This window comes from Emydura macquarii, unplaced genomic scaffold (genome assembly GCF_026122565.2).
Source record: "Emydura macquarii macquarii isolate MOO-44397 ecotype Brisbane River unplaced genomic scaffold, CSIRO-AGI_Emac_v2 contig_3328, whole genome shotgun sequence".
Classification (NCBI taxonomy): Eukaryota; Metazoa; Chordata; order Testudines; family Chelidae; genus Emydura; species Emydura macquarii.
The window spans coordinates 7,211,047-7,329,826 of record NW_027133465.1 but is presented as its reverse complement, the minus strand read 5'-3'; the positions used below and the strand labels follow the sequence as shown (position 1 = coordinate 7,329,826).

At 41.3% G+C, this 118,780-nt stretch overlaps 2 protein-coding genes across 8 annotated transcripts; one reads left to right on the top strand and one right to left on the bottom strand.

Moving 5' to 3' along the window:
- Positions 1 to 3,337: 3,337 nt before the first annotated feature.
- PPME1 (protein phosphatase methylesterase 1) lies at positions 3,338 to 48,433 on the bottom strand. 4 transcript variants are annotated; one of them, XM_067533328.1, is made up of 14 exons: positions 48,212 to 48,433; positions 27,476 to 27,569; positions 23,995 to 24,087; positions 20,724 to 20,781; positions 20,009 to 20,060; positions 16,739 to 16,893; positions 13,439 to 13,529; positions 12,920 to 12,985; positions 12,000 to 12,138; positions 10,954 to 11,083; positions 9,978 to 10,022; positions 8,670 to 8,734; positions 7,526 to 7,593; positions 3,338 to 5,640 (listed from the first exon to the last, which is right to left on the bottom strand). In XM_067533328.1, the coding sequence occupies exons 1-14, from the start codon at positions 48,307 to 48,309 to the stop codon at positions 5,622 to 5,624; spliced, it is 1,173 nt and encodes a 390-aa protein (XP_067389429.1). In that variant the 5' UTR covers positions 48,310 to 48,433; the 3' UTR covers positions 3,338 to 5,621. The 4 variants fall into 4 exon arrangements, with proteins under 4 accessions (XP_067389429.1, XP_067389431.1, XP_067389430.1 ...); XM_067533330.1 differs by having other exon boundaries at positions 48,208 to 48,252; XM_067533329.1 differs by lacking the exon at positions 48,212 to 48,433 and adding an exon at positions 40,823 to 40,836.
- Positions 48,434 to 48,649: 216 nt separating this feature from the next.
- On the top strand, positions 48,650 to 115,365 carry C2CD3 (C2 domain containing 3 centriole elongation regulator). 4 transcript variants are annotated; one of them, XM_067533300.1, is made up of 33 exons: positions 48,650 to 48,824; positions 50,313 to 50,582; positions 51,570 to 51,727; positions 52,084 to 52,298; positions 53,020 to 53,255; positions 54,159 to 54,291; positions 55,124 to 55,252; positions 57,174 to 57,318; positions 57,739 to 57,917; positions 60,196 to 60,405; positions 61,267 to 61,379; positions 62,163 to 62,281; positions 63,140 to 63,262; positions 64,576 to 65,043; positions 66,156 to 66,307; positions 68,270 to 68,513; positions 69,497 to 69,680; positions 70,631 to 70,814; positions 72,292 to 72,464; positions 73,362 to 73,485; positions 75,502 to 75,770; positions 77,062 to 77,151; positions 78,633 to 79,253; positions 80,216 to 80,542; positions 86,839 to 86,977; positions 88,636 to 88,700; positions 92,002 to 92,207; positions 92,878 to 92,978; positions 94,130 to 94,291; positions 94,898 to 95,115; positions 96,905 to 97,967; positions 99,366 to 99,474; positions 114,206 to 115,365. In XM_067533300.1, exons 1-33 carry the CDS (start codon positions 48,752 to 48,754, stop codon positions 114,356 to 114,358), a joined length of 7,155 nt encoding a protein of 2,384 aa, XP_067389401.1. In that variant the 5' UTR covers positions 48,650 to 48,751; the 3' UTR covers positions 114,359 to 115,365. The 4 variants fall into 4 exon arrangements, with proteins under 4 accessions (XP_067389401.1, XP_067389399.1, XP_067389402.1 ...); XM_067533298.1 differs by having other exon boundaries at positions 92,848 to 92,978; XM_067533301.1 differs by lacking the exon at positions 80,216 to 80,542 and having other exon boundaries at positions 92,848 to 92,978.
- Positions 115,366 to 118,780: the final 3,415 nt, after the last annotated feature.

Genomic DNA, 118,780 nt, shown 5'->3' with positions numbered 1-118,780 from the left:
CCAGATTCCATTATGAGTAAGGAGAGGTATGACCGAAAAAGTTTCGGGACCAGACTTCCGTGAAGGGTACTGAAGAATTCTGTAAGATAAACACAGAACAAGCCCGTGGTTTGAGTACGAGACTGAAATCATGAGAAAGACAAGTCCCAAATGTTCCAAGGAGTCATTAGGGGACCACGAGTCACTGAGCCTATGTGACTCTGTTTTGCCTTCCTGTAAAATGGGGTTAACGCTTACCAACCTGAACTGAGTACTGTCTGTATTGTTCTCAGAGACCCTTGGCAGGAAGGCGCAATGCAAGTGCACAGGATATTAAACACAATCCAACACACCACAGTACAGATTATTTAGTAGCCAGAGAGCCACATTTATTACTTTCAGATGTTTCTATACAAATGAGGATAATCAAGTTAGGGGAGCAAGAAAAAAATCACAATTTATGTGGAGAATTATTTCCCCCTAGATACATCCCTGTCACATTGGATCATGGATAGAGAAGGAAACTCATTAACATACAAACAAGTGACTTTCATGAGTTACTAGAAAGTAACTATGTTTGATCAAGTAATGGAAGTAATTTAAGGTCAGACAGACTAACTGCCTGAAGAGGATGGATGTACAAGAGACAAACATACCACAGCTACATGGAAACAAAGGCGGCTTGTAACAGAGGCTCTTCACAATGCTTTATTGTTTGTACACAAGAGTAATGGGACACTGAACAAGATACTAATAGAATGAAGCTCATACAGACCGATAGGACACAGAGGGCGTTCAGCAACTTCTCAGGAAGTTAGCAGATAGTTTTTTCCTTTCAAATACGGCAATATGTAAATAAGAGGTGGCAAAGCTCTCCCTCTCCCCCGGCTAGAGCTGAATGTAGCTTTCTTAGCTCCCACGTTTGAGTTATAACGGCTATACACCCAACAATAAGGTTTCTTCCAAACAGCAAAAAGACCGAGTACCAAGCATCCTCCTGCAAGTGCATACCAGCTTGCAGGCCTGAGTGCTAGATGTGCCGTGTAAACCATCCTGAGGACCAATGAATAACCCAGACCAGGGCAGACTGTACAGCCAAGAGAGAGAAAGGCAGGCTTGTGGAGGGGCAACAAGCAGCACAAACTGGCAATTGCTGGTGAGCAGGGCACCAGGCTTCGGGACATGAATGGTGTAACTAGACCAGGTGCCAACACAGGTCATTTAAAGCAGCAGTACCATACCGAACACACACACACGGCAGGTTTGTGAAGGGAGATTTATTTTGGCCTTATGTCAAAGGGGCTCAGTCATCCCTGAGAACAGTGTTAGATGCTGGGTGCGGAACATTTTTGAAAGTCTGGCCTCCGGAGCTTTACACACTGTATTTGTAAGTGAAGCAGAGTGAAGATCTCTGTGCTGGATGGCCCCACCAGTCAGCACAAACAGTCGTTCCTTCCTTTCCCACCATCTACCTGCTCTGTGACAGCCACTCGGTACTTCCTTGGTTCAGTGAAGACAGCCCTGAATGTGGTATCACAATACACCACATCTCACTGTGACTCATCCAAGCCATGGTGGTTGTGATGTCACAGGATGATGCATTCTAGAATGCCTTAATTGAACCAGAAAGTTCCAAGTCACAAGGTAGACTGGTGCTGAATTTCCACTGAGTATAGCACAATCATCTGGCTGGCCTGGAGACAGAAGCTGCCTAGCCTCTGAATGGGTATCGCATGTGGAGTTATGCAAGTGCCAGCTTGCTGCCCAACTAATTACTGCCCCACTTATGTGTCTCCACCATGCCCTGGAGCGACCGTTAGGAGGCAAGAGGGTAGGTCAGTCTGCAATGCCCTAGTTCAAGTCTTAGCCCAGTACTGACACATTACCAACAAGGGAGCCAACTTGATACGTGGTACAGGTACGTTTTCGAAGAACCAGTGCAAGACCACAAACGTTTCACAGCCATGAGAAAGAAACTTTTGTCACTACAAACATAGGACTTTATTGGGCGATCGAGTAGGGTTTGTGCTACCACCGAGCTATCCAGTCATTCCCCTGCATTTTACAGCTGAGTTCGGCATTACAATGCAAAGAACACCCAGCTGGTCTATTCTGATAGACTAAACAACTCGTTACAGGGATTCTACCCCTCAAATCTAATGACAGCTCCCAACACTGCCATACCCTAACGTAACCCTGTCGTGCTTTGAATTTGTACTGGAGGTATTTTATTTTTTAATAAGGGTGGTACAGCTATTCAGAACAGTGTTTCCATTTACCATGGAGGGACAAAATATTTAGCTGGCGTTGGTCTAACTGCCCATGCCATTTTGAAAGTGTTTGACAAGGCCAGGTTGAGAGGAAAAGGCAAAGAGACAAGCCTTAAAAGAAAAGCAAACTCCATACAGCAAGCATGTTAATGTAAAGTGACAGGAGTTTGATTTTCAACTGCACACATGCACAGGAACCTCCCTCTAGATTAGTGTTTCCAAACACCAGACTAATGTAACTGCCATTAAGATGTAAGTATGTGTAAATGAGCATCACGCAGCTCTAGTTTCAGTAACAAGGCAAAGCTGCACATTCCTGTAATACCAGAGGTATGGTTTTTTGTTTAAAAAAAAAAGACATTTCTGTGACCCATGTATCACTTAGTCTCCTATATTTGGTTCCGAGAACCCTGGGCATTTAGCAAGACTGCTCATGCATTAAGTCTGAATTAAAAAACTTAAACCAGATTCCCAAATAAACAAATTGTATCTTGTGTCCCCTCAGCCACAAGATTTTCCATTGTTAAAGGCTCCATTGATCATTAATCTAATGCAACCTGAAGAGAGAGCTCTAAGTAGTTACGGATGCAATACACAAATGGTACCATTTTCATTAATGTACCCTTCCTCCCCGGTATGTTTGCCATTTACACAGAATCAATGATTTATTCAAGGGCCATGGAGACCGGGGAGAGATCAGGGGCTGGTGGATTTCCTAGCTCCATGTTTTTAATAAGCTTCCCAGCCAAGAAATGTATTTTCCCCTCATCTCTATGGAGTATTTTCCCTGCAGTTTGTATTATCCTTTAACTGAACGTTGTTTACCTCCGTCTGCAGCACTGAGACATTTTGCAGCATCTTCCTCCCTGAACGTCACTAAGAAAATTTTGCACGTGCGTCAGACTCACAAAGTTGATGCAGTTCAACCAAAGGGGTCAGTGCAACATCCTGCCACACAAACGATTTTTCCTGCCCTCTGAATCTGCTTTCTACAAACTTAAAGCTAGTTGGATCCCCACAAAGAACATCCATTCTCTGCTACAAGTCAGGACTTGAAGAGCTTGGCATAAAACATAGCCACACCAGAAGAGGTTGTGAAATATTTATTTTTCATAAAACAAGGTCATAATTGCCAAGGCGTAACAACAAAAAAACATTTCCAGGGAGCCAATGGCACAGTGCATGGAAATATAGCCACTCACTACCCTTGTGGTGCTACAGCAAAGGGTTAAATAGAAGGTGTTTTACTCTTTGTGGAGCCATCTGATAAACCAGTTCCCTCCCGAGAAAGGGAGAGGACAGCACAAGAGATGAACATGGGGAATCATCTAATCCCCACAAGGGATTTAAGCACATGACAGAATTTGACTCCAGTGAGACTATTCACATGCTTGAAGTTAAACACAAGGTTAAGGTAGCTTGCTAAATGAAGGCCTTGGTTAACACTGCATACCACTGCTTCGGTTCCCACCCCCACAAACAGTTTGACAACCAGCGTAATCTGAAAAGGGGCAAGAATCTTGCAAGATATGCAGTGGGGAAAATGGAGTTTTCTGTTGTATTTCTCAATTAGAAACGGACTTCAGTTGTTGGAAACCATGAAACTATTCAGCAGACAGACTAGAACGCACTTAGTCCTGGGTCCTTATTGGTCAGTGAGCAAAAATCACATGGGTAACCAATGCTAGGTTGTGACTGACAGGGAAGGCTACACAAAGAGCCATAAACCCCTTGTTTAGCACATCAGCATCAATCGCCTATGTGTCCGATGGACGCAGAACTCACCTGGAATTGCAAATTTCTCGTTTCTTATCCAGTGATTTCAGACTCTGATATGTGGGAGAAAGGAATACGCAGCCAGACCACAGCTGAAGAGTCCAGCACTTACGCGTGTGTGAATCAGACAAAAGAAGAGAACAGTAGTTCTCCCTCAGGGTAAACATTATGCTTGACTGGGCTTTACCTGCTATTTGTACCACTTCCCTCTCATCCCTACCAGCTCTGCACAAACGTAAAGGATTTACCACAGCCATGGATCACATCTCCAAGGCCAGGTGAGAAACAGGGCGGTGCTTCAATTAGCAGAGTCACTTCATCATTCAGCACGAGAGGGTTAGCGAATAAAGCCCCGTTTTTATTATTTGAAAAACACCAATAATATTGTTGCAAACAGCTCCAAGTGGAACTGTTCTATTGCTTTTGTGGAGGGGATTTCACAGGTGAAAAGGATCTAATGAATTATCCAGGGCTGGTCTGTGCCCTGAAGCAACTCTCTCATAGCTACTGCATTTAGAAAGAAAAGCCTGAAGCTGATCAGTACTAAATGTCAAGTACAGAACAGCGACTTTCCCACAGTACATGAAGCTGGACCTCACATGCACAGCAAGCAACTGCTGGGGCCCCAGGGTCAGACGGCTGGTGGGATTTCCCCCCGTCGCTCCCTCCTGCTAGCTAGCTCAGCATCCCATCCACTGCCCGGTTTGCCTACTTTCCTCCTCAAAGCTGGTACCCAGGGTGCCAATCCCCGCTTGTGTGCGGTGACAAGAGGTGCAGAACCAGTTAGGCAGAAACTGCACAAGCAGAGAACGGCCACTGGCTTGTTTGTGATGGCTCATGAAGTTACTGGCGATATTGTGGCTTACTCTTCATGTAGAGCCCCAGGCCGTTGCCCACTGAGTGCTTGCAATAGAGAGATTTGCTGAGGCAACTCTCCTCCAGAGAGCCTGGAAATGAACTTGTCAAGGAAGTGGCAGGACCCTCAAAGGAGCTCATGGTCCCATTTTCCTAGTCCTGCCCTTAGTGGAATTGGAAGAGGAGGTAAATCATAGTGCAGTCGGTTCTCCCCCTGACAATTTACAGGCCCTAAAAATCATATGGCCAGCCCTGGGGAGATGAAAAACTCTGAAAGAAACTGGGTCCTCACATGCGTAAAAAACAAAAAAACAGTGTTGAGGGGCCATTTCCCATGTAGTTCCACGAAGAAATCCTGAGGCCTTCAGATTTGCTGCAATGCCCTTTGGGGATCCGGTCTTCCCAAAGCCCCTTGGTGATTGTGTTCAACAAAGCCTGAGGATTCATGGACATAAGAGATATGTTCTACTTGGGGTTTCCGGTTGTTTCTTTGTGATAGCGGAGAGGAGCCCGTGTCCAAGAAACCGACGAGCTTCGCAAGGGTCTTGGATATGAGCTGCCTCCCGGCAAAGAATTTCCAAGCCATTTACACATTTTGGAGAAACCAGTTCTGTGGGACGAATCTCATGCCAATTTCTCGTCATTGCTGAACTGGGTAGATGAGAAGGATATGGATACATCACAGTGGCCTCTGGTGCAGTTTATTTACAACGGAACTCGGTGCTGGAGAACATCAGGATATTAACAAGCAGGAAACACACTGGCGGGGGGCAAGAAGAAGATTATAAATTACATCCCAATGATCCGCCATAGAGTTCAAATCCACACCACCCAACGTAACTCACTAATGCGAATAAAGCTGAAACTCAAAGGATCTATAATGTAGGTTAAGTCTACTTGGGGAATGCCCCGATCGGGTGCCTGCAAGCAGAACAGCAATATAGATACCTAGCTCTCACTGTTACTAGAGTTTTATCCTGCTTTCTATGGCTTAAAGCAGCAGACTGCAGACACGTCTATTTTGAAGCTGCTGTCAAGTACAACCATGATAGCAGTAGCAACAGGCTAATGCCTCATAATCCTCACAGGCATGGCACAGCTTGCCAAATCCTGTTATGGGCTCAGATGCAGCATCATGTTGCCCTGGGGACTTCTCCTTCCATTGCTTTAAAGCACACACTCACTGTACGCTTTCCTCAGGTTTCACGTTCTTATTATTAACAGTTCAACCTTCATCCTGCCTCTCACCAACAGGCACGGGATGAGTTCACTTGCTCATTGATACCACTTCCCCTAAAAATACTGTCACTTCAGGGGTGGAACATGATCACTTTTTTGGCCTAGTAACTCTGACCCAAAATCTCCAGGAGGAATTTTGGGACATGACACCTGGGTAACCCTCTTTTTCTTACAGATCTTTAATGACAGGTGGTCAGGACAACACTGTTTCATACCTCATCTAAAAGATGTTCCTCCAGCAGCTCAACGCCTCCTACCATCAGGTTAAGGAGGTCTCCAAACTTTTACCTTGAGCCCCACACCCCCAGCTGTGGTTGGGAGCCAGAGCCATGGTCAGGACCACAGCTGGGGTTGGGTCTGTGGCCAGGAGTGGAGCTGTAACTGGGCCACTGTCAGGGCCCGGGGCCAGGAGTGGAGCCGTGGCCAAGCCAGCAGCCAGAAGCTGTGGCCGGGCTAGGAGCACAGGCCAGAGTGGGGTTTTGGTGGTGCTCCCTCCACGCACCCCCTCATCTCCCCCAGGAGCACTGGCCTGGGCCCTGCCCCCCCAAACATTCCTCCACACCCTAGGGAGGCCCACCCCACAGTTTGGGGACCTCTGGGCTAAGGCATCAGTTCAGTATTGCCTTGTTATTGTATAGGAGACCTTGGGAGTCAAGAGGCAGCAGCCAGCCGCGCTCATTCCATTCACCTTATGTATTTCTTGTACGTTATCTAGACTCATTAACCACCCTGCCAAGAGAGGAGCTTTGGCTCCTGAAATTCATTACGATGGGAGAATACAGGAGGCTGTCATGGGTGACACAGCAGTGAGATTTGAGAGGCAAACAACGCAGCTTTAAGCTTTAAATGTATGTTCTTGCTAATGTTTTTTGGCAGAGGAAACATGCTGGAAATTGTGTTTTTCTATGACAGAGACCCAGAGCACAAGAACAGCCATAGTAATGTTTAGAATTTGGAAGACATTCTCCACCCCATTACGTAGTTTGAAAATAGGTCATTCTTGGATCCTAAACTATTTACAGTGACAAGATCAGTTTAACACAGTTCAATGAAATTGCTAGTTTTGCCCCATCAGGGATAAGAAATCAACTAGGTCAGGCCCATTTCTTCTCCTCCCTACAAGACTGAGTTTTATTACCACAATTAGTATGTTAAAATATGAGACATTTAGAGACAGTGAAATCTTTACACATTGAACATGAAATACAATACTGCCTGTGCTCTCGGCTGTATATTTACATGCTGCTTTTAATGTTACGTTAAAGTTCCAAGCTGATCCTTATTTCCCTTTCCACACAACAACTTGTTATACTCATCTCTCCCCCCCGGATGCACACAATGAATGCAAGACTTCCCGTGGGGAACAGGAAGAGAATCATGCAGCCCTAGCACCCAGAGATCCTTACCACTGAAATCCACCAATTGGTTCTGTAAACCTGTGACGGATCAAGAAAGTTGCAACAGCTTCAGCAACCTGAAGGGGGGGAAAGGAATCAGAGTTTAAAGGGACACAGTCAACTTGAAACCTAGTTAGTTTCAAAATGTAAGGTAGTTCAAAATACTATATCTACCCCCCATTTTTTATACTTTTTTCCACCCCACCTCAGTGTGGAACTTCTCACAAAGGGGATAAATGACTATATAATACCAAGCACACAGTAAAACCAAGTGTAAACTTGAAGAAAAAAAAAAACAACATTTTTTGCCATCTCCTCCAGTTACAATAATTCTTAAGCATGTACTCTAGTAGGTAAAAAAAAATAAGACAATTGTCATTTAATTTGGTGTCTCTTTAAGGATTAACTCAGGGCAGAAAATTACTTATATGTCATGCTTTATAAGTAATTTTTCTTCCAAACATCTCTTTATGATCAGTAAAAATATCTCCATGTTACAAGGAGGTAAACTGAGACACAGAACAGTTCAGTGACTCAAGACCACACACACACATCAGTAGCAGAGCTGAGATAAGAACTCAGAAGTTCATTTCCAGAAATGTGCTGTTTACTACACCACAGTACCATTTTATTTACCAGCACACAGGCTTATAAGAGATACTAAAGAGTCACTGTTTGTCAGTACATAAACTGCTGTAATGATGCTCATATGAAGTTTTCTAAATTTGAACTACTTGGTTTTAATAAGTCAATATCCCTCCATATAAGCAGCAACCTGCACTGAAGGCTGGAGGGGGAAGATAAAAGCTGAGGTGACCTAAAAGAAGTTAAGGATGGAAAAATCCTATGATTAAGCCACATTAAAATTACTGTCTCATTGACTCAGCTCTGGGCCACACGGCAGTTAAAGTTGTAAGATAGGTGGGATCTGTGTCTCCATAAGCAGGCTGACATCTTGGCCAGTCCAGGCTCTCAGGACAGCTTCAGGGATGTGATTTAGTCTCATCCGCTCTGTCAGTAACCAGGTCTCATAGGTGTGGTATACACAGGACCTATGAAGTTTGTCCTCACAGTTTCATATTCGTGATGGACCCATTTTGCATCTAACTTGTAAAAGAACTGCAACCAAAGCCCGCACCGCCTTGCGACTCACCTTGTCTGGAGCATCTTCGTGGACTGCATGGCCACACTGAGGGAGGACTTGCATCTGGAACTTTCCTGCAGATCAAAGAATCAGAGCAGCTGCTTTTGGTGTGAACGTATCCCTCCCTGGCAATGACTCAGGCATGCATTACATGTGACTGCAAAAGCCAATTCACTATAAATACTAAACGCAGGGACTGAATTTGTTAAGATAAAAAAATATTCTGTGCTTTTATGGACATTGCTACTAGAAATCTCAAATTCTTTACAAATTACTTTCACTGTAGTATCTGATGGGGGACTCGGGAAGCTGTGTCTGACACCTGATGTCAAACAACATGATATGTAGAGCATAAAACTTCAGCAGGATACAAGAACTTGCCTTCTTAATTCAGAGCTCCTGCACAAGTAACTAAAACCATGTTCATTCACTATCTTCCTAATTCTTGATTTCCGAGAGCTTCGTATTAAATGCCATCCCATTTTCCTGAGATGAATGTAGTTGTCAGACCTACCATGCCAGGACCTTTATCCAATCACCCATTTTCTCTTCCAATATCTGATTTCCAAAGAAATCCGTGTACACAGAAATCAGAAATTTCCAAAGAAATCAGTGATGGGGACTGGAAGGGGAAAGGTGCTAATGTAACTATCTAGCATTATTAGAGGTGTTGGTCCCAGGATATTATACAGGCACGATGGGTGAGGTAATATCTTTTATTGGGCCATCTTCTGTTGGAAACAGACAAGCTTTCAAACTTACACAGAGCTCTTCTTCAGGTCATAAGCTCAAAAGCTTGTCTCTCTCACCAATAGAAGATGGTCCAGTAAAAGATATTACCTCACCCAACTTGTCTCTTAAGCATTATTAGAAGTCTGTCAGCACCAGAAAGTGATTGTTTCAGGTGACAACAAGTGGTGCAACTAGGACCAATGGGACAGAATTAAAAGAAAACAGACTGAAAATCAGGAAAAGCTTCTTAATGACAAGACTGAGGAAATCACAGAATGATCCCCACAAGACATGACAAAGCCCCATCACTTGAATATTTAATACCAGACTAAACAAAAGCACAACAACAGACCTGCATTAGCACAAGGGAAATTGGCAAGATCGAATAACTCCTCTAGCTTCCATTAACACAGAATCATAGACAAGGGATCAGACTGTTACTCTGGGGACTAACAAAACACTTGTTTGTCTCAATATAGATTGCCCCTGGTCAGGACCATCTCAGTCTTCTTCTCCAACTCTTCCACCCTCTGCAACATAAAATCATGTGAAAGAGCATTACAGCTAACAGTATTAAATATTTACCTTGCATCTGTCCAATTGTTAGATCTTTATCCAGCCTGTCAACACCTAGAATAAAGTAAACAGATATGTTGGGGAGAAGCCAGAGAAAGTGTGTCTAGTCAGGCCCTGCTAAGACTTTGGGTGTGAAAAATGGAATAGAAACAGCATCGCGATACCTGCTAAACTGCTTCCCTGCTGCACATAAGGAGCGTACAGTGACGGGAGAGGATCACTGCCAAAAACCTGAAGGAACATTCATCCATCCATTCTCCCAAACATCTTTAAATGGAACTCAACTAAGGGGATTGGATGGTGACAGGGATTGGTCATGGAATACTGATCCTTTCAGCTTCAGGTCCTGAATTCAAATCCAGCCTAGGTCTGCAGTAACTGATTACTCCTGTCAGGTGGCTTGAGTCTCAGGGATGGTTTACACTTACCTCGCGATTTGGTGGCAGTAGACGGGAGTTACGCAAACTACACAGAGTAGTTTGTGTAACTCACGCTGACTGTTCTGCTTCCCTTCTGCACGCTGTTCATACTGCGCTGCGCCAATGGGAACAGCGTTCCCCCTCAAGAAGCGTAGCGCTACATCGACGGGTGGATTTACTCAGTCTACTTCCTGATCAATTGAGTGGGTCTAAACTGACCGCTCAATCAATCCAGAAAGATCGATCTGGTGGCGGCGAATTTGCTGCCGTCAGTATAAACACAGCCTGAATCCTAGCAGAACACTAGCTGAATCCTACAGCTGCAACACGTCAGACAAGTGAGACATGGTACACTATGGGTCAGAGCCTCTATTATGACGATACATCTATCTAATCCCACAATTACAGTCTCTCAAAGTATGTAGAAGAGCCAGGATAGAAGCCAGACTCATTATTCCCAGACCAGTATCATAGCCACAGATTCACACTTCCCTCCTCTAAAATACAGGCTGAATGTAATCAAAGTGAATGAGTGCTCTAACTAAGGAGAAAAAGGAAACACCTACCTGCTAAAAGCAGCAGCTTCGGAGTAGGACAACCGAGGAATAGATTAGATAAGCCCCTAAACCACCCATCCCAGTACTTTTCTGTTTTCGCCAGTTCGATTCGCCATGTATACAGATGTTCTTTCTTTGTCTACAGGGGAGATAAAGAGCTAAGTGTTAGCATTCAACCGAAACAACTAGTGCAGAATAAACTCAGCAAATCGCCAATTGGAAGACAAAAGTAAAAGCACAGAGTCAAATGCTGACATGACTCTAATGTCAGTTCATCCCCCATGTGGTCCTAACTAGGCAACCTTGCTTGCAAACACTAAATTATCCTCCTAATCCTAAACATGCTCACTCCATGTCACAGTAAATGAATAGGGAAACTGGAGAGAAATCTGTATGTGTTGATTAAGAGAGAGACCCTCAATTTCCAGGACTGTCAATCTGCACCTTTCACTGGAACTAAAAATTCAAACACAGTCAAAACACCTGGGCCCGTCCACGAAGCCGGGGCAAGATACAGTTTTGCATCACGTACTACTAGCTTTACTTATGGGAATAAGACTGTTAGGTTACATGATCTATACCATCCAACAGGAACTGACGAGCCTTTATAAGATGATGAAATAGTGTCAGGACCCAGCACACAGCGACTCACTGGAGCAGGTCATCTAGGAACCCCCCTTCCTTCAGGAGAGTAGTTCTTTTCTAGGTCACATGCACGGTCAAGTTCATGAACATCTAGAAACACTTTCAAGTGATAACTCATGATGTAGCCAGCAGCATGAGACTAAGGCCTAAACTCAGGCCTGAGGCAAGCAATGAGGTCACAGGAGTTACTCCTGTTTACACTAAGGCCCTAAATGAGAGCTGCACAAATGCTAGCTACTCCTTCTTGGGAGAACTTTTACATGCCGTCCTACAGGCACCTAGCTCCATGGAAGCATCTCCTTTGCTGGCTGCAGGGTGGGCCTCTTGCTCCCTGTAAATCTCCAAATACCCTGAAGATGAAGAGACTAGTGAAGGCATTAGTTCCATCAGAACACAGTGAAATTCCTCACCTCTGTATCATCTTCCTTCTTCCTTTTATTAACAGATCCTCTTCCTTCATAGTCATCTTCTTCCTCCTCCTCCTCTTCCTCCTCAATAATCCCTTCCACTATAGCTTTAGGGGCCTCAGGACTAGCAGCCTCTTCACACCTGATAAAATAGGAATGGAAACAGATTCCTTTTCCATTGTGAAAACCAACATCTTAAAGATTCTAGGAGAGACCACCTGCACCTGAGGATACAATTAGATTTTTCAGAGATTGGCTGATCTGAGGCTCTAACACATCAAAGAGAAAGAAAGGAAGAGTCCAAGTCAAATTAGCAAAATTAGCTTTTTTTATGACAATACTAGACTATAAACAATAGAAATACCTGATGCTGTTGGCAAGCATCATGGTGCTGTATAAGATTGCAATGCAATAGACATTTTAATCACCACTCAACTCCACCGCCTTCGGAGTGCAATGAAGAGCTATTTAACAATGCACAGTAGCAGGAGAACAGCAAGTGAAAAATATCTTCAGTTGAATTGGCAGGAGGAATTTAGGGACCAAATTTCTGAATGGGCATCAAGCTAGTCTATTTACGTGAGCACATCTTTGCATGGGCCATTGCACACCCACTGTTTTGCACTCTATCACTTGCATATACAAATGTTTTTTGCACAGGAAAAAAAAAAGTTATCTTTGATGGGTAACTGCATTCTACACAAGTGAAATTTTGACTGACATCCCTAAGCATAGGAACTTTGATGGCTGTAATTGGTTTAGTACTACTTTCCTCACCCACTGTGGTCAGCCTTGGCAGGTAAGTAAAAGGAGGAGTTGATATCTGCGAGAAGATTGATTTGCCTTTTGTTAAGCACACTTATGCTCTGTTATCAATTTGGGATCTTAAAACATTTAAGAAGTGTTTAGAAAACAGAACCTACTGTTTGACTTGGCCAACCATAGAAACTCTGGCTGATTCAAGATTTCTTATCTGTCCACTTTTTACACTAGAAAAAAGAAAAAAGGGGGAATCAAACATCAAGGGTCAATTGGGTACATTAATCTAGTATAATTCAATATTTAACAGGTCCAGTAATAGGCGCACAACCCATAGTTTCACAGCCCATCTAGCTCTTCCAAGTTCACCCTGCAGGCACTCATCCTGAATACAGATGTGGCGTACAAAAATTAGAGTTTCCAACATGCAACGATTATCCAGATGTTTATATGTGACAGAAGCATCTCATAAACGTTAATAACTATCTTCACAATGCCCTTGCAGGGAAGTGAAGTATAATACCCACTCTGCAGATTGGGGAATTGCATTAGTAGCCAGGAACAGAACTCAGGTCTCCAGCACTCCAATCCAATGCCTTAACCGCAAGACCATTCTCCTCTGAGATCAATTGCAGAATTAATACAATAAAAGGTTTTGAAGAGTACACAAACTTGCACATTACCTCCACTCAATTGCATTCTCAACCGACTTGAATGTTTTAGGACGGCTCCGTAAGAAATTCTGCATGCTGTTCAGTGCATCCATGGCTGTGCCTAAAAACAAATGTTTTGACTTAAATGAACCCAACATCTGACAACATCCTGGCAACAGTTCCCAGTGTGAGGGAGAGAACGGAGGCAAATTTCAGGATTTAAGACAAACCGATTAACAGAGTTACAGTCATGAACTAGACACAGCTGCTCCATACCTCAGCTTGAGTTTTTCAAAAAACTTGTTTCCTAACTCAGCAAATGAAGAAGTTACTCACCTTGTGCAGTAACACTGGTTCTTTGAGATGTGTCCCACGCTGGGAGCTCCACTGTAGATGGGTGTGCATCCCTGCACTGCTGATCGGAGAACTTTGGTAGCAGTGTCCGTTTGGCCTGCACATGTGTTCTCCTCCTCCTCCCCAAATGCTGTCATGAGGCTAACCAGTGCCACGTGGGAAACCCTCCTCAATTCCTTCTCTATTGCAGTTATTGACAAGAATTCCAAAGTAGAGGGGAGGATGGTGAGTTGTGTGGCACCCACAGGAGGACACATCTTGAAGAACCATCATTATTGCACAAGGTGAGTAACTTTCTTCTTCAAGCAGTGTCCCTTTGGGTACTCCACTGTATGAGACTCCCAAGCAGTAGCCCCCACTGGAGTCTGTTACGGATGATAGAACCATGGTGCCAAATCTGGCACCTGTAGCAGAGTCCCCTAATATGGCATAGTGTTCAGCAAAAGTGTGTGCAGGTAGCCAGGTAGCTGCTCTACAGATTTCTGATGCAGAGATACCCTTGGAGAAGGTTATGGTGGTCAGTGCCGTGCTCGGCATCTTGGCAGTTGTTAGTGCCGTAACAGTTTTTGGTGCCAACATAGGTGCCATGGGTTGTGTCAGCACCGTGGTTTTCTTCGGTGCCCCATTTGTGCCATGGGGTCTGATGGTGCCATGTCAAGTGCCGCTGACGACTGGTCCAACAGTTTCCGCACCACGGTGCTGTGTTGGAGGACAACAGTTTTTGTTTCTCAAATCCTCACCCTGACTACTGAGGTCTTTGGGTAGCACGGACCTAGTCATACCTGAGGAACCTGATGCCTCTTTGGTATGCTGTTCAAAGGACAGCCTCTTAGGTGAGCGCCTTCTCCTGCTACCCTGGCAAAGAAAAGACGATGCGGTTCTTTTTCTCGGGGTGCATTCTGAGGGAGCCTTGTCCGGTCCCAGGTCAGAGAAGAGTCTGAGGGATTTTTCCGTAAGTATAAATTTTAGTCTGAGATCCCTATCTCGCCTGACCCTTGCCTTGAGATTTTTACAGTGAGTACACTTTTGGGGCACATGTATACACTGATTGTCCATCCGACACTGGTATGGCATCTCTACATGAGGTGCATCTTTTGAATCTTGGGGAGCCTGGAAATTGTGTCTTTTACTGGTACGCAATATATTTTGTTGGCCCGCTTACATGCTGGTGGGACCGACAGAGGGGTCTGCCATATGAGTTTGGTAGGGTCCATGAGGACCTCATTAATAGGGAGGGCTATTCTGGATGAGGCAGAAGAATGTAAATTGTCCACTAGTTTGGTATGACTCAGTCTGGGGATCAGAGGGATGATATGGTTGTGGTCCATACTGGAATTGGGCACCATATGGCAGGTGAGAAGCGTGATGGGAGACCAGGTGCTTTTGCTCATTATCTGACTCAGTGGACAAAAAGATGGTGCACTGCATGAAATTGCCAGTGAGTCTTGAGCTCCAGGTGAACTCGGTACTGGGGGCCCAGGACTGTGCAAAGGTGAATCCGGTGCATCAGACACCGAAAGGCCTGTCACGTACTGAAGTCAGGCGGTGCAGAAGGTGTCGATACTGGGGGTGGATGTCAGTGCCAAGATGTCTGCTCCAAAGTCGTTGGTGATGCGTACCCAATAGTGCAGTCCACCAATGCCTGGCGTGCTGAAGACTATACTGACATCTACATCTGTACCGAAGGAGCCTTCCCCTGAGCGCATTTTCTAGATTTCTCATGCCCAGTTGGAGATAATTTTCGACTTGGTCAGGGCTCGCTGTGCGAACTCATGGCCTTTTCTTAGAGGCTTTGCCTGAGTGGCTCATGGACGTCTTCTTGGGCTTACCTCACTTAGAAGTAGAGAGTTGCGGTGTGGTTTCCCACTGTCTGGAGTCTTGGTGTGGCTTGGAGGGTGGTTGAGTGTTTAGTTGGAATTTAAGTCTCAGTTCTTTATCCTTTCTGGATCGGGGCTTCAGTTGTTGGCACAAAACACTTCTGTGGGATGTGGTTCTCTCCAAGACAGCAGGTGCATTGAGAATGTGAGTCCATCACTGGGATAGATTTCTGGCAACTGAGACACTTCTTGAAGTGAACTGGGCATACCTTGTCCAGGGGAACCCCAGACAGGGGTCGAAGAAAAAACCAAAGTCTAAAATAAAGTTTTGGGAATTTTTTTTGTTTTGTTTGTTTGTTTTAAGTAATGAAAGATAAAGGGGTAAAGAAAAGAAAGGGAAGCTCCAAAAGGTAGCTAAAAATTAACAATTCTGAAGTTACAATCCATTAACAGACAGCTAACGCTCTGTCTCTAGCTGGGGTGGTTGAGAAGGAACTGAGGAGGGTTCATCCACATAGCACGGGTTAGCCTCGTGGCAGAACATGAGGGGTGGGGCGGCATGTGCATGGGCCGAACAGACACTGCTACTGAAGCTCATCAGAAGTGCTGGGACGAAGACACACCTACAATGGAGCACCCATAGGGACACTACTCAAAGAAGAACTGTAAGTTCTTTGCTTCCCTCATCCACATTTTTAATAGCTCTTACAACTTTCTATCATACAATAAATCTATCAGCAAGATTTTCATCAACTGTAATAGTATCGGGAATTTCGTAGGCTGCTGCCATTAGGGGGTTAACATGTCATATTTGAACAGGTCTGATATTTCAGACAGTAAAGAGCAGTGGTGACAGTATTATATGGTTCAGTAACACTCCTCACCCATCATTGTCCTGGTTATAAGAATGGGTGTCACACTGCAATCACGATAAACAAAATCAATGGAAAAGTCCAGCTGGGAAAACCAAAACAAAAGGCAAGGTGATACTAACTATTCTGTACAATAGTTGGTATGTCCATTAGAGAAGAGAAACCTTCATATGTTTAACCCAACTGGGTAAGACCTCCCATGCCCAACAAAGTTAATAGGGGAGAAGTGGGAAAGACAGAACATAAGACAATACTGTTCAAGAGCATAAAAAAAAAAAAAACTTTACCTTCCACAACATCAATCATGCAAAGACCCAATAAACTGGGGATCAGATTGGAAGCTGCTGTGTGCACTGCAATGGCTCCACCCATACTGTGCCCAATCAGCATGATTGGAGGAGGGAGGTCCCCGTACATAGCTTCAACCACGTTTCCAACATCTCTGGCAAATGAAGAGACAGAAGGTTGGTATTCCCCACTCGCAATACGTTTCTGAAGCAGATTTGTAAAAACGCACAGTGAGGGGAATGGAAAAATTCAATATGAAGAACTTGCTCTGAACCCTCTGCTTTTATTTCCTACTCTTCCCTCAGACTGAGTTTCTTTGCACACTTGCCTTTTACCTTTTAAGTTAGATCATCTACTCCAATGGTAATAGATATAGAAGTCTATCCTCTTATCAATGGCCAATGAGATTTAGGCCCTCATTCAGGCCCTCATTCAGGAAAGCCTTCAAGCAATGTTTAACATTAAACAAGTGCTTTCCTGAATCAGGGATATAAGCATGCAATTCCCGTTTCTGTTAACGGTATATGCTGCCTAAAAAATAAGTGGGAGAATAGACCACCCTGCCCCAGGTCTCTGGAACATGAAAGAAACTACAGGTGAGAACTAATCAATTCTCCTACTTGAGAGAATAAACTGGAGTCAGGAGGAGTATACTGTATTCTCAACCCTAATCAATGAGAAACTAATCAAACCCCAATCACCAGAATTGCAAGAGACTGGGAATGTACAACATAAGTAAAATGTTCTCTCTCTGGAAGGTAAAAACTGGACTTTAAATGCACAGGGACATTATGGACTGGTATGAAGACGGAGCACCAAGCATATTGTTATATTCAGGTTCTTATACCACACTTGGCACTGCAGTAGCTGAGCACCTTTTGGTGCAACACATCCATCAGTAATAAAGCTAAGAATTGAACTTCGTTGGAGAAAGAGAACAGAAAGTAGTTTAAGGGACATTCAATTTAAAAAAAAATGTATACAGGATTCCTTGGCTGTAAGAATTCACCATAGGTGTTGGAAACACAAACAGCATAGTGCCTGGTGCATGAAAGTCACAAAGCAAGACTGACTAGATTGTTTCTCTCTGTCCAAGCTGAGAGCAGAGAAAAAACAGGCACATATAGCATCAGCGGTGAAGAATAATTTAAGGTATTAATAGGTTAAAAAAATATTTAAATATCTGATTTTTTTTAAAATGGTTTCCTTTGAAAATGCCAGAGGATTTATGAATCTGAAAAGTTTAATGCTCCAGTTTAAAGACAAACTGGAAATAGCTTTTGAGTCCATCATTAGGAGGGCAGGAAGATTTAAAATGAAAGGCTGCCGATTTGTTCAGTCCCATATTAGCACTGCTCCAAATCTGAAAAACGATCATTGCATATGGCAGCTCCGCAGGACACTCACACGCACGTCAGGAGCTGACGAGATATGAGAAGCAGCAATAAGGTGCACAATGTCAAAATCTATTTCACAGATGGCCTCCCTGTAACAAACCAAGCGGGTTTGTTTGTATGAAGGACTTTGTAACCTTCAGGACCGATTGTAGTAGTTAGGAGAATCTCTCTGCACTAAACGTGGGCATTAGATAATATTTTTAGTGGTAAGTAATTGCTTCTTTCACAGCCTGTCACAAAAGAAGGGTTTGCATTCAGAAGCAGGTCACTGCAGTTTGATTAAGCAGATCTCTCCATGCCTGAAAGTCTCATTCTGTGCAGGACACGCTTTCTTGATGCAGTGGCTCCAAACAGGGCATGATTCACACTCAGCCTTCACCCAAGGGTGAGGGATAGGTATGGAAAAGGAATCTTTCAAGTGATAGACAACTGACCCATGTCAAGATGGATAAGCAGCGTTATTTGAAATACAGGCTGAACTATTAATGGAAAGAGTTTTTTCCTGTACTGAAGCCATGCACAGTGCACCTAGATACTACAGTGAGTAGAGTCATACAAGAACCAGACCCTGAGCAGGTGTAAATCAGTGTGGTTTCACTGGCTTCAGTGGAGCTACTCCAATTTACACCAGTTTTGGATCTGGCCCTAAGTGTGTGTATTGTGACTTCCAGAGCTCCTCCAGGAACAATGAGTAAAGGAAAAAATAAGTAACAGGGTGTGAATTCTCTCCCTGACAAAATTGGTAAAATCCTGGGCAGAGAGGGACAGTGGAAAGTTGAGAGGACAGGGTTGGAGGCAGAATAGTTCATCAGGAGAAATAGTGAGAAGGAAGGAAATCTATATGCTTGCTGTTCTTTTCTCAGAGGCATTTCAAAGCAAAGAAATGACTCCAGGACAAAGCCAAGGCTGGAGGCTAGTGCATAGGACAGAAAGTCATGGGAGAGGGAAGCACAGGCTCAAGTGCAGTGGAGAAGGTGGATCTGGGGATGGAGACAGTCACAGGGGAGCATGGTTGGTGAGGGAGGTATTCTGCAAGTGGAGAAAGCACACTTTCATTTCTATCTTTTCAAACATCAAATACTAAGAAATAGTGTAAATTCCACATTAAGGATGAAAAATTAATTATCCCCCCACCAAAAAAATTAAATTCCAAACAATAAGTGCATTCCTGAATGTTAAGTCTGTCAAAATGCATAATCTGTACCTGGATAGTACAGTAACGAACAGCTCTACATCAAAGTTTCAATTTAACAGGGAGAAATCCAAAGAATATCATACAACATATGAACAAAGTGGCTGAGCTAACAGTGCAGTAAAACACTCAAATTTAGCAGTTAGCTTTGATGTTACATTAATTTTTTTATGGAAAGAACTTTTTTAAAAATGAGTTAAAACTCTGCTAAATTGCAGATGGGTTTTAACTGAGGGAGTTCTTAAAAAAGACTAAAAGGGAGAAAAATTCTAATGTGGGTCCGGAGCATTACCATCTTTAAATGTTCATAACTTTTAAATCACGAAAGGGAATCTCCTCACCAGCTTTACGTTTCAGTGAGATCGATCGAACAAGTCAAGTTTGAAGTATCTAGCATCAACTGTTGGAATTATGATTTCAATTTGTGGCTAAAACAATGTTGCCAAACTTTCCAAAAAGGAAGGAAAGTTATGAGCCATTTGAGAAGGATGAATTAGAATGAAAAGTGGACTCAGCTTAAGTTCTAGTGCTCCCTTAACATGACTGGTATGTACGATCTCTTCATAGAAGGAAAACTGAAGGTGAATAAAAAGTTTATAAGAATTATAGAACAAAGAACTGGGAAAACAAGAATTTGGGAAAGTATGAAATGACTAAAGAAACAACATAAACTTCCATACTTTGACATGGTTTCTGCAGACAGATCTTCAGGATTCCTAACTTTTGTTTCACCTGCAAACCAAAAATTAAACAAAAAAAGTCAAATTAAATTAAAGCATACTATTAAAGCAGATTAAAAATCTTCAGAATCCTCAAGACTTAAATAGGAGCAACTATAAGTCCAGATATAATAAAGTTTTTCTGTAGATATTAACTAGGTAAGGTAATAACTGTGTGTCTGCAGCATCTCTTCACAGCCATCTTGGATAACAAACTTTTAAAGACTAATAAAATGCTTGATACTTTATTACATTGTAGTTCAGACGTGGGAAACTATGCCCAAGTAAGGTCATATATTGAAAATTTCAGATTGAGGATCATCCCTGGGTTCTTATGAAGAACGGCTTACACACTCATCTTTTACATAGTAGTTGGGCTCACAGAGACTACCGATCCCAGCACATATAGGGAATCAAGCTGGAGCATCATACGCAGGCATGGGGAATCTCCACCTCTGTCTGATACAAAACAGCAGCCACTAGCTTTATTGTGGAACTCCGTGGGCCACATTCTTTCCACTCCCACCTTGGTTACAGTGTAGCAATGCTTTGATTATGTCATAGGTAACCTATAAACTCAGATATTTGAAGGGGTAATTCAGTTAAATCTAATTTAAATTCAAATGTGAACATAAATAAATAAACATGAATTTGATTTTAAATTTAATTTACTTACCATGACTTCTGAGATCTAATGCCACAATTCTACACTGAATCCTGTTAATGATCGCAGACTGCAAGAGGGACAAAGATATACAATTTGCAAACTGCCACACCTCATCTAAGAAAGGGGTTCACAATAGTGAATGAATAAGTGCAAGAGAAGCAAAAGCCAAGATGGTGTGTCAAAGAGAAACTCCATTGTCAGTGACAATGCTGAAGCAAGATTGGATGAGGAGCACAGAGTAGCCATGAAGAGAAAGTTGAAGCAAGAATATTTAAAATAAGTGATCTTTAATCATTTTTTTAAAAAAGCACCATCCTTTTCACAATCACTCAATTGATTCCCAAGGATATTTTTTTGCCCTAGGTTCCATATCACAGACAAATGAGAAATCAAATTTCTTCAGATAACTTTCAATCTCTACAACACCTCTAAAAACTGAAGTGCAGTAATAGTATTATACACACTGAAGTTCCCCTTTCAAGCCCCCATGTTCCAAAATTAGTACTGCCTCCACAGTAGGCAAGAAGCTATAGCAGCTGCTTTACAGCACAAACTCAATTCCCTTTCAAATAATGGAATTTTACAACACCACTGAAATATACCAAATTGAGTGTTCCCTTCCTCCTTTGGGTTACTAACAAAAGACGATACTTTTTAAAGTAACACCAGACTGTAATAAGATCAAGCCTCAATATTTGTTCCTGCCATCTAAATTTACATAAAAGTTATTTCACGCATTGTGGTGATTAAGTGGCATTCTGTACTGAATACAAGGCTTCAAAAATAGGTTTTTGTTTTGGGAAATCAATCATTGAAATCACGTCCCAGTCGTAGTGGTGAAATGTGTTCAAAAGCTCTTAACAAATGGAAGAGCAAAGAGCACCGTCTATTTGATAGGCAGAGATTGACAGTTACGCTGATCTGATATTTCAGAACTTATTATGTTCAAGTCCAGGGACAATACACTGCTGGACTAAGGGACTAAAGACAGTATCTCATACCCACTAGGACTAGAAATGGATGCCTTATTCCATTCAGATATGAGAATCCCTTTCTATCACTGGTATAGAGCATTCATTTCTAGCCCAGTATGTCATGAGATATTGGCCATTAAAATTACATCAAATTACATCACTGAGTACTACTTTTTGTTTCCTTTTCCCAATTCCAAAATAATTGTGGCAGCCACAATCTAGAAACATACTTTAGACCATTTAAAATCAACTTGGAAGCCCAGTTTGCCAATAGTAAAAAACTAAATTAATTTAACCAGCAGTTTGAGGTCATCTGCTAAAAATCACAATGTAAGATAATAAGGGAAGTTCTCTTATGACCTTGACTTACCAGACAGAACAGAAATGCTTTGGTGAGACAAATACATCCATGACCATTACATTTTCCAATAATGTGCAGAGAGAGAAAAATAGGTAGATTCAGCTTATACTGATTTTATTTACAGCAGCTTACCTAGATGATTTTTATTTAAAAAAATCTTTCATCCCAAACATTTAACATATGAATGACTACAGCAAACTTTCATTAAAAATATACACAAGGAATAAAGCAGAATGGAATGGATTAATTGTCTCTGTAGTTTTCTCCAACTACATAGTTTTTGTGGGTCTAGGGCAAAGTCAAATAGCATGCATTCTGTATACTATAACAGCCAAGTCCAGTAACTGCACAGATAACTGACATACTATAAGTTACAATGGTGTAACTCTGGAGTTTATTCTACTGACTTTAGAGGAGTAACTCCAGATTTGGTGTACATACTGGTGTAACAGAGTAGTATTTAGCCCTGTTATCAGAAGTATAATCTTAGAAAGAATGGAAGTTGCTTGCAAACAAGATGGCGCTCTTTCACTCAAGGCTTGAGAAAAATGTAAATTTGGGTTTCATCGTCAAAACTCTACCCTTAAAAAAGCCCAGTCTTAAAAAACTGGATTCACTTTAGAATTTGTAAGCGGCTCACATACCATGGTGATAAGTATTAAATTAGCAGAGAGGGAGTGAGTCACACATCCCAGTGACTAGTGTTCTAGAAGCAAGTGGGAACATAGAATTTAATGAGAAAGTGCTGAAGTTTCCATACTAATTTGAAAAACACTTGCCCCTCAACTCAGGTCAAGCTTTAGTTGAGAAGATGTGGGTAAACTGAGGCTATACATGCAAGAGAACCTAGCCTGTCAAATCACTGTGAGGCACCCAACACACTACCCCACATATCCAGGCATTTTTACAGCAACCCCACCCCTCTTAGTAGATGACTATAACATGATTTATGGCTAGGTGCATGACTGCCGGTTTATTCAATGGTGATCATCGTAGGACTCTGAAACGCCTGCTTCTAAGTATTGTAAACTGTTTGTTTGTTCATTCCCATTACTTGTGTGGACCTTTATTCAAAAGGTCTAAAGTGTCACTTTGACTGTGATGGCCCAATTGAAAGAGGACTAATACCACAGTGAAAACTGCATGCGACTGGTGTGTGTATCTGATCGGTTTAAGGTTTTTATAAAGTTCACAGACACTTCAGTAAAAGATGCCCTCTAAAAACCTTAGACTAGATAAAGAGAGACAGAGAGACTCGCCTACCAAGCACAAGATCCACAATTAGTGGTGGTGGGTTAAAAGTCAGGGTCCCAAGTACAGCTCCATATGCTACTACTGGTTGGGCTTAATCCTTTGGCTTTATATATAATAAAAATTTGTTGGAGGGGAAAATGTTAAGCCATGAACCTTGCTCCCTTTGACATGACATTAGGTTAGATTTCAGTGTTTCTCAAGCATTGAGAGTTTCTGAGTAAACATTCAAGCCTGGTCATCATGTGGGGTCATCAATGCAAGTTCGGTATTGTCAAGGTGAAAATAAGATAGCTTAAAACTTATTCCTTTCCATTAAAGATTGACAATGACATCTTCTTGTTATTTGTGGAAAGTCAGTTTGGGAAACTGGTTTAACTGTGATGAGCAAGATCCTGGAATCTCAGATTAAAACAGGTCAGAGTCATAGCAGTTGCTGTTGCTTTGATGAAGATCCAGATCCTAATTGCTGGCAGGCACTCATCCTTTGATGTGTTTTGCTCATGTAATGTATCTACTGCCCATGATACAGAGTCTGAATGCATTAGTCAAACAGACAGGCAGATTACAAGGTAAGAAGACTTTTCTGAATTATCTTTCCCATGTTTAGCAAGGCTTCATATTTTTTTATGTCATTCATGGATGGAAGACAACATTTGTATAGATATACTTCTACTTCCATCAACTTACTTACCGTAAACACAGCCCAGGAAAGAGCAGAATGACCTCCGCCATGTAACAAAAGTAAGACAGGGCCCTCCAATCCACTTTTATAAATTCGAAAAGTGTATGAACAGTTAAGGACAAAAAGTTTCTTAATAAAATTATCTGAAACAAGCTACTGAGTTAGACACCTCACAGCACATACAAGGTTATCAGCACTATATTACCACACAAAAAAGCCTCAGTTCTGCCCTCTGTTCAATAGGTTTGTATGGAATGATGGCCACTGGTGATGGAGAAAGGTGATGGTGATGATAATGGCTAACTTTTCAGGTTGTTCAGCAAGGGATGGTGTGAGAATATGGATGGTCAGATGTACATTCTGTATTCTCTCTATCTACCTTGCTGGGTTAAAGTGTTTATGACTTTGCTAAATGTATTAATAAACGATTGTAAATACAAAAGGGCTCCTCAAGCGTGAGTGTTGCAACTGTGCACATCCAGGTTCCCAAGTGAATAGTAATTTTAATACTACTGGGTCTGATTTTGGGACAAGAACCTGTCAAAACTCACAGTGGTAATTGAGAATTCTTAAGTAATCGATTAATAAATAATCTATATATCAGGCTATAACCAAAGATGAAGTTTAGCCCATATTATCCACCTAGCCCATATAACTACTTCGCTATCTGTGTCCCCTCCATCCCACACTCTATTCTATTCCTTACCTCCTCGTTACTCACCCTCTCTTCCATGAAAATAGTAGCTGTACATAATGTGTAGCAAAAAGCAAATCAATGGGAATAAATGAAGGTAAAAGCTTGGAATGCTCAGGACACTGTTGAGGACCACAAATAGTTTTTGTCTAACACGCTCTGCCATTACTTGACAGAGGAAACAAACTTAAACATGGTCACTCTGGGCAATAAAATTACCCTTGGGAATCCATGAGGCAGTATAGTGCCTTTGTTAAAGTAAATGATGTCTCCCTACAGCCTATCTTCATATGCTGGAAAGCCAGCTAAAAGAGTAGCAATTATCTAGAGCAGTGGGTTTCAGCCTATGGTCCGTGGACCCCTGGGGGTCTGCAGATCATGTCTAAGATTTCCAAAGGGTCCATACTGCCATTTGAAATTTTTTAGGGGTCCGCAAATGAAAAAGAGGTTGAAAACCACTGATCTAGAGGTAGTGTGGGCTAGGGTAGGACACCGGACTGGGAGTCAGGAGCTCCGGGCTCTAATTCCCAACTCTGCCACAGATTGATTGGACAAGTCACTTCACTAGAGCAAGTCAAAATACAAAATTTCTGTTTACAGGGTAATTCTGACATGTTGAAGTTTTTGTTTTGATTGGAATAAAAAGTAGAAATTCAAAAATTTCCCACAGAAAGGAGATGCCGAATATTTTTCATTTTGGAAAAATCAAAATGGTTCTGTTTTTTCCTCTAAGTGAAATGGAGCAGCCAGCCACACCTGACTCCCAGGGACCCTCCCTGCCAGAGAGCAAGGAGCTAGAACCCCTGATAGCCCTGGCTCCAGCCAGGCTCCTGGTTGCAAATCAGAGCCTGAAAACCCTGAGAGCTCCTACCAGGCTCCCTGCTGCTGAGGAGCTGGGGAGGTAAGGCAGTTTCCATTGGTATGGTTCAGTATCAATGAATTGGCCTTTCTGGTGCAAAATTTCCAACCAGCTCTACATTTTCCTTTTCATATCTCGTATTTAAAATGTAACCTTCCGGACAGGGAATGTGTTTACTATGTCTTTGTACAATACCTAGCATAACAGGGCTCCAATTATGGTTAGGGCCTCTAGGGCTACTGTAACACAAATAAATCACTAGAAACTCCGAAACCTGGGAGAGCTGGGGTTTAAAATATTTTGGGAGAAAAGTCTTTTACAGTAGGGTAACATGTACTCAGAAAAGTCCCTTTTAATTTTTTATATTGCTTCATAGGTACACATGATGCTTTACAAAAAGAGAAAGACAAGATATGTGGCCTGAAGAATTCACAACATAAATTATACAGAACACAATTCAAGAGAGAACAGAGTGGACAGGAGTGACAAGCTAAGTAGAGAGTTACTCAGGTTGCTTCCATAATTATTTTAATAATCTAAAGCACCACACACAGTTCTGGAACTACAGAAATAAAAAAGGTTCTTGGCTCTGCATTGAAATTTGGCTTCGTATCAGCCGGGTAAGGTTTTATTTTTCCTCTCACTTCACCGTTGAGAATTTTTTAAGTTATGCTAATTTGTACAAAGTCTAATCTACAGAACTGCTACTTTGCATGTCTCCAGTACCTCTTATTCAAGGATACTGAAGCACTTTACAGACATTAAGGTTTAGAACAGCCCTGACAGGTAGGTTTTATCCCCATTCTACAAATGGGGAAACAGAGAGAAAGAGCTTGGTTAAGGTCATATAGCGCATCTGTGGCAGAGCCAGGTAAAGAACCCAGGACTCATTCTTGGTCCTGTGCATTAGCCTTCTTTTTGCTCCCCTTTTCTCCTGAAACTGAATGGTTCAAGGGACCTCCATGGAAGTTGGACAGATTCATCACTTGGCTCCCAATGGGGAACCCAGAGCCAGCCACTGCAGTCCACAGAATGGGCAGAGGAAGGAAAAGCATTCAGGAAATGTACAGTTTCAGAGTCTCTCTCAGGCAGTCTCTGCTGACAAAGTTTTTTTGAACCCTGGACAGAATTGAATGCTGCCATCATTCCAGGGGAGGGCGGAGGTAGTACCACAGAAGCTCTCAACCTAGTTATGGATCCTCGTTCTCTCTGGAAAGGGAGATCCTCCCCCATTCCCAATGAGTATTGCAGCGAGTGGTACATTGCTAAAGGGCATCACTCATCCACAGGCTGAACATGGTGAAGAGTAAGAGGAGTTCAGTTTCTTTATGGAAGAGATGTTTTCCCCTGGTTAATTTGGTGCTACTGAAACAGTGTCTCATGCCTGGCTCTCTCTCATCCCAGTACAGGCACACAGCCTAAACTTCTCCCACACAGCTGTGCCAATGCACCTCAATCCTGACCTGCAACTCATTGTGTTATCCCTGTCACAGTCTGAACAGAATGATAATTGCACTAAAAATTGTGGGGTTCTTGTGTAATGACGACAAACCAACACTAGAAGAGTGGCCATCCCAGGAACATGTACTAAACTGACAACTTATTTTTTGGGTGTGTGAGAATTTAATCTCAGATCTTCAGAGGAGAAAGGCCAGAGTATCAACATACTATTACCTAGGTCCCATGGACACTGTTTTGAATGAACAAACATTAAATGAAGTGAGAAAGCAATACCAAGAAGCCAACCTTTCTACATATTTTCCTTCTGAAATCTAATTTTTGGTATACAGGTGTTGCCTGTGGCAGTAGCACTGAATAACCTCAAGGAAAAGACAGGTACAATTAAAAATGTAAAAGAATCCCAGATAAGCTCCAAGATGCACAATACCACCAGTCACTTGAGATCAGGAAGAATTTAGTCTGGGGGAAAAGGATATATCCTTGCCATTTTCATTTTCAACCACAACATCTTCCATAGATTCAAAGTACTGGCTCCAAGGGACTGGGGAAAAATCTCGTTTCCTTCCAGGACTGCAAAACAAAATTTTTTGCAAGAGTTTAAGTATTTTAAAATCTTTCACTTTTAAATTGCCATAAGGTGATGAAACAGCATGTTTTAACAACATACATGTCACAGTAACACTAGACAGAGGTGTAGGATAGAAAGTGAAGGATACTTTACCTGTAATTTCCTCATACAGTATTAACAGTTTTATAGTCATTAGCCAATCCCCTTTACCTCCCATTAGTTTTTTTGGGTTTTTTTTTTTTTTTTTTTTTGGTTTGTTTTGGGGCAAATCAAAGAGAAACAAAAGATAGAAGTAGTGGAAGCTGTGAAGGCGAGAATGTTTTCCCACAAAGTAATATTGAACAAGACTTTAAATGATAATGAAATGGTTACTACATACAGGTCATATTCTATTCTTGATCTTTGTGCAAAGTTCCACTAACATCAGGATTTCCATTGTTGATTGAGAATAGCATACAGTCCTAACTTTATGCTTCAGATCAAGGACAATAATTAAAAATGCAATTTGGCTGTCTTCAAAAACCAGCTTGACAATTTTGGATTAAACAAAGTCAGCTACTTAACCAGGGTGATTATTAATCTAGCATGGTTTCTAAATAAAGATATTCCACATCTGATAAATCAGCATTTGTGATAACAGAGTTGTGGCAACAACAGTCTCCTCTTGTTTCATAGTGTAGTTAGTACCAATGAGGATCGTCTAGAAAGAGAAAGCAAATTTCACTGTGGCTGAGTAGCTAGTGCAGAGGTTGGGGGGGAGAGGAGGGGGGGGAGTGAGGCATATGGGGATTTGCCTACTTAATGCCAATTAACATTAATGGGAATGGAACAGCTAGATCCAGGCTAGAAGTTTACAAAAGAATTTTAATAAAACACAAGTTTCCTGGAACCTAGGATATTAAATAAAACATGTATGTACACAGGTCTAATACCTAAATGATATATACACTGCAACATTACCAAAGTTACACGGACGTCAAATATGATTAACTCCACAAGAGCCAGCAAATTCAGAGTCTATGTTTCCACTTCTATATTGTCTCAGCTGTGCCTCCGGACTGTGAAGATTTGATCAGTGTACCAGTAACAAGCAGAGTGTACTCAATAACAAGCAGAGAAGCAGTTTGGAGGAGTGTTATAACAGGAGCAGCATGGATGAAACTAAGAATAGTGAGATAAAAATCAAGCTGTCAAGAGCTTGCCTGGATTGTGTAGGCAAAGAGACATTACAGGGGCACTCTATACTAATAGAAAATACCAAACTTTATTTTTCAAATAATTTGTTTCCCCTAGTTGACAAATAGAACATTCCATAATAAAACATCACTAGGAAGGATATTACTCTAATAAAGTGTTTCTCAACCTTTTCAGATTGGCGATACCATATCTGAAGTAAAAAATATTCATGATTTGCTTCGATTTTTTACTCTTTTCTTGTAAGTGTATCAATGGTAAGCCTATATCACTAGCGTGTTTTGAGAGGTTGACAGAATACTTGACCTTGAGATGCAAGGAGTATGGGAGCAAGATTTTCTTTGTTTTAGATTTTAAGAGAGTTTTAAATGCCTTGCAATCCTCTGGATTGCCTTTTGTGAATTTCCCTGGGGGTCATGGTTGAGAAACACGGTTCTAGCTTCACCAAAAAAAGTGAATAATTGGCCAATTGAGTGATCCAATTGGCTGAATATTCCTAGGTATTTAATAGCACATGTTGGGTTACACATTGGGGAATTACAGCCCAGAAATCAAATTTTGTTTCATGAACAGACATCTGGCAAATCATTTCCAAAGTACTCCATGAAAGAGCACTGTACTGTGTTACCTGCACTGTGTATAGCTGAGAGACTCATAAGGAAGCTGTCATCAGTGGAGGGAACAAGAAAGGGCCTCTTTTCATGCTAATATTATTGGCTTAGAAAACCAGTCTCAAACAATGGACTCAGAGCACAAGTCCAGGCATCAACGGCTAGATTGAACAGATTCAGCTGATGGAACAGATGAGTTCCTGCTTACATCAGGTCCAGAGAGACCTTACGTATTATTAAAGTGCCAATCAACTTTGTATGCAAGTGACTGACCCCTATAGTGGTTCTCTCTACGTTGAGGGAGATAAGGCACATCAACAAGGTAATATGCACTGCTCATGCCCCTGTGGAATCTTTTTTGTCTTTAGAAACAACTTTTTTGTCTTTAGAAGAAACAGATCTCCTGAGCTTTTCAGCATTATATTCAAACCAAACCATTAAATATGAAATACCACCACCACTCTGGAGCATTCAGCACATAGCACTCAACAGGCAAAGGTGTTAGGAGGCACTACAGCTCCCTTCTAATGTAAACATTCACGTCCCTGTCCACCAAAAGCAGTCCCTTTTACCCCCACTCAGTCACAGATCTCAGTTGGTGCAACATCCCTTTATGTGGCCACTGGTGACTTCCTATCCAGCACTGAAAAGCCCCAGAGACTGGAGCCTGAACACAGAGGCGATAAAGCAAAGCTTGGTCTTTTGCAATAATGCACTTTTCCAACATGTGAATAATATCCTTTATTCACTATAGGGGGAAAACACAATATTACAGCAAACAGACTTACTCCCCCACTTATAACAAGGATCTAGCCTCCAGCCCTGTTCATTTACAGGTCTATCACTAGGAATTGCAAGCAGCATGAACTAGCAATTGCACCAGTAAGAACTACACTTTGAGACCTGAAATTAGTAACAATACACTGAAGTAATGAGATGCCCCACAAAACGCAGCCTGTTCTGGAGTATGAAGCTGTCAGAGACATTACACAGTACAGTACTCAAAACAGACGCACTCCATTTACAAGTCTGATTATTTTTTCTAATGGTCATAGCAGCCAACTCAACCAGGAACCTAAAAATCCAGCTGTACCCATGCCCTCTCACAGGCTCTCTCACCCTTATATCACCACTACTAAAAAGAAGATTCTACAAAGGAAACTTTGCAGAATCAACAGAATTGTTAACAAAGGACAAAAATCTCTCTGTGTTAAACTCATTTAACAGGACTAACAAGGCAAAAGCTTTGTTTGGTAATGACAATCAAGCAAGACAAATGCAGCAGAGAGAATAAGTAACAGTACCATTTTTAACTGTCTTTTTTCTGTTTCTATTCTGGGGAGGGCAATCAGCAGAGAATATTAAAATCAGGACTTGAAACATCCACTTCCCACAGTTAGAAGGAAATCTTCCCTGTTAAATGTGGGATGTTTCTGCAGAATTTCAACTTTCATTTAAAAAAAAAAAAAAAAGAAAGAAAAAGAAAAAGAAAAGGGAAGGGAAGGAAACTTGAAACTTTGTAAAAAAAAAAATAAAATCTATTTTCCATTATATTTTTAGAATTGGACTTCAGTATTATTCCTTGTTATGCTTCAATTAAAAGGATGGCATCTTAGAACTACTTTAAAATAATGATAAATCCTGTTCTCAGCTTCCTCATTTTCTGAATGTGAAAACTAGATTTGAATACTAATGTTGAGGATCTAGCTGGTTGAAAGGAGTAGAGATGTAGGACACACCTATGGATAACTGCTCAGTCCAACCTGTAAGAAAAATCAGTAAGCCCACAAAGATCTGCATTCATTCAAGAAAGAAAGATTATCCTTGCTGGGGACTCTATACTAAAGGCATGTCTAAATGATGAGTTAGTGCGTGGCAAAGTAGGGTGCAAATCTACAGCACTTACACGCTATGCACTAACTCTGTCCATATGGACTCTGCTACTGCGTGCTAAAAATTCCCTGGAGCTCTTTGAAAGAACATTCTGCAAAAGCGACAGGCAAACAACAGGATACTGTACTGTTTTCTCAGTGCCAAGACGTAAGGTGGGATGCTAAGGGCTGGTCTACACTAGAGAGTTTTGTCGACAAAAGTCAGCTTTTGTCGACAAAACAGTGGAGGTGTATACATTCAAATGCTCCTCCCACCGATGTAACTCCTTTGCTATGCTGACATAATAAAACCACCTCAATGAGAGGTGTAGGGTTTATGTCGGCATAGATAGGGCAACGCAGCATCAATGTAGTTCCTTATATTGGCTGTTAGGTGGACCCGACTTCTTGCTGGGAGCCGGGACAGCCCACCAGGAGCCCTGGGGCAGCTGCGTTCCTGGTAGGGAGCTGAGAGACTTGCCTCTCAGCTCCCTACACTGCCCTTCTGAGGTCAGTGGATGTGCTCTTGGTGAGGACGCACACCACCAACTCAAGGAGAGTACAGAATCATAGAAGATTACAGTTGGAAGGCAGCTCAGGAGGTCATCTAGACCAACCCGCTGCTCAAAGCAGGACTAACCTCAACGAAATCATCCCAGCCAGGGCTTTGTCAAGTTGCACCTTAAAAACCTCTAAAAATGGAGATTCCACCACCTCCCTAGGTAACCCATTCCAGTGCTTCACCACTCTCCTAGTGAAAAACTTTTTCCCAAATATCCAACCTAGACCTCCCCCACTGCAACTGGAGACCATTGCTCCTAGTTCTGTCATCTGCCACCACTGAGAACAGCCTAGCTCCATCCACCCTGGAACCCCCTTTCAGGTAGTTAAAGGTTGCTATCACATCCTCCCTCATTCTTCTCTTTTGCAGACTAAACAAGCCCAGTTCCCTCAGCCTCTCCTCATAAGTCTTGTGCTCCAGCCCCCTAATCATTTTTGTTGCCCTCCAATGGACTCCCTCTAATTTGTCCACATCCTCTTTTGTAGTGGGGGGCCCAAAACTGGACACAGTACTCCAAATGCGGCATCACCAATTCCAAATAGAGGGGAATAATCACTTCCCTCCATCTGCTGGCAATGCTCCTATTAATGCAGCCCAATATTCTATTAGCCTTCTTGGCAACCAGTGCACTCTGCTGACTCATATCCAGGTTCTTGTCCACTGTAACCCCCAGGTCCTTTTCTGCAGAACTGCTGCCTAGCCCATCGGTCCCCAGTCTGTAGCTGTGCATGAGATTCTTCCGTTCTAAGTGCAGGACTCTGCACTTGTCCTTGTTGAACCTCAGATTTCTTTTGATCCAATCCTCCAATTTGTCTAGTTCACTCTGTATCCTATCCCTATCTTCCAGGGTATCTACCATTCCCCCTAGCTTAGTGTCATCTGCAAACTTGCTGAGGGTGCAATCTACCCTATCCTCCAGATCATTAATGAAGATGTTGAACACAACTGGCCCCAGGACCGACCCCTGGGGCACGCCGCTTATTGCCGGCTGCCAGCTAGATATCGAGCCATTGATCACTACCTGTTGAGCCAGATGATCTAGCCAGCTCTCTACCCATTTTATAATCCATTCATCCAACCCATACTTCTTTAACTTCTTTAGTAGTGTGGACATGCACCACTGCTTACTGCAGTGGCTGTAAGTTGACCTTATATAGGTCAATTTACCTTTCTAGTGTAGACAAGGCCTCAGATTGGATAGGCTTCTGCAGTTGGCAGGCAAGGGTATACTGGTCTTAGTGCATATCAACACTAATGACTCTGCTTTAGGGGATACCTCACAGATTATGGGATGACATCAGGGAATTCGGAAGGGTGTGGAAGAAGAAGAATGTCCAAATGATCATCTCAGAAATCCTTCTTGTCCCACATGCGAAGGAAAATAGAAGACAGAAGATTTTAGAAATGAACTGCTGGCTAGGTAAGTGGCAACGGAGGGGGGGGGAAGAGGAGGTTTTGGTTTCATGGAACATTGATGTATTTTCTGTGTGGAGGGGGCTATACAGTTTGGCTGGCCTCCATCACAATAGAAGGTGAACCAATCTTCTATGGGGCTAAACTAGTCAGAGCTTTAAGCCAGTAACAAAAGGGAGGGTGAAAAGAGGGAACAAATGAGCATTAATTTAGCACAAAATCAAGATGTTGCAAACAAAAATCATCAAAACACCAAAGCAGTGGTCCTCAAACGTTTTACCCACGATCCCCTTACTCCTGTCTGTGCCCCCCGCCTCCCACACCCAGCTGGGGCTGAGAGTGGGGCTGAGGCAGGGGGGCTGGGCACCGCAGGACGGGCGCTTCGCAGAGCTCAGGGCAGAGCAGGGCTGTTTGGCGCTCCCTTCCCACCCTCTAGGGGCTGGCCTGGGCCCACCTGCACCTCCCCAAAAGTTCCTCCACACCCCCTCCCCCCCACCAATTTGGGGACCTCTGCACTAATGAATGTGAAGAAACTAAATTCTTTAATTACTTATACAGCAATGCTAGGAGCCTGGTTAATAAACAGGAGGAATTGGAAGTTCACAGTAATGAGTATAAATCAGAAGCTAGGAACTGTAGAAAACTGATAAGGAAAACAAAAAGGAGAAATCAATGATCAGCAATACTAAGGAAAATAAAGAGTTTTTTTAGCATATATTAAGAACAAAAGGGATCCTAACAATGGTATTGGTCTGTTACTAGATGGAAATTACAAAATTGTCAATAATGCATAAAAAAGCAAAAGTGTTCAATAAATATGTCTGTTGGGTTATTTGGGGAAAAGCCTAATGATGTATACTTATCATATTTTGAGGATGGAAGAACATTCCATTTCAACAGCAACTAAGAAAAATGACAAACAGCAGCTACTACAGCTAGACATTTTAAAATCAGGAAGTCTGTATAACTTGCAATCAAGAGTTTTAAAAGAGCTGGCCAAGGAACTCTCTGGACCATTAATGTTGATTTTCTATAAGTCTTGGAACACTTGTGAGGTTCCAGAAGCCTGGAAGAAAGGTAATGTCATGCTAATATTTTAAAAGGATAAATAAGGCAAGTTGGGTATGATGAGCCTATCAGCCAGCCAGCAATCCTGGGCAAAATACTGGAACGGTTGTTATGGGACTCTTAATAAAGAATTACAGGAGGATAATATAATTCATGCCAATCAACATGGGTTTATGGAAAATACATCCTGTTACGCTAACTTGATATCAAAGAGAAGGTTATGGGGTGACAGTGTAAGTATCCACACAAGGAACATCATTTTGATAATAGAGGGCTTGGCTCTGCAGTCTAGCAGACAATGGCATAAGAAGATTCAATGATGAAGTGGAAGCTAGATGAATTCAGTCTAGAAATAAGGCACAAATGTTTAAAAGTTCAGTTAATTAACCACTAGAATAATTTACCAAAGATTGTTGTGGATTCTCCATCACTGGGAATTTTTAAAATCAGGACTGCATGTTCTTCTAAAAGATATGCTCCAGTTCAAACAGGAATTAATTCAGAGAAGTCCTCTGACCTGTGTTATACTGCAGATCAAACTAGATGATCAGAATAGTTGCTTTTGGCCTTATCTACAAATATATATTCCTGATAAATCACTGATTCTTGACTAACAAGACTATTTTATGAAGTTGACTTTGTATTTGTGGGGTTTTTTTTATATGCGAAGAACAACTAAATGCTATACTTTTTGATAAATGTTAACTAAAAATTGAGTTTTTTTGCTCTGTCTCCATGGCATTTTCTATGATGCACTTTCCTTAGCTCGTTTGTATATTTTTGGTTGATAGAGAATCTTGCATGTGACTGCTGCTATCAGTCCTTTTAAATAATATTGATAACTGTAGGGTTTAATAAAATGTAATGAGATATCTCTAGCAAATTTTGGTTGTAAAGAAAACCCCTGGGGTGACCTGATGCAGTCCCATCTCCAGGAGTCTGCAGACAAAAGGCACCAAAAAGCTGTCGAGCTACTATGAGCGCTCTCAAGCATGGACAAGTTGAAATTTACACAACTGCAGTCAATTGCATGGCTGCTGCTTACAACCTATAAACACTGAAATTAAACAGCCCAATTTTCACTGTGTGTTTGGGAAAACTATGAGCAGGGGGCACTGGGGCTTTGGGAAAGAGGACCCAAGAAACCAAGGTTAAGAGGAAGGGGTAGCAATACTTTGTTCCCTACCCCAAACCTGCTGCTGACAGCTATCAGAATACAGCACAAATTTAAGATAGCAGAAGAGAAAGTTTCTTCTTCCTTTCTTCCATCCAACAATCAAGGGAGGTGGCTTTCAGATTTTTCCAGACACCTGTTAAACAGAAGCTAATATGATAAACTGACCATCTGAGCAGGATCCAGGGAGAATACTATGGTAGGAACACCACCACCTTGAGTTTAGGACTGAGCTCTTCACCAGGAAGTTGCCCTGCACCTCACTGGAGGGGCCACCTCATCTTTTGCAACATACTCTGACTATGAGACATTTGGTAAATATTTCAAACCCAGATTTAAAAATGTTCATGTTTGGAGAGAGATATTTTCCAAAGGAAGAAGTGGAAGCCTCACCATTTGAGACATTTAAAATGTGATGGGACAATATATTCTAGCAATCCTCTATTAGCAGGGGGATTGGGACAGAGAAGAGTAGATGTCCTTGGAGTTAGTAGTCATTCCATCTGAAACTAAGATATATATCTGCAGATTAACTACTTTTATTTAAAACAAAAGATTTGTTAAAACATTACAGCAGGAAGGCAAGTGCATTAACATCTGGCACTTGGCTCTCTTACTAGGAGTGAGAATAAGTATGAAAATTTTCACAAGATGGCTGGTGCCTGCAGAAGGCTGAGAAGTATCCGATTTCATGCAAACACTTGTGTATTACACAGTATGAAGTTGTACTAGTGAGATGGACCAAACAACCACATTTTACAAAATGGACTGCATAAAAGCAATGGAGAATATGCATTAGGGAATTATTGGTCTTTGAAGGAATATACTAGATAAAATAGAGAAGGAAAAGACCTATTGGATTCTATTTTCCTTAGTGACATATCAAGCAGGCATCCAAAACCAGAAGCAAACCCAACAGCAGCTGCAATTTTCCACCTTTTCATGTTGAAACAGCATTTTTCTGGCCAAATAGTTAAACTGTGATGGAGAATAAGTAATTACTGTTCTTTAACATGTCCAACAGACTAAAACAGTAAATAAAAATTGATCCAATGTAATAACTTTTATAGACTGATCTGAGAACTTAAACAATAAACCCAGGCAAATAACACACTATGAATTAAATCAGAACCAAAGAACTAGTTCTGGGCACTTTCAACAGCTAATTTTGATCTATTGTGTGGCTTGTCCTCGCCATTGTATAATGAACATGTGTACATATCACGAGTGAAGCAGCAGATGTGACAGGAGTTGCTTCTATTCCTATGCAACATTCCAAGAACTCCATTTCCCAGCAAAAAGTACTTACCTCCTTTTTGACAAATTCTAGGATACATGTTAAAAGGAACACAGTGCGCTGGTCAAATATGGACCACCTACAGTCATCTCTTTCATAACAAAAGATAGTAACTGATCCTGGGAACAGTTTAATTTGTTTAATAGAAAGGATGTGACAAATCCATATTTTCAGTATTAAACTTGCTATCAAAGAACTGATCTAAGTATTTAGTGAATACTTAAAATACAAATAGTGGCAGGAGGTGCTGAGCTAGCAGAAGGGGTCTGTCTCTGGAAGGAGCTAGTTAGCAGAATGAGATGCAATGCGCTTTAAGGTACAGGAAAAATCAAATGTACATCTTGTAGCTCTGTTAAAGCCAGCCAGCACTACACTGCAGCAGCCATTTTAACCGTTCAGTACTCAGGTTTTTATTTAAATACTTATACTAGCATAATTCACAGATTAAAGTACAGACCAAAGATTCATTACATTCCTGCTACATAGCTGTGCTCATTTGTAATCTGAGAGCCAAATACTGTTCTGTTACACTGCTGTGTCAATGGAGTTACTCCAAATTTACAAGCGGAGTTGTTAGGGCTGAATTCCGCTCTGCTGATGAAATGCAAACCTATGTGGCATCACACATTGCTACAGCATCGTGATTTTCCTTTCCCTATCACTCTGATTTTGCTTTAGTGTAGAGAGCATCATGTCCTTAGGGTGACCAGATAGCAAGTGTGAAAAGAAGAGATGGGGTGAAGGGTAATAGGCATCTATGAAAGAAAATGTCCCAGATATCAGGACTGTCCCTATAAAATCAGGACTTCTGGTCACCCTACATGTCCTATGCAACACAAGGGAGCCATCATGTCGGAACATAGCATAGCAATACAAGCAAACCTATTTCCTGACTGTTCTCTTAGCCTCCCTGAATTCAGATACACTGTAACATCACAATACCTACAATTCACTAAGACACCTCATAAAAAGGCTTTACTGTCCTAGATAAAGTTGTAACAGATGCTTGTTGCCTGAGAAATCATCAGTACAAATGGCAACAATAACTCCTTCCCAAGATAGATAACATCCGAGTCAGAGCAAGTTTGAGGATGATGTTATGAAGAAAGCATCCAGCCACTATTTAAAGGGGAACTGGTTTAGAAATCTCAATTCTCTCATTAATCATTTTTCTATTTGCTTGGAATGATCCAAGTCTCTCCACCTCCCATGATTTCCACCACAACACCTCAGACTGGGTGACTGATAACAGGCAAGTCAGCACTCCCTAATCAAAGGGCTAGTGACAGCAATGCAGAAGGGTTATTTGGAGGAATAGGTGTGCTAACATTAAGATATTAAATCCAACCAGATTCTATTGGGCCTACTCCGAAGTCAGAAAAAAATTAAAGCCAACTCTTCTCCAAGCAAACAACAGACATATGAACATGACTGGAGAGAGTACCATTAATTTTTTTTTTTTTTTTTTTTTTTTTAAATCAAGTCAAATTCTTTTACCCACTTTTGTTCCAAGTAATATTGAGGATCACTATAAACAGAAGACTAGAGGGGAAAAAAGTTTCTTTAGTTCATCTGATAGCACTTTCTTTATGCAGTGTAATGGTAGTTGTCTTGGTCCCAGGATATTAGAGAGACAAGATGGGTGAGGTAATACCATAGAATTATAGAAATATAGGGCTAGAAAGGACCTCAGGAGACAAATCAAGTCCGGCCCCATGCACTGAGGCATATTTTTATTTATAGTCTGCTTCACTATCTCCTTGTATGGTCAGTCATTGTTTGTGTGAGCCTTTCACACAACAACAGTAGACAAAAAAACACAATATAAAATGGTGACTATGAAATCTTAAAAACTGGCAGAGGGACTCAGGAGCAGGTCACTAACTGTATACATTTTACAGCTTCAAATGTTTACGGTTCCCCTAACCAGAGCACAAAGGGAGGAGACTTTGAAGATAGGAAGTGTTATATAAATGCTAAGCAATACTATTACTAAGAAACACTCCATCTATAGAATATTATCTAAGGGCAAAACTTAACCAGGAACAAAGAGCAAGTATTTTCAATCCATCTCAAATTACTAGTTGTATTCATTCACCACAGGATAATGGGGATCAAAATTGCAATGAAGTAAAGCAAGAAACAGACAAAGCCAACATAATATCAACTAGAGGATAAGAAGCTACCAGAACTCACTAGGCTCTCTTTTTGCATATTGTTCCAAGTAAAGAATAAAAAAAGTCAAGAAACTGGGTATTTAGGAATCTGTGATACATTGTGTGCTGCGTCCTTTGCATCAGTATCAGCATTTTACAAAAGAACTCAAGAAAATTGTTAATGTTAAAAAAAATTGTAGCCACTTTGCTCTGCAGGCTAAAAGGTCCCATAACGTGCGCATATATCACCTTATGTATGGAAGGAAATATTTCTGAATATTACATTTATTTTTAACGAACATTTTGGAGCCACCTGCCTGCAGGAATCACGTGACAGAAGTGGACACTGGCAGCACAACAGACCAACACAGAATTGCAAACTGGTTTCCATCCTGCTTTTAACACAGACAACACCAGAAAAATATTGGTGTATGAATATTTTATTTAAATATTAAGCGCTACAGGTCTCCCAATTAAGTATTAAAGCAGGATAACAACACTAACTGAACACTTTTCTTATGAATATCTCAGAGCAACTACTTCACATTTATTTACAGTGCCAAAGGAGTGCACAGTGCTTTAACAGAAAGAATTAAGACAGGCTCCCTACCAAACTGCTTACAATATATGGACCCAATACAAGGTCCTAAGTCCCTTCAACTCCCATAGAAAATCTATATAGGATGAGACAGTAGGTTATATTTAACTTAAACATAAAAGAAATGATGGACAAGAGATTGGAAGGTTTACATGATATAAGGCTGAAAATTTTTGTTTTTTCTGCAAAGTACACATTATGGTAGGGCTTTTATTTGTTTAAAATACAAGACATTACTATAATTAATCTAAATAAAAGGTTGGTGGGGGAATGAGTTTAAAATGTTATAAACATTAATCCTCAGAAGATCCCTATGAAGTAGGTAAGCATCTCCATTTTACACATGGGGAAATTAGTGGTTATATGACTTGCTCAAGGGTCTTATAACTCAGTGGAATGTCAGAGAATAGACCCAGCAATCCTGATCGCTAGCTAGGAGAGAAACAGCTCTCAAAGCCATGAGCACTCTCTAGACAGATATCCACCTCTGATAAGTCACTCAGTTCTACTTATTTTATTAAAACCTCGTCAAAAAGATTTTACAGCAGATACATACAAAAGCTTCTCTAACAGGTGGACTGCGTTTTCAGACTGTTTTGCTTAGTAAAGTTGCGGCAGTTTTTAATTCACTCCACTATGCTTCTGTACTTCAGCAGAACATTTGATACATACACATATTGTTCACGGTCCTAAGACTTCTGCAGTAACTAAACACAATGTACTACAGATATTTTCCATCTCTCATTTCTACATCTGTGAAAAGTACAAAGTAATTCTTAACTCTGATCTTCCTTAATTTAAGTTCAAAGCCATGTCATTAAACACTTCAACTCAATTCAGTATAAAAAGAATTATGAAAAATAAAAATATTAACAAGGAGCACAGTATGAGTATTTATTTGAAACTTAAAAACACTCTAGATCTTAATTACTTCAAGTTTTACTGCATAGCATTTATTTAAATAGAATGGAATAAGTCTAAAGATAAAGAGCCATTTATAACGGGGTGAAAAGTTTCTGTAAAAGATACAAACAAATACTAATTTTCAAGAATAACATTCACTTAAACATTCTCTCCAACTGTTGATGCCAAAATAATCTGGTTCATATCAGAGGAACAGCCTGCAAAATTAAATTTTGTAACTTATCAGATCTCATGCTTCAGGGTAATGCTGACTTCCTGGTACTCGTCTGGTATGATATTTCACCCAATAAATAGCACTGCACCTCACAGAATCAGGCCTTGGGCATTGTGCATAGTGCCCTCAGCTCACACTGAAGTCAACGGAAGTTGATGATGCTAGCACCTCACAGGATTCAGTCCCAAATGTATTACAGGAATAGACTTTAGTTTCTTCTGAAGGATCAGCTGCTATTAGGCACTGCTCCAATTAATATGCTATTCTTGATGGTCTACTGATCTCTTTCAGTGCGGCAAGTCTTATGTTCCTAAAAACCAATTGTTTGTTTTCCTCCAGATTTAACAATCTGGACTGCTAGCAGCAATTTTTTCCCCCTGAGATGATACATGCCAGCTCCTGCAGAGAGGACATTTTTATAGCATAGTTTAAGCTTCTAAAAATATACAAGGCTTTGGCAGCACTTTATAGGAGTGGCAGTAGACCTCCTTGTAAACACGTTTCATTCAACAGTTATGCTGTTAAACTATTTGAGACTAGTAAAAGCTACTTCAATAGAAACATTCAGTGCACTTCAGGGTGAAAGATCTTTTATTCACCTGACCAGTGCATTAAAAGGGTAAGGGAGTCTATCTATCTGTACTTCTGAACAGCCCATCACCACAATAACTAGGTTGCAAAATTAAGAATCACTACAAGTTTCATCCAAAGCAGGACTAAATCCTTTGCACTCCCCTTGTTAACCACCATTTAACATCCTTTTAACTCTTCTTCTTCTAAAGAATTTAATGTTGTCCTAAACATGGGACTAATATCCAAATTAAAAACATACAGGTGCAGAAGCTGAAGTTATTGTGGGTGGTCACTAAAATGGTTAGTTTCAGGGTTTTCAGGACATCTGTTATATTTATGACAGTCACTAACTCACTGTAAAACCATTGGCCAATCATTTAACTCCCCTCTGCTATGGTTTCCCCATATGTAAAACTTGGGATAATGGTATAAAGCATTGAAAGTTCTTTAGCGAAAAGATTGTAGAGAAGTTTAAAACATTACGGCTCAATCTGTTTCATTCTGTACCATCATTTTCTACCTGGATTTTGTGCCATTTCAAATTCCAACTAAATTCATCCTTAGCTTAGACTGAAGGCAACATGCACCCTCTTTGGTTTGAAAGTGAATCTGACCCAGTAATGTCCACACTCAAACATATTACCTTTCCATAAACCCTTTACTTTTCCACTAGTTTCTCTCACTGTTATCAACACCATCCTCCCCAGCACCCAAAACCAAGTCTCTGGTCCCTCAGATCTGGGTCCTGACCAAATTCTGCTACTTTACTTTACAACATCTCTACATATTGACCCTTCCTCTGAGCTTGTGACTGGGTGTGATTACTGCTAACCTCCCCTTCTCCAACCTGCTCAACTATAATCTTTCCCCCTCCAGGTCATCCAGAACCCTGCTGCCAAGAACGCTTTCCTCTCTGACCACCATAATCATGTCTTTACTTTGGACACCTGTTTTTCTTTCACATAAAACTTCAAGCTTTTTCTCCTCACCTTTAAAACTGTCCCTAACTCCAGCCCATTATCTCCCCATCACCCTTTTGTCACTATGTTCCTGTCAAGCTTCTTTTCTAGTAATTTCCTTTCTTTCATCCCTCCTCCTTCACATCTCCTCATGCAGCTGGAACAGCCTCACAATTAACATCGGCCAATCTCTCTCTCTCTCTGGGCATGTCTACACTACAGCAGCACACCTGCAGCTCCAGACACCTCCTGTGTCGATCGATGGGGTTTTTCTATTGATGTAGATAATAATCCACCTCCTCAAGCAGCAGCAGCTAGGTTGACAGAAGAATTCTTCTGTCAACCTAACTGCATTATACACCAGAAATTAGGTCAGCTTAACCACTGCACTCAATGGGATGAATTTTTCACACCCATGAGTGATGTAGCTAGGTTGCTCTAAATTTTTAAGTGTTGACTAGGGCTTAGCTCTCAAATGATACACTTAGACTTATTTAAAAATCTCTTACCAACTGTTTGCTCTGTGTTGTGCTGCTGTTCTAGATGGCAGACCTTCCAGAGGCAAGGACTTACTCACCTGGCAGAGTTCATCTACTGCCCAGCTTCATGTAGACTTCTGCTGGGTAATAATATTTAAGCTAAACTTGCACAGACCTTGCACCAGTTAAAACAGCATTTCTTCATTCACAAAGAGCAAAACACTGCTTTAGAGAATAGTTATGTTTGAGAGTGAAGAGATGTTCTGAAATATTTATCTTCACCAGATTCAGTTCATGAGAAAAGGATGTTGAAGGATCTTAATGACTAAGTGCTATCAATTAGACAAGTGGATTAGAGAAGGCAGCAGGTAGGCCCTAGTTTCAGACTACGACCATTTCAAGTCATCATAGTCATTTTGGTAAAAGGAACACAGTTAATAGAATCTCTCTGAGTAGGAGTCAAATCAATGCCTATGTCAAGCTGAGGAGATGCTCTTTACTGTAAACAGGTGTTCATCTATCTTAATTCTCTTCATGTGGACAGATGGTCTGACAAGTTAGGTCCAGACACATCTCACAGGCATTTGTGAACACCCTGGCTTGAAACTGAATTTCCAACACACAAGAAACACCAGAATTATTAGTGTAAAGACACCCCAGAGAAAGTATTCACTCTGCTGAAATGCATCTCAAGTTAACATGTTAGAATTCCCATTCCATGCCATGTTGCAAATGACTCCATGCCCACAATGGGCACCCTCGCCTCTCCTGCCAATCCTCCCCATCCAGGATGGATAAAAATCAATGAATAAAAATTTTTTTAAATCAATAATACACTATATTTCTCTCGTTTAAAAAATAAGTTACAATTAAATCTCACAACAAACATGCTAAACCTACACTTACAATTTCATAAAAATGAATTAATGGTTCTAGTCTGTCCAACCTAACTACCAGCTCTTGCTTCTTGAAAGTTCTAGGCTTTCAATTTCTGTTTCTCAGCAGACTGAAGTCGCATGTGCAAAGACAGACACATAGTGGATAGGATTGCTTATGTGGTGGTGGAGCTGAGCCAAGTAAGGCAGAGGAGTTAGTTAAGACACTGTCTTAAAAACAGAGATGCAAAGGACGGAGGCAGAGTAGAAAGGAACAGTGGAGTGGACTGGAAAGAAAAAAGGAAGACATTCAGTGTACACACACCCCCATTGTTCTCTATGCATTTGTATATGTATATGATGATCCTATGTTTCTCATTTCTACCTCTGCATCTGATGAAGTGAGCTGAGCCTCACAAAAGCTTATGCCTGCTAAAATTAAATTTGTTAGTCTTTAAAGTGCCACAGAACTCTCGTTGTTTTTGCACTACACACACAGCTTCCTATATTCCCCCACACTTTTGCCACAGAAAAATTGTCATGGCTTCTGGGCGTAAGAGAGACCCTATCTGGGAATATTTTGAAGAAATTCCTTCCCTGGGTAAAAAAAGGAAAACGTGTCAAGCGTAAGCAGTGCAAGAAGGAGATGCAGGACCTAGTTGCAAGAATGAAACATCATAACGGAAACTGCTTATTGGAAGAAAATGATCCGGATGAAGATGTGGATCAACTTAAATAATTCACTTTGCAATGCATCATTCTTCAAGACTCTCTCTCTCTGCCTTTTAGTATACATGTGATTTAACAAGTAAATTCCCACGCTGTTTGCTATGTTGGACGTTGCTAGAAAAAAAAGTTTAGCTTAGCTAATCCTTATGACTTGTTTAATTAGTTAACTAGGTTTAGAATCTAATCACCCAAGTACATGGTACAGAAAGCTGCACTAAGAAATCTAGAGTTGCCAGTTGCCACTGGGTGTTATTTTCTTATTTTATATTACATAATACAGGCCCCTTATTTTGGAACATCATGGCTACAGACCATAATGGTGATGCCATAAGTCTATTCCTTATTTTACTTCAGCATAACTCAGCTTTCCCAAGGGAACCCCATCCTATACTTGTTTTCTCAAAAAACAGAAGTGCCAATGAGTTCTACAGGGCTTACTCCAAAATTAAGTGCACTATAAATGCAGTCAGTCAGCTTTTTTGGTAATTTGGAATCAGATCTGCATCCTTGCTGAAAAAAATGTAAATGATTAACTGAATAATAGAGTGAGAAGAACTGAGAAGAACGACTATTCAAAATCATTTTTGAATTTTATTTCAGGATTCCGTTGACGCATAAGAGACTTTGACTGTCTATCTGCAACAACTTCAGAGTCACCTGTTGGTACTTTTAGCAGCAGTGCTGCAACTAAACGTATTTTAGACAACAAAGTATCAGTAGCAAGCAAAAAATTTCAGTCATCCAGTAAAACCACCACCATGGATGGGTTTGTAGCAAGGACCAGCAAATACCGACAACAAGACACCATAAAGGAAAAGATTGTTTGGTTCATTTATGCCACAAATTCTCCTTTTCACATTGTTAACAATAAACACTTCACTGACTTGGTTGAGTCCTTACGACCAGGCTACATCCACTTGGTAGAGCAGACACTGATGGAAGGTTGCTAGATATAGGGTATGAGAAAGAACTTGAACAGTGTGCAAGAAATACTGAGGGGAAATTTGCCAGTTTAAGCCTTAATGAGTGGAGCAATGTACACAATGACCCAATAATTTGTGCGTGTCAACAGATGATGAGGTTGCATATCTTTCAGAAACAATAGATACATCGGGAAATGCCCACACAACAGAATATTTTAAAGAAGTGGCAGTGAAAGCTGTAAAACTGTGAACAAAAATTCAACTGTCACATGCAGTTTTGTCACAGACAATGCTGCAAACATGGCAAAGATGAGAAGATACTTAGAAGAAGAAACCAAAGGATGCTCCTTAATAACATATGGCTGCAGTGCCCATTCAATGCACCTTTTAGCTACAGACTTAAATACGTCTTCTCCAGGAATAAAAGAAAATGTTGTTGAAGTCACAAAATACTTCCATAACAACCATTTTGCTTCAGCTTCACTGAAGAGAGCAGGAGGATCCAAACTAATTCTCCTCAAGATGTTCAAGGGAATTCTGTGGTTGATTGTTTTGAACAATTTATTAAGAACTGGTCTATTCTCATAAAACTTTGTGAAGAAAGCCATGATAAAACAGATAGAAGTATCTCATCCAAAGTATCTAACATTGGATTAAAGAGGAACGTAGAGGATATGCTCAGTATACTGAAACCTATATCCATAGTCTTAACCAAACTTCAGAGAAATTGTTGCTGCATTGCTGATGCTGTCGAAATTTGGAAGGCACTTCAAGAGACATTGAGGAAAGAAATACCTCACCAGAAAGTTAAACTGCAGGCAATAGAGAAGCAAATGGATCATGCACTAACTCCAGCTCATTTTCTTGAGAACATTTTCAATCCCAGATATAAAAGGTAGATGCCTAACTTCTGAAGATGCTGCTGCCGTGGCATGGGCATCTCAAAATCACTCCTCAGTTATGCCAGTCATAATAAATTTCAGGGCTGGAGCGCAACTATTTAAACAGGAAATGTTTACTGATGATTTTTTGAATAAAGTCACTCCCCTGAATTGGTGGAAATCATTAGCCAGGCACCTTGAAACAGAGGTCCTTCAGTTGCTAAGCCAACTTTTCACAGCAGTAGCTTCCTCTGCAGGCACAAAGAGAATATTTTCATCATCTGGTATTATTCACTCAAAGCTAAGAAATTGATTTGGAGTTGAAAAAGCAGGAAAACTCGTATTTCTGTTTCAGTCTATGAATAAAAATGACAGTGGGAATGGGGAAGATGAGAGCTAGTTGTAGAAGTTTTAAGGACAGCGTACGTTTAGTGTTGTGATGACTTGTCTGTTAGAATTAATAAAATTTGAAAATTAAAAAAAGAGTTTAAGGACAGCTGTCAGCTGGCAACTCAGGAGACTGCTGCAATTGCAAATGTGAAACATTTATGTAACATTTAAGATTTAGTTTAATAAAATATAAGTGCCACTGTGTTTGTGTGTGAATTTAGTTCTTACCATTCCTAATGTACTGTTGCTGCATCTGCAGCTTGACACAGGTAATGGGTATTATGTATTATTACCTAAATTAATAAAAATCAAGTTATCTAAAAAAATTACACAAAGCATACCCTCCTAGATGTTGTAAAATGCTGTATTGAGTTGTAAATTAACATGTTTTAGTGATCAGATTTGCATCATTGTTTAAGAAATATGTGAAGAAGTATCAGCGGGAAACTTGATTTAAATCAATGATTTTCTCTTGGTGATTTAAATCATGATTAAATCCACCCTGTCCCCATCACCCAGGAAAGGGCACCCTCACCTCCCCTGCCAATCCTCCCTGTCATCCAGCAACAGGCACTCACTTCCTCTGTCACTCTTCACCCTCTAGGATAAGTATAAAATTAAAGAATTAAAGTTAGCTTTAGTTTGGTTAAGGATATAGAGATATATGTGTTGTAAAGAAGGCCCCAACCTGCAAGTAAAAGAAGGCTGTGAAAATAATTACTCGTAGTGTGAGAAGAATGTATGGTTTCAAAAGTAACTAATGAAATAAAGAGCTGCAATAACAAGGCAAAGAAAAACCGTCTTAAAAGAAACAAGCCTAAGTCTTCCCACTGGTCTGCTGGTAAGCAGGGCGAAGGCAGGAAGAGAGAAGATAAGAAAGGAAAGGCCTTGGGAAGAAAGGAGGCTGTAAATCTTATCTGGACTCAGGCTGGAAATAAGGGTGAATTGTCTCAAATTGGTTTTTAGCTGAAGTCAGTAATTGGCAATGACATCACTTGTTTGTTAAAGACACAAAAAGTAAACTCTTAAAAGAGGCTCATTGCAGAGACCTGCCTGACCACACTGGATCCCATCAACAAGGGGCGAAGAGCCCCTAGATTTAGCCCATTTGTAAGTATCATGATCGAAGGCTTACAAACGTCTCCTCAGGGTGAGGAAACTAGTTATTAGTGGGGCAGTTAGGCAGCTTTAGAGCCCTCCTATAAATACCAGTCAGCCTTTGGCTTTAAATAAAGGAATGCAGGGTTAAACGCATGTCGGGTGCTTTCCCACAGCAATGTTCATCGTTGCAAACATTACTAATGATTCCAACACCCCCTCCCCCGGGCAGCCTCGCCTCCCCCACGATCCCCACCCCCCCCTCCCCCGGGTAGCCTCGCCTCCCCCTCCTCCACCCCCTCCCCCGAGCAGCCTCCCCTCCCCCACGACCTCCACCCCCACCCCTGACAATTCCCCCGTCACGCAGCAACGGGCGCCCGGCTCCGCCCCTCCCAACGCGAACATCCCCGGCTCCCCTCAGCACTTGTGGGCCCGGGTCCCTCACGTTGGGCCCCATCCCCAGCAGGCCTCACGGTGACCCCGCCCATCCCCCCCGCCCTCAGACCGGCGCCCCCGACTCACTCCTCCCCGCCGCCCGCCAACTCCCGCGCGCGCGCGCGCCCCACCCGCCAACGCCCGCCCGCGGCTCCCTCGCGCCAGCCCAGGACCCCCCCCCTCGGGCAGGGACCACCCGCCCCCTCCCCCACTCACTTACCCCATGCGCATCTTGGAGCCGGACTGGCCGCCCCCGCCGGGCACGGCTGGCCTGGGGGGCAGGCGGCCCAGCTGCAGGTGCTTCTCCAGGGCCGACATGACGGGGAGAGGGCGAGACACAAGGGCGGGTGCGAGCGCCCCACACCGAATCCAGCCAGCCGCAGCGGCGGCTCCTGCTACCGCACCACCCACCCTCCGCCGGAAGTGCCCCCCGCCCAGCCCCGTTGCATGGCGGGAAATGGAGTCCCCTCCAGCGCTCGCCGGCCTCACCTGTCCCGCCGGAAGTGCCCCGCCTCCTCCTGCGCCCCGCTGCATCACGGGAAATGGAGTCCGCGCCCTCCCTGCCGGAAGTGCCGGTCCCTCGCGCCGATCTCCCCTCGCCGGAAGTGAGGCAGGCGCTGTGCGCGCTGCTGCTTTCCCGGCCGGGCTGGGTGCTTCTCCCGCCCTGTCCCAGCGGGCCCCGCGGCGGCTTGAGGCGGCGGTTGCCGGGCAGCGGCGGGGGTGGCTGGGAGCCGGGCCTGGCGCCGCGCAGCGGCTGGGGATGAAGCAGAAGAGGCTGAAGGGCCCCGCTCCCAAGGCGGGAGGGGGCGGCGGCGGCGCCCGCAAGAGGAGAGGTGAGAGCCCCGGAGAGCGCCGGGGGCCGTACCTGGGGGCCCGGCAGACGCCCTGGGGGAGGGGCGGCCCCATGGGAGCACGGCAGACGCCCCGGTCCCCTGGGGGCAGTGAGGAGGGCAGTAGCCCTGGTGGCCCAGCGGGCGCCCTGAGCAGTGGGTGGCAGGAGGCCATGCACAGGTGGGTACTCTGGGGTCCATAAGAGGCAGCAGATCCTGTGATGGGCATCTGAAGGGGGGAGGGGGTGGCAGCAGCAGCAGCCTCCATAGCGTGACTGACACCCTAGGCAGCGTGCGGGATTGGGGTCATGGGGGGCGGGGGCAGCACCTTGGGCATTCTGTGAGGAGGTGGCTGGCGCCTGTGCTGATGCTGTAGGTGCTGGATGGCCTGCGTGGATTATAATGTGGCGGGGTGTGCCCTTGAGGTGCAGCAGAGAGCTGGGAGTGCAGTTTGGATCTTGGTGGGTACCTAAAGTCACAAAGGCAATGGGGAACCTTGGCGGGGCAGCAGGTATCCTGAGGGCACCCTTGGATCAGGACAGGCTCCATGTATGTGGTAGGCACCCTGGAGAGGTAGAAGGGATCTGGAGGATGTCATTCTACCCTTCAGGGAGGTCATTCACTGAAGGGTGGTGAGGGACATTGCAGGGCAGTACTGAGCAGACCAGCTGCAACATCAGCCCTTTCCAGCTTCGTTGGTACAAATGATTGGCTTTGCACAGAGCAATCACAGTCTCAGTGGTGGTGTGAACGTATTTTGTTGCAACACATTTTTTATGTGAGCGCTAGGTGTGTGTTACAGTCCTGCCAAGAGTTTGCAATGTAAAAATGTTGTAGGCTAAAATTAAGGTTAAGATTTTGTCAGGGTTATTTTTAGTAAAAGTCAGGGACAGGTCTAGGGCAATAAATAAAAATTCATGGAGCCCATGACCTGTCTGTGACTTTAACCAAGGGGCAGGGCTTGGGGGGCGGAGAGAGGAATGACACCTGCAACCCCATGGGAAAGAGCCCCACCATCACAGAGGGGGGCGCGCAGAGCCCTGGCTGCAGCCCGGGCCACAGCCACGGGACAGAGGCACACAGTCTCAGCTTCCAGCCATGGTGGGGGAGGGAAGGGACACAGTCCCGACTCCATCCACCACCACTGGGGTGGAGTGCACAGTCTTGGCTCTGGCTGCAGACATGGAGAGGTGCACAGTCCTGGCTCCAGCCCTGGCTTCAGCCACTGACAGCTGAAGTCGAAGAAGGCACAGAGACAGTAAAGTCACGGAATCCATGACTGCCATGATCTCTGTGACTAAATTGTATCCTTAGCTATAATGTTCTAAATATGTACGGGGTAACCCCAAGTATAGCATAGAATATCAGGCATATCTGTAGGGTAAGCACCAAGTATTTTTTTTATACTCTGTAAAGTAATCTACATCTCAGATATACTATCTGCTTTTATATTTTGGAGAGATAATACTGTGTTTTCTTCTGTCTCCACAGGTATCAGTGATATCTCCCCTTCGACAAGTTTACCACCTCTTGTTGAAGGCCAGTTGCGCTGCTTTCTGAAGTTAACAGTCAGTAAAATCTTATGGATGGTCTCTAAACCTCCTGCTTCTGTTCTCATCCGGGTGAGGTGGTGGGGGGAGACATCGGATGGTACACTCTTTAATCCCAGGAATACTGCACAGACTGAACAAAAAGCAGTGAAAACCACTACCCGCTATGCAATTCGCTGTGGGCCAAAACAGTTTGCCTCCTACTTGACAGGTACAATAGCTGTATCCTCTGTATTAATTTTGCAGTTGAATTTATATTTGTATTTATGGTACCAATTCAGAAGACTTTAGCAGGAATTGGGAAGTGCACTAATGAGTAATGAAACATAACTTATTTTTACTGAATCTAAAAGATGGTTTTATGTAGTGCCTTTCAGGTTTTATATTTCAAAGGGCGTTGGATATTTATAACCCTCAGGAGAATGATCAAAATAAAAAACTATCCCAGACTACTGAATGTTGTTAAATATCCTTATACACTGATCATGGCAAAAGCATTCAAGAGACAGAGTGAGAGGTCTGTGTCTTCTAGCCAAATAAATGTCACAATAAGCCAAATCAATGGACTATGTTTTTGTAGCTGAAATGACATGAAGACAAAAAGATCCTGACAAGACCCTTTAAAAAATACTTTAAGGCACCAATTCAGCAGCAAGCTCTGTATAGCGAGAACCTTACACTTGCATGGACCTTATTGCAGGATTGGGGTCTTAAATAACTTATTTAAGTGCTTTTGTATGATATTACTATTTCTAAGTGTGTAATATTAATTTATAGTAATCTCTTAGAAGTATAACATTTCTCTACCTGTTGCATATACTATTAATAATTATCTTATATAGTGCTTTTTGTCCCTAGAGCTCAGTGCTTTACAAAGGAGGTCAAGTAGTATCTGTATTTTACAGATAGGGAAACTGAGGCATAGCGGAGCAAGTGATCCAGCAAACCAAAGCCAAGAATTGAACCCAAGTCCCCTGAATTCCAATCAAGTGCTTCATCCACTAAGCCACATTGCCTCTCATGTAGTCCCCCTTTCCCTATTTTAATTATGCCGCTTTGTTTGGGTTTTTATAATTTCATTTGTTTTTAATTATGCCATTTTAATTATATTTTAACTGCACTATTGTTGTTGTTCACAAAGGATTTTTTAATATGTTGTCTTATACCAGATGTAAGTTAGCTGTTCCTGTCTCCGTAGATATGGGTGTTCTTGTACTGGATGTAATGACCAAACCTGACCATCTTCCAATTGGTAGAGCTCAAATCAATGGACTATCACAACTGTCTCCAAGCCATCCAATCAGTGGATTTTTCACCATTATTTCACCAACATCTGAGAAACTAGGAGAACTGCAGGTAGTACTGAATCTTTTCTTTCTTTCTACACTGCTCACCTGAGCCAATATTTTAAAAAATAGGTGCCTAGAATTAGGCTGCTCAACCTATATTTAACCTTAGGTATTCATTTTTGAAAGTCCTGCCCCTAGGCTATATTCCATTGAGGAAACTGATTCCTTTTGACTGAAAATGTATAATGTCAACTAACTGCTCTTAAATATTCCAGAGATTAAGCTAGTGTCTTACATAACTGTATCAAATACATAGCTTCTAGTATTGGAAATGCAACATCCTACGTAATATGGAAAGAAAACAAGACTAGAATGATTGGTGCATTTAATTAAAACACATTGTTCTCATATTGTGTCTTTCAGGTATCATTAGTTTTAGAGCCCTTGTCTGAAACCTATGACAGTAGCAGCTCCATCCCAGCCACAGATGTGAGTTTAGACATTGCTGCTTCTGCTCAGGGAACCACAGGAATGACTGAATCCAGCAAGACTCCGTTTCTTGCTCCAGCACAACTACACGGACCACCTGATGTTGCTGGAAGAGAGTCTGTTAACAGTAGCAGGGCCGCTACTCCTAGGTAACTTTTTTCCAGATAAAATAAAGGAATTTCTTTTCAATTCAGATGTTTGATTAAGTAACAACAATGTGTTTATGACTACGGCTATAAGAAAATCATGGGCTGCAATTTTGTTGTGGAAACAACAACTTTTAATAGCTTCCATAAATTTGAGTGATGTTGTGACCTTATGCTGCAGGTCGCAACACCACTTACTCAGATTTGGACCAACTGCCCTCCGTCATGCTTGCCTTCAAGAGCCAAGTGGGGACACACAACGTCTCTCTTGTGCTGACCACACCACAACAGCAACTCTAACAAACTGGCCACTACATTTGAACCAAACAATCACAACTTTCTTACAGCCTTATATATGACTTATGAATTAAGAAGTTCTTCCATGTATAGTCTAAATTGTGTTGTAATTAGGCATGTAGCTAGGAAAAGAATAACAGGCCAGATCCTCAGCTAGTATAAATCTGCAAAGCTCCATTGACTTCACTAGAACTGTGTGGTTTACAGAAGCTGAAAATGTGGCCCGAAATGCTTTATTTATAATTTGTGTCAGCGTGTTTCATGTTGTGAGTGTAAAAAGAGAAGTCAGGATTTCCTCTGTGTAACCATATACAAATATGTCACATTTTTCTTTGAGGAGGGGGATGCAGTACTTGATTAAAGAGTTTGAGGAGCACTGTATTTACAAATCAACTTGAATTTTACTAAACTTTATCTTTTTAAATAGAGGAATAGACCACTTGTTCTTTCAAGAGAATTCTGAGAACATAAAGAATGGTTTCTCTGGGTCTCAGCATCGTCTGATTTTACCAGATGAAAATTTAAAAGTGAACCCTCCAAAGAAACAGGCATCATTTCCCAACAGTTCTGATCTGGAGGTGCAAGCTGCAACACCTTTTGGGAACCACGGCAATGCACATGTACTATCTTTGCACAACCCAGCTACAAAAGACCTCCTTTCAGGTTTGTAAATATTTGCCATCAGGGTTTAGGTTTCATTTGAAACTGCAAAAGCTCATTGCTATTTCAGCTAGCTGGCACATGATACAAACTGGTGCTCTTGTAAGACTAAATGTTTCAGGAAAAAAGCGTTTCTTGTAATATTCTAGTGACAGTATTTAGAACTTAAACTGACAGTCAAAAACAAATTTTTTTAAATACATAAAAAAGATTGAATTTAGTGCTGGTGGCAGGTGGCCTGATTATCCACAGAACAGGGATAGCATGGGCAGCAGTTGTACAAGCTTCCTCCTGCTGCCTACCAGTTTGCCTCATCTGTGACCTGGAGGAACAAGAGAGGAATATCAGTCTCCTTGCCTATTTAATCCTAGGAGCTGGATTTAGATCACTAACTCAGTTCCTATGGGCCACCAAATCAGCTGTCAGGCTGTAGCTTTATTAGCTAACTGTGATCCTGAGCTGGATTCAGATGAGTAAACTAGCAATGGGAAGCTTTCTTATATCCCATTACCAGTATTCTGAGTCATCCATTGTATTTACTGAGAAGTCTTGAAATTGGACTGCAAGTTGGGGAACCTTTGGTTGTCAAGCCAACCTTCCATTGGTTAATCTGGCCACCATACCTACTCTACCCTCTCTCCACCATCGGGTTCAGTCCATCTAACACAAGTGAGTTGTACTTCATACTGCCCTGTGCTCAAGGCTGAAGCAGGACTGCTCCCTCTTACTTCCCATTGTGTTATATGTTTAATGGTATATAGCTTAATCTCCAGTACATCAAGGGCTCTTTATAATGACAGATACAAAATTTTCATGTATCTGGCATATTTATTCTGTATGCACATTTCTTTTATATTTTAAATTAAATTTGAATGTTAAGGTTTTATTCTTTTTTTTCTTTCCCAGCTCTTTTGGATCAAGGCAATAAACTCCGCAATGCCATGGCTGTCTCTGCAATGAAATCCAGCCCAGATACTGACATTGAATTGAATGAAGTGCATCCTTCTGTAAAGAGAGACACATTCAAAGCAACAGCAAAGTGAGCTTGAAGGAGGGAGTGTGTTTACCTTCCAAGCCATACATTTCAAGGCATCACTCCTGAGATGCTGTGATTTGTGTCACATCTTTCAGGATTCTTATTCAAACAAAGGACATTAAAGCTCCATTGTAAATAAGAGCCTGCATTTCACCTCACCAGTTCCAGTCCATGTTGGTAATGACTTAACGTCATTGCCATTTGAAGGCCATCTGTGTGAAATGAGGGGGTAGTTCTCTCTTCGTGATGCACCAGTATCCACAGTTGGCACCCTTGAAGCAGAGTCAAAAGATTACATGGGTTCAGAGCTTGAGATACCTAGTCAGCCCTAAAAGAGATCCCACAGTTTGAGGCATGTTGGTGGTGGGGAGACAGTTCCAATCTTCTGCCCAAGCTACATTTGATTCCTAAATATGGAGGGAATTTCTGTCTTCCCAGGAATGTTGATCAGGCACCTTTCATGAGCACTTAAACATTTTTAAAAAATAAAAAGAGAGAGAATGAGAAAAAGCCTAGAGAGCCTGCAGCCGCTATGTTTCAATTGCAGGATTGGGAAGCACTTTTGGCACATAATAAAATATACTTACAAGTGTGGATCAAAAATTGTAAATTGAAGCAAATTTACCCAGGGTTGTATAACAGAATTTGTCTTTTTTGTACTTATGGAGTTAAAATACAAATAGAAACGCACTGTATATAGGTTTTTATTTGTGCTGAATAAGAGAAAATCTGTTTATTTCATCATTGAAATGAATAAAATCCATAACAAACTAGAAACACTTATTATCCTTACTCCTCCTTCTGATCCCGCTTCACTGGAATAACTGTCATCCAGGAGCCTTAAAACCTTGGACCCTGATGTCATATCCACTGCTCAAGATCCCCTTCTCCTAGCATCTGAATCCACAGTTCAAGAATTTGACCCGCATGCTGAAAACAGGGCAATACAGCTACTACTGGGCAGGTGAGTGCCATTGCATGTACTGAGATGTTATTCTAAACATTCCCAAAATGATCCAAGTTATCTATTTCTTGTGTCATATGGGATACTTCTTGAGTCAGCGTATCCTCTACCGCATTTCTAGAAATGTCTCGGAGCACTGGGTTATCAAGTGGTGGTAGAAGGAAGTATTTTACACTTTGAGTTTTCATGAGTAAAGTTAACAATGTGCTTAAATCTTTGCTGATTCAGAATCCAAGTCAGTTTCCCTTTTGGGTTTTCTTGCCATTGTGTTCTTGTATTTTCTACCATTTGGGGGAAAGTTTAATATTTTTAATGCAAGCAAAATCAGTGAAAATCTCTTCATTTTTTTAATAAACTCCTCTTCTTTTTATTTAACAATCTAGAGTATTGGAGGGCTATCCAGATTTTTAGCTTGATGCTTGTAAATGGTACCATATTGAGAGCCTTGGAAAAAGCAGCTGTTGCCTAGCCTCAGAACAGAGCACAAGCAGTGTTCCACTAATGTATCTTTACCCTGTTCCCAGTGAACAATGTGAGAGTTGGCTCTCCATGCCCATCCAACCCTGGGCATCTCAGAGCGCTGTCCCGAGGTTCACATGTGGTTAGGGTGACCAGATAGCAAGTGTGAAAAATCAGGCCAGGCGATGGAGAGTAATAAGCGCCTGTATAAGAAAAAGCCCTGAATATTGGGACTGTCCCTATAAAATTGGGACATCTGGTCACCCTAGGTGTGGCGATGAAGTTGTGTGGTGTGAAGTTGATAACTTTCTAGTGGGAAGCGGACTGACATTCATTAGCTCATCTCACCAAGGTGGCAGATTTAAAATACCATTTTGTGAAAACTTTTTCAAATGTAGGTTATTAATGTTCATGTTATCTGGGGGGAGGGGATGCTTTTTAATTCAGGGCATTGGTAATGGGGCATGAAGCCTTTCACTTCCATGGTAGGTCATTAGTACGTATCCAACCAGGTTGGTAGTAACTGAAAGTTGTTACTATCCAGTAGCTATTCAGTGACTTATTCAAATTGCCACTTCTAAGTCCTTCACCTTTTTGACAGATTTAGGGCAGGTCTATGCTGCCGGCAAAATTCAGCGGCTGTCAACAGGAGTTACACAAACTACGCAGAGTAACTTTGTTACTTCCCTTTAGTGTGCCATCTCCACTGTGCTGCGCCGACAGGAAATGCATTCCCATCGGTGCAGCGCTACTGTTTTTTTGAAGGTGTTTTTAATAGATCGACTTCCGGATCGAATGAGTGTGTCTTCACTGCCACTCTATCGATCTGGAAAAATCGATCTGATGGCAGCGTATTTGCCGCCTTCAGTGTATACATAGCCATAGAAGCAAGGCCAAAGTTCCTTTAAGTCAGTGATACTCAGACCTCAGTGATTCAGGAGCCAAATTAGCAATCAACATTACCCAAAAAAGCCATAGTAGTGTGAATTCATTATTTCATTTATAATTATTATATATAATATATTATTCTCGCAGCAAAATGACTGACCAAGTATTCTACAATTGGTTAATAACATGGTAAAAGCATCCTGATTGGTTAATAACTTAGATTAGTTAATAATTAAATCACAGTGTTTTAATATGTATGGTAAAGAGCCGCAGGAGACACATTAAAGAGCCACTTGCAGCTCCCGAGCCACAGTCTGGGTATCACTGCCCTAGGTGGTCCATGCAGATCAGTTTTGAGACACATTGTGAGGGAATCTTGTTTTGTCTCTGCCTGTTCCATATCTCTTAACTGGACTCTTCAGTACTGTCAAGCACTAAATTCACTACTGTTTGAACATTGTAAATAAGTTCAAATCTGGATTTAGAGGTGGCTGTATTATAAACAATGCAATTAGAATTCATATGAAACTGCTATATTAAGAGGGGTATTTTTAAACTCCTCTTGTGTCCACAGTGCTGATATATCCTCTGTGCATGTCTGGGATGGGACAGGCTCCCCTCCGGAATCTCTCTCTGCAGGGAGTGAGGTGTATGACAGTGAGCTGAACGATCCTCACTATGACCAGAGTCTGCTTGAGAACTTGTTTTACACAGCTCATGTAAGTGGGGAACTAGGGGAAGATGCTTAGGCCACAGTCCTATAGTAAAAGAAAATCAAGACATCAGATCAGCAGGAAGATAGAAGTCTTATTGTCAATAAAGTGTTTATGTGTATTGTAGTCTATAGATGTTTATATATAATATAATATATGAAATATATAATATATAAAAATTACATTAAAAATGATAAAAGAAAGTTATTAAGATGACAGTCAAGTACTCACATTGGGAAATGTCAGAATTAAGATTGCCCATGCAGCGTTAATTCTATCCCTTTGTGAGTATGCTTTTTGATAGTCTGATTACATGATTGCATGCTATTTTTCCCACCCTCATTTATTGTGGCTATTGTGTATCTTTTGTTAGCAATGATAATGTTAACTTTTCTTTTTTTTTTTCCCCCCAATATCCCTTTTTAGAAGTCCGATACCAGTTTAAGTGATTTCCTTAGTGATGATGAGGATATTATATCATCTAAAAAAGTAATCAGGAAAAAAAAGCTTGTGAAAGGTGACCATAGAAACCATCAGAGGTCACAAAGGGCTTTGGATTCTAGCATCTGTGATCTGAAAGAGAAGACAGCAGAAATGAAACCCAGGTGAATATTCAGTTACAGTCTCCTTTATGCAATAGCCTCCAATCATAAGTTGACACTAGCAAGCCTCATGGTTTATTCCTATACACTTTCACTTGCATATAGTGCAATATTGCTTTCAGTAACCAATTTGATTAGGAATTTTATGTCTATTTGTATGATGGAACCCAGAGAGTTATCAAACATCATTTAAGAATATGTGACCAGTTGCTTAAAGAGACACAGTCAAGTTAAAAATCATGTTTGCAAAACAAAAACAAAAAGAAGTATCTACCTTTCTAATAATAAATAGCTCTTTGAATTAATAAAAACTGAAAATATTCCTAATCAAAGTTGCTATTCATTTTCTGTACTGTTTGTTTACTTTTTGCGTTTCTTTTAGCTTGCACAATGAAGATAATTTTTTTCATTTTCATTTTTGTTAATAGCCATGTTCACTTTAAAGTTCTTCAGCCAATATTTGGGCTGCCTGCACTGCAGAGGAGTGAAAAATCTTACTCCCTTAGAATTAAAAAACAAGCAAACAAAAAAATAAAAGAACATGTATAACCTTGTTTTTACAAAATGTAGTTCTTAACCAAATTTGAAATGACAATGTTCTTTCAACCTAATGTATGTATTATTTACAAAGCCTCTACAGAAAGCATGTTACCACAGATTTCATAAAAAATAAACAGCAAGCTCAAGGTATCTGTTAGGGCCTCCTCCCTCAGTTCTTGGTTTGCTGACAAGCAAAAGTCCAGAGTCCAGCAGCAGGCAATACCATGGGTTTATTGGGGTAATCACGCAAGAATCCCAATTCTTCATGCCAGTAATTTTCCTTCTTCCCACCTTACTTCCTGTTTGACATCAGTTTTTAAATTTTTTAACCAATCCTAACATATTGTAACATAATTCTCTAACCAATCATACCCCATCACCTTAACTGATTACAATTAGTTATGGAAAAGACAGAAACAATCAAAGAATCAGACAGAAATTATCAGAACAGTGGGTACCATAATGGTCAAACAATATGAAGTGTAAATTCTACAACTACAGCTGTTGACAAGTGGTTAAAAACAAGACAGAATGCTATCAAACAAAGTTTTCTTTGAGCATTCTAGGGTCTTTTCTTTATCTGGAGACGTTAGACTGGATCGCCTTCTAACCAGCCTAGTATTACCTTGTTTTAATGTAATTTGTTTGGAATGTGTGGATGTGATCACACGCTTCAGTTTATGGCTGCCCCGGCTGCTTAACCAAAGTACATGGCCTCAGACTGTCACAATGAGAGAAGGCCCATAGACAGGTGGCCTGTGATTTTGATTCTTTGTTTCTATACTCCTATAACTAGCTAAGTGATGATAATATACTTAAACAATCATAGGCCTTTACAGGCAGGCCTAAATATCTATATTCTAACAGTATCTTGCCTAATTTAAGATAAAATCCACAGCTAAACATGAAACAAACAAGAAAAAAAAAAAAGAATAAATACAACTCTTAGCATAAAAGATTCTGACAAACAGAGAGGAAGTTACACCAAGCAATACTGTATTCACATTGAGAGAAGCTTCATTGTCAGTCTCACACACTATTTACAGTGACACCTCTCAGTAACCCAGTTAACCAATTTAATGATACACTGAACTTTTCTTTAAACCCAAACCAATATACTTCCTTGACTTCCTAAATGGCTGTGCTGACTTTCCCAAATTCCACACATGCTGCTATCATTGCATTCTACTGTCTGCAGGTGAAATTCACTTTTGTGGAGAAGCAGCACAAAAAGCCTGTGTACCACTAAAGCCCTCAAAATTAGGTTTACATGCTATGTATGTGGTGCATAAGCCTGTCCCCTGCATCCAAGTGAACTTACCCTATGTCTGTTGCAGCATCTGCATTCTCTAACCACTGTCACAGACTCCCTGAGCCTTTTCTTGTTGCGGTGCTGGGTTGGTAGGGTATCCTATCTTTTGCAGTTTGAATTGCATGGAAAGAAAACATCTGCACTTTTCCTTCTTAATATAGGTATATTTTAAGAACATAGCACATTTTAATTTAGAAGACACCTTCATTATCTGCAGTTTATATATTTTGAGTGTAAAGTGTGAGTAGGGAACTTGTGATGAAAAGTGCAGTACAGTGAAAAAACAAATGTGCATGTTCATGTGTTGTGAACAGTTAAAAAAATCAAAAAACCTTGCCAGACTACAGTTTTCCCTTTGGGTTTGGCTACAATGAATGTTTGTCTAAGCCGGATTCTCTATTTTACCCTTTTCAACTCTTCTCCTGCTAGACCACTACCACCTTCTGAAGCTCCCTCTGAATACGCAGAGGCAGGTCAAGCCACAACCTTGACCGAGGATAGACTGGCTTTGCTGGGTCGAATACACTTAGCCAGAGTCGTCATTGAATGCTTGAGAATTCCTCCTGAAAGCACCCAGAATACACCAGGCAAGAAAAGCTTCACAGGGAAACCACCAAGACCAGCGTTAGCTAAAAAGCGGTAAGAGTGATTATTTTAGGTGTTTTTTCCCCCTGCATTGGATATTGGATCCAGGGTTCTCTGAGTGCTGGTGTCTTACTCAATTGAACTGATCTCAGTAGGGTTCTGAGGTTTTCCGTCCTTGTCTTAGGAGGTAACATGTCATAGACTTTTAAAGTGAAATACATTGATAAAATATGCAGTGGTGTTGTAGCCCCGTGTTGGTCCCAGGATATTAGAGAGACATGGTGGGTGTGGAGTGCTGTCTAAACTTGAAAGCATCTTTCTCTCACAACAGAAGTTGGTCCAATAAAAGATATCACCGTGCCTCATTGATAAAATATCTTGATCTTGTTGAAGTCTAAGTTCAGGTTGTGCATTTTTCTGTAGTGTTAAGGAACTGCATGTTCGTATTGTAGGTGTTTGCATGTTGGAAATGAAAGCGAGTTTGTGGAGAAGAAGAATCTGTGAGGGCATTTGGGTGATCTGATGTTTGCAGGGTAAAGCGTATGAATTGAGATTATTCTGGGTAGCACAGTTGTTTTAACAGGTTATTTCCTTGATAGGAAATGTATGTACACAACCTTAACTCTAACTCAACAAATGTTGTTCTTGGATATTGTGTAAGTAACAGTCTTTCATTACATTGGACAATAAATTCTTTCATCTCTTAGTTTTTTAACCAAGTCTGTAGCAGCAGCGCTCAGATAAAACAGATGCATTAAAAAAACCTCTAATCCACTAATACTGAAGGACCTATGGGCCCAGTAACTTGAGCTTGTAACACTGTGGCTACAAAGTTTACTTCTGTTGTGTAGGGCCTTAATAGGGGCAGTAAACTACTGATAGGTTGGGATCTTTAATTCATTTTTTCATTTGTAGCACTTTCTTTGTTGAGTACCACTTTCCAGTGGGAGTCTCCAAAAATGAAACAGGACATATTTCCATAACAACAGAAGTGATTCGGATAGCTTCAAGTAAAATCACAGGCGAAGGTAAGAGTTTTATTTATTTATTTTTCTTAACCTCAGTTGTGTTGAATTCTACACCATGTAGAATGTAATAGCTCAGGGATTCTCAAACTGGAGGTCGTGACCCCTCAGGGAGTCGTGAGGTTATTGTGGTGGAGGGGGTGTGTGTGTGTCATAAGCTGTCAGCCCCCGCGCATGCCGGTAAGGGTGGCATCGCATAGGGGGGTGGGTCATCACTTTTTGGGTGGGATCATCACAGCCTGAAATATTTTCAAAGGGGGGCCCAGCAGAAAAGTTTGAGAACCCTTGTAGTAGCTCTTTCTGATACTTTTTTATGCTTTGGGAAAGGGAGATCCAAAACATCCACATGTGAACCTTCATTAGTTGCATCTGACCCAGGATAGTAGTCGGTGCATAGGACCACAGGGACTTTAGAGATGGAATATTCTCCTTCAGGGAAAAAGGATCCAAACATATAATTGAGTTTAATATTACAAATGAACGAATAAACCAAATGGCAGTGTGACTAGCAGACTGTTTTTCCCCAAGAGAAAACTTTCTTAACGCACAGATAAGGCCTAACACTTGTTACTCCTGCAAAAAGGTAAGTTCGTAGGATGTTAAAAGAGAATTTAATAGCTGAAAACTAACAATATTCTATTTAATTGATTCTGTTCCTCATACTCCATCCACTCTCTTTATATGGCCCAAGATATACACAAAGATTTCTCTACTCCTGTTCAACTTCATGAAACAGGGCAGCCCTGGATCAAGACAAACACTCATAGTTGTCAATCTTCCTTACAGTGGTGAAATTTCAACAGCGGTTTGTGTTCCCTATTCATTTCGGTGAAATGATGCTAGAGCATTGGTGGAACTCTGATCTTGCCTTCAAAATCTACATGAGAAAAAGCACACAGAAAAAGGTACTTTCCACAAGTTATTTAATCTGTGTAGGGAAAAAATTCATCTGTTTTGGGCACCCAAATACTGTACTTGTGTACAATCTGAAGTCCTTTCTACATTATCTACAGTGCTGTATTGGAATTGCTCTAATCTCAATCACAAGAGAAAAATAGACAAATTGGTGGCATCCAAATGGGTTGCTTCTTTAAGTTATAACTTTTGGGATATTTTAAAAGGCTATGAGGTATGTGCAGCTGCTTTTAGTGGAATAATGTAGTGTTCATATCTCAGTTCAAGACTGAAAGACCCAAATAAGTTTCTTCTTCACCCTTCTCTAAAATCACAGTATTGCCGTTTAAGGGGTTGAGGTGGATTTAAGCATTTAAACAGACATGAGGAATCCAGCATTTCTCCGTGTGGCACATACTTAGTGCTGCTGTCTGTAGAAAGTCAGGGAGTGGTGCTAACTCAATTCCTATTTTGTTTTAATCAGCAGTAATGTTAAAAATATCACTTTCCATCTGCCCTAATAAGTCTTTCTTCTAATGGAAAAGGATGAATAATTTGTTTCTTGTATGTAAAATCATATTCTATCCTGGAATCTGGGACACTTCTCTTGCAGTGACCTAGAGTTCTCACAGAAATTGAGATCACTTCCTTTCCATCATCCCTTGATGATGCCTAGATCAGGAACTAATGGACACCTTAGTTCTATACAAGTTGGGTTTATATTAATATAATAATGAGACTCTGTGCTGAAAAGGAGAACAGTGACTTATAGGCTCCTGCAGAAGTTGTCACTTCACAATAACTCTTGGGTTTCTTCCTGATCAGCAAATCTGGCAGAAATCTTAGTGTGTATTTTTTTCTGTCCTCAGCCAGTGCTGATTGGCTCAGCAACTCTTACCCTGCGGAAGGTTATCCAGTCAGAACTGCTCACTGTCAGCTGTGAGCTACCTGTGGAGGAAGAAGGAGGTCAGACACAGCTTGGACCTATAAAGGTAAATAAATTCCCATACACTGTTTGAGTTAAATCATCTTTTATGGTTCCATTTTGGTGGCTGAATACCTTTTCTCTTCTTTTTTTTTCTTGGACGCCACATCTCAAAGCTGAAGGTTTGTGTGTACAGTAGAGTAGAACCCTGATTGATTGATTGATTGATTGATTTTTAAAAAGGCTTTGGGGAGATACCTGTAATCTTAAAATCAGGAGTACTCATAATTGTAGTTCCTCTGAGTAAAGCCATCCAGTTCAGGTGAAGGGAAGGAGGAGTTGTCTACCTGGGAACTTCATCCCTCTAAAGCTGGGGAACCCCTGGGGAATGTAAGCAAAGGTTGGTTCAGTTACTTTTGTAGTCCACCAGAATGGCAAGTGTTTTCTATTGTTGGGCTTGAAAAACCCACTGACCAGAGTGAGTGGGCAGATTCTCTTCTCCAAAGACCAGAGGAAGCCATGGAGCATAGTGGCCAGGGAGCTGATATACTTGCCATTCAGTGAGACAGTTGTGCATGGACTGAGTTAGTGAACAGAAGGATAAGCGAGACTGTGTTGGTTACAGGGCGGAATGGAATGGGATAGTATGAGAAAGGAAAAGAATGGAGGGAGGAATGAAGAGGCAGTGTGGATGGAGGAGTGGATGAGAAAGGAGGGAGAGAGTGAAGGGGAGGGAATGCAGTGAATTGTGCAAATGATAGGAAAAAGAGGGAATGGAGCCTGAGGAGGGAGCGATTTGGAAACAAGTAAAATGAATGGGGAAATCAGTGGTGAAGGAGGAAGCGACTGAAAGAACAGGAGAAAAGGGAGGAGTGCAGAAAGAGGTAGCTGAAATGAAGGGGGAGAGAAATAAAGGGAAGGAAATATTACAATACAGAAAAATTAAACTGGAATAGTTATTGAAAGTTGGAGGAACAGACAAAGATACCGTAGCAGGAGGGAAAAAAATGAAATGAAGCAAGAGAGAAGAAAATACAAATGCAAGGGAGGAATTCATTGCCAAAGTATTGTGATCAAATAATGCTATATAATGTGAACAAAATAACGTATAGACACATACAAAAAATGTACCCAATGGAAGGTAGAATTTTTCACCCTGGCTAGTTGGTGTGAAGTAAATTTTTCAGGCTGTATTATTGCATAGGTTTGAAATTGTTCAGGTTTTCTTCATTTAGGGAGGGGTGGAGGAAAGGTTCCAGAAGGAAAATTAATACAGCTTTTGAACCAAGTATGCTGTATATTTCCATCTTTATATTACTGGGCCTGTCCTTCGTTGAGGGCAGATATTCTAATTCGATATTTTCTCCTTCTATAATTCAGGTATCATTGGAGCTTGCAGCTGATAACAAAGACTTTACCAGTGTCAATGCCAGGTCAGCTAGTACTGTCCAGCAAGCCTCAGTTTATGCCATAAGAAGTCCAGGGATTAAATTACAAGAAGCTGATAGAAATGTTATACATGCAAAAAGCCCTCGACTTTTGAAACAAAGCAACCAGGAATCTTCAAAGACAGCAGAAGTACCCAGCACAGGCGTGCTGCAGTCATCACCATCCATTCCATTGTCTGTGTCCCGTAACCTGATGACGCAAATAAATGCATCTGAAGAGGATGGATTATTATTGCATGTATTGTTAATGGTGCATGATGGAAAGGATTTTATTGCTGGAGACTCTGGAATCCATGGTCCCTGCAATGTGTATTTAAACTGCAAACTGTTCAGCACAGAGGCAGCAACAAGATCTGCTGTCATGTGGGGCACAACACAACCTGCCTTTTGCTTTTCTCAGGTAAGTCACACGCCTCTCCTTTTACACTGTCTAAATTGCATAGTTCCATGAGGGCAAACTTTTCCCAAGTCAAAGTTTTTATCTAAATACAAACCTGTATATTCATAAGGACTTCTCCGCCTGTCTCTATCTGATGTATTAAAGTGCTCTTATAACTATTTTGGTCATACCACAAACCATGAAATGCCGGTGAGTCCTGGAATTGCCAAAACAGTAAACAAGATCTTTAAATACCAGAGGAAAATAGGCAGGGAAGCCCATATACTATAAAGCATGGAAAAGAAGGCAACTACTTTCTGTGGGGAGGGAAAAAAATGTTTATAATGGTGTGTCCAGTGCTGTATGGTTGGAGTGATGACTTTATTGCTTTATAATCCTATATTTTTTATCTTCACATAAAATATGCCTTCATCAACACAAAAGCTAAAGTTAATGCAGTGTTAAGGGAAAGAAGCCTCAGCCAGGAAATTCCAGAAGTTCAGACTTCAGTTATACAAACTCAGCCACATTGCACATCCTGTGTATTTACTTCCATCATTTTGACCAAATTAATGTTATAGCAGAAATCCCTTTTTTTTTTGTTGTTGTTTTTGTTTTCTTGGGGTTTTTTTCCCCTTAGAAATATCAAGAATGTCAAATTTATTTTCCCCAGTTTTACAGAAGGATTAATTGGGAGTCTTAGAGATGTGGATTGTGAGAGTTCTCAGGCCTTAACTGAAGGCATGGTTTTGTTGAAAGATGTATCAAAGACCTATTTTTACCAAGTCACTTCACTGGTATTTATAATAAATAGGTGTTAGCCCTACACCTTTTCCCCCACCCCACCCCCAAAAAAAGAAGTTTAAAACAATCCGAGTAAAAATCACTTGACATCTCAATCACACTTTGTTTGCATGGTATGTTTTCCAGTTCTGCCAAAAGTGGGTAGAAAAGCCTGAACTGAATTTTTAACTGAGGTCTCCAACCAACAGTACTTAAACCACTAGGCAAATCTTCCTCTGTTAAATACTTCCTTTGAGAATACTCTGTATTTGACAAACAGCTTTGGACCTTCTGTTTTTAATGCAGTTTGCTTCATTTACTAGTTATGCAGTAAACTCTCTACATATTAGGTGATTCCTGTTTCAATGACTCCCAAACATCTGGAGAGACTGAAGAACAATGTAATGATTATTGAAGCCTGGAACAAGATGCGAACCCCAGGATGCGACAGGCTGCTAGGACTGGTGAAGCTTCCTCTGCATCAGTTTTACATGTCATTCAGGTAAACAGGCTCTTGAACCTTTTTGTTCCATTTTTGACTAGAGGGTAGGGCATGTGCTGTCTAGTGGCAGGGGAAAGAAAGGGAATGAGGGTGTGTCTACACTGACTGTGGCGAATGATCGATCTATCCGGATCGATTGAGCAGAAGTGAAGACCTGCTCAATCAATCCGGAAGTTGATCTATTAAAACCACCTGCAAAAAAAGCGTAGCACTGTGTTGATGGGTATGCATTTCTCGTCCGCACAACGCAGTGGAAATGGCACGCTAAACAAAAGTTATGAAGTCGACGGGAGTTACGCAAGCTGCTCTTTGTAGCTTGCGTAACTCCCATCGACTACTGCCGAATTTTGCCGGCAGTATAGACCAGGCCTGAGTGTATCCTTGCAGCAGTTTGTGCAACTCTGCTGTGTCTTGCAGGATGCAAGGATTGGGGACCAGACCCTAAAACACGTGTCCTTGGTCAGATTGGAAATGCTTTGTCACCAGTACAAAATGTCTGATCCATATTATTAAACTATATTCTCTATTGGAACTTTGTTAAAGTAGCATTGGCATTAAGTCACCGATCCTGCAATCAGATCCTTGGAGGAGGATTCATATGCCTGTGCAGAGCCCACTTTAAAGGGACACTGCATGAGTGCAGGAGATATGATTGCAAGGTCAGGCGCTACATTTGTAACAAGAAAATCTATAAGACAAGCAATAGTGCTCCCACTGATGTTCATTAATGTGAAATGTATGACTTTCACTGCTTTAAATCCACCATTCTCACAGCACTGTGGTGGTGCAGAAAAGTAAGAGGTTAAAAAGTGAACAGCCCATAGAAATGAAGACAGCTGCAGTGCTCTCCAACTAAACCAGCTTAACTCAGCCTTTTTGTAAGAAAATATGGCTGTAGCAGATCAACTTGACCACTCTCCAATAGCAAGCCATGGCCGTCATAGTGATCAATAGTTATATTGGATTGGAATAGAAATTGGTGAGTGCACTATTAAACATATTCAGTGCCTTACATTTGTTTCAATCGGTCTGTTCCCAAACTGTGACTGAAATAAGCAGGTGATCTTATCTGTAAGACTACCAAAGAATGGTCAGTTTACATAGTGTAGGATAGTGCCTCTAACAAAAAATATGGTCTGAATAGCTCAACTTTTAGTTGTAATTGTCTCATTATCACATGGTCTTTCCTGAATGTTTTTTCCCCACTTTTGTTCAGTGTTTTGGTTCCTTCCTCCCGTACTGTAAAGGCAGCTTTTTATCAAGCAATACCTGCCTAAAGAGATTAAAATTGATCAAAATAAAGGACACAAGATATATTATTTTTAATTCAAGTTACTGGTTCCTGGCATTTCAATCAGATTAAACAGAAGAGCAAATCAGTTAGTGCTTCAGTTAAGTGGAAGGTGCTTTATTCAGTTCAGTGCACGCTAGACTCTGGGATTTATCAAGAAGTAAATACATGTTGCTATGAGTCTTCCAGCTGCTACCACTTAAAGGCCTTGATATTTCTGTGGAACACTCCACCCTCACCCATCTTTTTGTTCTTTTTCAATGGTTTTTAACTAGTAAAATCATACACTTGATGGCTGTTTTTGTAGTCTAGTGGCAGTATGTTGCGCTCCTAAATGGGGATCTTTGAACAGGTCCCTAACTCTCATCCTTCATTCCCTGGGCTGGTAGTAGCTGAGAGCACTTCACCTCATTTTCTAGAGACCATGGCTCACTAGCTAGTGAAGGCAGTCTCTCCTGTCCACCAGAAGGTGGAATCGGTGTGATGTGAAGCTCAAAGGTAGTGGGCAAAATTTAATGGTGGGGGGGAGGGGGAGGTGGGGTCTCCTTATCTGTGATGGGTCTTTGTAAGACCCAAGTTTTGTAAAAAAATGGCTCCAGGTGAAACAAGCTATGTGCCTAGGTATGTGATACGCAAGCAGCTTGTTCTCATACCTGTTTCCTCCTCTCCAGAGACCCCAAGATTTCTCGCCTGCTGCTTCAAGCTCAGTATCCAGTGGTTGCAGTGGACAGCTATATGCCTGTGATAGATGTTTTTACAGGCAATAAAAATGGAAGCCTCAGGGTCATGCTGGCAATGGGTTCAGCTGATCAAATCGTGGCACTGCAGAGACTAAAAAATGAAGAAGGAACTGTACCTCCCATCATGCAGCGGCCTCCCCACTCTCTGGATCCTCCCCCTGTGAGTCACTCAATGGTACGCTCTAGTAACTGCTGCTTTGGCTTTAAGAGACTCATTACAAGAAATCTCACCTTGTTTGGTTTAATCTTTGATAAACCAGGGGTCCATGATCGTGTTGGGGTTTTGTTTTGTTTTTTTGGTCGGAGTCTGTTTCATACTGTAGATTGTCATGTTGTCACCCCTCGTTCCAAGCGATGGCACAGTTGCTGTATCTATACTTTACTTTTTTTCCTATCCCTTCCTCACTCCCCTATCTCCATTCTCTTTTATCCTGTTCTCTTGTTTTTTTCCCCTCTTAATTTACCGTTGCTTCCCCTACCTGCACACTCGCTACCAGCAGCCCATATTCTGTGTCTGTTGGTGGTTCTCTAGGGAGGCTTGGACGTGTACTCTTGCAGCTGACCTATATTGTGAGAGGAGACATGCAATTTGGGCTAGTGAACTGCTTTCCTGAGCTTATAGCTCTGTATGTATGATCTGATACTCTGTCTAGCTGTATTATGGACTACATGCCACAGGAGAGGGAAGGTGAATTTAAAGAAGCTGCCCACAACAGCATGTTTGAAATAGAAATCAGAGTGAATCCAGGGTCATGTATTTCTTCCTCCCTTCCCCCCACCTCCCTGCCTACTGCTTACCCTCTCTGCATCCCCATTGCTCTCATATGCATTAGAATTGTCGATAGTGTCCATCATTATAATGTCTAAGCCCTGACCCTCTGCACCATGTGCACCCAACACTAGTCTGTTATTCCCCCAGGGAACTCGCCCCTGAGTTTGGGAAAGACTTTTATGAATGGTTAGAGTCAAGGGGAGAGATGTTCCTCATTCTCCAAACAAAAGTTGCTACCCCATTTTTAATGCTTATGTCAACTATAGAAGAAATGACTGATGCAATTTCAGTGCCAGGGTGGTAAACTTCATCTCGTTCCTTTAGAAATGTAGCTCTTGTACGCTCTCGCCTGAGGTGCTGCTCTTGTTCTTGTTTATCTTATTTAGCAGCTGGAGAAAGAAAGGGAAGGACTGATGGAGCATGTATTCGAGATCCATGTGGAGAATGTGAAAGGGCTCACGCCCCTACAGTCCACAGTCTGGGGAGAGGCTGACTGTTATGTGCAATACTATTTTCCAGTTCAGGAACCTGACTCCAGTGTGTTACAAGGGACCGAATTATATGAAAATGGTAAGTTTGATTTGTGATAGGACCTTGTGTAGAGCATTGCTTTAGCTAAGTGTTGTTTGTTTCTATTCTAGCTGACTGGGTAAAATGTCTGTATCTCTGTGCTGTCCTGGTATGGCTAGTGCTTTCTTCACACAGCAGAAAGTCAGTGTTCAGCTAACGTTGGGTTAGCTCAACAAACTAAAAGATGCTCCCTATGAGGTAGAAAGCAAACTTCTCATTAATTTTCAATAGAAGGTATCAGGTCTTATGTCCATTGACTTAGCACCTTTCACCTAAGGATCTGAAGGGACTTAATAAACTTAGACCCCGATCCTGCAAAGATAGAAGCATGTGCTTAACTTCACAAACTGTGAGTAATCCATTGATTTCAATACAGACTTCACATGCATAAGACTTTGCAGGAAAAAGTCCATAAACTGACTTACAGGCTTTGTATAGAGCTTGTTTCAGCTACTGCAGAAGTGAGGTATGGCACTTGCTTTAATTGTAACACGATGCAAAGTTTTAGGACTGGATGATCTCTGCAGTTAAAACTGCAGGAGTATTGGTACATATAATTCCTGAAGGGGGAATTGGGACAGGACACCTGAGCTAACCTCTTCTTTTGCTAAAAGTGCCATGGGCTAGTGCTTCTGGCAGTCAGAGGTTTAGGGTCGCTAGTGCTTTGGACCTCTGATTTATATCTCATCCAAAAGATAGCACTTCCAGCAGCCCACTGAAGAACAATTGCTGTGGAATTAGTTCAGTGCTGCTTTTGAATCACCAGCACTACATTCTGTAGCATCCAGGTGTTTCTTTGAGACTCCAATGGTGGGAGAGTTTGGACAATGAGCTTTTAAGCAAATTCACATTGGGTTGTTTTCGGATTACAGTTTGAGTGCTTGCCATCTTGTTCCTTGGATATGTAAAGTTGGGATCAAATATTTAACTGGCTTTGTTTGATTTTGTAGGCATTAAGTTAAAGCCTTTCCGCTCAGCAACTACTTTGTGTATCCCTGATCCCATTTTTAATGATGAGCATCATCATTCCTTATTGGTACCTGCTGATGTCCCAGTACAGAGACTCCTGCTCAATGCATTTTCTTCACAAGGATTAGCAGGTGGAGGAGGAATTCCATTTGAAATCTGGTGCAGGTACAGAATAAAGATCCATTTCTTCACAGCTTGGAGAACAGTGAGACTAGAAGAGTGTCTAACAGTGAAAATATCTTGCCAAGCAATAAATTACTGATGTTCCTATGGAATATTCATTTTATTCCTCTGAAAGACTGCATTTACAGAGAGATATTTTTACCTGATTTTTCCAGAGATGCTGATCACCTGACTCTCTCTTTAACATCACTGTTGTTGATGACATAAGTTGTACTCTCGCTTTATAGCTAGTTTTAATCATCTGTGCATTGGGTTTAAATAATCCATGTGTCCTTACATTCCATTTCTTAATAAAGTGGCAGTAGGTGTTATTTTATGCTGCTCTTTTATTGCTTCTTTCCGCTATGCCTGATTTTAGAAGAATATTGTATGAATTTTTCCATATGGCGAGTTTTGTCTTCTGTATATCCCACACGTTGTATGACCCTCTACTGCTCATCACTTAAACACCCCACTCTAACCCAGTCTAAAGAAAATGCTTGGCTTAAACATGCAGCAAACTCAGGCTCTCGTGAGCTAGCTGAGTGTTTTATAGAGCCAAGAACCCTTCACTGCAAGCATCCTGAGGCCAGTTCTCCAAGTTTCAAATCTAGAAACTGTCAGGAAGAACCTATTAGCAGATCTCCACTGTTGGCGTGATGCTTAGGCACAGAGACTACTAGGCAGGTAGGCCCCAGACAGAATATGTCTTTCTGTAATAAAATCAGCACCTCAAGAATACATCTAGAAGCAGATGGGAAGCCAGCACAGAAGAACAGATATAATGTCCCTGTGACAGTGTGAATTGCTAACCAGGCAAAGATTTTTACTTTTTCCATCAGATGAATTTTCTGTTGGACTACAGGGCTTAGCACCAGTGAAAAGGGAAGTGCAAATTTATAAAGCTTACCACTTCATCCAACCTCATGCAGACTCTCATACTAAAAATACACTTACATGTGTGCATGTGGTTACCTTTCTCCTGACCTGATCATTGTTTACTAAATGGAATGCATTGGTTTTAAAACTGTAGTTCATAGCTGAAGAGTACAGTTTAAAAACTATCTAGTAATTATTTTCAGGTATTCCTTACGGCTGGTAAACTGGTGCTCCAAGAACAAACTTCATGGTATTGTGATTTTAAATCCTTTTTCATAGTCTTGCATCAGGCTCTCAGTAATTTACATACATTTTATTGTTTGGTCTATTTTGTTTCCTTTTGTTTTCTTTTGGATGCCAGTTTTTAGTTGAGGAATTGATAGATGACCTTCTGTGCCTGTCACATCAGTATAGTTGTTGAACTACCATATCTGGAGTATTCCGACTATTCACCTGAAATTTCCCTTGTGTGAGTTTCTCTAAATGTAGGAAAGTATCTAAAAGATGTGTGAATTAAAGCTGACTAGTATTCAATATTGAGACAGTAATTACTACGGCTTGACCAAAATGTTATGTTGATGCTTCTTTGTGTCTTGCACAGGTACTATTATCCTAATGTCAGAGATCAGATGGTTGCAAAAGGGACCTTGCCGCTGTCACGCTTGTGTGCCATGGTAACAATGCAGCACCGCAAAGAAGTAGGGATACAGACCTTTATTCTTCCTTTAGTCCCAAGAACCGACTGCTCAGAAGAACTCCATCCACGATCCTCAGGTAAGTGAAGACATTCCTTTCTTCTAAAAAGTGAAGTGTGTATCCACTGCTAAGGAGAACAAGAGAAATTCACATTTACTGCAGACTAATAATAATCCAGCATGTTGGTCCTGCCAGTCCAAGATGTCAAAACTCACTGTTTGAAATCAGTGACAAAACTTCCACTGACTTCAGTGGGAGTAAGGTTGGGCTCGTATTGTATTTACTTATTAGAAAACTGTTTGAATGAGCCGGCCCTGGGCCTACCACTTCTCACTGCCACATGAGAGTCTTCGGTTTGGTCTCCCACTTCTCAGACCAGAAGAGGCTGAGGGAATTGAAGCTATCTGCTTAGCCTACAGAGTGGGAAGGAACCTGTCTACACAAAAGTAGCACTGAAGAGGCTTTTCGGTAAATCCTTTTAGGCCTATTCAGTCAGAACAAAGCTGGTCGTGATATGGAGTCTGAGAGGAGTAAACTGCAGGAATAAAAGGGGGAGATTCTTGGAGGAGTGGCCAAAAAAAACCAAAAAACCAGAGGATCACTGGTATAGAAGAGTGAGCTTCTTGCAAACAGATCAGCTACTTCCATTGGTAAAAGGGAATCTGATAACTTTGAGAGTATTGTAGGTGGTAAAATCTTCAGAGGACTTTATATTTCATTTTACTCCCACCTCCATGTTTGTAAGCAACTGTATGATATTGTCAAGGCAATAACTGGTGGTTGAACAAAAGTGCATCGAGACATCCAGTCCTGACTTATTGTAATTCTTAATTATGCAATAATCATGCTGCCTTTTCATAGATTTGTTTTTGTTCAAAATTATATGCGTACATTAATAGAATAAATCTTGGATAACTTTGGCTGTAATTTAAAAAAAGACAGATGAGTGTTTTTAGTTTTTATTTTTAAATCCAGGCTTGCTTGATGTGAGTGTGAGGTACCGACGTTCACTAAAAACAGCAGGGGGAGTAATAGCTGCTCGAGCGGTTTCTATTTCAGTACAAATACACAGAGCAGCTGGTTTGCAAGCAGCAGCCAGGTAAGATCTAATCCTAAAAACAGAGATTTTCTCTTTACATAACTTTGTGTGGGGGCAGTGTGCCATGGTGGTGGAATAAATTGTAACTCACTAACCTTTCATCTGTGGAGATCTAGGTACAAATCTTGTTCAGTTATAAGCGAAAATAACTATGAAAAGAACATCAGAGGCTATTTTTTTCCCACCAAACCTCTGGACAGGTTAGTATAGTTTGCTCAAGAGAGGCGTGGAACACGTGGTGGTGTAGTTCAAGACTGTGCTGCATTAGCAAAGCTTAGCTAGGGAGGAAGCTTGGACAATACCTGCCCATAACAGATGTGGCTCTAGCCATTGCCTTTGGCCCCTCACTTTACTGAGCAGAACTAAATTCAGTCACAGTATTTCCCAGTATAAAATATTTTGTATTAAAGGGAAAGACGTTGTGCCAGCATTTGTTCATTTCATCCTCTTTTCATTGATTGGGATTTTGCATGACAGCACGTAAACCAAATGAATTAGTGAACTAAACATTCCTTTTAAAAGGAATGCTGCTTTAAGAGAGTAAAATAGCTTGAGAGTTAGTCTCAGCAGGCAAGTTTAGTGCATTAAAGAAGAAGGACTAAAACAGAGGTAGTCAGCCCTTTAAGGACAGGAGTGGTTTCCAGCACTCCTGAGCAGTCTCTTTGGCCTGTTCTCTATGCACCATTGATAAGCTCCAGGTTTTGTTCCACATCTTCATTAATGATCTGGAGGATGGAGTGGATTGCACCCTCAGCAAGTTTGCAGGTGACACTAAGCTGCAGGGAGTGGTAGATACGCTGGAGGGTAGAGATAGAATACAGAGTGACCTAGACTGGAGGATTGGGCCAAAAGAAATCTGATGAGGTTCAACAAGGACAAGTGCAGAGTCCTGCACTTAGGATGGAAGAATCCCATGTACAGCTACAGACTGGGGACTGACTGGCTAGGCAGCAGTTCTGCAGAAGAGGACTTGGGGGTTACAGTGGATAAGAAGCTGGATCTGAGTCAACAGTGTGCCTTATTGCCAAGAAGTAGGAGCATTGCCAGCAGATGGGGGGAAGTGATTATTCCCCTCTATTTGGCACTGGTGAGGCCACATTTGGAGTATTGTGTCTAGTTTTGGGCCCCACACTACAGAAAGGATGTGGACAAATTGGAAAGAGTCCAGTGGAGGGCAACAAAAATGATGAGGGGGCTGGCGCACATGACTTATGAGGGAGGCTGAGGGAACTAGGCTTGTTTAGTCTGCAAAAGAGAAGAATGAGGGGGGATTTGACAGCAGCCTTTAACTACCTGAAAGGGGATTCCACGGAAGATGGAGCTAGGCTGTTCTCAGTGGTGGCAGATGACAGAACAAGGAGCAATGGTCTCAAGTTGCAGTGGGGGGGATATTAGGAAAAAGTTTTTCACTAGGCAGGTGGTGAAGCACTGGAATGGGTTACCTAGGGAGGTGGTGGAATCTCCATCCTTAGAGGTTTTTAAGGCGCGGTTTGACAAAGCTCTGGCTGGGATGATTTAGCTGAAGTTAGTCCTGCTTTGAGCAGGGGGTTGGACTAGGTGACCTCCTGAGGTCCCTACCATCCCTAATCTTCTATGATTCTATAGGTCCAGCTTCATTTAGCCCTCCCCCAGTCAGGCCCTGATTCAAAGCTATTGAAGTCAATGGACCGACTCCTTTTGACTTCAGTGAGCTTTGGATCAGGCACCCTAAGGTAAAAGTGACTGTCAGGATGAGCGTGATGGGGGGAGGGAGTGAAAAGGGAAAGGGGGGGTAATCTCCAATCTTGATCCTGACCCACAGTAAGATGCTTTTGGTATACAGACCTGTTTGTGAGTGGCTCTCTTTATACTAATTTCACTTCCTTTACTTATGCTAATAAAAGTCCAAAAAGAGTTTTGGTCTTGCTCTTTGCCTCCTTCTGGAGCAGCTGCTCTGAGGCATGTTCCTGTGTTTCCAATTGTTACTTGTAAGCATGCCTGGTGTATCTCCTTTTCTTTTTTCCTTATTACGTGAAGAGCTGTAGCAGAAAAGAACTCTTCACTCCAATCCAGTGCGGAAGTGGGAGTTAATGCCTATGTGTCTATGCACCTCTCCTTCCTACCTGAGGGGGAGATGCGCACCACCCGAGCTGTGGCTCGCACTTTCTGCCCAGAGTTTGACCACCACACCGAGTTCCCTTGTAACCTCGTCATCCAGAGAAGCAGCGGAGAAACGTGTTGTCTGGGGGAGCTCTTGCAGTCTGCACAGATAGTCTTCTCCATCTATCACCAAAGCATCAAGTCAGGTAAACAAAACAAAAATGAGTAGGAATCCTAGGTGGCATTGCTATTGCTAAAGGTGTTGTTGACATATTAGCTTCTCGGGTGTAGGACACAAAGTGAATTATTCAGTATAACTGAAATTTAAGTAAATGTAATTGTTCCAGTTATGCTTTGGCCAAGACATTGGGGTTACCGCTACTATTGCTAGGGGATTTTCAGTGACCACAAGTGATCAGGATGTCAGTTTTACAACACATCCAAAAGAATACAGTAATAATGCTATCTGCACTTACATAGCATCTTTCATGTGAGGATTTCAGGGCACATTACAAAGGGATGTAAGCCTTATTACATCCAATTTATAGATGAGGAAAAAAGAGAGAGAACTTAAGTGACTTGTTTAAAGTCCTGAAGATATATTACCTTACTCACTATGTCTCTCTAATATACTGAGATCAACACAGCTAAAACAACACTGCATACATCCTGAAACATCAGTATTATTTCCTGCAGCCCTCAAGGTTTCCCCTGGAGGTCTCCCACTGAACTACTGACCTTGCCTGACCTTACTTAGATTGAAATGTGATGAGATCACAGCCTAAAAGAGTAACTTTTTGTAAAGAAGATTACAGATTATTTCTAAAAGAGGAAGATACATTTCAAAAGCAGTATTAAGTATAATTGTTTACATCTTATTTAAATATTATTTGATTTCCCTCCAGCTGCATTAAGGCACTAGTATCTTAAAAATAATATGCAGTTTTATGATGGCAACTTCTTCTGTTGCCTCAATAGATAATGGAGACATCTTCAAGCTTTTATAGTGTTATGTTATAGAATATTCTAGAAATACAATTTAATTAAAGATACCAGCTTTCAGTGGTAGGCAACAAATCAACTGTTGGCATGAGTTAGCTACTCAGTTACTCTGTGGACAGTACTATAGCTCTTTGATGCTTATTTTAATGCATGTTGGTAGCAGAAGTACTCCCTAGAAAGCTCTCAGATCTAGACATTGCTGGAGCCAAATCCTATAAGTGAAAATGCACAGGCAGTACACTCTAACAACTGTATAGTTATTTACTCCATCCTTTTTCACTCTGAGTTTGGCCCAATATGTGTTGTGCCTCGTAAATGGACTTTCACATTACCTTTTTCATAAGAGGGAAGTATATGCCAAAATTATGACCTAGATCTTTACTAACAAAATGATATAGCTCTCACTAGGAGACTAATACTTTATGAATCATTTGTGCATGTTTTAAATCAACCCCAGCTTGAAGTATCTGGATATCTTTGATTTTGGTTTTACAGCCACTGGTTCAATGAAAACTCAATCATCAGGCAGTTACCTGCTTGGAACAGTCAGGGTTTCAACCAAAGACCTGCTGATCAAAAGATCAGGTAAAGTGGAAATGCCATATTACTGACATTATCCATATAAACAGTACTTCAGTAGTAACATACTGTATTGCTTACGTGGGTTTTGCTTTCTATTTTCTGAAGCCAAAGTTCTCTCATGAGCATTAGTTTTTTTAATTAAAGATTCCTTATTAAAAACCACATTTAACTGAAGTTCATTGGAGATCATCTATTGTGGTATGATGTAGAGTATCTGATCTGCTGGCTAGCCCATGTTGAGAATAGCTATTATATTTGGACTGTGAATACATTTCACATCTCCTAGTGCGCTTCTGATGAGAGAGGAGCCAATCAGCCCATATTTTCTAGAAGTACGTATGGGACGTAAGAAGGAAATGGAAAAATACACCCACAGTGAACTTTTGCAGCTGAACTGACCCAGTGAATATTAACTGGCTTAATTTTTTTGGTGCAAGTGCAATGTATTAACCACTCTGGGGAATAAATACTACACTGGTCTGAAATCCAGGACTTTCAATATTCAGTCAGGGATGTGTGAAATGTAACCGCTAGAAACAAATGCTCATGCAATGAGAAAACAGGTTGGATTCCCAGCTTTCCATTAATGTAAAATAATTGCTTTTTGCACTGACAGGTTGAAAACTATCAGGCCTTGAAATCAGGACATTCTGATTATCTTCTTGTTTATTTCCACTTCAGTCTGAATAGGATTTTAGCAATCACTTTCTCATACCTTTGTGTTTAAAAAACAATTGGTTTGTATATACAGGTAGAACCTCAGAATTATGAACACTTCAGGAATAGAGGTAGTTCGTAACTCTGAAATGTTTGTAGCTCTGAACAAAACATTATGTTCTTTCAGAAGTTTATAACTGAAGATTGACTTAAGATAGCTTTGAAACTTTACTATGTAGAAGAAAAATACTGCTTTTAACCATCTTAATTTAAACAAAACAAGCACAGAAACAGTTTCTTTACCTTGTCAAATCTGTTTATTTAAACTTTCCCTTTTTTTTAAAAGCAGTTTACATTTAACATAATACTGTGCTGTATTTGCTTTTTTTTCTTTTTGGGTCTCTGTGCGTCTGCCAGATTGCATGCTTCTGGTTCCAAATGAGGTGTGTGGTTGACCGGTCAGTTTGTAACTTTGGTTTTCATAACTCTGAGGTTCTACTGTACCATCTGAAAGCTAGGAATCCCAGCTTTATTAACTAGAGCTTCATGGGATATTCATTTGTAAAACCATATCGTTAATGGAAAATAAAATTGTAATCAGGATCATGTGATTTTGATTTATTTATTTATTTTCTTTGAAGGCTGGATAATTTTTAGCCTTGGCAAATGGTGAATACTTAGATGAATCAAATGCTTTCAAGAGGAATACATTTTACTAAGTACTGGTCCTGGAATAATGATTAGGGAGGAAAAAAATCCCTTTTCTTACTGGCATTTCTCAAAGATGGAATAAGTTAATCTGATTACTGTCTGTTGTTCTGTTGAAGGTATTACAGGATGGTACCCAGTAACCCTACCTGAGGATTTGGTGCCTTCTCAGTGCACAAACATCATGCGGACCGTAGTGGGAGGGCTGGAGCTTTCAATTACTTTTGCGCATCATGATGACAGAGAACGAGTTATGGAGGCTGCTAAGCTTTTAGGTTGGAATCATAAGGAAAACCATGAAGATAGTATGGATGATGATGACGAATGGCATCTGAGCAAAAATCCCGCAACTGTGACCATTTCCACCCCCAGAGTGTGGTTACCAGTGCATTGCATGCTACTTGCAGGCCAGATGCACATAAGTAAAAGCACTTATTGCTATCTCCGATACAAATTGTACGATCAAGAAGCCATTTGGACTTCACTTCAGAGGCCAAAATTAACTGAAGATGAAAAACATGTTACAGTGATGTTTAAGAAAACAAAAGAGGTGGAACTTACAAGGACCCAAGCATTGTTATGGTACTTCAGAGAGGAGAAGCTAGAAATCCAAGTGTGGCGGGCTTATGGAAAAGAAAACGATGTTGAAAGACCACTTGATACAGATCGCCTTATTGGCTCTGTATTTGTGGACCTTCTGGCACTTGGACAGAGGTCAAGGAGAACACTCACAGTTAGTGGTCAGTTTATAAAAAACATTCTTACACTTTGCGCCTGCTTTGATTCCGTTTCCTTATGTACTTTTTAGCTGGTTTAACCTCATCCATATGTAGTCGCCTGAAGCAAACCAGTTGCAGTCTTGTTTTGCTCTCTCTGTGTTGTTGGCTAATCTTGTTTTCTTGAAAAGATAAAGAAGATTAAAACACTTCCTTCAGAATTCAAAGCTTAATGAATTTTACCAGTGAAGAATTTGGTAGTGGTGATCGGTATAGGGGTGAAGAATTAATGTCAGTGATCTGAGGAGGGATTCCAAATCTGAATCTGAATCACTGAACTAGTATTAATGATGATCAGGCACATCAGCACAGCAAAGGAGCCTGGTTGGAGTTAACACAAGAAACCTGAATTGTCTGCTAGTAGTTAAAGTAAAGGACTAGAAGATTGAAAGAACCTTGGAGTTTTCTGCTCTGTTCTGGTTATATATTTCTCCCATCCCTGTGACATCCCTTTCAGCTCAAGCGCCAAGTTACAGTCTGAGCTTCTAAACAAGTCAGTTGATCCTCATTTGGCCGGGCTTGAACCTGGTGGGGTTAAAACTAGAAACTGCAGGTAAAAAACTCCCAAAACAAAAACCATGCACAGGGTGCATCTGAATTATTTTTCCCAGATACAGTTACAAAATCATGCCAAAGGCAGTGTTTCCAACTCGCATATGAAGTTGAGGGGAAAGTGCTGGGTATCTTAATTTCAGCTGCCAGTGGGGAAATAAAGAATTAACTTTCCTAGGGTTGCCCATTACTTTTTTCGTTTACAAACCGATGTTACTAACAACCCCTAGGGGATCTGTTTATGTATAGGTGACATTTCCAGATTTGAGATCCACCCCACTGATCTGAGAACAGACCTTTGTCTTCATGAAATACAACAGCTCTTTCCAAGTTACTAAATTTTGTCTTGTTTGTTTGTAAATACACTGTTACAGGTATCTATCCAGTGTTCAGGCGCAATGCTTCAAACCTGTCAGGAGCTGCCATACGAGTTCACATTACACTTGCTTCTACTCATGCCCGTATTATTTCTGCTCATGGATTTGACTGTGCTGAAGATGTCAGTAACAGTGAAGATGAAGGTGCAGAGAAGGGTCTTGACACAGGCCAGCAAGTCTTGAAAAACCGCAATCACAAACTGAATTCCACAAGTTCAGAAATCCTCAGTGTGAAACCATCTGAGGAGACTAACACAAAGGATCTGGAAAACACATTTGCGGTCACTGTCCTTGTGGAAAGAGCAATGCATTTAAGTTTAAAAGGTAAAAGAAACTTTCTTCCAATATCTGTTCCATTAAAAGATATTGTCAGATATTTTACAGCGATTAAAAAAATATGCAAGGAATTTTACAGATATATTTTCATTTTATTTTGAATTTCTATTGGAACAATTTTTGTTGGGATTTAAACATTCCCCTGCAGAGCTGCATCCCCAAATCACTATCAACATGTTAATTCATTAGCATCAGAAAGTGAAATTGCCCATTCTGTTTCTATTGTTCATGCAAAACAGACAAGGGAAAAATGTAAATAAGCAGCATAATGTTAAAAATTGTATCTACTGAGATGACAGTTGGATTCTGGAGTCAGAGGCTTGAACGAATGTCAGCCTATTTGCCCATCCTTAATGCTAGTCAGTGTTGACAGAGAACATTCTTTCAGACTTGCAGTTTCCATCTTATTGTTCATTTCTGGAACTAAGGTAGTTACACAATTTTTGAAGTGCCAGAATCTATGGTGATAAGGGGTAGTACAAGAATCTATAAAGATTAGCATGAATTCACTGTAACCTTGAGCAAATCATTTTGTCTCAGTTTTCCACTTTGTTAAATGAGAATGGTATTTAGATGCTCAGTTACCACGATGATGAGCACCAAATAATTGCTTTTTAATATATCTTTCAATCTATTAATTCTGAACATATTTTAAAATATTCTATTTTAGTGAGATTATACTTAGCACTTGGTTTGCTCTTAAGGTGACACACTTGGTGGTGCTTTAATTTTTTTAAAATTGTCTGCTATTCCCTCCACCTGCCATTACTAGTAAGTGAAGTTCTTTGTTGAAAAACATCCCAGGACACCCTCACTCCTACACATTATGGCCCCTGTGCATGTGTGTTCAGCACTTAGCACAATGGGCCCTTAATCCTGATCGGCGCTTCTAGGGTCCAGGCAGTACCAGAATGCAAATAATAAATATTAATAATAAAAGCAGTACTGCCGGGAAGGATTGTGCAGGAAGGCCCAGATATCTATTATTTAATAATCTAGATGAAGTAATTTATAGGATTGCACTCCAGAGTTTACTGGCATGAGGTATTGCAAAAGCAAGAATATAATGATCATTGACAAACCACGCTTTAAGCACAAGTGCTACTGGCACACTCTGAATCCAACTTGTTGTTTGTTTGTTTTTTGAATGAACAATGGTTCTATAATCTTCTGAAGTTCATAGTCTCTCTGTGTTCAGGAACTTGATACAATTCTATTTGCTACTAAAAAGATTTTGACATACAATAAACAATGTTTCTTTTGTATGAGTTTTAAGATGGAATTGTTTCTGGATAGCCTGAGAGAGAGAGAGAGAGAGATGGTTGCACAAGAAAAAAGTTGGAGGAAATGTTATGCCTATTTCTGCAAGAATATTTGTCTTAAAAGTTCATTGTGATACTATAGATAACAAGGATAGAATGAATGTTACAGTCTAGAACATTAGGGATGATCTTTTTTGGAACTTAAATGGAACATTGTCAACTTAATAGCTAGTCAGTTTCAAAAAATTAGCTAAACCTAGCTGCAGGTACTAAACCTCTGAGCCTCCTATCAGTTTTACAATCACCTTTTTCCCATTTTAATTAAAAATGGGGGGAAACAGTGAAACTGATTATACATAAATTGCTACCAAACACACAAAGTAAACTGAAAATATATTTTTTTCTCTAAATTCTTTTAGTTACAGTAATTTGAATCTTACTTGTAACAATAATAGAAGAAAATGGATGGAAGTATGATTTTTTTTGAAGCTGCTGATGTCACTTTCATGTGCCATTACTAGCTTCCGAATGTCAATTTCTCCCATGCTCCTATTCAGTTCTTCTGATGTTCCCATGGAACAGACATTTACAGTGTAATTTCAGTTGTTCAAATTCCCTGTATCCAGAAATACTAGTTATCTGAATCCCCCTTGTTAATCACCCGCTGATTAATGAACTTTAAGGCTGTGGGAACTATGATTTGGGAGGATTTCTGGAGTTAGGGATGAGGAAAATAAGAAAAGGGGGGAAGAATGAGTGAGAACGTCGGACGGGAGAGAGAGAAAAGCAAGAAATAAACAGGAAGGGGTTACAGTGAAGACTGAAAGGAGGGGTTGAGGGAGAGGATGTGTGGGAGATAAGAGAAGTTAAAGGAAAGAGAATGGGTCAGGAGGGAGGGAAATGCAGGGAGGCAGAGTGGAGGCTGGTGGAGTGGAAAGAGGAAAGAAAGGAGGGATTGGGGACTAGCTGCAGGACACAGGAGCCTCTTTGGCACTGCTTGAGCTCTTCCCAGCAGTGACAGCCCCTACAAAAAAGCAAGACGGGACTTGAAAAACATTAGCTTGGCCATAGACTGCCACAGCTGATTGGACATTTTATTTAGCTCTGCCCCTAGATGTGAAGAGACAGCTGACTACCCATCTATTACAGGCAGGTTTTGCCATCTTATCTAATCATGTGTGTATTACCCATATATGAGCTACCCCATCCACAATCCTGCCCAGGATAGTAAAATTTGTGGTGCCCATTTAAGCTGTAAGCTCTTTGTACCTTTGTAAAAAAGCAGACTGAATTCTGAAACACTTCTTGCATATGGAGGAAAAAATTCCATTCCCCAATGGAATTCACAGGCAGCAATCTTCAGGCAAACAGAATTACAGATGGTTTAAGTGGCAGTTCACACAAAGTGGGACACTGCCATTTTGATAGGTGCAGTGGCATTTCCCTATATTAAAGTGAAGAAAGTGAATTAAAATCAGGGGCATGGTGCAGTAGCCTGCTTATCTTGTTGTTACCATGATAGTCAGTGGATTTTAATGAGATGCTTATTATGCAGCCCTCTTCCTGAATCTTCATTGGGAATCCTGTGGCGAGGGGTTCGATTCAGTCCATGGGGGGGAAAGCTAAATATCTTTTCCCTGCTGAACTTGTTGGGAGCCCAAGTGTTGCATCTAATTTGTGTAAAATGCAGCAGGTTGCTAAAGCCACCCTCATTTTTTGATATGGGGTGCAGGCCACAGAGGCACTCTGATACTGTGCTAGGACATGCCCCTGTTGTGGACTCTGTCATCTGCATAAAGAGGAGGGTGATATAGGCTGTCTTTTGACCACTGTTGGTTTCTAGTGTTGATGCAGAACTTATTTCTAATGTCTATTAATATGTGTGAAAAGGAGCACTCTGATAAATACTACATTATTTCCCACTGCTTAGGGAAGGGTCGTCTTCTGGAGGAAAAAGCACAATTTTGTTTGCTGTTGCCACAGCAATTGCAGATATTTCTTAAATAGCAATCTGTCAGCAAGGAGAAGGTATCAAATTATCTACAAAGACGTTGACTGAGTTTAGAAAGCACCAGAGGGACATGGGGAGACAAGACTGCCAGAGACAGGAGTCGTCCCAAGATTGAGGGGGGAAAAAATATTGGTTTGGACCTGCCAGATGTTCAGTGCTGTGTACGATCTCATACAATACCCTGGTTTAAATCATGGGTTTGGCCACTCCCTGACTGAGAAGAAGGTCTTGCAACAGTACAAAGGCAGCATGCTCAGTCCCCAGAAGATAGAGAGGAGGAAGTGATCCATAGCAATTTCTCTGGCTGATAGCGGAGAGGTATTTGGTTCCAAAGAGAGTCCTATCCCCCTCACCTCCTTGACTAAAATCCTCACCTACTAGCAAATTGTGTATCTGTAATTCATCACCAGACCAGCTCCACTGGCAATTAGACAGCACAGTGGTAAAAATACCAAAATCCTCTTTCTGCGGCAGCTTCTACCACAGATAGAACGACAACATGGTGAATTATGACTGCGAAGCTTGCAAGTGTTGACACCACCTAAGAGGAAGGGTTGCAAAGCAGAGCGAAAGTTGGAGGTGGGAATCCTCTGTTGAAGGGCCCTCCCCAAGCACACAAATCAGGCCAGACTCGTAGTATCTCATTTTTCCAATACAATTCAACACAGATATTCACAGACGATATAGCACCGAGTGCTTTCCAAGGTACTCTGTATTCCACGTCTTCTAGTTTTTGGAAAGAGTCCAGATGCCTGGATATGACCTTGTTGTTCCTGTGAATACAAATTATGTGCCATGGAGCCAAACTAGGTCACACCAATTAACTGATTACTTTAGCTTTTTTCTCATAAGACTTCTCCCAGGTTTTTAGAAAACAAAAAATTGGGGGAAGTGATTGTGTTCCTAGCCCTGAACTATTTTTATGCAAGTCATAATAACCAGTTTGTAACAAAAGCCTTGCAAACATCTGTGGTAGCTCAGCTTTATGTTATTAAGCTCCTGGCTGCACTTGTATTAAAAACAGTGTTTCCTAAAGCTTTTTTAAATCCTGTCTTACAAATACTTCACGGAAGGCCAGTCGGAGCCCCTTATATACGGCCTTGTGGTTAAGAAAATGGGAGTGGGACTCAGGAGATCAGTTGTTGTTTGCTGTGGGATGGACTGTTTCCCCTTAAGCCTTGTATGCACTAGACTTTTTTCCCCTAAAGTTTCCCACCGTTTCCACCAGTGATAGGACCAGTGGGAGAACTAGTGCGGATGGATGTGCCAGTGGCCCCCAATGCGCTAAACCCCTTGTTCATTTCTGCTCAGAAAATATCTAGATGACACTGTGGCAAAAACAACAGAGGCTGCCAGCACCTTAATATGGCAAGAAATCCCACATATTGCTGCCCAGGGGAGCTGACTGGTGGTGGAAGTAGGGGGAGGAGATTGCTTCGGGGGGGGACGAGTGTAGTAGACAGAGCTGCTTTTTCACGTGCTTGTTCATGTCCATTCCCAATTTAGGTGTGTGCATTCGCCACATGCACCGGTGCTGGAAAACTTTTTCCCTTAGTGGTAACCGTACAAGCCAGCTCTGGCGCCCCCTGCAGCGGCGCACACATGCATCCACATATAAGCTCCACCGGCTCCCTCTCCCTTTCAGTTCCTTCTTGCCGCCAGTGACGGTGCTGGAACACTCTTGCCTTCACAAGTTTTTTCTTGCCTCCCTCGTGGTCTATTCATCATTTTTAGTGTATATAATTACTTGTTAGTCCTAGTTTGTCAGTATTAGAATCCCAGGGTCGGGGCATGTCCTGTTCCCCAGGGTTTAAACCCTGCGCTTCGTGTAAGAAGCCTATGCCAAGGAGCGACGCTCATCAAAGTTGTCTAAAGTGCCCACGTCAGCGACAGGTGTCAAATCTGTAAAAGAATTCTCTGTAGTGAGAGCCCTCCCCCTCTGTCCATTGGAGATATTTGCAGACAGCAGTCGCAGATAGGTCTCATGTGGTTGTAGGCGATCTCATTGTACCATCCCCTCCATGAACTTATCCAGCTCAGTCTTAAAACAATTCCCTCACTACTCCCTTGGAGGTTGTTCCAGAGCTTCACTTCTCTGACGGTTAGAAGCCATCATATAATTTCAAGCCTAAACTTGATGGCCAGTTTATATCCATTTGTTCTTGGGCCAACAGTGGCTCTTAACTTAAATAACTCCTCTCCCTCCCTGGTGTTCATCCCTCTTATGTATTTATAGAGAGCAATTATATCTTCCCTCATGCTTCGTTTGGTTAGGCTAAACAAGCCATCCTCCGTAAGTCTCTTCTAGTAAGGTAGGTTCTTCATTTCTCTGATCATCCTCGTAGCCCATCTCGGTACCTGTTCTAGATCTGGGAGAGTGAGCTGGTTTCTATTTTGAGTTGTACATTATCCACAAAATTGCTAATTAATTTCTAGCTACATGACCAGTTTCTGCCTCCTAGTTACACCTACAAAACCCCATTGACGAGAATAGTGCTGTGCTAGTGTCAGAATTTATAAGGAATTTTTAATACTGGTTACTGGTGAGATGAGCCAGAAGTAACCCAGTTTGACTTTTGGATCCCAGGATGTGTTTGCAAGGCTGACAGGACTTATAAAAAAAATTTTTTTTTAAAACTAACTTGGCAAATTTTTATCTGAAATCAACAATCACAAAATCCAATGTCATGTTTAGAGTCACTTTCAGAGTAAAGGCACACACTTTCCGAGTAAAAGCACACACTAATATTACTTCTATCCTGATTGGAACTGGTGAACGTCAGCAACATTCTGGGCTGACTCTGGGAGTTCTGCAGCCCTCAGCAAACCATCAGCTGTTTGGTTGAGGTGGCCTTTGCAATGTTGCATAATTTTTATCTTTGTCACAAGGTGCCACTCTTAGTTATCTGTAGCTTGTTGTTAAGTTTGTTCTGCTGGTAACACAATACTGAATTTTTTCCTGAAATGATTAATAATCTGTCTTATTCTAACCACAGTTCACTGTATTTTAGGGAGTCCGCTCACTGAACGTGAAGTGACAGCACCCAGTAGTTATGTGTCGTTTGCAGCTGCCAATGCAGATGCTCCAATAGCCACTGCAATAATAGAAAATACCAACTCACCGGTTTGGGACTTTCAGCAGCAAACAAGGTGTGTTATACCTTGCAAAGACAGACACTTTCATAGCCATGGTGTCTGACAGGCGGTGGCCAGACATTGAACGAATTGATACACTGAGCAGAGTGCTCCTTCAGTGACTGGACCTGCCCTGTTAGGATTCCTACATGTTATTTTATCAACTCCCAGAGTTTTATGATAGTCCCCTTGTGGTCCAGAAGCAGCAGTTTTAACCAAGTAAACGGAGAGAAGCTTTCTTTGGTCAAAGCAGTAGGAGCTTTACTAAGTTTGTCGCAGCTGAAAATCCGTGTTTGCGTATCTGACAGTAGCTCTAGTGCCTATAATGTCTGGACTGAGTTGTAAGAGGGAGGTATGGTCTGGGCTGAAACACAGAACCAGGAGCCAGACCTGTATTAAGTCTCTGGCTGTACCGCAGACTGCTCATGTGATGTTGGGCAAGTCATTTAACTGCTCTGTGCCTCAGTTTTCCCACCTGTAAAATGAAGCTGTTAACATTTTTCTGCCTCACAAGGGCTGTCGTGAGGATTCATTCATTAATGTTAGGAAAGTTCTTTGCAGTTTCGAAGCACTGTTATGTCTTTTATTATGTTTGTACAATGCCTAGAACAGTTGGTCCTGGTACATGACTGGGGTTCTTAGGCTACAATACAATAAATAAATAACTTAGCCTAGTAAATCTGTGGTGGGGATGTCATGTTTTTTGCAAAGTTTTGAAGTCAGGTGTTTAAATTAAACCTGAAGCAGTTGCCTTTAGGATTTTCTAAAAGAAACCAACCAGCATGCATCAATAATAAAATATCTTTCATTGTTGCATGCAGTGGTGTTGTAACCGTGTCAGTTCCAAGATATTAGAGAGACATGGGGGGGGTTACCTAATATGTTTTTTTTTTTATTGGACCAACTTCTGATGGTGAGAGGCAAGTTTCCCGCTTATACAGAGCTCTCTGCATAAGCTCATCTCTCTCACCCACAAAAGTTGGTCCAATAAAAGATATTACCTCACCCACACTGTCTCTCAATAAATTAAAGGTATTTAGCATGATAGGCACTAATTTGTCGGTCATAAACTGCATGGAAATTACACCGGTGACTACACAGAGGCAGGCTTGGCTGCTAGACAGTTGTTTTTATAATTCAGAGACCTCATTCAGATACTGATAGCTGCAGTTACGAGTTTTAGTCTCTAAGGTTATTTGTGCTCAGAGCCATCCTTGAATACTAGAAATATGCCAAATGACTTGAAAATGCTTTGCGAGGTGAGGGATTTTGTCTCTTTGCTATTTTGGGGAGGTTTTTTGCAGAAATTAGATTACAATATTTCAGGTGGACATCTTAATCTTTATTAAAAGTTGGCTACCATAGTGCTTGATAGTATTTTCACAGTTATCTCTCTTTTTCCCCTGATGTTTTCATTATCCTAATTCAAAAATATTTTACAAGAAAAAAAAAAAACCCTACTCCTTTGGTAAGCAGAAAACATGTCCATGTAGAGGTAATTATGTACACTGCACTTTCAAAGACATACACTTATTTTTCCCCCCATTACTCAGTGAATACTTTTCTGAAGGTAGACAAAACGTTATTGAAATTCCAGAGACACTTTGCCTTGCTAGCTTCTGACACATTTTCTTGTTCTGCATAACAGATTATGATGATTTTATTCTTAATAGACTATCCAAAGAACTTCTACTGGATCCACAACAAACCCTGGTCTTCAAAGTGTGGCATAAAACAGGTAAAAATCACCATGGTGCAGTTCAGACAAGAAGGCTTATCATATATCCCTTGGTTCAGTGCACACAATGGGTAATTTGGCTCCTTCCAACAGATGGGGGCAGGAATTTCAAAGACATTAGTGTCCTCTCCCTAGGAGAGGGCTATGCTAGTTAAGTAGTCCCATGCATTTCCTGTCTTGCCAAAGTCCCTCCAGCTGTGAGAAGCTTTTAGCTAGTTTTAGTTAAATTTGGGTTTCAATCCTTGCTTCTGAATAATTTTAAATTGACAGGATTTTAAAAATCAAATTTTCCCAGCAGTGGAGAGATGGATTATTATTTTTCTTTCCTTCTATTTGTTCCTTCCAGCGTTAGCTGAAGAGTGTCCTGCAATGGCCTACAAACTCTGGTGTCTCCTGCTATCGGCAGAGGCTATTTTATGGCCCTCAGTCCCATTTTCTCCCCAGAGCCTCATTTTAGGCTTTTTCATAGACCTTCCATAATCCTAAGGAAAGCATGTGGGTCAGGTTCTTACCAGCTCCTATATGTGCCAGTCTCATCTTTCAGTCAGCCTGAGAGCCCAGCAGCCCACAAATCATTACAAGTCCAAGCAATTCCAACAGAGATGTCTCTGTGGTGATTCCCCTGGTTTACTTCTTACGGGCATTATTTAAAATATAATTTGACTTACAGATAAAGATTACAGCTCTGTCAGAAGCTGTCCTCTGCCAGAGCTACTCAGAGCTGGACTCCTTTGCCAATTATTACCAAAATGTAACCAAATACTTTTTATAGCAGCATAAACATACTTCAAAAAATGAAGTTACAGCCAATATTAGCATTTATCAGGACATGAAGGCATCTGGCATCCTGCTTGTTGTTACAGTGGTAAAGGTATTCATTGTCCCTATTACTGTTTGCTCATGTCGTCATTAAACTATATCCTCCAATGTTTAATTGCTACAAGACAAATATAAGTTCAAAAAATATGCTGTGGTGTTGGGGAGATGGCTTGTTTTTTTATTTTTTTCCTCCAGTGCTGACTCAAAATACTGATTTTTAAAATGTATTAAAGTTCAGCTGGCCGATTTTTGCCACAGAACCTTGTATGCTGAGTCTCATACTAATACACTTATATAGACTTTTGTCCTATTGTTAAAAAACCTCCATTAGCTGTTGACACAATTTCTGCTGGAAGTTTTTTCCAAAAGGAATAACTAGTACTGCTGGAGTAACCCAAGCAATGTTCTCTTTGTGTTTACTGATAGGATTGTTTGTCCCTGTACCTGCTGACGTATGTCCAGGAGAGAACAGACAAGTTATTGCAAAAAAAACCCAAAAAAAACCAGTGTAACAATAATCACACACAGGCATTTTAAAAGCTCTTTGAAAATGAAAATGGAATATGAATTGATAAATAGGAACAATGCTAGCTCCACAGGAAGGTCATGGAGCTCCACAAGTTGGCCTTAAATTTTTTTTTTTTTTTCAAATCTCGTTTTCTTTTCCTCCCCTGTTTTTTCAAAATGTGTTTACTTTTCCCTTCCACTGTTCAAGCCATTCATGCCTCTGGCATTGCTAGCCTTTCTGGTAACTCATTTCATAAGTGTATAACCCTTCATGTAATAACAGAGGTGAAGTGAAGGCATTGTAATTGCCAAAGTGTGAATTCTGGCCCTCAGGTTACTTTAAATTCTTACACTGATCTAGGTGCTGGTGATATCAACAGCTGCAATAGGGGCAATGAGTTTTGGCAGGGAAGGGAAAGAGAGAGGAACTGATTTTAAAATGCATTTGTAATTTTCAGGTCTAAACATCTCTCTAGCTAATGATTAGCGATCTCAAATGGTTTCTGGTACATCTGTTTCAAAAATAATTTCAATGATCTCAAGTTAATGGATATAGTTATTTGGTATTTCAAACCTATACCCGCACCCCAACTCATTTCCTTATGTTTTTGGAAGCCCCCTGATTCCTTGGTGGTTTAGTGAGGTGTCTCACAACATCATTCCAGCTGTTCTTACCTGGAGTGAAGTAGAAATGCACAAAACTACAACTCCCATCTCACTAAACAGCTATGTTACTTGCAGCCTTAATACACTTCTTTATAAACAAATCATTTTGAAGTGTTTGGGAAACTATCTGACACTCTGTTAGTCCATCAGAGAGTGCAACCTGGGATGGAGTAAGGCTGGATTTTCTTTTGGACTATATTTATAAGATCCTAGAGACTTGCATAGACTTTCTATTAGGCAGGGAAAGGGAATTGAGTGTGATAGAATTTTTTCGTAATCCTTAATACATCGGGTCCTTCATCCTATCTATTTTAATTTCTTTAGTGTTGCTGCTGTTTTAAACAAGTGAAATATTTAATAGAATAATTAACATGACGTTAAACTAGACAGAAGAAGAGAATCATTATTGTGTCCTGCTGCCTCTCTGACTATTCCTCTTGGATATGCCCCTCCAACTCAAACTCAGTCTCTCCAGAACTGAGTTCTTGGTTTTTCCTCCCTTCTCTATCACCATCACCAGCTCCACTAACCTTCCTGTCTCCCAGGCTCACAGCTTTGGTTTAATCTTGACATCTCTCTTCTCTTCCTCCTTTGTAACCAATTTCTTACTAGGTCCTGTTACTCCTCACCATAGTCTGCCCTTTCCTTACTGTCCACATCACTAAAACCACTTGTCTGTGCCTGGGTCACTTTCTTCTTGATTATTGTAGCCTGCTTTCTGTCTACCCTGCTTATCTGCTCAGACTCTTGCATTCTATCCAAAAGGCCACTTTGTTCCCTGACACTCCAAACACATCATTGCTTCCTCACATACCTTCCTTGTCTTCCTATTTTTAAGAACTTTATATTTGGGTTCCTTGTCCTCAACTTTAAAGCTTTATGCAATCCTGCTATCACATATATCTCTTACGTTTCTCCCTCCATTCATCCCTATATTACTGCCTTACAGCTTCCTCCTTCACCATCTTAGTTTCATGTCTACACTCCTGATCCCTCCTTCATTTGAAACATTTTCCCTCTTCTTGTCCAGCAGGTAGCCTTTCTCCTCCTTCAGTCCCTCCTAAAAATGTTCTTCTTTCAGGTGTCATATCTACTTTGTTCTCAGACTCCATAATCCCCACTCCCTTTTTACCTGATCTTGTCCTTTGCCTTTTTATGTGTTATCTGCTTACTGTACGCTTTTTGAGGTTTGCCCTGTAAAGCTGTGTAATGTTTCAGGGCTATGTAACTGATTGTTTTAAACTATGCAAATGTTACAGTTGCACACCGTAATTTTAACTGCCTTTTTTACACTCTTCTTTTCCCACAGATGTTGAACGAATGATAGGATTTGCATCTGTAGATCTCTCACCCCTTCTTTCTGGTTTCCAGTTAGTCTGTGGATGGTACAATATTACAGACTTCAGTGGACAATGTAGAGGGCAGATTAAAGTAGCTATTTCCCCTCTTGAAAGTATAATTCATCTCAAAGAAGTAAGGCAAGCCAGGATTCGAACCAAAGCACCAGGTTCTTCAGTATGTGCTCAAGTTTTTTTCCATTCATAAGTCCGATTTAGTTCCTAATAGCCATCAGTAAATTTTCTGGATTCACAAAGTGAAAAGTTATTTGTACATACAGCAGATCGGCGGCATTGTGTAGTGGATTGAGCATGGGGTTACAAATGCCAGAAATTCCTGAAGTCTCCATTTTAAATTCTGATTTATTTATATTACAATAAATATATGTAAAGGCCAGAGCCCCATTATTCTAAGGTGCTGTACAAACATATATCAGGGAGAATTATTACATATAACATAGAAGATGACTAGTAATGAAAAACATCATTTTTCTTTATTTTCAGTTTCTTTACATGTGTATTTGATAGCACTCTGCATATAGTCAGTTTCACTGTTTTCCCTTCATAATCATTTAGTTAGTTTCCCTTCTTGTTTATGTGGATCTTTCACACAGAAACATGGGAGAGGGACCCTCTTTTAACTAGGATGGTATGATTGCAAACCATAAAAAATGGCAGAGGGACTTGTTGGTGCTAGAACCTGCCTTACTTTTAACTAGTGTTTGTAAAGTGCTTTGAAAATGTAAAGCAGTCTATAAAACTTGTTGGTTAGTTCAGTGAAGTCTCGTGTTTATTTATTCTTAATCTTGCTCTTGCAGATTCCTGCACACAGTCCTTTTTTGTTCCAGGCAAAGGCCTTGTGTTCTGCATTCCCCAGCTATGTTACAAGAGGCTCTGGACAATTATTTAGTACTTCATCAAAGGATGTTGATTTTACTACTCAGGAGCGGTAAGAAAACTGATAAAAGAATGTCTCCGGAATAAAATAAGAAGAAGAGTAAATATTTATTATTTTCAGAGCTTGAAAATTTTATCTGACACCTACCAGCCCAAATTCTAAGTCTACTGACCAGGGTGAAAAATACCTGCAGTCTCACACCTCTCGCTCCAGAGCCACACCCTGCAATTTAAAGGACTAAAACAGTTGTGTACTGTACGTGCATTTAACTGTAAGACTGTCAGTCAGTTTTCTACTAAATACATTTTTAAGAGCGAATGTCCCAAGAGATGCTGATGTCCTGATGTCCACTCCTCACCACAACATCACAATATATATCCATTGAGGCACCTGCTGCTGCTTTGATTCCCTGTACCTCTAGATTTAATGTAGTACCGCTGCCAATATTAGCTGTTGTTTTCCTCTGCCCTGCTTAATAGGATGTGGAATAGGGATGGGTGTCTATGACATCACTATGTATTTTGTCATACTTCTTTTCGTGGTCACCACATGAGGGGTGATGAAGTATGCCCATACTGCACATTCCTGAGACCAACTTTGGTAGATCCCTGGCAGTAATTTCTGCTTACTCTTGCCAAAAACAAATGACATGAGGACATCAGTTTTGTTTATACGTGTCACTAGCAGTAACTGCAGCACACAGTGAGCAACATGTAAGAAAGAGGATTAAGTCATGACCGGCTTGTTTAGAGTATGCAGAAGGTAATCCTTTTACATACAACCTGGAAGCAGCCAGGCAAGGTTTTAGTAGCTCTGTCTGTTGAAGTTTGCAAAGAGTACCGACACTAGCATGTAGTGCTGCTCCATCTTCATGTGAACAACTGGCTCTTCAGATCCAAATTGACCATTGCAAGATGGCACCTCTGTTAATCTTTGCCACCTGCACTTCTGTGTTAAAAAGGAAGATGCCTGCAATCTACTCTATTATAATGCAAATTAGGTGGAGTTCCCAGGCTCTTTGTAAATTAGTAATGTCATTCATGCCAAATTTTGAGTGCTCTGGCTTAATCCAGTAATGCTGTTTTAATGATTCCAGGGGCGTATTTTTATCAGGCTTTGGTAAATTTAGTTAGCAGATCTTTTATAGGGAGAAATTTTGTTCTTGTGGTGTGTTTATATCCATATATACCCATTTTTAACAGAGTTAGCCCCACAGAGACATGGACACCTCGTCATGAAGAGCACATGCAAAATGTCCGCAGATTTCATGAATCCCTGCAGCAGGTGGAAGGGAATGCGCAAAGGGCTGGAAGATTAGATTCCCTGTCCCATTCGTCACGTACTTCACTTCTAACTACTCTCAGGTAAAGCAAAGCCATGGCTAACAGAATAGCATATGGCTAAGTTCAAAGAGTAAATCTTGAAATTGTGCAATTCTTGCATCTGTTTTTAAAATAAACTAAAATTAATACAGTAATCTTATGAAACTGGGTATTAGTGGTATAGTAACATAACGTAACAGCAACATTAAAACAAGGCTGGAATAGTGAGGGTTGCTACAGGTTAAATCTGAGGTGCTTCGACAGAGCTGTGAGAAGCCCCAGCATTGGAATAACAGCAGTGTTTGCAAATAAAGACTGAATAATTAGCACTATCCATCTCTGTCATCCTGTAATTTAACTTACTCTAGGTTACCAAAAGTCCTCTCTGAGCTGTTTAAGAGGAAAACTAACAAACCTTGTAAGCATTTTGATCACACACAAAACTCGAAGCATTAACCGATTTACATGAATTTCCTTTTATTTTTTCCTGTTTGGCTCAGAAAGAATCATTTCTAGGCTGGGACATTACGGATTACATTTCTGGCTGGAAAATAGTTTTTTAACCTAGTTCTAAACCTTAGGAAAACAAGTTTAATTATTCAGGTATTACACATTATTAATCTTTATGTTCTTTTACATGGCTTACAGAAGAAACTTGACTGAGCTGGATGAGATTCAGAGATACTTCAGTCAGAAGCTAACCAGCTCTTTCCCTGACTTTGGCTATGGCAGCACATCGAAGAGAAATCCGGAACAGCAGGAGGGGGACTGTCAAGAGTTTGGGACCAGAACGTTGGATCGTGATGGACACCATCTTTTGGAAAAATCCAGTCACTTGGTTTCTCAAGTCAGCACTCTGATCAATGGTAAGAAGTTACCTTGTTTGGAAGAGTTTACCAAGAGCCACGGGCACTAGATAATCTCTTGTGTTAAATCCCCACTTTCAAGTAGCCCCCAAATTTCTGACACAATTTTTCCCAATCTTTAATTTAAGAGACCAGTCTCTAACAGACAACTGATTTGTACTGGTCCATGGGGGGATTGCTCCAGTTCTGTAGTGGTGGTGTTGGAAACCTAGCTGACAAACCCATTAAGTAAAATATATGTAAATACAACATTAGGAAGGTGGGTTTAAGTAGAAGTTAGTGATTGGTTCCTGTTCTATTAATTATATTCTAGCCTACCTACATTTCCCTATGTAACTCCACCTCTATATGTTCTTTGCTAGTAGTGCTAATAAATCTGGTGCCACATTATCTACAGAAGTGGATATCTAGCAGTAGTGAGTCAAGTGAAATATCTTTGCTTCCTGTAGTGGTTTTAAAATCTCCATCTCCTCACTCCACGCTACCTCTTAAACCACCTATTTACTGCCCTTCCTCAGCACTATCCCGGGTACTATTTGCTAATTTTATATTAGCCTAGTCATCTGTGATCATTCAGATCCAGCGCCAGTACATTGTGTTTATCAAGGTGGCTGGGAATCCCAAGTGTCTGTTATGCCTTTCTGTGATAAAGTATTGGGTAGAAGAGGCTGTCACCAGTATGAAGCAGACTCTCCACATATCTACCTCTTTCTACCTCTAGGCTAGGTACTGTGCCACCATCTCCCCAGTTACAGGGCCATTCCTTCTGGTATATTGCCATCTTGATCCTGATGCTACTTATTCCTGTTCTTCTGGCTTTGCCATCTTCGTCCTACTCATCTCAGTGTACTGCTTTCTTTGCTTCTTTTGCCCCCTCCCCTCCACATATCTGTCTCAAACTCTCTTCTTGCCCTTTCTCCTAAGGGGCCCCCTCATCACATCCTCTTTAAAACTTATTTTAAACCTATTGTTTGCCTCCAAGAGCACTAATTTGACATTTACCCAGATGGTGTGTTCAGCTGAATACCAATGGCCTAATTCCTGAAAGGTTTTGATGAAATGAGGTACATATGTTCTTTAACTAGAAACCACAAATAGATTTCCTTATTATTAAAATAAATTGCAAATGGCCATGGCATGGCTGTATCACAGGAGGCTATTTACATTTAGGCCTTGTTTACACTAGAAAAATAAGTCAACATAAAATATGTGGAATATAATTATAATTATAGCAGTGGCTGATGTACACACTGCTCTCCTTGGGTCGGTCCTCACTAGGAACACTTCCATTGACCTAGGTCATCTAGTTCCCCTCTCCTATTGGGGGCCAATGTAGGATAGTTCCCTGGTTGCCAGTGGTTTTTATTGGGACATTTAAAACCAATTCAAAGCACTGGAGGCTCTTCAGTTTCCCTTTGGGGACTGTTCTGCTAAAAGGCATCAATGTCAGTGACTAAAAAAGTGAGGAAACTTTTCCTCATAAACAACTTTTCTCTTCCTCAATTTCATCACAATACTTTTCATTATTCTGCTTTATACCACCCTAAACCAATTCCTTCCCCTCCTCAGTCTTTGCACCCTTCTGCCATTTGTGAACTGTTATCAGTTTCTGTGCTTTCCCCATTGTCCCAATTTTTATTTGCCCAAACTTTACCTATTTAGCTCTTTTTATCATTCATTGCATATGTGATTACTCACAAGTAGTGCAGCTATAGCTGCGCTAAAGAGTAAAGATCAGAGCTGACGCCTTCATCTCCTGTATGTATTGATGCTGTTTATCATCAATCAGATTTGCAGACTATGACAAAAAATACCAAAGAATCTTCAAATGTGTTTCAAGACAATAGCAGAAATTCAGGTGCTAAACATGGTCATGCTGTACCGGATCCAAAGGCTGGAGCAGTGAGAACTGAGATGCACCAAGACCAACCAAGAATGGAACCCCCAAGTGCCCACATAGCTACACCATCTTTATCCTCTCTTGGAAGGTCTGCATTTGGGAGAAGTATGCTGTATGAATTCCTAGACCAAGCAGTCACTGAAAATGAGCATCCTTTGTCATTGGACCACATCGAGACAGAGGAGGATACATATGCCATCCGGTCCAACAGTGATGAAGAGTATGAAGAGGATGTCATAGAACCAAGAACTCTGAATGAAATAACTACTGTAACTGACAAAACCAGTCCCTGGTCCAGCATTGTATCTGAAGTGGAGCAGGGCCCTGACAGACAGCCAATAGACTTGAGAAATGAGGACGAGTACTCAGTGGCTACTGGATGTTTACAAAAACGAGAGAGTATAAGAAGTAGCTCTTTGTCCAGTATGCCGGAGGACAGTCACCCAAGTATGCCCAGCATTGCTAGACCTTGTGCTAATTCCTATATTGAAGAGAGTGCTGCATGTCTAGTGAGAAAAGGCCATGAAGGTCCAAATAGTGGTACTGAAGCAGCTGATTCAGAGCTTTTTCAGCCTATACATTTATCCAAAATGCATGAAGCAGATGTTGGGTCATTAGAAAAAGAGACTGTCAGTCAGAATGGAGCATATGAAGCCCAACAAGCAGAACACAACGAAGAGTTTAATGCAACATCTGGAGAACCGTTGGATTTACCAGGCAGTGGAGACTTCGCTGTGGCCAAGACCATTGCCATAGAAAGAGAGGAGAAAAGTACTGAGGATTTAGATGCAGACTATCAAGGTGAGGAAGGAAGTGAGTCTGATGAGGGGATGCATGTTCAGAGTTTATCTGCGCAATCAGAGTCCGCAAGAAATAGCGGGAGCTACTCTGATGAGAGCCAGGAAGAGCTGCCTGAAGTGTCAGAAAAGTCTGTGAAATCTAGTGTCGTGTTGTATCCTTTTTTGTATTTTTCATCAAGTGCAACTTGCACGCTAAGAAATAGTGAGCGACTCTCTTAGAACATAACTGGAGATCACCACTATGATTGGATTACATTTTCCTTTTAAACCTCTTTTGGGGGGTGTAAAATTACCTGCTGGTATAAAACTTAACAGGCAGGTATTCAAGTGTGTTTTACCAATTTTTTGTGTGTGCTCTTTCAAGCTCCTGTCTCAGCCATTGTCTGGCAAAATGCTTCTTATTTAAACTGTTGCTTTTTTTCTGATTAATTTAAACTGTTAAAACTGGGTGGAAACTGATGGACCCCTACGTAATGGGATCCACATTTGTCTGTCACTTGTAAGCAACTCAGTGTGTCAGTTAACCAGAGGCTTAGTCCATTTTAATCAAAAACTGAATTTTCAATTACAGTTGGCATTTAATACATGATTGAGCAGCACTCTTTGGGGGAAAATTATGTCTTGAACAACTCTGTTGTGCATGGGTTTAACAATAGTCTCCTAATTAAGGATCATTTTACACCCTGCATGTGTTATAATATTTGGGCACAATTGTTTTAGTCCTAACTCGTATTACTTTTGGAAGTGTCAAAATTATAACCTCATTCAAATGTAGTTTTACTGCAGCCAAGAGCACCTTGTGTTGTGATCCTAGGCGACTTCACAAGTCGGGCCTGGCTATTATTTGAATGGGAGACCTCTGGAGAACGCCTAGCTGCTGTAGGAAGTGGAAATTCAGTATGAGCATTCTTCCCTCCTAAACCAGAATCGATGTTCTAGCACCATATTAGGAAGTGTTGTTCTGCTGTCAGGCAGGTGATATGTAAAGACCATTTGTGGCCATTAATTCCCATGATACTTTGTGCAAGATTTAGGTGTATTAATCTCAGTGCCTTGACTGCATTTTGGTCTGGCTCATTACATCCTGCCTACTTGCATTTTCCCAAACAGCTTGAACTGAAAGCTATTTTTCCCTTCTTGCCAACAAAACAGTTATGTAATCTTGATGTGCGCTATTGCAGCTGCCACGTTTCCTTTATTTTAAAAGACAATTAGATCATTTTCTTTTTTAATTAAAAAGAGTTGCCACATTTCAACAATGGTTAAAGTAATACCTATATTTCACATGTCATCTTTTGTAAAGCTTGTTGGATTTTTCAGGACGAGGCTCGACAGAAGTGTCGTAATACTTTTGTGTTCTGTACTCTGCGGAGCTGTGCAGCAGAGCTGAGTGATCTGAATGATATAATTGTTCAGAGATTAAAAATAAATAGGATTATTTAGAAAATCATGGCTCCATTAAGAACAGTCTTCGTGATGATACTGAATCCAAATGTTTTTTCTATAATTCTACACACTGCAAGATGTTATTGCTTAACAACCCTGTTCAGACCGGAACCTATTGTTGTTCCCAACTTCTTTCTTCCACCCCAACATTTGGAAGTCTCCATGAGAATGCTCAATATTTCGTCTTCTTGCCCATCTACCACAACTAATAAAGTAAGTATGGTGAACTCTTTAAATCTTTCACAGTCCTATCTAAATGACAGCCCTCCTCTCAGATGAGATGTTATATGGAAGTTTCTTCCCCACTTCTTTGGCTGTTAAGGATTATGTTAGAAATCCCATAACAGTTTTCAAAAAGGGTAGGCGTGAACCTTGTTCCTGATGAGCATTTCCCCTCTCAGTGAAACCAGTTTTCAGTGTCCAGGGCTGTGTTAGCTATGGTATTCCAGCATATATAATAGCTGCTATATTTGCCTAGGTAGTCACTGGATCTGATTCTCCTGTCACACTGGGGCAAATCAGAAATAACTCAATTGAAGTCTATGAGATCTGTAGATGCTCAGCAACACCTTTGAAAATCAGGTCATTCCTGTTTATGTGCCTTAGTATGAATTTAGGTGCCTAACATTAAATACCCAGCTCTGAAAATGTTACCTATAATTACTGCTAACACAATGATAACTCTTTGATCAAGGGGCGCTGGGCTTAACAAGTGGGTTTACAACAGAGAGCTGCTCTGATTTGTAAGTGTCAGAAGGTCATTATTCAGTTGACATGGAGAGAGCAGTAGAGTCTTAGAAGTATACATAAATCATACAATAAGATGTTTGGGTGCTTTTACTATGTCTTAAAAATCCTTTGTGCAAAACAATATTTGCTTGTGATGTGCTGCTTTGTGAGAGAATAGGGGCATTATAACTTTCAGAAAGTTTGAGGGTGTCCGCTTTAATGGGGCCTGAATACTGTTTGCATCTAGTGATGAACACAGGAAATCTGTGTTGGTTTTACTGGGGCAGATCTTGGTACTGCAACAGCTGGGCTATTTGCTGCCACTTCCAGCAGAAGTAATCTGTTCATTCCCTGCCCTTTGACCTATGGAAACAAATGCTGAGCAGAACATTTATGTAACAAGGAACATCTTGCTTGGCTAAATAGAACAAAAACAGACTGAACCTAATGGCCCTGAAATAATAAACTACCTGAAATTAGCAGACATGGTTACAATATTGTCACTACACCTGCCATTTCTGATTTGAGGTTTTTTTTTCTGAATTTTGCTCTCTGTGTATTAGCCAAATCATGGCTCAATTTTAGGAGTAAAATTCTCTTTATCGGTGTTATAAACATTGTTTTCCCTGGTCAGATATTCCTTGGTTTGCCTTTCCATTTCTGTAATTAATGAATGACTTAAATGCAAGCTGTTGGCATTCAGCTGAGCGGTCTTCTTTTTACTGTCCAGAATAACTAATTCCTGATCCATAAGATAAGTAAATATCAAAGGAGCCTCTCAGTCATAGGATGCTTCAAGGACTCAAACATAGAGCTTGAGTGTAATAAGCTGGCATGAATTCCCCTTATTGTTTATCAAGATTACTTTTCGTGTTGCTTATGTACATTCTAGATGAAACATAGAAGAATCGTAACCATATTCTGCTCAAATCCATCCTCAAAACTCTTACACTTAACTTTCCATTGCTAATCCTGATCCAGTTCTGAAGAACTGCTGTTTAACAATCTGTCTTCACTGCAGAGTAAACTCGGGCTATTCAGGTGTTGCCCCTAAACCCCCTCCTGTCCACATGCACAATCTGTCACCCCAGTTTAGTGTCGCTTTAAACTCAGGCTAGTTGGCCCAGCTGGGAGTGCAGATTTCACATCTGTTGGCAACCCACCATTGTGCAGTGAGGACACGGGCTAAATCACTTGAGTGCCGTTGGTTCCCACAACTCCCCCCGTCTGCCCAGATGGACAAACAAGTTCTCCCACAATTCACTGGGAAAGAATCAGTGTCTCAGATTGAGCACGCCCCGAAAAGTGCTGTGTGCCTACAATTCCAGTGCAAGTCAGTGAGGGCTGAGGGGATTCCTTTCTTCGTGGGATCAAACCCTTAGGCAGCAAATTCCACAGGAGAATGCCCTTGGTGATTTACAAATACAGAGAAAAATATTCACTCCTATGACTTCATAAATAATAAAATAATGTTGTTGAATCTCCTCTTTATCCAGCAAGTAATGAGTGGTTAAAGTTGGAACATAGAAACTTAAGCCTGAATGAGTCCTTTCAGCCACTACCATGGATGATTAATAATTGATTAGGAATAATTGATTAAATGATTACAATAATTAGGAAGGGTATTAATAATAATAATGGTGGATGAGTAATTTTTCCCACTTTAAACAAGGTTAATTCCAGGGGTATTTTATTATTAACATTAACAGTAATTGTTCTGTATTACAGCAGAGCATGCCAGCCTCAACAAATTGTGCTGTATTATATATAAGCACTTAATCACAGAGGGTCCCTGCCCCACAGAGCTTACAGTCTCAGTAGACAAGACAGAAAAAGGGTTGCAGAAAAGAAGCATTATACCATTTTACAGATAGGGAATGGAGACAGAGAGAGAGAAAGTGACTTGCACAGGGTCACACAGAAAGTCTGTGGCGGAGCTGGGAATTGAACCCATTTATCCTGAGTCCAGTGCCTTAACCACAGGACCATCCTTTTCCTCCTTCCACTGGAATTTAGCAACAGTGAAAATGCCCATTTATAAAACATTAATATAGAGTATGTAAACCAATGGCAAAATTAGCTTCTGTAACAAGGGACGATGTCTGTTTTACACCATAGAATATTGATTAAAGTTGTTAAATAAGGAGAAAGAAGAATTAATTTAGTTAGTTTAGTATTTTTTTCAGGTTTCCAAGTCCTGACCCAGTCCTCTGGACCCTAAGGTTTACAAAAGCTCTGCTGTTTACTACAGTGGGAGCAAATTTGAGTCCTTAAACATGAAGGTCCTTGTGGTTAACAATCGAGGATTTACAGTGCAAGTTCTGAACATGTGAACTGTCTGGGTAAAAATAACAACACAATCTGAAGGGTGACTGTCCCTCTAGGAATATGGAATCAGGGTACCACTAATTCAGTAAGTGATACTTTAGTGATAATGCATGGACTTTTACAGTATCTGGCATGTTTTACAGATTGAATTAATACTTGTTTTTCTGTATATAGGTTGAATTCATGTAAAGGTGAACTACAAAGCTTGAAACAATGTGGTTTCTGCATTTGTGTGTGTTCTTGATTAGTATTAAGATATTAGGAATGTCAATTTTGAACTCTAGGTTTGTTTTAGATTTTTCTCAGAATTCAGCAGACTTCAGAGGCTGAAATCTGAGCTGCGGCTCTCTACTGAAGATCAGCAAACACTCCCCCCCTCCCCCCCACTTTCTGTCACATGGCAGCTGGCAACCCTTCTCCCCCAGCCTATTAAACGCCTCTCCCTCCTCCTGTTCCCCCAACAGAAGCCCCCTTGTGCACCCTGCTCTCTAGCTTCCTGCCCAAGTGGTGGTGATGCAGGAGAGTAGAGTACATGAGCAATTAGGGTACTTGGCTGTCAACACGGAGACAAAGGCACTTTAGGACAGAGTCTGTCCAAGGACAGGTTGGTGAGTGGAGGCTGCAGCTCATGTTTCAGCCTGGAGACTGTGGCATCACAGGCCAGGTGTCTGAATTTTGCTGAGCCATATAAAAAAATGTTTTTTCAACTACAACTCAGATTTTCACCACATCAGTCACAAGCTTCCAGTCCTCAGGACCCTTCCCAGCTCTTCTCCTCCAGGCTTCTCCACTCTTCTCTTACCAGTTCATCCTCTGCCCCTCTGATCCATCAAAAATGACTGCTTTGATGCCTTGTCAACTTCTGCATCTTCATACCTTCTTCCACTCTGCCCTCAACATAGTATGAACTGATGTATGTCATATGCTCTCCTTCAAATCCCTTCTCAAGACCATTTCTGATATGACCTACAGGAAACCAGCCTACTAAGGATGACTAGGCTTAGCAGCCCAGTGCTGCCTGATATTTATTTACATTTAACTACTTTTTAAGTAATTCAGAACCACTAAGTTGTGCACATATCCAATCTGCATAACCACACGAACTTTTATTCTTGACTTCCCTTCCCTCCTTTTCTTTCTTGCATTCACTTGTTCCATCTTCTCTTAAGTTAGATCGTAAGCTCTTCTGGGTAGGAACCATGCATTCCTGTGCGGTTGTAGAGCACCTAGCTCACTGGGGCCTTTTTGACACTATCATGATAGACTAATAAAAAGTAAAGTGATTCCAGAACAGGATCTTTTAAACTGTCAAAATTTGTTATCCTTGCCTCCAAAGATGTCTCAATAGAGTAGGTAATTTATACTGAAAGCAGCGTTCTACCCAGAATATATCTTTTCCATTCATATTCTAAGCCAATTTACCATCAAAGCAAATTGGAAGTAGCTCCTTTATATCATGACACAGCCTCTGGTGTCTCTTGTCACACGCTCAAGATATTAGATTCTTATCCATTGCAAGGATCAACTCCTTAGCGATAATCCAATCAGCCTTTCTTGCCTCTCATGATTATTCCTAGTTTATTGCCTCCTTGTCAATTACCACTTTCTGCCCCCACTTCTCTACAGCAAGGGACTTATTTTCCTATACTCAAGATATTTAGAGAACCTGAGCTAGGGAATTTATACCCGTCACCGTAGCCTATTGGAGAGAGATGTTGAAACTCTTCACCTTGTTGTTAAGAAAAGAAAGCCCAGGAAGAAAGGGTTGCTCTACAGTCCCCGCGGATGATTTTAATCAGTCTGAATGTAGAAGGAATAACACACACAAAGCCTCATGGCTTCACACAAACCTTCTAATGCATAGGCACCAAAAGTAGATGCAATGTTGCTTTTCTGAACATGTAATTTGTTCATACTTTTATTAATGAAAGAATAAAATCAGCTGCCAAACAAACTTACTGCACCCCAAGTATGTAGTGTTCTCTCTGTTATCCAGAATTCTTTGACATTGAAACAGCCTGAGCCTCAAGATCTGAATAAAATGTTCATAAGACTGTTCACTTTATTTGTATCCCTGGTACACAGTCATTACATAATCCTGAGTTGATCTGCAGTGTCCTGGAAAATCATTGCATTTCTGTAAGAGGAAAATCAAAGCCCGATCCTTTTATATGTGAATCTTTTTCCTCTTACTGTCTTGCGAATCAAAGATGTACACTAATAAGGCTGTGCCTGAGGTAGTCACAGATCATGTGTGATTGCAGTGGCTCAGAGACATAGAAAGGGAAAACCAGAGCAGGTGTCAACCAACATTTAGGCCATGAACTGAACTGGGACTGGCAGTTTCTCTGGCCAGGAATGGAGTAAACACGATGTCGTTCCAAGTGTGTGTTCTGGAAACTATGCAGGAGGTTAAAATTATTTTTAAAGAGGAGTCACAGTTTTTGATGTCAAAGATGCATCATTAAAAATGCCACATCAGTACAGTATGTTTCTCTAAGTGCGGTATTCATTGCAAGGCACTAGCATATTTAAAAGAGCAAATATTTTTATGCGGAGCTAGCTATAAAAGTACATACCTTGTCTTTTATGCTTGTCTGTATGCTTATTATCCCCGAAAGTTCAATGAAGCTAAGCCACCCTGCGTAACCTAACACTCAAGCTTCCATTACGTTATGTGAGTCGAGAACATCTTTAATGTGTCTTCATTTCTTCGGGTTTGAGTCAGATTTGCACATCTATAGCAACAAAAATGGAACTTCTTCATTTGAGAGCTGCAGTCTCTGCACCAGAACTGTACCTACGGCAGGATGCATGCCCTCTAAAGGGTGCATGAGTATGGATACATGTATCTAACACATCTCAGAAGGAGCATAGTGTGCCCTACCCAGCAGTAGTTTACATACTTCTCTCTGAAGTTCACAGATCGCTGGCATGTTTTACAAGCACAGTATAGTCCATATACTCTGAGAAACACGTAAGTTAATCACCACTGATGCATAGTCCAATAGAGAGCAGCCAGCCTACAAGTGATTTCTATCGTTCCTCTGCTCTAGTTGTGTGCTCTTGGGCAATTTTAGCCCATCAATGACTTGTCCTAAAGGTGACCTAGGATCGCAGCCTTTGTGACCTGTAACAGCAGACCTGTGGCATCCGACACTGTGTTTTTCTGCTGAGGCAGCTACCTCTCATAGGTGATGGCATGTCAGCTGAATGGCCTGTTTGTGACACGCCTTTCAGATGTTGCAAACCTAACAGTTATGTGTTGGATACATGTTGGATACGTGTGTCGGGCTCTGTCTGGAATGGCTCACGAACCTGAGTACCAGCCTCAGCGCAGGCTATTACATACCCCAAACTGGTTGTGTGTTCTATACTCAGATTTCATCAACCACGGATCAACTGTGAATTCCTCAAGCACTATAACAGCCTTAACATGGAGTCACAGACAGTGCCCTGGGGCACGCTGGTCCATCTTGCCACCCAAATAAGTTTGCCTTTGTGATAGATGGTCCCTTGCACCAAAATTGCAACAATATTCAGGTTACTCCCAGTCTCAAAGGGCCAGTCACTTACCATAGGTCAGTGCACCTTAGATCTCAGACCAAAGACAACGCTTGTAGCCAATCCTATAATAAAATAACTAAAGATTTACTAACTAAGAAAAGAAATGCTCTGAAGTGTCCCTAGCCCCTGTTTGCCAGAAGCTGGGAATGGTCAACAGAGGATGGATCACTTGATGATTCCCTGTTCTGTTCGTTCCCTCTGAAGCACCTGGCGTTGGCCACTGTCGGAAGACAGGATACTAGGCTAGATAGACCATTGATCTGACCAATATGGCCGTTCTTATGTTCTAAATGAGTTATTTACAAGGTTAAAGCAGGTAAACAGACGCACACAAATGAGTTAGAGTCTTAGGTTTCAAAAGATGATAGAAGCTGAAGTAATATGCAAGCTCTATATGTCCTTTAGGGCTGACCCAGGCTAAACAGCATGAGATCTCTTGCTTATGTCTAGAAATCTCATCTTATCCCTAAAGTTCAAGCGACATAGAGATAACAATTTCTTCCTGACAAGGATTTTTGTTTCCTTTCTGCCCCGAGTTCAAACTGATGGGACGGATTGCTTGTGCACGTCTCCACTTCATGGGTGTGGCGGGGAGCAATCAACAAAGTCATCTTGTTCCCTGATGTTGCACAATGGCTTGTCTGGTGTCTATGGGTCGCCTTGTGTTGGAGCAGAGATGACCTCTCTTGTGGCAAACATTGTAATGCTTCTCTCTGGACTGGGTTTACAGGCTTAGTGCAAATACTTTTTATAGTTACCAAGCAAACACACAAATATTATCTTGTAACATGGGGGACAGACTTTATAAGCGAGATTATTACATGAAGCGTCCAACAAGCATTTCATAAGGTCTAATCACATTCTTATAAACTTAATGTCCATTTTAACAAGACTAACACACAGGGGAGCCGGGCTGGTTTCATCTGTGCATTTGTCAGTGCTCAATGAGGCCCAGAGGCCTTGGCATGAGCTGGCACCTGGTCTGCCAGCATCACGGCATGTATAATACTGAGTGAATGTAATGCTGAGTGTCTAGTCTGATTGCAACGGAGATAGTTCCTCCCAACTGGTTGTCAAGCATATGAGTTAGATATTAATAGAAACAAAGAGTTTGATTACCAGTGCAGGATTAACTTCATTGGTATTTATCATGTTATTCTACTAGTTCTCCAACTCTCCATAGTGTCTTCCAGGAAAAATAGGATAGATCACGCCTGAATTTTTAACGTAAACAAAAAAGCAGGGAAGAAATTTTTTAAAACCCACACATTTTAAAGCTTCTATACATCATAAAGAAGGAGAAAGGCCATGGTTCCATTTATCTTCCTCTTTGCAGTTTGCTTTTAAGGTCTATTTACTTGCAGGGTAAGGTTTTTCCAGTGGTCTTTGGTTACTTATAAGCCAAAAAAAAAAAAAAGTCTTTAAATAACTTTTCTCTACATTCTTTAATAATTTAACAAAGAATTTTAAAACTTGCTTCACTTTCTCAAAAAAATTACGTCAGGGCTGAGATATAACGTGGGAAACTTCATCCCCAAAGGAGTGTTTTTCAGCATGTTAAGAGTTTGTGAAAGCAGGGCTGTAATGAAAGTCCCACTGGTAATTGTAACAACTGCCATTATCATAAAAGCTATAATAACGAAATGACTTTAGAACTTTGGGCACAACTTGTGATTTCTGAGTCATAGGCATTTCTGTAGGGCCCAAGAAATGAACAGGTTTAACTAACTTTTATAAGTGTAAAGTCCATTACACCGAGGCATTCCAGATAACTGATTTCAAGGAAATCGTATTCTCTGATGCCTTTATAACATTACCCAAGGTGTATTATCCTGCTGTCTGAGGTTCAGGGTGAGGTTCTGCTCCCACTAAAGTCAATGGCAAAATTCCTGTTGGCTTCAGTGGGAGCTGGCTGTATTTCTTACTTAAATACAAGATCCAAGTGCATATGTTTGAAATCGCTAAACTGACCAGCATCACTTGATGCTTGTTTCAGCTGTAATGTGCTCACACAAAGGGCAAATACAGCAGAAAGCCAAAAACCCTTTAACTCCAAGCAGATGGAATTCTGTAGCCAGTCACAATATTCTTTTTCCCAGACAGATGTTTTCTCTTTCAGCAACAGAACCAGTTCTGAAGCTGAGTGGAGCATTTCTGAAGGCATTGCCATTTAAATCAACAGCGGCTATGGGCAAGAGTTAGGCAGACATAACTTGTTTTTACACAGTTTTATTCACTGGAATATGACATGGGGATGGGTTTGATGGGCCACTGGGAAAGCTGTAGAGGCTAAGAGGCAGGGTCAGCTCTGGGAGCAAATTGGAGTTCGCCTCACGTGGCCTGTTTCTTGATAAAGAGCTGCTTTAACTGAGTTTTGCGGGGGGCTCAGCCAATTTCTCGCACTTGGCTACAGTGAGGTGAAGCCTTTGTGTAGGGAGGTGAAAGGGGAAGCAAGGGCTTCTTGAACAGGCAGATTTACACAGCACTCTGCTGCCCAGACCCCAGGTTGCATGAAGGCAACATAGGACTTTTTGCCTTCCTCTGCAATCTGGGGCACAAGTTACTTGCTGGGAACATCTGGGAAGATCTCATTTAATCAGTTCCCTGCCATTGCAGGGGCCTTAGACATTGGTGCCTCTTGGTCCCTCCGGTTCTCTGCCTGTGGCACACATTAGTTTAGTCTCCTGAGGGCTGTAATACTTGGGTCTAATTCTGATTATCAGATTTGGTGTGTAGAAGTTGAGTGGTATTATATGCAGGAGGTCAGACTAGATGATCTGCTGGTCCCTTCTGGATCTGATTTGTTGTACTGGATCAGACCCATGGTCTATTATCTTATCTCCAAGAGTGGCCAGTACCAGTGCTTCAGAAGAAGGCTCCAGGAACCCTACAGTAGACAAATGTGGGATAACATGCTCCCCATGAAGGTCTCATTCTCTTTGCTAATAAGTAGATTGGTGTAAGTGCGGAAGCATGGGGTTTTATATCCCTTCCAAAATTTTTGTTAGCACTAAATGTTATAACTCTGGATATTCTTGTTATCCATATAAATGTCCAGGCCTCCTTTGAATTTTGCTACATTCTTGGCCTCAATGTCCAGTGGCAGTGAGTTCCACAGTCTAATCACACATCATTTGAGAAATCAGTTTTGAATTTGCTATCTTTCAGTTTCATTTAATGTGATTTTTTTTCCTTTTTATTGTGAAACAGAACAGAAACTCCCAATCTCCATTCTCTATACTATTCTTTATATTGTTAACATTGATCATATCCCCTCTTACTCTGGTTGAGTTATTACCAGCCTTTTTTTTTTGGAGTTAAAATAGGGAATCCATCAGGCAGCAGGAGTGCTGGGTGAGGAGTTGCAGCATTTAAAGAGAGGGGAAGGAGATACCAAAGTAGAAAGTTAAATACAATACAAATAAAAGTTCTGTACAAACCACATCGACAGAGGGAGCATGTCAAATTCATTAAGAAGTGGAATGGCAGAGTATTAAATGGGACTGTTATCATTCTGACACTTCTTAAATATAAATTATAGGAGAAATAAGTAACAAATGAGTAAGATTTGAGAAGGCTTCAAGAGAAATATTCTCATGAAGCCTCTACTCAAACCTTACTCATTTGTTACCTTTCTCTCCTACAATACAATATGTTCAGTAATGTGGAATCATAGCCTTGGCTAGAGAATTCAGTAGAAACCCATTGCCATTATTACAGTATAAATCCACTTCTTTAATAATCTTACATTTAGTTTCTATCATTCTGAAGGTTCCAGAAGCACTTCACAATGTAAAGTGATGTACAAACTATATATAAAAGATCATTATACCCATCCCTGAAATGCAGCCACTTCTAGGGTAGAAACGGGCCAGTTGTCAAACAGCACACAGTAACATTACAGTAATCTGTAAGTGAACAAGAAGTGAACAATACTGCATCCACTTGAAACTACCGGAAGAAATTTAGGGATGCAAAACATAGTTACCCAAGTTAGAATTTGACCAGGACAGTAAGGTTAATAACTCAGATTGCCATGGGTTTTTAATAATTGCTGAAGGACCTGTGTGAACTGATCAAACTAATTTACATAGGGATAAGGTAGGGTGATATCCTGATGAGCTATTTTTGAGAAATATACTTGACGCTTTTCAAATATGTAACATTTTTGTTAAGAAATGAGTCTGGAGTCTGAGCAGTTTTATGCAGTGAAAGAGGGAAAGCTATTTATCAGCACCACTTGTGCTTCCCATTTTACACTTTCAAGAGGACTTGCTTACTAATCATGTACATAGGTCAAAAGAGTTAGCACAGAGCCAGTTCAAGCTGGTTACTGTTTCTCCAGCCAGTATTAATGTTTCAGCTGTTTCACAGACACTTGGCGGGGGGAGGAGAGTGAAGAAAATAAGCTGCTGATTTGGTCTTTGAACAGCCTTGAGAGGTACATAGGGCAGACAGGAAGCTGTATATGGGTGGTAACATATTACTCTACTGGTTTCTAAGCTTCTGTTGGTGCCAGGCCTGCAATCAATTTCTTCCAACTTCTAGTTAGATTTAGGAAATCCTCTTGGAGCTATATAAGCAGAAATAATCTATTACCCCTTTGAATATCTGTTCTTCAGTATGTTTAAAGAGGACATCCTTAGACATTTTTTCAGGGCTTTACCATTCTGACCTGACACTATCTGGTCCCCTTTAGAGTAAACCTGATTTGTTGCAACACAGTTGGGAAGCTGCCATGTTACACTGTATAAATCACAGTTTTCTTCTAGAAAAGTAATGACAGGGTAAATGGCAAAGTATTGAATAGCCTGAGTTTACATAGAATGAATTTTACAAGTTGCAGTCAAAATTGACTAAATTTACTAGTAAAATTCATTCTGTCCTTGAAATTGACTACGTATTTTATATTAAAGACTTTGTAGACATTTTCCTTTTTTAAAAAAATATTTAAAAGATCATAGTTTGGGGGCATCTTCATGATCTCTGTGTCTTACATAACATAGTGATTGACACAGGGCCCTAGTTATAACATGGTAAACTTCTAATCTCTGAGTGCAAGCGTGTTATAATTGAGTCATGACACTTATCTTCACATAACACAAGAACCAAGGGTCACCCAATGAAATTAACAGGCAGCAGGTTTAAAACAAACATAAAGTACTTCACACAACACACAGTCAGCCTTTGGAATTTGTTGACAGGGGATGTTGTGAAGGCCAAAAGTAGAACTGGGTTCAAAAAATAATTAGATAAGTTCATAGAGGATACATCCATCAATGGCTATTAACCAAGATGATCAAGGATGCAACCCCATGCTGTGGATGTCCCTAAATTTTCAGCTTCCTAGAAGCTGAAACTGGATAACAGGGAATGGCTCACTGAATTATTGCCCTGTTCTGTTCATTCCCTCTGAAGCATCTGGAATCAGTCACAGTCAGAAGAAAGGATACTGGGCTAGATGGACCATTGGTCTGACCCAGCATAGCCATCCTGAAGTTCACTGGTTGCAATAAAAGCTGTCACATTCCGTTCACATTACAGCTATTTTTTAACCATACAACTATGTGTGCATGAAGTGTGTGGGTCCACACCTACCACACTGCCTAGCTGTATTTGTATTGGTGCAATCTGGATAGCTATCCCACAACTAGATCAGTGGAAGCTGCTGGGTACTCAACCCTTCTGCAAATCAGCTCAGTTATTTAGAAACCTGGTTTTTTTAAATTTTGGCCTTTTAACATGATTATAAGATATCTTGGTCTCATCTCTACCTAAAATACAAAACTAACCTTATTAACAGTGTTGTGCTCCAACACTATTATAATGGGGTTGCCTTTGGCGTAGTGTGGACTGGGCATAAATGTAGCAAAGCCTGACAACAGGAAGCTGACATCCTGGTAAGGGTGGAGGCGCCAGCAGATCCATGGGAAATGGGGTAAGACGAAGGGCTGTTTTTTCCCTTTGTTCATGGATTGTTTTCAAACACGGCTCATCCAAAGCAGTGCTGGAGCGCTGAATATTCAGTGGACTGTGTTACTGTGTCTGAAGTGTAAGTAACCAAATTAGATAAGTCATCGATCCACCTATACTTGAATGAACCCCACAAAACAGTACATCTTGAGGAAGGGAGTGGGCAGATAGGGCCGCTGATACTGTCTACCTTTGGGAAGAGCTGAGCAACTTAGGACACCTGGACATTTCAAGAGATATCTGCTGTGACTAAGTCTGTGAAACGCTGCTCGAGAGAGAGAGAGAGAGAGAGCCCAGCTATGTGGGTGGAAGGTCCAACAGGCTGGTCTGTGCTTAGAATATAAGTCTGTCTTCAACCGGAGTTAACAGAAGTGCAGTGTATGCCCAGCTGTGTGCTCCTAAAACACTCAGTCTTACGTCCAGTTATTAATGTTCAGTAGTGAACAGACTCTGGTCTCTTAATAGCTCTCTGATTGCCATAATTGGCCTAGTTCTGAACTTACGGGAGAGAGAATATGTTTTCCTAAGTCCCTCTGTGAGTGTTCAGCTTTTCTGTGTGAATGTAGTGGAGCTGAGAGAAGGAAGAAGGGCCCAGAGCAGTCAATGTTAACCCTGTGTTTTAATGAATGCTACTTTAAACAGTTTCTTCAGATGTTGAGGGTCTCTTGTTACTAGTCTAATTTCTGTGGCGAGGGGTCTGACTTCAGGAAAATAAGTGTAGTGGGTGTGTCTCAGAGTAATGATAGTTTTTAGGAACTGGGCCATCTGGCATCCTGGCAATCACTCCATTGACTTCAGTAGGAGGAGGTTTTGCGTAGAGACCTGAACCCACAGATGTGCCATCCACCAACTTCTGAGGGTTAAAATCCATATCTGAATTTTGTAGCTCAGGCTCGTATCTAGTTTTAGGCTCGAGCTTCGACCTCCTGAAAAATTCTGCGGATAGGGAAATACTGCAGAATCTAACGTGTTTTGGGTGGGGAGGGATAGACTGTTTCATTGAGAAATAATTTTCAAAAATTGGGTTCAGAAACAAATGAACCCCTCACCCCACAGCAGTTAGTTGCCAGATCCAGTTACCCTGTGCTGACATAAACCAACAGTTGCCGGTGCACAGAGATAAGCAGGAATTTGGCAAGTGGAGCTGCAGAAGATATTAACAAAACTCTCCGTTTTAGTTTTAATTCTGTTCCGAACATGGGGGGCTCATTGTTTCCCAGATGAGAAAAGAATAAGATGGGTACGGAGTTTTGTTCGAGTGCGTTACTGATAACGGGGAGGACAAAGTGCAGCACTTGGAGACCAACTAGGATAAGTGTAGCATTCGGAGAGCAAATATTTTGAGAAGGGTTCACACTCCAGAGATGTCACTTGTTCTTCGGATCCTCGTGTAGACAGCTCGAATGCAGCTTACAGGTGGCCTTTCGTTTCAGAGGAAAACACATGGATTTTTGAGAATCCTAGAAATGAGAGCTGGGAAAGACTTAATAAATCCTATCTAGTGGATCCTCCACCCACTTGCAGGGTTGTTGTCCACAGTAAAATCCTTAGTTCTGTGTCCTACGAGTCTTCCATCACTACCTGATGTGTTCCTCACACACACCAGAGCTGAGTCATCTTCCTTAAAGAGTCTAATAACTCAAGCCATTGAAGGGGGCACTGATAGTTCACATTTGGTCCCCCCATTGAGAAGCCATACAGATGTTTCCATTTCTTTTTAATCCCAATGTCTGTAGCATTTTCAAAAGAAATACGTTCCCTTATCCACTCCCCCAGTAGTGTTTGCATCCCAGATACTGCATCACTGTGTTAGTATCTGAGAACCATACAGAGAAATTGACTAAACTGTGCAGCCTAGAGAAAACAAGCAGCAGCAATAGAGAAAATGACTAGAATTTTAAAATTCCTTCAGATTTAATCATCTAAGATGTTAGTAACAAAGGTGAGGAAGCTTTTTTAAAATATATTTTTAAAGTGTCCCTTTAAAGTGAATCATTTTTTGGGGGGAGAGGGAAAAGGGGCATTAAAAGCTTCTTTCAAAGATACAGGAAGGTAGATAACGTGGGGCTCCTGTGAGCCATACTGAGCCATTATGCCTGTCAGTGTATGGAACGTGGGGAAAATCACTTACAGGAGAAGGAGAGACCAGTGGAAAATACAGCACGTCCAGTAGGTTCTGTCCTTCATGGAAGCAGGAAGAGCGGGAAAGGTAATCTCTCTTTGGATTTCCAAGTATCAGCCATGCACAATGCAGCCAAAAGCATTGCTGTGTTTCCTCAATATCAGTAAAGCATTGCTGTGTAAGTTGTAAGTGATGGCTAGTATTACATCACTGTCTCTTCCTCAGACAGGAAATGGTGCCACTGCAGCGGGAATTCCATATCGAAGGCAGAACCGGCAGAACCGTCACAAACCGAACCTGACATCAGCTGATCTGCCAGAAGAAGAAACAAAAAGAATTGCCAGGATATTTTCTACGCAGTTGTCTAAAAAAGAATAGATCCAGAGGGGCCGTGTATAGAGGAACTGCTTTTCTTCGGAAGTGCTCACGCTTTACATTTGAGGAAACTCAGACACTTTCAGTAGGAGGGGAGATGGAATCGTTTTAACTCTCCTGGCTTTAAAGAAAATGTCATTTTACCCACCCCTGCCACGCCAGCGCAGAACTGTTCTCCTAAAAGAAAAGTAGATTCTACTCTGTCCTTGATTTAATGTGTGTAATTGCCCTTCATTTAAATGGGAATTAACTACCCACATCAAACAGGGAATCCTAGGTGCAGAATACCCTCTATTCTCATGGATCTCTTGCAAGATCTGATCACTGGAGATCAACACTGACTGACTTTAGTAACCTGAACCGTGTTAGCTGGTCTCTGGGAAAATCTCAGGGAAGATGAAATTTCCAAAGTCCCATTTGTGGGAAATTCTTCTAATTACCCTTTTTTGCAAGCTAGGTAATGGAATATCCAATTGTTTGGACAAACTACTTTTTCTTGACACACACGGGAAAAGCTAGAAGCTGTTTGTTTTAAGAAAATGAAGTATCAGTTCATTTATCTCCCTGAAAGAAAGTGCATTAGAATCCTCTGCAACAAGACACCATGGCAGTCTCTAAGCAAATGTGCACAGACAACCCAGAATTGGGGAGCTACATTCCCTGTTCTGTATGCTAATGACCTTTTGTAACAATATTTTTATTTGTAAGACAAATCTGTTGCCTTGAATGCTGAAGTAATGCTTATTTTTATATACGGGTTGGGTAGATTGTAAGTAAAATGTACAGGTACTGTAAAGAAAACTCTGCAAGACTTTTGCTAGCAAGTATGGAATTTTGTAGATGTAAATTATTTTTCTTATTTTTTATTAATTTATGTAGTCACTTCATAAGTCAAATCATAAGTTTCAAGTGTCTCCAGATAACTGATCTAAATACAAACCATGCTAAGTTATTTTTTTAATTCTATCAAAAAACGTTGTTCCAATAAAATAAAACTTGTGTTTTTGTGTCTTCCTGTGTTTAAGGTGTTGTGTTAGAATTGTTAGTGTTCACACGATAAAAAGTTTTAGCTCCAGAGCCTGCTCTTGATGGAGTCAGTGATAAAACGCCCCTTGACTTCAGTGGTGTGGAATTGTCCCTTTAAACCCAAAACTTCAAAGGCACCTAAATCCCATGGGCATTGAAATCAGTGGGCCTGAATACCTGGATGGGTCTGGATCTTAGTAACTTTACTGGGAGAGGACTTTGCAAAAATCATCTCTCTATGGGAGCCTTTCTCTGAAAATGCTTAGCCCCAGCGACCTGGTTAACTTGGAAACTGGTAATTTAGGTCCATAGTATTCAAAAGTTACTATATGATGCAATTTGGGGGCCTACCTAGAATGAGTCTGTGGCCCTCAGCGTTCCTAGTGGACACACGTCCATGTCTCAAAACTGTAATCAGAACTGCCATTAAAGAGCCCCTTATTGGCAGCCTCAATGAGGAGGCCAGGGACTGAATGCACCAAAAAGGCAGAAATCCCCTCTCTTCATCTCTAGCACTTTGTCCACACCAGGAAAAATCAGCTGCATAATTCACCACTATTTCAGCTCTCCAGGTTAGAGAACTGAGCCCGCGTCTCTATTAGGAATTAGTCCCTATTTCTGCAATCACCAGCTAACCACAGGTGGAGCTGCACTGCTGCAAACCTGCCATGTTTTCCGATGGTGACGCTTATCCACGTTTCACACAGAGACAAGCTCCCCGCAGTCGTATTGTGTGTTTTATTGTCTACACCTGAGCTGTGCTCTGTAAGCGGTTACTGGCCGCCCATGCCCTGTTGACATGGCTACTTCTACTGGGGGATGCTTACAGGTGTGACACTGATTTTTGCCAGTGTGGATGCAACCTAGCAGGACATGGTTTAGGCACGGTGTGCAAGGCAGCATGTAGGAAGCTGGCATTGCTGTTGCCCGCATGGGACCTGTTCTGATGGGGAAATGTTAGGACGTTTAATCTTCAAGGCTGGCACTTCTCACCGGCACTGAGTTCAAGTAACAGAACAAGCAGAGAGCGGAAACCAATGCTTAATTTGTGCCAGGGCTGAGACCAGCACCTCCAGGCTTGGCAGTTCACAGCCCTGGCGCCTCTGGGCTTGCTGCGTCAGCTCTGAATATAAAGAAAATTGCTTGAGTCCTGGCACCTGTTTCATTACAAATAAAGCACTGGAGGAAACTCAATGCCCATTTCGCTGTGCATCCGGTTGGCTGTCTACCCTCAGCCGCCCTTGCCCTGGTCCTCCATAAGATGAGTTCCAAGTCAGCACTAGGAAAACCTGCACCTCGATTGTGCCCTGGGATCTGAACCTGCTGAGTCACTGCATCCCATTCACGCCACGCGTGCTTTGTGCGGTTGTGTTTGTTTATGGATGTGTCAATGTGGATGCAGGTGAATAATCAAGATGGAGCATCTTGGAGCTCTGTGAACAGGTGAAGTTCTTTACCCTGAACTAAACGTCCTGAACCTTGCAATTCAATAGCTGCTGGCTGGACAAGAGTTGGAGGAGCCCCCTTCTGCCGTTTGCTGTGTGCGCCCTGAGAGGCTGCTGAATGCTAGTTGGAGCAGAAAGAGCCATCCCGGAGCAAAGGACCAGAGGAAGGCTGACTGTATCTGCAAGGAAGGCTGTGTTGTTGTAGCCACGGTTACAAACATCAGCTGTAACCCAGTAAAACAAGTGGTTCCTCTTACTGGCCTGAGCTAAATTCACTGAAATACACGCAGCAGAACAGAACAAAGGAGGCAGCGTGTAATTGTTTGACAACAGTGAGACACCAAGAGCTGAAGTGTGTTGAGCATTTATCAGGAAAAGCTCTGTGTGCGCTCATCAGTCTGGGACGAGGGGGTCGGACACAAACGTGACCCAGACTCTCTGCATTACAAACACGGACTGACCCCTATTAAAGGGGAGGTGCAAAGGGGAATAAATGGGTTAATGCCCTTTGAGGGGTATAAAGAGAGTCATGCACTGTATTTCCAACCATACACACACAAGTGGGGGGGTGCTGCTAGTTTTTTGGGGGTGTTGAATCTTTATCAATGACATTGTTCTCCCCTGAGGCTTGTCCCCTGTTTGAGCAATAGGTGTTAACAGCACAGCAGTGTAAATGTTAAACAGCCCCTGGCAGGTCAGAGACGACAGAGGGTTCTTTTCTCCCTCCATCTTCCCCAGTTGAACAGAGACTGGACGGGGACCTCAGTGCCTGCCATCCTCTCCCCGGCAACGAAGAGGGACACTCTTTCAGACAGGTTTCCCCTCTGGAGCAGTGACCACCAGAGCCCAGTCCCCCACTCTTTGTTCTTCCAACCAGCTGAGAGCCTGGTGGACAGACTCCGATGGACCATTTTCCCCCAAACAGCACAGAAGCTCTGGGGAGAATGCAGCGCCGGAGCTGGAAATCAGCAGAGGAACGCGCACTTGTAGCCTGACCCCATGCGCCTCCCTTCTAATCGGCACAGAGGGCCCCACATGGGGTCAGAGAGAACATTACATCTCAGTGGTTCTTCCCCTGGAGTGAGCCCAGCAGCTGAAATCTGCACATGTCTGTACAGGAAATTGCTCCCAATGGTGCCTCCCATAAATAAACTGCAGGGTTAGCCTAGGACTGGGGCAGGTGGGCAGACTACGATGTGAGCCGCATGCTGAATTTCTTTGTCACAATGGGCAGGAGGCTGTTAATGCCTCTTCTGGAAGCTTTTTGCTGACCTGGCCCACAGACAGTTTGGTCTCGCCATCCATGTCTTCTGCTCTCTCTGTCCCCATCCCCCATTGGGGTGCAAAGTGGTCTGTCATTTCTGCTTTGTCTGGGATTTGGCACTTAGCTCCGTCCCTCCTCCTCTTGCACCAACGAAAGCAGCGAACAGGTGCGTGACTGCCTGGCCCGCTGTTAACAATCTCTGAACAAATCAGTCGTCACCTGTGAGCTTCATCGGTGTCATGAAGCTGCATGCCATGGCTAATTGATGTGCCACAGCAACAGCAGGGATGGGACACAGTTCCTCCTCCTAAAGCATTGGCCCTACCTCTGGAAGTAAAGGAGAATCTCCATTAGCAGTATATGGGCATTGACACACAATTATGCCATTCTGATTCTCCCCAATAACTGTAGGTGGTGAATTCATTACCTACCATTGCAGGAAAGAGAGGGAAATTAAACTCCATGTTATCCCCACCTTTGGATTTCCCAGTAAATCTTCTGTTACCTTAGTATTTGTTACTGATAGTGCCCAGAGTGCTAGGTGCTGTACAACCATAAAAGAACTGTCCCTGCCCCAGTACATAGCATTCTAAATAGAAAAATGGCCTCTGTGTGTCTGTCTTCTAGACACAAAGTTCTTGGAGCAGGAAGTGGCTTTCTTGCTGGGTATTGTGATGATGAGCAACCTAT

Excerpts from the sequence above, each read along its gene's own strand:
- PPME1 (XM_067533328.1), bottom strand. The coding sequence starts at position 48,309 with ATGTCGGCCCTGGAGAAGCACCTGCAGCTGGGCCGCCTGCCCCCCAGG. Across the intron at positions 20,782-23,994 it reads TTTCCTGGGCTGTGTTTACG|TCTGCGATCATTAACAGGAT; the intron begins GTAAGTAAGTTG and ends TCCCTCTTGCAG. Across the intron at positions 12,986-13,438 it reads GAGAATGCAATTGAGTGGAG|TGTAAAAAGTGGACAGATAA; the intron begins GTAATGTGCAAG and ends TCTTTTTTCTAG.
- C2CD3 (XM_067533298.1), top strand. The coding sequence starts at position 48,752 with ATGAAGCAGAAGAGGCTGAAGGGCCCCGCTCCCAAGGCGGGAGGGGGC. Across the intron at positions 88,701-92,001 it reads CAAAGTGTGGCATAAAACAG|ATGTTGAACGAATGATAGGA; the intron begins GTAAAAATCACC and ends CTTTTCCCACAG. Across the intron at positions 99,475-114,205 it reads CATCTACCACAACTAATAAA|ACAGGAAATGGTGCCACTGC; the intron begins GTAAGTATGGTG and ends TCTCTTCCTCAG.